The sequence below is a fragment of the Echiichthys vipera genome, assembly GCF_963691815.1.
Source record: "Echiichthys vipera genome assembly, chromosome: 8".
Taxonomy (NCBI): domain Eukaryota; kingdom Metazoa; phylum Chordata; class Actinopteri; order Perciformes; family Trachinidae; genus Echiichthys; species Echiichthys vipera.
The window spans coordinates 25106851-25235464 of record NC_139833.1 but is presented as its reverse complement, the minus strand read 5'-3'; the positions used below and the strand labels follow the sequence as shown (position 1 = coordinate 25235464).

At 39.5% G+C, this 128614-nt stretch overlaps 3 protein-coding genes across 3 annotated transcripts; all 3 read left to right on the top strand.

The window, feature by feature from the left end:
- Positions 1 to 42561: 42561 nt before the first annotated feature.
- On the top strand, positions 42562 to 45866 carry ncoa7a (nuclear receptor coactivator 7a; the record flags this gene model as incomplete). Its single annotated transcript, XM_083918528.1, has 7 exons — positions 42562 to 42587; positions 43615 to 43813; positions 44643 to 44795; positions 44897 to 45049; positions 45161 to 45256; positions 45426 to 45499; positions 45728 to 45866. 7 exons carry the CDS (start codon positions 42562 to 42564, stop codon positions 45864 to 45866), a joined length of 840 nt encoding a protein of 279 aa, XP_083774654.1.
- Positions 45867 to 64850: 18984 nt separating this feature from the next.
- On the top strand, positions 64851 to 70154 carry hint3 (histidine triad nucleotide binding protein 3; the record flags this gene model as incomplete). Its single annotated transcript, XM_083918308.1, has 5 exons — positions 64851 to 64988; positions 65539 to 65656; positions 65875 to 65944; positions 66509 to 66635; positions 69157 to 70154. The coding sequence occupies 5 exons, from the start codon at positions 64851 to 64853 to the stop codon at positions 69202 to 69204; spliced, it is 501 nt and encodes a 166-aa protein (XP_083774434.1). The 3' UTR covers positions 69205 to 70154.
- Positions 70155 to 73289: 3135 nt separating this feature from the next.
- trmt11 (tRNA methyltransferase 11 homolog) lies at positions 73290 to 83294 on the top strand (the record flags this gene model as incomplete). Its single annotated transcript, XM_083917754.1, has 13 exons — positions 73290 to 73367; positions 73995 to 74060; positions 74206 to 74279; positions 74449 to 74530; positions 74675 to 74767; positions 74876 to 75010; positions 75105 to 75261; positions 75377 to 75457; positions 75886 to 76050; positions 76224 to 76296; positions 77425 to 77559; positions 81009 to 81129; positions 83061 to 83294. 13 exons carry the CDS (start codon positions 73290 to 73292, stop codon positions 83199 to 83201), a joined length of 1401 nt encoding a protein of 466 aa, XP_083773880.1. The 3' UTR covers positions 83202 to 83294.
- Positions 83295 to 128614: the final 45320 nt, after the last annotated feature.

Here is a 128614-nt window from a genome sequence, read left to right as displayed (position 1 = left end):
AGCTTGATCTGAACCAGGAAAATGAAAATATTTTTGACATCTGTGGTTTACTAACCACCGGAACCAGTTTGTAAACTCCAGTATCTCTTAACAGTAATCAGTGTTTCATAAATTCCCAGATAGGCTTTATTAGCAGATTTACTCACTCTCAAAAATGTAATTTTATAAATGCAAAGAAATATAATTACAACAGAATTAAGGACGTTTTTGGTCATCATAGTTCTGCTTTTTTGTTATTATTGGATAAACCTTGCATGCTTCCTATTGTGGAACTGAACCCTTAGGTGTGTCGGAGAGAAGACAAAATCTTTTTCTTTATCATAACATGTTCTCCAATGCGTTCAAAGTCATTTCAAAATAAGGTAGACGGGTGAAATGTTCTTCTTTGCATTGACCTCTTGTATGCTGAGAAAATAAAGTGTTTTTTTAAATGACCATTAGCTTATATATGACACAGTCCTTCCTGCTGCATCATTGAAATATATTTATATATTTTAAATTAGTTAGAATGTCTGTCAAACCAGGAATTAATTAGAAAACAATTGATTCAATTCACTCAGTTTACTTTTTTTATTTTTATTGCTAAACAACAGAGGTCCCAGCTGAAGCTAGGCTCAGAACTCTTCATCACAAACAGTCACCTGAGCGAAACACTTAACATCACCTGCAAAACTTACTCCATACAACACAATTCTTCACTGTCTCAAACCAGGCTCAGTGCAGCAAAACACTTTGAACGATCCTCCTTAAGACACACTGAGAGTGAAAACACTACCATCGAACACCATTACAGGAATTAAAAACGTTTAATAATTACAGTTTGAATCATTTCACTGACTTCACACATCATTCATCAATGCTTTCTTTAAAGAACATATATTTTATTTGATAACATACCAGTTTTTTAGATTAACAAGAAGGAATGAAAATCAGTACTTTACTTCAATGGATGTATATTTTTATTTATTTTGCCTGCAGTACTTTACGTAATTACTGAAAAAAATGACTTTTACAAACTAAAGGTACGTAATAGTGTAGGTGCAACCGGCGCCCAAAGATGATTGTTCATTTTCTGGATTAACTCGAACTGTCAGTTTGATTAAAAGTAGAACCCAACAAAGACCTCAAAATGCCTTCACCCCCACAACAGGTCACACCCAGGTGTGAATCCTCCAAGGCACCCAAACTGTTCATTGGCTGAATTGACCCCCAGGTGATGACATCATCCGGGCCTATATAAAGTGAAGCACACAATCTCTCGCCCTCTTTCTACTGACTCTTTCTACTGAATCTTTTCTACTGGATCTTTCGACCGGATCCTCCTGCTCTTCTCCAACTCTACGCGTCCCTGCGGATCCAGGAGACCAGCTGCCCGCTGTCCCCTCGGCCCTGGACCTGGCCTATGGCGTGGGATCACCACAAAGGTTAACCAACCGGTTATCCTCAACTGAGCACAGCACAGAGCGATCCGAATCCTCTTTTGCCTAAGAGCCACAAATAAGACAAGAACCTCTTCACCACGGAGCTTCCTTTCTTCCCCCAGCTGCTGGCATCAAGCAACGCAAAACATCTCCCATCTCATGGACTGGTAATTAATCACCAACTGGGCATTACTACATGTTATAGGACTTTATGAACGGCTAGATACCATTGTAACTTTGTTATAAGAACTGAGAGATCAGGCTTCCGGCTTTTGTGTAACAAAGAGAATGTTCACACCTTCTTCGAGCCCCCACCTCTTCTCTTTGTCTCTCTCTCTCTCACACACACACACACACGCACACACACACACATACACACAAACATACGTTTGCTGTTAGCTTTAGTTAGTTTATTGTGTTTTGTTTGTTGCATTTATTAATTTGTTAATAAATGTTTGTGTTTACCATATGTCTGATTATTTAATATTACACAAAGATGAATGAGCCAGCTTCTACTAAGAAAAGAACTTTTAAATCCTTCAACTAGTTAAACTATTATATTTATTGGTGTTTAACCCTTAATTAGTAGTTTAATATATTTTATGAGACTTTAATATTAGTTATCACTCCGTCTATGACGGTGGTGCCCCGAGGAACTCTGGTTTAACTAGAGTCATTTTTATTATTATCTTTGATAATTATTGGTGATAACTAATATTTACTTGATTAACGGTAAGTTTATTGAGAATACTCAATCTCATAATCTGAACGTGAGTCAAGGCAATATATTTGATTGGTTCTCCGTGTGACGTTTTTAATAAATTGAAGTTATTAATTTTTAGTAATTTTTCTTTATTAATTTTCCTCATCAAATATTTCATTTGATAGTCACTATTGATCCAATTAAACCCAAAGTACCTACATTGGTGCCCCGTGTGAGGCTTAGTTATGTTGGCTTGGCAATAATTCATAATTGTGTGATATTAATATTCGTCATATTTTTGGACATTTTACAATTTTTGGATTTTTCATCCAAAATTTTCCAAAAGTCGTTCCATTTAACCCCACTTGTCTTCCACAGGAGTAGACATCCAGCTGTACTTACAAACAAGTACAAAGTGGTGTTATTTGATTAATTCCAAATTTAGCTAAAGTGATTTGAGAATATTGATAACCTCTGTAAGCCTGATAGTTACCCTTAAGATTTTGCTATTGCTGCTAGCTATTGAAGTTTGGTTTTGCATTTGAATATCACATATTCAATGCAATCTAATGAGTCTTGTCATAAGTTGTTGCTAAATTAAGTGCTCCTTCCCCTTAACTCATAGCGTGCCCCCGGCCCTATGAACCCGAGAGTTTGAACTGTTGGAACTGCCTTGCATTTCATCCTGAGTGGAGATAGATAGAGCCACAGTGTGCTACCAGCCCCTGTGAAATAAAGTTACATGCCCAGCTGTTTCTTCCACGTGTCTCAGCTTGAGTAGTACTTTATAGATATTATTCCCTGACTGACTGCCCTGCATCTCAGTTAGTGTAAATTCTGGTCCCAGAACCACATGGTGCTGTAGTTGCCCCTCCCCGCGCAGGAAGCAAGCTACCCACAAAGTGTAGATCAGAGGAACTGTTGTTTTAGGCTAGTGTACTACCCAATTTACATCACAAGGTGTCTGCCAAGCAACACCAGAGCCAAAACAATTGCATTGTTGTACTAGACAACAAGTTTTTATCTCACCTTCCATTTTAACACAATGGAGAACCCAAGTGTAGAGAATTTAATTTCTTCCCTAGCACAGGGCCTTAAACCTGGCTACCCTGAGTTCATTAACACATTGAACTTAAGTGAGTGCAGTAAAGAAATAGACTCCCTTCTCAGCGACACATCTAAAGGGTCAGTGTTGAGATGTTTGCTCCTGAACTTTCACCGGCAAATTAACATTGTCTGTCAGAGCAAAATAGCATTAGAAAAGGAGATAGAATCCCTTAAAGCTCAAAATGCTAATCTCATCAGTGAAGTTCAGATAGCAAATCACAAAGTCCTGCGTTATTTAGAAGATTTGCACTCAGCAGAGTCACAGCTCTTCTCCCACAAAAAGGAATTGTTAGGGCTTAGATCAGAAACTCTTGCCCCACCAAAGTCGTTCAGCCTTGCTGATTCTGGCTTTTCAAATTCAAATTCCTCCCTCAATGAGAGATTAACGCCCTCTCCAGAGCAGACCAAGGAAGTTCAGTCCTGCTCTACCTCCTCACAGCATCACTTTGAGAGTGATGACAGAGCTAGCATAGTCTTGACTTCACAAACGGTGACTTCACAATGTCCCCGCCTTGAAGAGCTTGAGCTTCTAGCTAAAGATATGGACGTGTTTGATCCAGACAACTGTGATCATAACATTGAGGACCATTTTAGGGAATTAGATCAAAATCTAATTGACCTGCCCAATGCAACACAGAGAGAGAAAGTTAAACTTGTGTGGAAAACCAGCTCAAAAGCTGTCCGCAAAGTTATACAGTCTCAACCTTCCAGAGTCAGAAATGACTACAATGAGCTCCGTCATGCACTGACAGAAGAATTTGCTTCTACTGCAGACGAAATCGCTTCTTTGGTTGCAGCTAGTCAAATAAAACATTCCCGTCAAGAGAGTCCCAGAGACTATTACAGACGTTTGAGACACGTATACTTCCAAAGAAGGAATGCACCAGGCTTAGAAGAGAACCCAACCTTTAAGTCCCTGTACTTGCAGAATCTTCATCCTTGTATACGTACACACGTTATTCTTGAGACAAGAAAAGATAACCTCTCTCTTAACGAGGTTAGGAAAATAGCACAGGTGGCTTGGGAAACTGTTGTCAATTGCAAAGCAAGGGAAACAACATCTGCTTCCAGCAGCTCAAACACCGTGAGGTCACACAGACCTTCTGTCTCAGAACCCCATCCTCAGAACAGATCGAAAGGGGGGGACAAAACACAGCATAGGGACGCAGAGCGTAAACGCCATGTCCGCCAGCTGCCACGGGATAGTCATGCCCAGAGCAGGAGCTGTAGAAGGCCATATTCTGAGATCCTGGCCCAGCATAATGACCTGCCAAACCACTGCTCAGATGATGACCACAGCATCTCTGACCGCAGTTCAGAACCCGACAGTGACAGCGCCTCTGAGTGTCTTTCTGTACACGGCTACAGGCAGCGTTACAGCCCTGAGCCACGAGTTAAGAAGAACTTCAAACAACAGAGCTCCAGAGTCCGTTCCTCTCGGTTTTGTAGGTAACAGTCCTTCTGCACTGATAGTAAGATTAATGCAATCTCAGCAGCCTTACTTTTCTTACAGTTAAATTGGTAAACTTTGATTTGTTAGCAGCCGCAGCAAACTCAATAAGACCCAAATTGTAATTGGACTTAACACCTTGTACAAACTTTGCAAATACTTTTGGATCAACTCCTTGTATTTTGTAATAAGCTCACTGGTAAACACTAGTTTAGGACACATCTTGGATTGACACACCAATCATACAACTGTCCTCATGCAACTGACAGCTGCATCTCATCTGTATCTCACCCCAAGTCATTTACATAACTAACACTTCTGTTCTCACTAACCTGAAGAGTAGCTGAGAAACAATGTTTATTATGTATTTCGTATAGTGCCCATTGTCATGTTTAGATTTAGTTTTGTAGCTTTTGTTCTTGCCTAGTCGAGATATTAGTAGTGTTTAGCCAATTCCCAGTTGGTGAAATAACTGCCCAAAACGTTGCAAACACTAAATGAACTGACAAATGAACTCTGTACATCTATGGACTGTGAAAGATGCCCTTAAAACCGCACATCGGGTGCAGTCTCAAGGACATCGGGGGGATATGTAGGTGCAACCGGCGCCCAAAGATGATTGTTCATTTTCTGGATTAACTCGAACTGTCAGTTTGATTAAAAGTAGAACCCAACAAAGACCTCAAAATGCCTTCACCCCCACAACAGGTCACACCCAGGTGTGAATCCTCCAAGGCACCCAAACTGTTCATTGGCTGAATTGACCCCCAGGTGATGACATCATCCGGGCCTATATAAAGTGAAGCACACAATCTCTCGCCCTCTTTCTACTGACTCTTTCTACTGAATCTTTTCTACTGGATCTTTCGACCGGATCCTCCTGCTCTTCTCCAACTCTACGCGTCCCTGCGGATCCAGGAGACCAGCTGCCCGCTGTCCCCTCGGCCCTGGACCTGGCCTATGGCGTGGGATCACCACAAAGGTTAACCAACCGGTTATCCTCAACTGAGCACAGCACAGAGCGATCCGAATCCTCTTTTGCCTAAGAGCCACAAATAAGACAAGAACCTCTTCACCACGGAGCTTCCTTTCTTCCCCCAGCTGCTGGCATCAAGCAACGCAAAACATCTCCCATCTCATGGACTGGTAATTAATCACCAACTGGGCATTACTACATGTTATAGGACTTTATGAACGGCTAGATACCATTGTAACTTTGTTATAAGAACTGAGAGATCAGGCTTCCGGCTTTTGTGTAACAAAGAGAATGTTCACACCTTCTTCGAGCCCCCACCTCTTCTCTTTGTCTCTCTCTCTCTCACACACACACACACACGCACACACACACACATACACACAAACATACGTTTGCTGTTAGCTTTAGTTAGTTTATTGTGTTTTGTTTGTTGCATTTATTAATTTGTTAATAAATGTTTGTGTTTACCATATGTCTGATTATTTAATATTACACAAAGATGAATGAGCCAGCTTCTACTAAGAAAAGAACTTTTAAATCCTTCAACTAGTTAAACTATTATATTTATTGGTGTTTAACCCTTAATTAGTAGTTTAATATATTTTATGAGACTTTAATATTAGTTATCACTCCGTCTATGACGGTGGTGCCCCGAGGAACTCTGGTTTAACTAGAGTCATTTTTATTATTATCTTTGATAATTATTGGTGATAACTAATATTTACTTGATTAACGGTAAGTTTATTGAGAATACTCAATCTCATAATCTGAACGTGAGTCAAGGCAATATATTTGATTGGTTCTCCGTGTGACGTTTTTAATAAATTGAAGTTATTAATTTTTAGTAATTTTTCTTTATTAATTTTCCTCATCAAATATTTCATTTGATAGTCACTATTGATCCAATTAAACCCAAAGTACCTACAATAGTAACAAATAATAAAACTAACACTGCCTCTCTCAATGAGAGACTGTCATTCACACGTGTCAATAAGTATAGCCCTTATTATATCAGAAATGACAGCTCTTTGTCTTCTTCTAGGTCTTCCTCCAGGCTTCTGCACTCTCCTTGACACCAACCTGTCTTCCATGGTCCATTTCCAAAAAAAGTCTTTCTGAGCTTTCCCTTTATACAGTGGAGAACAAGAATTTGGCTTACTGTTTTTTCACAAAATAAAGGTTTTTGTTGAAGTGCCTTGGTTATTTTTAAAAAACATGCTAGGAAAGTAGTGATAGCCACAGCTCGAATTCTGAACTAACAGAATGAATCCAATATTCATAATTTGTTCTCTAATTTTGATCTTCACTGTACAGTATACTGTTTATGTGTTCACTAACCAGTCTAAAACAAGTCACCTGCTTAGGCTTTCAGCTGAAATTGCATCAGTAGTGTGAGAAATGCACATTCTGTTTTGAATGTGTGATTAACAGTTTTGGCAGCAGTGTGTTAGCATTTGAACAAATCTGTAAATCCAGAAAATATTGTGCACGTTGTGGTTAAAGCCATGTGATAAGTGTGTAGACTTTTGAAAAACTGTGTTCAAGCGAAGAAAAACGAACTGTTGCTGCGCAGACTGTGGTTAGAGTTTTACACGTGGCTCCAGTTGTGCCCGCTGTCGTTAAGCAGTCCAAAAAATGAAAGATCTTTCTTCTGTTAAAGATGAAAAGATACCCTGCATTGAGTAGGAAGTCCCACAGCATTGTTTCAACTGGTTCTTCTGGAATTACCGTTCTTATGGAAAAAATGGATGTCACACACACATCTCAAGAATAAAATTTCCTTCTTTCTGACTTGGCCATGATGCTGTTTGTCCCCCACTTGAGCTGATAACATGTTAAACTAATACTGCATATCACAATTTACACTATTTTAGATAACTTTATTCATCCTGAAGAACCGTTCTTTGCCTAAGATGCTTGCTCTATAGATGGGAATGGTATAAACAGGCTACGCTACAGTAGTAACATGACAGATATCAATGGAACAACAATCAGCTTTGCAAAAAAATCAGCCTGTTAGATAAAACATACTCAACAATTCAAAAATGTAAGCATGTAACTGTGTCAACATGTGTATGTAGAAGTGTGCATACAGTATGGACAGAAAGAATGAACAATGTAAACCAAACCTATGAAATGCATCCAACCCAAACAGATCACTCCCCTTTATTTATTTCCAATTCTTCTCTTGCTATTATTTTCTTTTTGCTTTTGTCCTCTCATTTTCTTCCTTTATAGTCTATATTTTTTTGTTTTTGTTTTGTCAATCAATGACATCTTGCCTTCATATCTGTTAGTATGTCCATATTGTCTACATGTCTATGCACTAATGATGAATGAAGTGAGAAAAATGCTGCATACATAAAATAAATGCAAATAAAATATCTATGCCAAAAATAATGGAAAGAAAATACAAATAAATGCAGACCATCTTGTGATCGTATCACACCAGCCGCAATCTGTGAACCCCTCAGCTATCTGTTTATCTGTTTTTGCAAATTTAGGATCTGAGGCACAGCTAATAATTGGAGCTTTTCGGTGTAGTGTAGCGAGTGGATATCCAGTCCAAGATTTCCTCTTCTGAGTGGCAGCCATTGTTAGCAGTTCTATTAGCTACTTCAGACTCCAGAGGGGAGTTGGAGTTGAGAGAGGGGAGGGCTTCGCCATAAACAGATATTTGCATATCAATGCAGATAAAAAAAACAAAAAACAAATAAAAAGTGAAATTGTCTACATTTGCAGTGAAAAAGATCAAATCAAATGAATCTTGATTTATATGGCACTTTTCATATTTGACAGTAGAAAAAAGCGCCTTTCAAAAAATAAAAGCAAAACAAAAAACAAAACAAAACATGAACAACAAAGAAACACCATGGACACCCAAACCTCCCGCCCCAAAAAATAAACACACAGAGATACACAAAGACATACACACTCACGCACACACATAGCCATACACACACACATACACTAGCAGTTGCTGAGGAGACATGGCTAGGCTTCGAGATCTGAGGTGAGGAAGAATCTACCTTTGGGGGCTGCGCATACCGAGAGGACTCACGGTCCATGGCTGCAGGGGGAGCCGCCACAGGATACACCCCAGCCCAGGCAGACGGGAGGCTCCACACCACAGTGTAGAGCTCTCAAGCCACCCGGGCCAAGGCCGTCCACGGGACAGCACCCCCATCGGTGGACCAGAGACTACTCCCTGTGTGGTCAACCCCTGGAGGACACACTGGAAAACCGAGGGGCTAAAACAGTAAAATAAATAAAAGGTATAGAAGCTATAAACTGATGGAGTAAAAACAGTCAAAAAAGTAAAATAATAATAATAATAAAAAGAATAGAAACTATGAGGGAATAAAAACAGTCAAAGCAATGTCATGTATGTTAAAGGTGATTCAGCATCAGCAATAACAGCACATCCATTAATTGGCCAGATGTGAAATGTCTCGCTTGTAATTTGTAAGAGCATTTTGCCCTTTGATAGTTTTAATTTTAGTAAAGACAAGTACAGCTTCATACAATATATTAAATACTGGCTGGTTTGAATCCATAACATTTACAGAGGGTTTCTGTTTCGAGGCGTTATGTTACAAAGAACACAGTACTAGACGGGAGATCTGTCATTTTTATAGGGGTGGGCGATACAACGATATTACACTGGAGGAAAATAGTTAAAAATCAGTATAAAAGAAAACATGATTAAATGGTGATTGTGATTTTACTGTAAAAAAAAATTGTGATAGACTTTATTTGATCCACTGATCAGTACTATACAATCCACTAACTCTCACATATTACAGCAATGAAGCTGCAAAAACAATAAACCAGGTCACATCCTTTACTGTCAAACTGTGAAAAAAACAAATACAATGGAATGAAGTAGTTTAAACATAACTGTGTGTGTTTGTGTGTGTGTGTGTGTGTGTGTGTGTGTGTGTGTGTGTGTGTGTGTGTGTGTGTGTGTGTGTGTGTGTGTGTGTGTGTGTGTGTGTGTGTGTGTGTGTTCGATGGCAGAAGACTGTAATTATACATGTCCATTTTTTAAATTCTAATAAGTACTTTTTTCTGCTGTTTTATACTTCTACTCTACTTATTATTTATTTTCATTTTGCTATTAATATTTTTAAGAGATGCAGATGCAGTTTTGTTTGTTTTTTAAAACACTGGGCTTGTTCCTGTTGGGATTTAAGAATGCTTGGGTGGTGTTTTCAGTCCATCCTACTTCTGGCTCCCTTGTTTGAACCACACCAATCTTTGAACTCAGCCTTATTTTGACATCAAGCCTGGAAAGGTTCATGACTGCATCTTGCAAGGTTATCGGGCCAGGGCTGTAAAGTGGGGGGCCTGTTCTCTACCACTGGCCTACTCGGATCACACCAATTGTTTTTAACTCTGCCTTCACTTTGATCGCAACTACACACCTGTAAAGTGTTACGACTGTGGCTTGCACAGTTGCGACACGATCGCGGCAACAAAAATCTGTGGACAGACAGACAGACATACGTGAAATCTGGGCATTTGCCCAGAGGTCCCTGAGTGCAAAAGGGCCCTATGCCTGACACCTCTGTCACCCTCCCAGAATCTGTCTCCAGGACAACATTTTGCTATGATGACACACACACAGATGGTGAAAACAACACAGGTATGAATATTGTGGCTTGTAATAAAAAATAAACAAAACCATGCAAAGCCAAAAAGATCACCCTTTTCTTCTGTTATTATCTGTCACTTACACCTATTTTATCTTTATATTTCAGTTTGTTATAGACTATTACTTTTTTCAAATAGTTTTATTTGTATTTTCACATGCTGTCCCCTGTTTGTTATCTCTTTGCTTTATGTTTTGTAAATCAATAAAATCTCTCCTTGTTGCCTTCGTATCGGTCAGGATGATCATATTATGATATTGTCTACATGTGTATGCACTTAATGGTGACTAAAGCAAAGACACAAGACAGTTTTACATACACATCAAAATAAAATATGCATACTCAAATTAATTTAAACAAAAGTAAATGCCAACAAAAACAAAACAAAAAAACAATAATGGCATGTTCAAAGTAGATAGGGTGCATTACTGAACAACCGAGTCACCAGAATAAAATGTTGGCTTGGCAGCCTATGTTTTTTCACATTACATTTCTGAACCGCTGCAACCCGCTCTCATCCCCTGCTTGCAAACTTTGTCACTGAAATGATAATATATTTTGGAAAATCGGAAGACAAGTAAATCTAGAAAACATTGTCTGCAAGGTCAACAAAGGCCAGTCTTACATTCTAAAAAAAAATAGTGATGATCATTAAGGTTTACTTCATTCTTCTGTTTTGCATTAACAGAGTCTGCTTTCCATTGCCTTCTTGTAGTACAACACAATACCATCTCACCTTCCTGGTCTGGTGACATTTTTTAATCAGATTGTTTTTTCTGTCTACGCAAAGGACCAGACAAGGAAATGGTCCCTGATTGTAAACATGTCTGATCAGCCATGCGAGAATGCTGGAAGTTTTGTGGTTAGTGTTATTGGATCTCCCCCACAGCTGACTGACCGTCTGTTAAGTAATAGCAGCTCATTTCTATAACAGGAAACAGGAAACAGGGAAGAGGGAAGAGGGAAGGGAAAAGGTCAAAGGTCATTTTAGAAATGGTCCAAAGCGGAAGCTAAAGTCTGAGATGACATTGAAATAAATTCATCTTCTTCAGTCACAAAGTCTACCTTTCACAAAAACAGCTGAAAAAAGGGAAAACTAAATGAATCCCCCAGAGGAGAGGAACTCAACTACAGCCCTATACACAGTACAGGTAAACTAATGTTGTCACTGGTTGTAATGAGTTCATCTTCTTGTCTCATTACGATCTGTTTGTTTAAGTCCTTTATGCTAAACATAAACCATATTTGGCAATTTTTCACTTTAAATACGTAAATTTGTATGTTGATATTGGCATCCGTGTGAACATATTCATCATGAGGAAAAATCTGTTTGACAAAGACATTGTCTTGACTAAAGCAGCGTCTTTTTGCACATGATTTATGACATTTGAATCAGAACTCTGATTTGGCATCTTCCTACAGCTCAAATATTTTAAACCTGTTGTATGAGCAAGAATATATTTGGATAACATACCTGTCTCTTGGGAACTGGTTGTGATAGTAAATGCTTGTGTTTGTTTGTGTGTTACCTGGCAATAGTGCTAGCAGAATTATATTACCTGCACACCTGCTTGTTATCAGGTTAATGCAATTTTTATTTCAGGTTTAAGGTTTTTAAAAAAACTTGAAAAATGTGGAGAAAACAGCCAGTGTAACAACCATGATACACTTAATTGTGTGCATGTGTGGCAGGTGTGTGTGTGATAAATCTTTTCTGATTTTATATGTGTTATACTTATAAGCTACATGCCCCTGCAGTGAAATGTTATATAAGGATAACCAGAGCTTTTCACACCTCGACAGTAGAAGCCAGAGCAGCTGTGGAGAGCAGCTGAAACATACAAATTAAAATGAAAGCTATAAGTGAGGATATTGCCAGTTCTTTTGCTAAGAAAATTCAGAGAAATGCACAGCAGGAAGAGAAGGAGGGGAATGAAGAAGCATTAAGAATGATTGGGTAGTGTGTTAGGACATGATAGAACACTTAAAAGTAGTTAAAAAGTGTTCTTGTGTTTGTTTTGTTGCATTTACATATGGGGATTCCCACATACCGTCCTTCCATGCCACCCTACCAAGACCTCCTGCCACATATTTGCCAACCCTTGTAGAAATTTTCTAGATTTGACACTGTGTCTGCCTGATCCACCGGGCGGGGGCCTGGCTCTGATCACAAATCAATTAGGGGTAAATTCTTTCTCGGCATACGTGAATCATAATGATTTAAAGTGTAATTGGGTAATTTTCATTAAAATGTGTTTTTGTCTAAATACATTGAAGTATAGTAGCACTTGAACATGAGACAGATCTGTTATAATCCTGTTCCTCTGCCTCCATCTAGTGCTTCTAATGATGTAAAACAAGGAAGCCGTGATCAAATATTTAAGAAACATATTTTAGTGTACCATTTAGCTGTAGAATTAGAAAGTTTGTGACCCTGCCACCATGTTGAAAACAGTTAAGTCATTGCAAAATGCTGAAGAATGAAATAAAAATGATAATTGAAAGACACCAAAAAAAATGATCTCAAAGGAAAAAACTTCCATTAAAACCCGTCACTACCCTGTCATATGTCTTCTGTCAAGTAGATGTCCTCATTGAGCTTTTGAAGATCAGGCCTTTAGGCACAGCTGTTCTTCCATTAATGAGCCACGGAGTGTATAACGCTTACCCTCTTTGTCACATCTTCCAAGCTAACTTGTTTTTTGTTGTTTGCTTTGTTATTGTTCCTCACTAATTGCAGATGTCTTCCTGCAGTGGAGTCACCTGTATGGTATCAACCTTAAGTCCTTCTAAATTATGAAAGTAAACTGTCTTTTAACTTAGTTCTCAAATTGCACAAAGTGGTTCTTATTCAGTTAACACAGTTACCACCATGAGTGACCTTCCTTTGTCCACCTTTTATTTATAGCTAACATGAATTTTCCACAATATTGACAATGATGCAAACTTTTAAACAATACCAGTATGCATGGAGTAAAGATTTACACATCATTCAAGCCTATATATATATATATATATGTGTATATATAGGAATATATATGTGAGTACAGTATCGCAGATAAACCCTATATTACAATATACTATGTGGATTTTAATGTGCAAGAGAGAGAACGGTGCATTTCAGTAATAAGTCATTTCAAATAATGTGAGTTTATTCCCTGAGCGTTGCTCAGCGTTGCTGTGAGGCGTTGTACAGTCTGATGGCAGCAGGTAGGAAAAATTTCCTGTTCCGTTCTTTAAGGCAGCGGATTTAAGATCCACTGATGAGTACTATACAATCCACTAACTTTCACATATTACAGCAATGAAGCTGCAAAAAAAATAAACCAGGTCACATCCTTTACTGTCAAACTGTGAAAAAAACAAATACAATGGAATGAAGTAGTTTAAACATAACTGTGTGTGTGTGTGTGTGTGTGTGTGTGTGTGTGTGTGTGTGTGTGTGTGTGTGTGTGTGTGTGTGTGTGTGTGTGTGTGTGTGTGTTCGATGGCAGAAGACTGTAATTATACATGTCCATTTTTTAAATTCTAATAAGTACTTTTTTCTGCTGTTTTATACTTCTACTCTACTTATTATTTATTTTCATTTTGCTATTAATATTTTTAAGAGATGCAGATGCAGTTTTTTTTTTTTTTTTTAAACACTGGGCTAGTTCCTGTTGGGATTTAAGAATGCTTGGGTGGTGTTTTCAGTCCATCCTACTTCTGGCGGCATTGTTTGAACCACACCAATCTTTGAACTCAGCCTTATTTTGACATCAAGCCTGGAAAGGTTCATGACTGCATCTTGCACGGTTATCGGGCCAGGGCTGTAAAGTGGGGGGCCTGTTCTCTACCACTGGCCTACTCGGATCACACCAATTGTTTTAAACTCTGCCTTCACTTTGATCGCAACTACACACCTGTAAAGTGTTACGACTGTGTCTTGCACAGTTGCGACATGATCGCGGTGACAAAAATCTGTGGACAGACAGACAGACATACGTGAAATCTGGGCATTGGCCCAGAGGTCCCTGAGTGCAAAAGGGCCCTATGCCTGACACCTCTGTCACCCTCCCAGAATCTGTCTCCAGGACAACATTTTGCTATGATGACACACACACAGATGGTGAAAACAACACAGGTATGAATATTGTGGCTTGTAATAAAAAATAAACAAAACCATGCAGGCCAAAAAGATCACACCCTTTTCTTCTGTTATTATCTGTCACTTACACCTATTTTATCTTTATATTTCAGTTTGTTATAGACTATTACTTTTTTCAAATAGTTTTATTTGTATTTTCACATGCTGTCCCCTGTTTGTTATCTCTGTGCTTTATGTTTTGTAAATCAATAAAATCTCTCCTTGTTGCCTTCGTATTGGTCAGGATGATCATATTGTCTACATGTGTATGCACTTAATGGTGACTAAAGCAAAGACACAAGACAGTTTTACATACACATCAAAATAAAATATGCATACTCAAATGAATTTAAACAAAAGTAAATGCCAACAAAAACAAAACAAAAAAACAATAATGGCATGTTCAAAGTACAAATGAAGATAGGGTGCATTACTGAACAACCGAGTCACCAGAATAAAATGTTGGCTTGGCAGCCTATGTTTTTTCACATTACATTTCTGAACCGCTGCAACCCGCTCTCATCCCCTGCTTGCAAACTTTGTCACTGAAATGATAATATATTTTGGAAAAACGGAAAACAAGTAAATCTAGAAAACATTGTCTGCAAGGTCAACAAAGGCCAGTCTTACATTCTAAAAAAAAATAGTGATGATCATTAAGGTTTACTTCATTCTTCTGTTTTGCATTAACAGAGTCTGCTTTCCATTGCCTTCTTGTAGTACAACACAATACCATCTCACCTTCCTGGTCTGGTGACATTTTTTAATCAGATTGTTTTTTTTGTCTACGCAAAGGACCAGACAAGGAAATGGTCCCTGATTGTAAACATGTCTGATGTAGGAGAGTGAGCCTACACGTATTATGGCTAGAATATATTAGTCGCTGAATTAATTATGAATTAATTTGACATTTAAAATTTAGGATTTATTTAACCTCGAAGTAGTGCACCACACCAAAATAAGATAGGATGTTTATTAAACTTTGGTGAAGGTTTAATACATGTTAGTACTTAAAGTAATTGATTGTTTGAATTGTATCAGTCTCGTCTTGAACACATTAGTTCGTACCACAACCTTATCAGGGACTAACACTTTCTGTACAGAACGGAAGACTCTCACAATGACGTAAAGTTCTAAACATTTATTTGACTACCTAGCAAGGAGAATACAGGATAGTGCAACACTGAATAGGAGTGAAAAAGGGTTAAATGTGGATTTAAAAAAGTTTAAGACCAGAGTGATTCAGACCTACGGGGCTGGTTTATAATATTACTGGCGGACTTAAACTAGCTGTCAGCAGAACTCGGATCAGAATTTAATTATCACCAACGTTTTCAACCAGGAGTTGTATTAGAAGACCAACCTTACTTTGCCATTGACATTACAGTCGCCCTGGCGTCTTACAGTACCGATGCAGGTTCCGTAGGTCTGAGTACAGGTGTTTGGCGGACCTGAGTTCTAGTCTGTAGACTGGGTCAGCTGCGCAGTTGGATCGGCGGAGCTTGTCTTCTCCGGTCCCAGCTTGGATTCAGCTCTTCAGGTGACTGCAGCTCTGCACGTGGCTTGCCTCTGGCTGTTGTTTGTTGGTTAACAAAAAGGTTATGACCGGTTCTGTGGACTGGTGTCGCGAGTTAGATGCAATTTGCCGGCGGGATGAAAAGGCAAAGACAGCACGAGGGGTTTTACTATACTTATAAAAGATAAAAATGTGTCGTAGAAAACGTAAAAAGACGCGCGATGAAAATAGAGTAATAAACAAAAATACTTTAACAAGAAAACAAAATATGAAGTAACGTCTCTTGCGAACGTTTGGACAACAAAATTGAACAAAAGAAACAAAAGAAAAACAAAAACTCAGAAAGCAGAAGAGGGGAGAAGAGGGGCAGAGAAGAGAGAGTAAGTTGAAGAGAAGATGAAGTAAAGATGAAGAGGGGAAGAGAGTGAGACACCTCTGTTCTGAGCGAATTAACTGCTTTATATTCCAGAATTCTAACAGGGAAGATTAAACTATCTCTGGTGGATTTTCCGTTATCAATCTTTCTGATATCCAATTTAACCAAAATCATTAGGCAGGCAGTTTTAACAGAAAACCCTACTGAGTGAAGGGAAGTATTATTAAAAGACAGAATACTTCAGGAATTAGACAGAGACTTTGCACTTCTGAAACCTCTTAAACATAATCACAACAAGGTACAAATAATGCACTACCACTAGCTGCCACTTGTAACTTGTGCTGTTGTCGGTTAACCTGTGCTCTGATGCCTGAAACTTTGGCCTGTAATTCACCCATTTGGCATTTTACCGTGGACAGGCTGACAGCGTTGACTGAGGAGAGTCCCAATCCAAAAAGGGAGCCCACGACAGCAGCCGCCGTCAGGAGTCCGCCAATAAACCGCTTGGGTCAACAACTAAACCCACTCAGTTCCGACTGAGTGATGGTGAACTTCTGCAGCTGCTGCAGCATGTGGGTCACATCTGCTTCGGCATGCATGACCACATCTTCATTCCATTTTAGGCCGGCCCAGCTAGTGAGTTCTACCGTGGTCGGCACGTTTTTCCGAGTCAGGAGTGTCAGCAGCCAGGTCAGGTTGAATTTGCAAACAACACTACAAAAAAACAACAACTGAGGTTTCCTCTTTTCCTACTCGCTCTTGGCACGTTTTTATCCCTTTTTATGACTTAAATAGAGACGTTGGCATCCCCTACAAGTCCCATGGGGTTTTTCTGTGGTCTAATGTGGTATCATGTACCCATTTAAACGTTGGCTCTTTCTGACCTCTGCTATCCTTGATCTGGTTAACCACGGCAGAGAGTTTGTCTGTGATTACATAAGGACCAGCCCAGTGAGGGAGAAGCTTGCGAGTAAGTTTCCTGGCTCCCTGGTTGTCCTTTCTGTTCAGTGGAGCAAAGATACCTTACCTTACCTATACCATACCTTGTCTCCCACCTGGAGTTCACCGTGGGACGCCTTTTGGTTGTAGCATGACTTGCGTCCTTCTGCGCTTTTCTGTAAGTGTTCTTGGGCGAAAGCAAAAGTGGGCTTGAGGTGTTTGTTCAAGTCAGCCATGTATTCATGAGTGGTGTGTGCTGTAGCTATGTTTGCCTCGCCTGGTTGATAGAGCAGGTGCAGTGGGAGTATCATCTGTCTGCCAGTCATATTTCAAATGCAGAGACTCTCGTTGATTTATGGGAGGTAGCTCTGATAGCCATCAGAACTAAAGGAAGCTTCACATCCCAATCTCTCTGGTGAGCGCCACATACTTCCTCAGTATGCTGACGATTGTCCGGTTAGTTCGTTCTACCTGGCCAGAGGACTGAGGGTGGTAGCTGATATGGAGATTGGCTTTCACACCCAGCAGTTGCCATAGCTTCTGCATGACCTCTGAAGTGTGTGCCTTTATCTGAGTTGACACGACTTGGAAGACCGAACCTCGAGAAAATGTGGTTCATCAGTAGGTAGGCCGTGGACTGTGCTGTGTCATTTGGGGCTGGAAGGGCTTCTGTCCATTTGGTGAATGCACAGGTGACGGTAAGAGAATACTTGTTGCCCCTAGTTGACTTTGTTAGGGGTTCTACATAGTCAATTTGGAGGTTTGACCAGGGGAAAGAAATGCCTCCTCTTTGTAAGGGGGCTCTGTGAAGCGGGTTCGATGGTTGGAACTGGCAGCAGACAAGACAGCCTTTGATGTAGTCAGCTACATCTTCCTGCATGTGTGGCCAGTAGGCAACCTGTTGGAGCGCTCGGCATGTTGCCTTGGTTCCTTTATGGCCTGCGCATGGGAAGTCATGGGCGTGCATTAGCATCACCCCCCTGAGGCTGCTAGGACCCACGGAAGCAAAGGAAGTGAGGTCCTTGGAGACGTGAACGAGTAGTCCCATGACAATGCGCAGAGATAGCCATGCATGGTACAGGTGCCGCAAAACAGGAATCGCGTCAAGGTCCTCGGCGGAGACGCTGTTGGCGGAAGTGTCAGTCACAGTCAGAAGCAACCGGCTAATAGCCGGGTCAAGGGATTGAAGGGACACAAGGTCAGGATCTGTGAACTCGGGCGCAACAGGTAGCCGGGGTACGAGCCTCTGCCTGGGCCCGAGTGACCGCACAGACCAGTGGGTTGGGAGGGCAGGGAAAAGACTCAGCGTTGAATTGCCATTGCAATCCATTTACAGCGCCCTGAGAAGGGGTCAAGGCAAGAGGCCTCCTCACCTGTGCCCAGAGTTCCAAACGCTTGTAATCAAGCAGTGGCTCTAAGCAGTTAAGTAGGTCCTGACCGATTAGAAGAGGGATGGACCCTTGATGAGACACGTACACTGGATGCTCATAGGCCCGATGGTGAAGTGGATTGTCGTTTTTGCAGTCACAGTTTCACCTGTGGATGAGTACTGCTGAATCTCCAGCGAGCAGGGTTGTAGGGTCAAGTTCCTGTTGGATTGACGCACCATTCCCTGTAGCTTATTGAAAAGTGAAGAGGACATTAGGGTGACATCTGCGCCTGTGTCCAGAAGCGCTTCGTGTTCAAGCTCATCTTCAAGTGTGGTTGACAGGTAAAGCTTTTTTGCAACCCCCTTTCTTTTTAGGTCACCTAAGAACTGTCGAAAAGGTGGGTCACCCATGACAGAGTGACCTCTGTTTGGGGTGTCGTTTGGATTTACCTGGACCACTAGGACTGCGGGTGGGACTGGGTCCTCACCCTTTTTTTCTGGTGATGTAGTTGTAGTAACATGGGCTACTAGAACCGGACTTGGCGGAGTCATGTTTTGAAGTTCATCAGAAGCTTGATACAACTCTTCCTCTACCACTACATCAGGCTGGTAAGGTGGAGTGTTCGGAGAGGAGGCAGGGTTTGCAGGCGCAGCGGCCATCACTGTAAACAGTCCCACCTTTTTCCTCTCCTCTTTCCTCAGTTCCTGTATTAGGCGTCTAATGCTTTCAATGTCTCTTTCACCTGACTGTGGCTGGATAGACTTATCTTTGGCTTTGTCTGCCTTGTTTTCGCCTATTTGCTTGCTCTTTTCTTTTGGATTTTCATCGACAGACGGACTGCGGCACCGTCTTTCCGGGTGTTGTCTACCCCGCTCAGGGTAGTCTCGGGACCCATTTCCGTTGTAATACCGATAATCTCGGTTTTGCCAGGTTTTCCACCGGTTAGGGGGAGACCTACCTTGACGAAAATCCGAGGGGTACTGGTCAAACCGTTGTGAGTATGAGTTTCTACCTGACCAGGGTGCTTGTGTGCGCTCACATCCGGAGTCAGATCGTTGAGAGGGGTAACCTTTCTGTCTGTTTTCCGACTGGTAAGACGGTGAGGACTTTGGGGCCGGACTTGGCTTAGCCCCTGCAGCTCCTTCCAGCTCCAGGTCTGAGGACGGAGTGTTGATGTTCAAGACACTGGTAGGTTCCATGGTTTTCACCATTGTTTGTCTTTGTTTGCTACCCTTCATAGCTAGATCACATAGCTGTTGACTGTTGAGGGTTTCCGGACACGCCATGATCCCAAGGTGATAACTGGTAGTTGGGAGAAGATTCCGAAAACGAAAAGTTGCTTAAAGTGAAATTCTTCTTCCATTTCAGTGTCGTTTCTTGACCCAAAGTACTCTGTATGGAGACACTCATAGTACTTCTGAGGGGTTTCTTGCCTACCTTGTTTGATTGTCAAGGCGTTGGTCAAGCCCGGTGTGGGTGTATAGCCTTTGAACTCATCCATAATCACCTTTGACGTGAGAAGGTTGTCTTTGTATGAACTTGCTGACAGGTAGGTTGGAAGTCACCCTAATCAGATGGATTTGTCATCTACTGAAGCATTGGGGGACTTTCGCAGATAAAACTCCATATCTTCAAGATAAGAATCGATGTCATGTACGCCACCTGGTTTAGGCTCAAATTGGCTTACATTGCGGGCAATCATGTATAAGTATAAAAACGTCTGATCAGCCATGCGAGAATGGAAGTTTTGTGTTTAGTGTTATTGGATCTCCCCCACAACTGACTGACCGTCTGTTAAGTAATAGCAGCTCATTTCTATAACAGGAAACAGGAAACAGGGAAGAGGGAAGGGAAAAGGTCAAAGGTCATTTTAGAAATGGTCCAAAGAGGAAGCTAAAGTCTGAGATGACATTGAAATAAATTCATCTTCTTCAGTCACAAAGTCTACCTTTCACAAAAACAGTTGAAAAAAGGGAAAACTAAATGAATCCCCCAGAGGAGAGGAACTCAACTACAGCCCTATACAAAGTACAGGTAAACTAATGTTGTCACTGGTTGTAATGAGTTCATCTTCTTGTCTCATTACGATCTGTTTGTTTAAGTCCTTTATGCTAAACATAAACCATATTTGGCAATTTTTCACTTTAAATACGTAAATTTGTATGTTGATATTGGCATCTGTGTGAACATATTCATCATGAGGAAAAATCTGTTTGACAAAGACATTGTCTTGACTAAAGCAGCGTCTTTTTGCACATGATTTATGACATTTGAATCAGAACTCTGATTTGGCATCTTCCTACAGCTCAAATATTTTAAACCTGTTGTATGAGCAAGAATATATTTGGATAACATACCTGTCTCTTGGGAACTGGTTGTGATAGTAAATGCTTGTGTTTGTTTGTGTGTTACCTGGCAATAGTGCTAGCAGAATTATATTACCTGCACACCTGCTTGTTATCAGGTTAATGCAATTTTTATTTCAGGTTTAAGGTTTTTAAAAAAACTTGAAAAATGTGGAGAAAACAGCCAGTGTAACAACCATGATACACTTAATTGTGTGCATGTGTGGCAGGTGTGTGTGTGATAAATCTTTTCTGATTTTATATGTGTTATACTTATAAGCTACATGCCCCTGCAGTGAAATGTTATATAAGGATAACCAGAGCTTTTCACACCTCGACAGTAGAAGCCAGAGCAGCTGTGGAGAGCAGCTGAAACATACAAATTAAAATGAAAGCTATAAGTGAGGATATTGCCAGTTCTTTTGCTAAGAAAATTCAGAGAAATGCACAGCAGGAAGAGAAGGAGGGGAATGAAGAAGCATTAAGAATGATTGGGTAGTGTGTTAGGACATGATAGAACACTTAAAAGTAGTTAAAAAGTGTTCTTGTGTTTGTTTTGTTGCATTTACATATGGGGATTCCCACATACCGTCCTTCCATGCCACCCTACCAAGACCTCCTGCCACATATTTGCCAACCCTTGTAGAAATTTTCTAGATTTGACACTGTGTCTGCCTGATCCACCGGGCGGGGGCCTGGCTCTGATCACGAATCAATTAGGGGTAAATTCTTTCTCGGCATACGTGAATCATAATGATTTAAAGTGTAATTGAGTAATATTCATTAAAATGTTTTTTTGTCTAAATACATTGAAGTATAGTAGCACTTGAACATGAGACAGATCTGTTAAAATCCTGTTCCTCTGCCTCCATCTAGTGCTTCTAATGATGTAAAACAAGGAAGCCGTGATCAAATATTTAAGAAACATATTTTAGTGTACCATTTAGCTGTAGAATTAGAAAGTTTGTGACCCTGCCACCATGTTGAAAACAGTTAAGTCATTGCAAAATGCTGAAGAATGAAATAAAAATGATAATTGAAAGACACCAAAAAAAATGATCTCAAAGGAAAAAACTTCCATTAAAACCCGTCACTACCCTGTCATATGTCTTCTGTCAAGTAGATGTCCTCATTGAGCTTTTGAAGATCAGGCCTTTAGGCACAGCTGTTCTTCCATTAATGAGCCACGGAGTGTATAACGCTTACCCTCTTTGTCACATCTTCCAAGCTAACTTGTTTTTTGTTGTTTGCTTTGTTATTGTTCCTCACTAATTGCAGATGTCTTCCTGCAGTGGAGTCACCTGTATGGTATCAACCTTAAGTCCTTCTAAATTATGAAAGTAAACTTTCTTTTAACTTAGTTCTCAAATTGCACAAAGTGGTTCTTATTCAGTTAACACAGTTACCACCATGAGTGACCTTCCTTTGTCCACCTTTTATTTATAGCTAACATGAATTTTCCACAATATTGACAATGATGCAAACTTTTAAACAATACCAGTATGCATGGAGTAAAGATTTACACATCATTCAAGCCTATATATATATATATATATGTATATATATAGGAATATATATGTGAGTACAGTATCGCAGATAAACCCTATATTACAATATACTATGTGGATTTTAATGTGCAAGAGAGAGAACGGTGCATTTCAGTAATAAGTCATTTCAAATAATGTGAGTTTATTCCCTGAGCGTTGCTCAGCGTTGCTGTGAGGCGTTGTACAGTCTGATGGCAGCAGGTAGGAAAAATTTCCTGTTCCGTTCTTTAAGGCAGCGGATTTAAGATCCACTGATGAGTACTATACAATCCACTAACTTTCACATATTACAGCAATGAAGCTGCAAAAAAAATAAACCAGGTCACATCCTTTACTGTCAAACTGTGAAAAAAACAAATACAATGGAATGAAGTAGTTTAAACATAACTGTGTGTGTGTGTGTGTTTGTGTGTGTGTGTGTGTGTGTGTGTGTGTGTGTGTGTGTGTGTGTGTGTGTGTGTGTGTGTGTGTGTGTTCGATGGCAGAAGACTGTAATTATACATGTCCATTTTTTAAATTCTAATAAGTACTTTTTTCTGCTGTTTTATACTTCTACTCTACTTATTATTTATTTTCATTTTGCTATTAATATTTTTAAGAGATGCAGATGCAGTTTTTTTTTTTTTAAACACTGGGCTAGTTCCTGTTGGGATTTAAAAATGCTTGGGTGGTGTTTTCAGTCCATCCTACTTCTGGCGCCCTTGTTTGAACCACACCAATCTTTGAACTCAGCCTTATTTTGACATCAAGCCTGGAAAGGTTCATGACTGCATCTTGCACGGTTATCGGGCCAGGGCTGTAAAGTGGGGGGCCTGTTCTCTACCACTGGCCTACTCGGATCACACCAATTGTTTTAAACTCTGCCTTCACTTTGATCGCAACTACACACCTGTAAAGTGTTACGACTGTGTCTTGCACAGTTGCGACATGATCGCGGTGACAAAAATCTGTGGACAGACAGACAGACATACGTGAAATCTGGGCATTGGCCCAGAGGTCCCTGAGTGCAAAAGGGCCCTATGCCTGACACCTCTGTCACCCTCCCAGAATCTGTCTCCAGGACAACATTTTGCTATGATGACACACACACAGATGGTGAAAACAACACAGGTATGAATATTGTGGCTTGTAATAAAAAATAAACAAAACCATGCAGGCCAAAAAGATCACACCCTTTTCTTCTGTTATTATCTGTCACTTACACCTATTTTATCTTTATATTTCAGTTTGTTATAGGCTATTACTTTTTTCAAATAGTTTTATTTGTATTTTCACATGCTGTCCCCTGTTTGTTATCTCTTTGCTTTATGTTTTGTAAATCAATAAAATCTCTCCTTGTTGCCTTCGTATTGGTCAGGATGATCATATTGTCTACATGTGTATGCACTTAATGGTGACTAAAGCAAAGACACAAGACAGTTTTACATACACATCAAAATAAAATATGCATACTCAAATGAATTTAAACAAAAGTAAATGCCAACAAAAACAAAACAAAAAAACAATAATGGCATGTTCAAAGTACAAATGAAGATAGGGTGCATTACTGAACAACCGAGTCACCAGAATAAAATGTTGGCTTGGCAGCCTATGTTTTTTCACATTACATTTCTGAACCGCTGCAACCCGCTCTCATCCCCTGCTTGCAAACTTTGTCACTGAAATGATAATATATTTTGGAAAAACGGAAAACAAGTAAATCTAGAAAACATTGTCTGCAAGGTCAACAAAGGCCAGTCTTACATTCTAAAAAAAAATAGTGATGATCATTAAGGTTTACTTCATTCTTCTGTTTTGCATTAACAGAGTCTGCTTTCCATTGCCTTCTTGTAGTACAACACAATACCATCTCACCTTCCTGGTCTGGTGACATTTTTTAATCAGATTGTTTTTTTTGTCTACGCAAAGGACCAGACAAGGAAATGGTCCCTGATTGTAAACATGTCTGATGTAGGAGAGTGAGCCTACACGTATTATGGCTAGAATATATTAGTCGCTGAATTAATTATGAATTAATTTGACATTTAAAATTTAGGATTTATTTAACCTCGAAGTAGGGCACCACACCAAAATAAGATAGGATGTTTATTAAACTTTGGTGAAGGTTTAATACATGTTAGCACTTAAAGTAATTGATTGTTTGAATTGTATCAGTCTCGTCTTGAACACTTTAGTTCGTACCACAACCTTATCAGGGACTAACACTTTCTGTACAGAACGGAAGACTCTCACAATGACGTAAAGTTCTAAACATTTATTTGACTACCTAGCAAGGAGAATACAGGATAGTGCAACACTGAATAGGAGTGAAAAAGGGTTAAATGTGGATTTAAAAAAGTTTAAGACCAGAGTGATTCAGACCTACGGGGCTGCTTTATAATATTACTGGCAGACTTAAACTAGCTGTCAGCAGAACTCGGATCAGAATTTAATTATCACCAACGTTTTCAACCAGGAGTTGTATTAGAAGACCAACCTTACTTTGCCATTGACATTACAGTCGCCCTGGCGTCTTACAGTGCCGATGCAGGTTCCGTAGGTCTGAGTACAGGTGTTTGGCGGACCTGAGTTCTAGTCTGTAGACTGGGTCAGCTGCGCAGTTGGATCGGCGGAGCTTGTCTTCTCCGGTCCCAGCTTGGATTCAGCTCTTCAGGTGACTGCAGCTCTGCACGTGGCTTGCCTCTGGCTGTTGTTTGTTGGTTAACAAAAAGGTTATGACCGGTTCTGTGGACTGGTGTCGCGAGTTAGATGCAATTTGCCGGCGGGATGAAAAGGCAAAGACAGCACGAGGGGTTTTACTATACTTATAAAAGATAAAAATGTGTCGTAGAAAACGTAAAAAGACGCGCGATGAAAATAGAGTAATAAACAAAAATACTTTAACAAGAAAACAAAATATGAAGTAACGTCTCTTGCGAACGTTTGGACAACAAAATTGAACAAAAGAAACAAAAGAAAAACAAAAACTCAGAAAGCAGAAGAGGGGAGAAGAGGGGCAGAGAAGAGAGAGTAAGTTGAAGAGAAGATGAAGTAAAGATGAAGAGGGGAAGAGAGTGAGACACCTCTGTTCTGAGCGAATTAACTGCTTTATATTCCAGAATTCTAACAGGGAAGATTAAACTATCTCTGGTGGATTTTCCGTTATCAATCTTTCTGATATCCAATTTAACCAAAATCATTAGGCAGGCAGTTTTAACAGAAAACCCTACTGAGTGAAGGGAAGTATTATTAAAAGACAGAATACTTCAGGAATTAGACAGAGACTTTGCACTTCTGAAACCTCTTAAACATAATCACAACAAGGTACAAATAATGCACTACCACTAGCTGCCACTTGTAACTTGTGCTGTTGTCGGTTAACCTGTGCTCTGATGCCTGAAACTTTGGCCTGTAATTCACCCATTTGGCATTTTACCGTGGACAGGCTGACAGCGTTGACTGAGGAGAGTCCCAATCCAAAAAGGGAGCCCACGACAGCAGCCGCCGTCAGGAGTCCGCCAATAAACCGCTTGGGTCAACAACTAAACCCACTCAGTTCCGACTGAGTGATGGTGAACTTCTGCAGCTGCTGCAGCATGTGGGTCACATCTGCTTCGGCATGCATGACCACATCTTCATTCCATTTTAGGCCGGCCCAGCTAGTGAGTTCTACCGTGGTCGGCACGTTTTTCCGAGTCAGGAGTGTCAGCAGCCAGGTCAGGTTGAATTTGCAAACAACACTACAAAAAAACAACAACTGAGGTTTCCTCTTTTCCTACTCGCTCTTGGCACGTTTTTATCCCTTTTTATGACTTAAATAGAGACGTTGGCATCCCCTACAAGTCCCATGGGGTTTTTCTGTGGTCTAATGTGGTATCATGTACCCATTTAAACGTTGGCTCTTTCTGACCTCTGCTATCCTTGATCTGGTTAACCACGGCAGAGAGTTTGTCTGTGATTACATAAGGACCAGCCCAGTGAGGGAGAAGCTTGCGAGTAAGTTTCCTGGCTCCCTGGTTGTCCTTTCTGTTCAGTGGAGCAAAGATACCTTACCTTACCTATACCATACCTTGTCTCCCACCTGGAGTTCACCGTGGGACGCCTTTTGGTTGTAGCATGACTTGCGTCCTTCTGCGCTTTTCTGTAAGTGTTCTTGGGCGAAAGCAAAAGTGGGCTTGAGGTGTTTGTTCAAGTCAGCCATGTATTCATGAGTGGTGTGTGCTGTAGCTATGTTTGCCTCGCCTGGTTGATAGAGCAGGTGCAGTGGGAGTATCATCTGTCTGCCAGTCATATTTCAAATGCAGAGACTCTCGTTGATTTATGGGAGGTAGCTCTGATAGCCATCAGAACTAAAGGAAGCTTCACATCCCAATCTCTCTGGTGAGCGCCACATACTTCCTCAGTATGCTGACGATTGTCCGGTTAGTTCGTTCTACCTGGCCAGAGGACTGAGGGTGGTAGCTGATATGGAGATTGGCTTTCACACCCAGCAGTTGCCATAGCTTCTGCATGACCTCTGAAGTGTGTGCCTTTATCTGAGTTGACACGACTTGGAAGACCGAACCTCGAGAAAATGTGGTTCATCAGTAGGTAGGCCGTGGACTGTGCTGTGTCATTTGGGGCTGGAAGGGCTTCTGTCCATTTGGTGAATGCACAGGTGACGGTAAGAGAATACTTGTTGCCCCTAGTTGACTTTGTTAGGGGTTCTACATAGTCAATTTGGAGGTTTGACCAGGGGAAAGAAATGCCTCCTCTTTGTAAGGGGGCTCTGTGAAGCGGGTTCGATGGTTGGAACTGGCAGCAGACAAGACAGCCTTTGATGTAGTCAGCTACATCTTCCTGCATGTGTGGCCAGTAGGCAACCTGTTGGAGCGCTCGGCATGTTGCCTTGGTTCCTTTATGGCCTGCGCATGGGAAGTCATGGGCGTGCATTAGCATCACCCCCCTGAGGCTGCTAGGACCCACGGAAGCAAAGGAAGTGAGGTCCTTGGAGACGTGAACGAGTAGTCCCATGACAATGCGCAGAGATAGCCATGCATGGTACAGGTGCCGCAAAACAGGAATCGCGTCAAGGTCCTCGGCGGAGACGCTGTTGGCGGAAGTGTCAGTCACAGTCAGAAGCAACCGGCTAATAGCCGGGTCAAGGGATTGAAGGGACACAAGGTCAGGATCTGTGAACTCGGGCGCAACAGGTAGCCGGGGTACGAGCCTCTGCCTGGGCCCGAGTGACCGCACAGACCAGTGGGTTGGGAGGGCAGGGAAAAGACTCAGCGTTGAATTGCCATTGCAATCCATTTACAGCGCCCTGAGAAGGGGTCAAGGCAAGAGGCCTCCTCACCTGTGCCCAGAGTTCCAAACGCTTGTAATCAAGCAGTGGCTCTAAGCAGTTAAGTAGGTCCTGACCGATTAGAAGAGGGATGGACCCTTGATGAGACATGTACACTGGATGCTCATAGGCCCGATGGTGAAGTGGATTGTCGTTTTTGCAGTCACAGTTTCACCTGTGGATGAGTACTGCTGAATCTCCAGCGAGCAGGGTTGTAGGGTCAAGTTCCTGTTGGATTGACGCACCATTCCCTGTAGCTTATTGAAAAGTGAAGAGGACATTAGGGTGACATCTGCGCCTGTGTCCAGAAGCGCTTCGTGTTCAAGCTCATCTTCAAGTGTGGTTGACAGGTAAAGCTTTTTTGCAACCCCCTTTCTTTTTAGGTCACCTAAGAACTGTCGAAAAGGTGGGTCACCCATGACAGAGTGACCTCTGTTTGGGGTGTCGTTTGGATTTACCTGGACCACTAGGACTGCGGGTGGGACTGGGTCCTCACCCTTTTTTTCTGGTGATGTAGTTGTAGTAACATGGGCTACTAGAACCGGACTTGGCGGAGTCATGTTTTGAAGTTCATCAGAAGCTCTATACAACTCTTCCTCTACCACTACATCAGGCTGGTAAGGTGGAGTGTTCGGAGAGGAGGCAGGGTTTGCAGGCGCAGCGGCCATCACTGTAAACAGTCCCACCTTTTTCCTCTCCTCTTTCCTCAGTTCCTGTATTAGGCGTCTAATGCTTTCAATGTCTCTTTCACCTGACTGTGGCTGGATAGACTTATCTTTGGCTTTGTCTGCCTTGTTTTCGCCTATTTGCTTGCTCTTTTCTTTTGGATTTTCATCGACAGACGGACTGCGGCACCGTCTTTCCGGGTGTTGTCTACCCCGCTCAGGGTAGTCTCGGGACCCATTTCCGTTGTAATTCCGATAATCTCGGTTTTGCCAGGTTTTCCACCGGTTAGGGGGAGACCTACCTTGACGAAAATCCGAGGGGTACTGGTCAAACCGTTGTGAGTATGAGTTTCTACCTGACCAGGGTGCTTGTGTGCGCTCACATTCGGAGTCAGATCGTTGAGAGGGGTAACCTTTCTGTCTGTTTTCCGACTGGTAAGACGGTGAGGACTTTGGGGCCGGACTTGGCTTAGCCCCTGCAGCTCCTTCCAGCTCCAGGTCTGAGGACGGAGTGTTGATGTTCAAGACACTGGTAGGTTCCATGGTTTTCACCATTGTTTGTCTTTGTTTGCTACCCTTCATAGCTAGATCACATAGCTGTTGACTGTTGAGGGTTTCCGGACACGCCATGATCCCAAGGTGATAACTGGTAGTTGGGAGAAGATTCCGAAAACGAAAAGTTGCTTAAAGTGAAATTCTTCTTCCATTTCAGTGTCGTTTCTTGACCCAAAGTACTCTGTATGGAGACACTCATAGTACTTCTGAGGGGTTTCTTGCCTACCTTGTTTGATTGTCAAGGCGTTGGTCAAGCCCGGTGTGGGTGTATAGCCTTTGAACTCATCCATAATCACCTTTGACGTGAGAAGGTTGTCTTTGTATGAACTTGCTGACAGGTAGGTTGGAAGTCACCCTAATCAGATGGATTTGTCATCTACTGAAGCATTGGGGGACTTTCGCAGATAAAACTCCATATCTTCAAGATAAGAATCGATGTCATGTACGCCACCTGGTTTAGGCTCAAATTGGCTTACATTGCGGGCAATCATGTATAAGTATAAAAACGTCTGATCAGCCATGCGAGAATGGAAGTTTTGTGTTTAGTGTTATTGGATCTCCCCCACAACTGACTGACCGTCTGTTAAGTAATAGCAGCTCATTTCTATAACAGGAAACAGGAAACAGGGAAGAGGGAAGGGAAAAGGTCAAAGGTCATTTTAGAAATGGTCCAAAGAGGAAGCTAAAGTCTGAGATGACATTGAAATAAATTCATCTTCTTCAGTCACAAAGTCTACCTTTCACAAAAACAGTTGAAAAAAGGGAAAACTAAATGAATCCCCCAGAGGAGAGGAACTCAACTACAGCCCTATACACAGTACAGGTAAACTAATGTTGTCACTGGTTGTAATGAGTTCATCTTCTTGTCTCATTACGATCTGTTTGTTTAAGTCCTTTATGCTAAACATAAATCATATTTGGCAATTTTTCACTTTAAATACGTAAATTTGTATGTTGATATTGGCATCTGTGTGAACATATTCATCATGAGGAAAAATCTGTTTGACAAAGACATTGTCTTGACTAAAGCAGCGTCTTTTTGCACATGATTTATGACATTTGAATCAGAACTCTGATTTGGCATCTTCCTACAGCTCAAATATTTTAAACCTGTTGTATGAGCAAGAATATATTTGGATAACATACCTGTCTCTTGGGAACTGGTTGTGATAGTAAATGCTTGTGTTTGTTTGTGTGTTACCTGGCAATAGTGCTAGCAGAATTATATTACCTGCACACCTGCTTGTTATCAGGTTAATGCAATTTTTATTTCAGGTTTAAGGTTTTTTTAAAAACTTGAAAAATGTGGAGAAAACAGCCAGTGTAACAACCATGATACACTTAATTGTGTGCATGTGTGGCAGGTGTGTGTGTGATAAATCTTTTCTGATTTTATATGTGTTATACTTATAAGCTACATGCCCCTGCAGTGAAATGTTATATAAGGATAACCAGAGCTTTTCACACCTCGACAGTAGAAGCCAGAGCAGCTGTGGAGAGCAGCTGAAACATACAAATTAAAATGAAAGCTATAAGTGAGGATATTGCCAGTTCTTTTGCTAAGAAAATTCAGAGAAATGCACAGCAGGAAGAGAAGGAGGGGAATGAAGAAGCATTAAGAATGATTGGGTAGTGTGTTAGGACATGATAGAACACTTAAAAGTAGTTTAAAAGTGTTCTTGTGTTTGTTTTGTTGCATTTACATATGGGGATTCCCACATACCGTCCTTCCATGCCACCCTACCAAGACCTCCTGCCACATATTTGCCAACCCTTGTAGAAATTTTTTAGATTTGACACTGTGTCTGCCTGATCCACCGGGGGGCCTGGCTCTGATCACGAATCAATTAGGGGTAAATTCTTTCTCGGCATACGTGAATCATAATGATTTAAAGTGTAATTGAGTAATATTCATTAAAATGTTTTTTTGTCTAAATACATTGAAGTATAGTAGCACTTGAACATGAGACAGATCTGTTAAAATCCTGTTCCTCTGCCTCCATCTAGTGCTTCTAATGATGTAAAACAAGGAAGCCGTGATCAAATATTTAAGAAACATATTTTAGTGTACCATTTAGCTGTAGAATTAGAAAGTTTGTGACCCTGCCACCATGTTGAAAACAGTTAAGTCATTGCAAAATGCTGAAGAATGAAATAAAAATGATAATTGAAAGACACCAAAAAAAATGATCTCAAAGGAAAAAACTTCCATTAAAACCCGTCACTACCCTGTCATATCTCTTCTGTCAAGTAGATGTCCTCATTGAGCTTTTGAAGATCAGGCCTTTAGGCACAGCTGTTCTTCCATTAATGAGCCATGGAGTGTATAACGCTTACCCTCTTTGTCACATCTTCCAAGCTAACTTTTTTGTTGTTGTTTGTTTTGCAATTGTTCCTCACTAATTGCAGATGTCTTCCTGCAGTGGAGTTACCTGTATGGTATCAACCTTAAGTCCTTCTAAATTATGAAAGTAAACTGTCTTTTAACTTAGATCTCAAATTGCCCAAGTGGTTCTTATTCAGGTTACACATTTACCACCATGAGTGACCTTCCTTTGTCCACCTTTTTTTTTATAGCTTGCTTGAATTTTCCACAATCTTGACAATGATGCAAACTTTTAAACAATACCAGTATGCATGGAGTAAAGATTTACGCATCATTCAAGCCTATATATATATTGACAGGGATATATATGTATATATATGTATAAACACTGTATGTATGTATATACACTGTATATATACCTGTATATATATATATATATATATATACACTGTATATATACCTGTATATATATATATATATATACACTGTATATATACCTGTGTATATACATATATATTATAGTTAGATTGGACCCTATCTTCATGGAGGTGAAGTGTACAACCTGCTGTAGCAGAACATTTGTATACAGCAGATTTGGCTCTCCATAGAAGCTGGGTTTTATGAACTTATAGATAGATATAGATAGATAACTTTATTTATCCCCGAGGGAAAATTAGGTAATCGTAGCAGCGGTACAAAATAATCAGAAATACAAAATAGAAAATACAGTATAAGTTACAAAATATAAACTACAATAAGAGTACAGTATCGCAGATAAACACTATATTACAATATACTACGTGGATTTTAATGTGCAAGAGAGAGAAAGGTGCATTTCAGTAATAAGTCACTTTAAATAATGTGAGTTTATTCCCTGAGCGTTGCTCAGCGTTGCTGTGAAGCCTTGTACAGTCTGATGGCAGCAGGTAGGAATGATTTCCTGTTCCGTTCTTTAAGGCAGCGAGGTTGAAGGAGTTTGTTGCTGAAGCTGCTCTTAAGCTTGTCCAGGGTTTTATGGAGAGGGGATGGGAGACATTGTCCATGATCACCAGCAGTTTTGCCAGCATCCTGTGCTCCACCACCTCCTCCAGGGTGACAAGCTTAGAGCCAACAATAGACCCGGCATTCTGTTTGTTCAGTGTCTTTGCGTCTTTTGCTTTGATGCCCGCAACCCAGGACACCACAGCCAAGAAGATGGTGCTTGCGACAGCAGAGTGATAGAACATCCGAAGCATCCGGTTGCAGACATTGAAGGACCTGAGCCTCCTCAGGAAGTAAAATTTCCGACCAGGTCCCTGTACTCATCCTCCCTCCCACCCTCTACACGCCCCACAATGGTCGTGTCATCAGAGAATTTCTGCAGATGACACAACTCAGTGCAGTACTTTAAATCTGCAGTGTAGGTGGTGAAGATGAAGGGCGACAGCACAGCGACAGCACAGTTCCCTGGGGGTCACCGATGTTGTCTGTCTGACAAAACTGTCAGACAGACGTAATCCCACATACTGTGGCCTGCCCGTCAGATAGTTATAAACCTATACCTCCACAGCAGGTGAAGAAAGGTGGAGATGGGCAGTGTAGTCTGTCACTTCCCATTTTGTAAATTTGTTAAACTTGCCATTGTTGTTCTCTTGCTTACAATCCTTTAAGTGGTTTTCACTGCTGCTGTGTTTTCTGTTTGCACCTGCATCTGAGCTGCTGCACCTATAGGCAATGCTTCATAATGATCACTTCACCCCTATCCTCCACAACCTGAACTGGCTCCCCATCAAATACCCGATTGATTTCAAAATACTACTCATCACCTTCAAAGCCTTCAACAACCTCGCCCCTCCCTAGCTCTCTTACCTCATCCACAGCCACACCCCGCCGCCACAGATCCACTGATGCCAACCTCCTCCAGACTCCAGACCTGGGGCAACAGAGCCTCTGCTGCCCCCTCACTCTAGAATGCCCTACCCAGCCATATCGGCAATGCCAACACTCTGTCGTCTTTCAAGTCAGCCCTCAAAACTGTTTTTTTCACCCTCCTTTTAACATTTAAACTTCTTTATATGAAGAAATATGAATTTGATATATTATTATTACTACAGTATTATTAAATCCTTATGTAACCTTAAGTGATCCTTAAGACAATTCATGTGGTAAAACAATTGTTTTTTGGTTAAGCGTGATGCTAAGAAAACCATCAAGCATTAAGCTTTTTATTCATGTGCATTTTAGAGTCATTTTTTTTTACCAGTTTATTTACAGTGCACTTATTTAATTGACCTTACAGCAGTTCGTTTAGCTGGCAGCAAGTAATCACATTAGGTGTTTATCGACCCTGAATGTGTGGCTCAGTTATGAAACTGCACCTCTCTTCCACTGCAAAGTTGCTTTAATCTTGGTGAGTCTGTGGGTCATTACCCCTCATTCATTGACGCAAGCATGAGTTTCATAATGGTTTTATAAAAAGTGTTTTCTGCTTTGTATGAGAGATTGCTTAAATATTACTAATAATATATCTCTCACTATATATAAAGAGACAATGTAATATGTATAATGTGTAAAACAATTCAAATGTGTTGTCTCTAGGCCCAGGATGATATGGTTTAGAGTAAGTGATGTCACTTCTCAGGCAGAGCTTCTCTGGAGCCACACAGGATGTTACAGAACTGTTTTAGAGGCTGATAAATTCCCATGACCCACATTTATAAAATTGCTGGATTTCCCCTTAATGTGAATTTACGTGGATTAAATAGCTAATCCAGCATCATTTTCTTATGCTCTATTATTATTGTGCTGTTAATTTCTTCTGTTTATTCACGACCATCAAATTCTAACATTACGAGAAACTGCAGTGTTTATCACATGTTATGGGCTAATAACAGTGCCCCTACGAAGCACAGAGTGCCACGTCAGCTTTTCAATCTGAGCTGTGTTTGGTAGAATATTAACAAAACAGTTTATGTCTATCATTGTTGGATCCTGCATGTAGAAACATCCTCATACTCTTGCACAATTTGTAGCAAAAGATATTGGTATAATTTGATGTTTGAATTTTGTGGAGTAGATAGATTTGGATAATGGAATAGATTTGTTAATCTTCGGTAAGTACGACCTTCAGCGATGATGTGACCATACTGACAAGCTGCATAAACATTTATGAGTTTTAATTGAGTACTGCAGTCTGAATATATGTGCCACGCAACCTTTGCTAAGTTAAGCATTGACTTTGTGTGTACAGCAGAAACAGGTCAATGTTGCTCACCTGAGGGAGGCAGAGTTGGCAGAACACTGTGAAAACACTGAGTTTTAACCTTACATGTACAGTCAAATTTGGGTGAATGGACTATAGGAACAAGTTTTCATGTGTCGGACTGGAAAAATGAGCAATGAGACTTTAGGAATTTAAACTATTTTTGTCCCCACGCAGAGACCTGTAGTTTGGGGGGATGGTTCATTTACAGTACAAAGTTTCTTAACCTTTAAATTAGGGTTCAAATATCATTCAAACCTGCATATTCAGAAGGAGGACTGTCAGGTTTTACTTTCCACCTACTCTTTTTCCAAACAAAAAAAACACACCCACTACACTACCACCAAAAGGAAAATTGCACTGATTGTTGTATCGTAAAGCGTCTGCTGCATTGAGTGAAGAACTAGAGACAAAGAAGGTGTCTTCTTTACTTCATGTGAAACACTATACATATATCTATGCCAGCAGTTAAGAATTCATGTAACAATGTAAAAAAAACTGATGCAACACTGAGCCAATGGTCTATTTATTCATAGAAAGGCCAAATGTTTATGGCAGTCAGTAAAACTGCACAGCTGCAGTAAAATTAACAGGGAGCATATAGCCGGTTGGCTTTGGTTGTTGCAGCAGAGTGTGGTCTAAAGTGCAGATGTGAAAGTTGCTCAGTTTACCGAGAGTCACTGTGGTTTTGGCAGGACACCAGAGACCGTGAATCTGACATTCTGACATACTTGAAAAAAAAAAAAAAATCTAGATTTTTATACAGTCATATCCTCAAAGCAATTTCAGTCAAACGATGACCTGGACAAATAAGAGGATTCACAGGCTTACAGTCATATACAGTCAGAATTATAAGCTCAGATCTGATGACAGTGATAGTGAGTATGATTGGTCTTATCTAAAGCTGTGACTGCTATATTAGCTATCCAAAGTATTATGCACTTAATTACTTACTTCCCTTTACATTTGCCTATTCTCATCACATTATGTGTCCAGTCTATGTCCACCACCTTCTCGTGATGATGGTATCTATGCTCTCTTGATTGGACAGAGCAAGTAGCCTAGTTGTTGGCAGATGGTGTTAGGCCAGAAGATACGCAGGAGTTTTTGAGGATCATTGTGTGGAGTGTCGACAGCATGAAAAGGTCAAAGTAACCTTCTGATAGCTGTACTTTACTTTTTACTTGAAGAACACTGCACTTGCCTTTTGAGTAGCTTTTGGGGAAGGAAGAGTAGTACTGCTGCTAGCTGCTGCTGCCCCTGTTGCTGTCAGCTTGCTGGCACAGATCTGGGAGGTGCAGGTGCCAACATGTCATCTGTTGTTTCTCTGTCTCTTGGGTGTTTACAATCAGAGTGATGTTTTGAAAAGAAATCAAAATCCTACTTATGTGAAATTGCCTTGAATTGCTAAAATAATTGGGTTGAGATTGATCTTTTTCAGTGGTGGACTGACAAAGGCATGACAAAAAATAATAAATAAATGCAGTTGGCCCATTGTTAAGATTAGCTATTAATCATCGTGATAAAGTAGTGTTTTTGTCATGGAATACTCAATCAACATCAGCTGCGGGTAACCTTCTTCTTGTTTTAACAGGTTCCACTTTAATTCCATGGAAGGTACAGCAGATGTCGTATGAAATGTTCCTTGGTTAAACCCTTCTTTCATCTTATACCCACTCAAATTTCCCTTGAGGCCACAGTTGCAGAGGAAGTCTCATCTTAGCTTATTCTTCAATATCAGTGCTCACTTGTGGTATTTCTTAACCTCTGTTTCCCACAATGCATCTTGTTCTGTAAGTGGGTCACTGGAAACCTCACTGTCTTTCAGAAACATCACTGATTAGCCCTGGCTGACACAGCAGAGTCAGGGTTATTACATTGTCATCAGGTCCTTTACTACCTGCTTCTACATAGTTGGTTGCATCAGAGTGTCACTAAATGGCATTTAAAGTTAAATGTCCTGGGAACAAAGTGCTGGGCCAGCAGTTTTTCTCCAGGGGTTGTAAGTAGGTGAGAGAAAAGGCAAAGAGAGTAAACTAAAATGAGAGAGAATACTGATGTCAGCCAGGGAGGCCAAACCTCCAGGTAACTCTATTCTAACGCTTGGTATTGCTAGTGCATTTTTTTGTCCTAATAGATTAGGCTATGCCAGAAACACATACACATACACACACACACACACACACACACACACACACACACACACACACACACACACACACACACACACACACACACACACACACACACACACACACACACACACACACACACACACACTGAACACAGAACACAAAGAAGAAGCAGGGCCTTATCCAGTCCAAACCAGTTTTTGTTGAGCTCTGAGATTTGGCTTCTTAGCATGCAGACAAAAAAAGAACAAAAGCATGATAACATTAACCTTGTTTTGAGCACAAATACTTGAGGAGCAGCCATGAGCAAAAAGTCTGTGACTATGCACAGGCGAACATGGCAAAAGGTATTTAACAAACACATCACCACGTGGTACGTCACAATACAGTATTTAAAAGCTTCAATACTGAAAGAAGCAACGCCAGTTTGCACTCCACAATTTGAGCTCAATGCACAATGATGCATTTGAAAGAAAAGGCCACAGAACATTTGTTAAATTTTAGTTAATATTACAGGTTTGTAGAATACTATTGACATGAAAGAACTGTAGCTGATTTACTTTCACATGTAACCTTTGTGTGAACTGTGCTGTGGCCATGCTCTCTGAATTGATTGGAAAGTATAATTTAGACACGTACACTGATGATTTGACTGCAATGCACACATACACAAACAGCTGAGGATATCTTACAATACCCAGTCATGAACAGATCAAATCTAAGCAGGTTTGCTCCTGCACACACACACACACACACACACACACACACACACACACACACACACACACACACACACACACACACACACACACACACACACACACACACACACACACACACACACACACACACACACACACACACTTGCATACAGTTTTTGCAATAACCCTTATGAACTTTTGGATAGTTGAAAATCAATGACTCCTCAGGGTTAAGCTTGTAGTCATATCACGTTTCTGCACTGCTTCGATTAAGCATCATGCAGACTCTAAATATTGCATTGACAGTATATGAAAATGCAGATATGATTAAAACTTTTTTTTTTTTACAGTTTTGTACATATGATGGTTGTAATAATACATTTAAAGATTGTTATAACGTTCCAATTTGTTTCATTCCATTTCACTTTTCTAATTATAGATCACTGTCGTAACAAAACACAATTATTTATGGTTCTAACAAAGTTGAAATGGTAATGGTATTATTTATTTATTGAGAAAAATATCTCATAACAAGACAAACTACATCATGATAACATGTTAAAATGTTAAATATGAGAATAGGTTTATAAATATATATATTTTTAATTCTCATCTTTTTAGTGTAAAATATCAGCCTTACTACACCCATGCAGCTCTTCGAGGGCTACATGGCCCTCCGACAGGTAAAAGTGACGAACGAGTACAATCTGTTTAAAAATGATTAAGATATACAGTAGGTATACTTCATTGTACCAGAGGGTAATATGATGCAATTTAACTTCCAACCAATTGCAATAAAACTCAAAATTCCAACATAAAACATCTTTGAAATATTGATGATTTGAAATCGGGAGACTGTGATCCAGTCAATAACGTTAACATAATATCTGTAAGCCCCTCATACTACAGGTTCATTTTGGCCGATAACCAGATATTTTTTAACCAAACCACAAAGATGCCTCTTACTCTCAAGATGAAAAAGCAATGTCTGTATTTACATTGACACTGGTGTCTGTTGTTACACTACATAGCCTACTGTGGTCCCTTTGATGTTAAAACATGCCTCCTATGTAAAGGGGAGCAGTGTTGGGGGTAACGCTTTACAAGTAACATGTCAGAGTAGGTTACTTTTTTTATTTGAGGAACCAGACACAATAGTTTTGCACTACAAGTCAATTATTTAGTTACACTTTCAAAAAAGCCGTCCGTTACTTTTAAACTGTAAACTGTAAACTGCTTATTTTCGCCCAAGAACCACTGGACTACCACGGCCTGAATCTGGCCCGGGAGGAGACTCGGAAGGTGACTTTTTTACATTTGAAACAGAGGACAGGTGGTCTTGGTGGACACTGAAATCACAGAGCCTTTTCCCAGTTTGCTGACAGATTGTTAGCAGCCGAGAGGTTGCACAGGTCAAGTTCCCCTTGTCAGTACCCTCTAGGTTTTCTATTTACTTTCACGTAGACTACTTCAAATAATCCTTCTTGTTACATTGCTGCCATTACATATTGTATACATTTGTCAGGGTATATGTGAGCCCCAATACCCTCTTAATTTTATGTTTTGCCTACTTGTAATTAAACAAAATCTTTAATGAGATATGGTAACACTGCAGCGTAACAAGTTACTTTTTAATGGCAGTGATCTTGTAATGTAAGAAGTCACTTTCGAAAGTTATGTTACCCAACACTGGAGGGGAGTTAGTAGTAAGTATTTAATTATATATTATCTCCCACAGCCCAAGAAGCTAAATACAACTATGGATCATTTAGCCAAACCAAGTTCTACAGCTGCACATACTGATCTAATGTACTACTCACCGTGGGGCCTATTTCATTTGAATAGGTTGATAATGTGAGAGGAATGACGTGCAACTGTTACCTTGTAAACAGGTTTGATACTGTTCAAACCAACATTACATTTATGTTCAATGTTAGTGGTAAAAAGATAATCTTGCAAAAGCACACATTGACCAATATCAAACAAAGCTTTAGCATCAATCTCTGGATTTATCTATCAGCGATAGTCACCATGGCTATGGATTTCTGAAAAGTCAACATACTCTCTCAGCTTACTCTTGCACAACTATTGCAGATGTTACTTACAACATGAGCTAAAGAGTGGCCCAGCTTGTGCAACGCAACTAATCATGAAATGCATTTACGTTCAAGCCTCTAAACGCTTGCAGGAGTAAATAAGATCTAATATATCAGCCTGCAGTGATAGTTGTTTACTGCGTTTGTTTTCCCTGTTTGTGTTTGTGTGTTTGTGTACTGCATTTGTGCTGAACCCAGAAAAATGAACATGCTGGTTCATAGAGGTTTTTTCCATGTCTGGATGGAAGCATGCAGGGGCAGAGAGGATTTACAGGAACTGGAGGAGAGGTAAAGCAACAACTGCTCTGCAACAACAGATGTCCTCACTACTGCCAAGAAAATGAGAAAGGCGTGTGTGAGTGTGTCCTGTATACACATCATTTCCCAGAGACCAACAGCCTCTAGGACGAGACCCAAACAATATGTGTTGGTCGGTGCACATTCATGCAGAAACTTCTTGGACACTTGGTTTGCAATTACATTAGAAGGAATTTGTCACTTTTATCCAAATGACCATTACATTGTCTTCTCTGAAGATTCAAGAATATATTTGCTGTCCTCACACAAAGTCAGAGTCTATGTGCAGTTTGCATCAAAATGTAGAATTTACATTATGTATGTATATTGTATACTGATTTAACAACAAATCCTACATTAAATGACAATTGATTATATCCCCACACTGGCCTGGGAACGCTTCGGGTCCCCCAGTTAGAGCTGGTTAATGTGGCCCGGGAAAGGGAGGTTTGGGGTCCCCTGCTAGAGCTGCTGCCCCCGCGACCCGACCCCGGATAAGCGGTTCAAGATGAGATGAGATGAGATGTATATTGTATACTGATTTTTTTTTGCACATTAAAATCCACATAGCATATTGTAATAAAGTGTTTATCTGCAATACTGTACTTTTATTTCAAAACCAAGCCCCTGCTGTCTTGGAAAGCATTGGGATGATTTTGCAAAAGATAAAAGACTGAAATCCAAAATTCTGAGCAACAAATGTCTCTCGGAGTGCTAAAGTCTTTTTTTATATCTTAGCTTTTTATTTTTTATTCATGCTGGTGTCACTCGTTGCTGTAAACATGTCATTATAAACAGGAAAATCCCACGGTCTTCCTCCTACCACATCTCAACATAATATCATCAACATCACCCGCCAAATTATAAATAAAGATATATAAATAATTCTTCTGCATATGTGTGTGCACAAGTGGGACTGACACTTATGCATGCATCAAGTGTACATGTGAGTGCAGGCACGTCTGCTGGTGTTTGCACGTATGCATCTGTCTTTAAAGAGTCTATATCTGTATGCCTGTGTGTTCACTAATCAATCTCTTCTGACGGACCGGACACCGTCTCAAATTTATCTCCTCCATTCTACGTCTCTTGTGTAAGAGCATCATGACTGATTATTGACCCCAGATTGTCTCTATTATAATCTCCTGACCCTATATCTGAACATGAACAAACCTGTGTACGAGCCCTGGAACCACTATCATTTTGTAATTTAGCAAAATACAGTCCTGTCAGTGTAATTAATGCATCTTTGATAAACATGTTTTACTCGTTTTTGTAGAAGAGAAAACTGTAGACAGATCTAGTCTTAAAAGGGTATATAACAGCCACAAAGCAACTCTCAAATTTGTCAACAGATCAGCATGTTCAGATGATCTGGCCCATTGACTTTGTGTTTACTCATTTAATCCTAATGACTACAGATAGAAGAAACAGACAACTCTGCCATTCTGATTGGGCATTTGTGTAAAGCGTTAATAGCCAACATGAATCAATCAAGCCTGAATGGCCTGTATTGATCATTTATGAATAGTCAACACTGCAATCAAGGTTTGGTGCCTTGATTATTTGATTAAATCTTGATTTGAAGGCTTGAGCCTGCAAATAGTCCTGATAGAGTGGGCGGGCCTGTTAACATAAAAGCCTGAAATGATAGCTGCAGGGAGATAGATTACATCTGACTTCAACCACTTGTGTCATACACACCCCCGGCAAACTATTTATCATCAAAAATTCCTGATGTTGCACAATCTCAAAACAGCATGCCCTGAATATGTGTTTGATACAGACCCAAACCATTCCTTTCTGCATTTCCTTCCAATGCCAACTGACTTTTAGTATGGCCAAACCGTTAATCACTTCCCTTTTCTACCATAAAGGAAACCTAAGAGCAGAGGAGAGATAAATGAATGTGTGAATGCAGTGGTGGAAGACATATACATTCCTTTAAGTAACTAAGTACCAATACCACAGTGTAAAATACTTAATGACAATAATATCTTGCAATTCAATTCTTATTTAAAGAAATGGTTTGACATTGGAAAGAATGCAAATTGTATTTGCTCTCTTGTTGATTGTTAGATTAAACAATAGGACCACTGTCCAAATATGAACAAACACAAACGTAAACTATTAACTTTTTAAGAAAGGCATCACTGTAATATTATTATACATGCATATATATCGTTTTACTGATGCATTTACATGTTAGCAGCATTTTAATGGGATGGCGTTGCAAATACTCAAGTAAACACAAGCACAGTTCTTCAGAATGTATTTATGGAAATGTAATAAGTTTACTTTTCACCTCTAATGAGATTGGAAGATAGGGCAGACATCCAGGAAGACTGAGACAGACAGCTCTTTAACTTTCTGTCAAGTCAGCTTATTCAGTCACTGAGCCACTACCTTGACACATTAACTGTCTGAACTCTGGCTAAATTTAAGGACAGGGACCCTCAGCAGGTCATGTTAATATGTCACTAGCTTTGGCTTTCAGATACCATTGTGAAATCCTCATGTGAATACGTGCAGGGCATGTAAAGCTGTTAAGGGAGAAAGGGAGGGTTAATGATCAAAGGGGCTTATCTCAGCCATTGATCCACTGGTATAAAATGCAGCCGATGGCAAAGACTGAGTGTGGTCACGCTGCTTCAGCACTGAGCCTCCAAACCATACTCTCTCCTTACAATTTACCATCATCTTCAATCAGCCATGGGAGTTGCCTACAGCGTTGGAGAGTAAGTGAACCGAACCATCAAGAGAGCTGTGAACATTGTTATGCTGGGTCCTGAATATGGTGGTGTTATCTGGAGTTCAATCAGGTTTGCTTATTTCAACCAATTTAAACAAGACAATGTCAGCTTAGAATTGTGAAGACAATTTAGACACAAGAAGATTTCAAATCCAGTCTTATTCTTATATAATATAGAATAATGCATTAGGTGATAAGTGTTCTTGGTGTTGGATTTATTACCACATATGTGCAATGGAAGCAAAGGGACATTATTTTAATCATTCCATGATAGAAAGAGGTTGCAGTGACGGTTGACACTCTGATGAGTTGGACTGTGTGTGTGTGTGTGTGTGTGTGTGTGTGTGTGTGTGTGTGTGTGTGTGTGTGTGTGTGTTTGTGTTTGTGACCATATTATACATTGCTGTATACTGATTTTGTCAATGGTAAATTGTCTACCAGGATTTAAGCAGTGAATTGGCTCTTTTGAAAAAACTATAAGATGTGGCAGAATCTAACACAAATAGCTCCAAAAAAGGGCTTCCTTATATAAATGTGTCCTCAGATATCCTCAGCCGAGCATGATTAATGCTTAAAATATCGAAAGCATGCTTCAATTTCCTGCTATTCATGCCCAGGCATGACTCAAAGATAATAGAGTAGTATAAGTGACATTTTTTCTACTTTCAATTTGTTTTCTTTCTCACGGGAAATAAAGGTTAGGCCAACCGTCATCAATCCTTAAAAGCTGCTGCAACATTACCTGCACAGTAAAGTCAGAGATTAATTTACTGTACTGAAGTCAAGTAACACACAGTGATTCTGCTTCATTATTATTTCCTGTCAACATTATGTCATTATAATCTCATAGTGGTGTTTGGTGATATAAGCCCTTTAATTTGTATATAAAAAAATATTTTATATAAAAAAATTCATTTAATTTTAACCATAGCCACATGAATTATGTGTTTAGAAAAAAATATACAATTTTATAATGCTTAACTATTGCTGACTTTCTCCTTTTGCTTGTACAGGGTCGACCATCTCTACACCTTCTTTGTACAGTGGTCACCAGAAATCTACACTAAGGACAACAAGAAGCAAAGCAAGCAACGTTACGTCATCAAAGAGAAACATCAGAAGCGCTATCTGGTAGTGGAGAAGGACAAAGTGGCTGCAATCAACAAGCTGCTCAGTAACCCCAGTGTCAACCCCACTGCTAAAAACTGGGAGGTAAGGCTTATAGGAGGACACACACATGATTAAAGATGAAACAAAAGTCCTCTGTAGCTCTTTAACTTCAGGATAACATCAGGGCAAGACAGTAAACACTACTGTTTAATATTTGTTAAGACATTAGTTTATAAAAATCATCAAGTATCCCCAACTTACTGTAAATGAGGCACCAAAGTGCTTGGCAGTTCTCCCAGAGGTTGTGGGAAATCCCAGTCTCTATATATGGGCATCCTATCTCTGCTCCCCTCCCATTATCCCAGTGCGGCAATTCCTGTTCCGGTTACAGAGAAAAGAAACTGTTCTGTATATGAGCTAACCAATGAGAAGCATCCCCACTTAAGTTTCAAACCAATAGCATTTCAGACGCAGGAAATGAAAGTAGCTCAGAGGAAACAAAAGTGGTGGATGCTGCCCGGCTTGGTTAACAGACATGTGGTACTGCAGAGCACAGAAGTTGACAGAGAAATCAGGAAATATGAAGTTGCTGCCAAACAATTTCAAGGTGCTTTATTTTGCCAATGACTGTGTGGAGCCGTATGTTGAGGTAGGATTACTATGCTGCATTTAACAGGAGTTGTTGAGATGTGTTGCATTTATGGGCTGAAATAAAATTTGCCCTGGGGGTAGAACATGTTTTGCCCTCATCCATCCATCACCCAATCCAGTTGGGAATTGGCTGGTGATGAAGCTTTGTTAAACTTGTTAAACTTAGCATCTTTACTCTTTAGATTTTACGCGTACCATCTGTAAATGAGTCACTTAACCACACATTACTGTATGTAATGTAGAGGACATTTTCATTTTGTGTAATCTAATTGTCCTTCAGATTATCACGGTAAAGGACTCTAAGCGGCGCCTGAGTCGGTGCAGCTCGGGCTACTCTGAGGCAGAAGAACCTGAGTATCAGGAGGAAGTTGAAGATGCTCTTCCTCTCCTGAGTGACCACAGCGAGCTGCTGGGGGACTACCACCTGGAGAGAGTAAGTTATATCCAGCAACAAATCTAAATCATGCTTTTTTGATAATGGTTTTTATTAATTTCAGTATGACATCTTTTGATTAAAATCTCCCTTTCCAACAGCTTGCTGCTCACATGCCAGCAAGGACCCAGGGCTATCCATGGCAACTGGTTTACAGCATATCCACACATGGGAGCAGCCTGAAGACTATGTACAGGAATATGGCTGGCCTGGACAGCCCTGTACTGCTGGTCATCAAAGACATGCACAAAAAGGTTCATACCTTTATTTTAACTTAAATTCTGTTCATGTAGTCAAAGTAATACCCTGATTAATAGTGTATACGTGGGTACTCCTTTAATGACCCAATGTCTTGGTCTTTTCAGGTGTTTGGGGCTTTTTCTTCTGATCCATTCAAAGTCAGTAAATACTGTTACGGCACAGGAGAAACCTTCCTGTTCAGCTTCAACCCTGACTTCAAGGTAAGAGTGGAGTTTTCCATAGTGTGGTTACAAAATGTCCTATCAAGTCTGAGAATGTGTGTTTCTAATTAATAACCATTTAAGAATATTTTTTTAGCATCAGAACCAAACACAATATACAGTAAGCACAAGGTTTGAGTACAAGTGTCTTATGTCTTTTATTTGGCAGGCGTACAGGTGGAGCGGTGAGAACTCCTACTTTGTGAGCGGCAATGTGGAATCTCTGCAGATTGGTGGAGGAGGGTAAGTTTTGTGGTTATTGATTTACCCTATAAAAGATCCACAAACTCACCTATAAAGGCAGCCATTAAGTGGGCAATTGTCATAAAGCAATAAAAAGCAAGACCATAAAATAGTAATCTTAACGGCTACCTGTGAGATAACTGAGATTACGGAAGATGGTATCTAAGAGCATAAAACATAAACAACTTTCAAAATATTTGACATTAATGTGCTATTTTTTGTCTGTAGGGGTGGATTTGGCCTGTGGCTGGATGCTGATCTGTACCATGGTGCAAGTTTCTCCTGTCCCACCTTCCACAATGCATCTTTGTCCACAAAGGAAGACTTCATTGTACAAGACCTCGAAGTCTGGACTGTGCAGAACTGAGGGGAGAACATCTGAAAAGACGAGCTAAAAAACAAAGTAGAAACATCTATCCAGTATGGAGTTACATGGCATCAAGGAGCAGGCGTGGTTTTAGCCACTACTGTATAAAACCTGATAGAGCAGCTGCTGTCGCCGTGCACCTGGCTCAGATTAGCCCACAACAGAAGAAGAAGCCTATGCGGGTGGTTCTGAGGCTGGACTTTCTCTTGGCTGGTTTGATCTGTGCCTGTTAAAGTGGCAAAATGAAATCCTGCGATTCAGGGTCCTGCTACTCTAAACTACTGGCTTTTCATCAATGGCCCCGTGCTAAGACCAGCCAGTAACTTGCATCTGAAGCTTTAAACCCTCAATGCCCTCCCTTTGTCGTGGGGAGCATTATAATACAAAGTTCACAGTAACACTGTTGAATACAAAGTGTGTGCACATTCAGGACTTAAGGAAAAACATTTCATATCTTCTAAGGGTGTAAACCACAAGTTTTTCATCATGATACGATATTATATCGATTCTTTGGACAACAATAACATAATTGCTGATATCCTGATGCGATTTGGATTTGATTCTGCACAGGGGCCTGAGATTGATATGAAACCATATCATGCACACTGAACACAATCAGTTACATTTATATCAACTAACAAAAGCAACTAAAATGTGATTTGACTATTTTATTACTGAACTATTCTAGACATTTAAATGAAAATATTCCTTTTAATAAAATGAATAAATATAAATTTGGAATTTGTAAAGACACATCTTAAAGATGACAATATGTATGACTCTGACATTGGATCGTTGATCATTGAATTGATATATCCAGATCGTTGTGTGTTTACAGCATGCGTGTGTGTGTGTATGTGTGTGTGTGTGTGTTTTAACCTAAGTGTTCATATGTTCTATGTGCTTTCATGGTTTATGAAACATATTTATTTTCATAAAGGGCTGTATAAAACTCAAGGGTAATAATTCCTTTTTGCTATCTGGAATTGTTATTTTTAACATGAAATCTGATTTAATGATCTCCATTTGAAAACTACTGCTATAGATGAAGACCTGACCACTCAGGTTGAAAATCAAAGTATGGTTAGTGAGTGACACTAAAAACAACGTATTATCTGTGATATGTGTGGTTTGTGGAGGAAGAGACCTCAACTGTTAACTGTCACTTCTGCTTTTGCCTGCCTATTTTCACAAATAGACAATATCAAAGAAATGTGTTTTAAAGAAAAAAAAATCTACACAGAGAAGTAAAGCAAAAGTTCTTGTACCTGTTTATGTGTTTGTTTCACTTCAGCCTGCCAGGTGGTGCTGGCACTACCAGAGGAACCACATTAAAACTCTGTCTTTCCTGGTGAAATACAGCATTTTCATAACATTCTTATTTTCTTATGAATAAACCCTTAAAATATCACCTTTTCCACTGAAGCAGATGTTTTTTCATGCTACAAATTACACAATAGGAGTAGACTAGACTGTAATACATGTAGCACGTGCTACAATATGATGGACAGACAGAACAAACACACATGCATATACTAGGATAAATAGAACATCCACAAAACAGATTTTCCTATTACATATTCACACAAAAAGATAAAACAATAGAGCAAAAGTAGAAGTACATGCAAACTTGCATACTTGTATTGCCCCTTTAGGGACAAAGCAAATCAGAAGAAAAGATTAGGTGTTGCTCTGTATTGCATGTCACTCTCTTTTATCCATAACAGCACGTGCTGAGTGAGAGGCAGTAGAGGAGAGGAGTACACTCTGGACAGGCTGTCTAGATTAAGATATAGATGGGTTATGAGCCAAGGGGTCCCATTATACTGGCCCTGAGATGCACAGCAAATTAAGAAAACACGCGCAAACATCTTCACCAATTTGACACTGCAACACTGCAAATAAAGGGGAAACTAAAAAAGTTGGAATTTCTTCAGATTACTATAATTTGCCGGCAAATAGTAAGCATGAAATGGGTGCAGCCTTGTCTGAAAGTGTAGTGAATAGCATGTGAATGGATGGAAACTTATATGAGCATCATTTATTTATATTTTCTTTTGTTAACATAATATATTTACAAAAAAATTGTGAGTGTTAGTCAACGCTAACTTAGCTGTGTTTCCAGATAAGTTTCCAGATTTTGTGAGTTTGACAGAAAAAGGTCTCAAACTAAATTTTCTCATGATCTGTCCGTCTGAGAAATAATGTTGTATATGGCGCCCCTTTTTTACTTTTAGTCTAGTTTTAGTCGACTAAAAGTCTGAGCATTTTAGTCTAGTTTTAGTCGAGTAAAAGTCTGAGCATTTTAGTCTAGTTTTAGTCGACTAAAAGTCTGAGCATTTTAGTCTAGTTTTAGTCGACTAAAAGTCTGAGTATTTTAGTCTAGTTTTAGTCGACTAAAAGTCTGAGCATTTTAGTCTAGTTTTAGTCGACTAAAGTCTGAGCATTTTAGTCTAGTTTTAGTCGACTAAAGGTCTGAGCATTTTAGTTTAGTTTTAGTCAACTAAAAGTCTGAGCATTATAGTCTAGTTTTAGTCGACTAAAGTCTGAGCATTTTAGTCTAGTTTTAGTCGACTAAAAGTCTGAGCATTTTTAGTCTAGTTTTAGTCGACTAAAAGTCTGAGCATTTTAGTCTAGTTTTAGTCAACTAAAAGTCTGAGCATTTTAGTCTAGTTTTGGTCGACTAAAAGTCTGAGCATTTTAGTCTAGTTTTAGTCGACTAAAAGTCTGAGCATTTTAGTCTAGTTTTAGTCGACTAAAAGTCTGAGCATTTTAGTCTAGTTTTAGTCGACTAAAGTCTGAGCATTTTAGTCTAGTTTTAGTCGACTAAAAGTCTGAGCATTTTAGTCTAGTTTTAGTCGACTAAAAGTCTGAGCATTTTTAGTCTAGTTTTAGTCGATTAAAAGTCTGAGCATTTTAGTCTAGTTTTAGTCAACTAAAAGTCTGAGCATTTTAGTCCAGTTTTAGTCGACTAAAAGTCTGAGCATTTTAGTCTAGTTTTAGTTGACTAAATTCTGAGCATTTTAGTCTAGTTTTAGTCGACTAAAAGTCTGAGCATTTTAGTCTAGTTTTAGTCGACTAAAAGTCTAAGCATTTTAGTCTAGTTTTAGTCGACTAAAGTCTGAGCATTTTAGTCTAGTTTTAGTCGAGTAAAAGTCTGAGCATTTTAGTCTAGTTTTAGTCGACTAAAAGTCTGAGCATTTTAGTCTAGTTTTAGTCGACTAAAAGTCTGAGCATTTTAGTCTAGTTTTAGTCGAATAAAAGTCTGAGCATTTTAGTCTAGTTTTAGTCGACTAAAAGTCCTAGCATTTTAGTCTAGTTTTAGTCGACTAAAAGTCCTAGCATTTTAGTCTAGTTTTGGTCGACTAAAAGTCTGAGCATTTTAGTCTAGTTTTAGTCGAATAAAAGTCTGAGCATTTTTGTCCAGTTTTAGTCGACTAAAAGTCTGAGCATTTTAGTCTAGTTTTAGTCGACTAAAGTCTGAGCATTTTAGTCTAGTTTTAGTCGACTAAAAGTCTGAGCATTTTAGTCTAGTTTTAGTCGACTAAAGTCTGAGCATTTTAGTCTAGTTTTAGTCGACTAAAGTCAGAGCATTTTAGTCTAGTTTTAGTCGACTAAAAGTCTGAGCATTTTAGTCTAGGTTTAGTCGACTAAAGTCTGAGCATTTTAGTCTAGTTTTAGTCGACTAAAAGTCTGAGCATTTTAGTCTAGTTTTAGTCGACTAAAGTCTGAGCATTTTAGTTTAGTTTTAGTCGACTAAAAGTCTGAGCATTTTAGTCTAGTTTTAGTCGACTAAAGTCTGAGCATTTTAGTCTAGTTTTAGTTGACTAAAAGTCTGAGCATTTTAGTCTAGTTTTTGTCGACTAAAGTCTGAGCATTTTAGTCTAGTTTTAGTGGACCAAAGTCTGAGCATTTTAGTCTAGTTTTAGTCGACTAAAAGTCTGAGCATTTTAGTCTAGTTTTAGTTAACTAAAAGTCTGAGCATTTTAGTCTAGTTTTAGTTGACTAAAAGTCTGAGCATTTTAGTCTAGTTTTAGTCGAGTAAAAATCTGAGCATTTTAGTCTAGTTTTGGTCGACTAAAAGTCTGAGCATTTTAGTCTAGTTTTGGTCGACTAAAAGTCTGAGCATTTTAGTCTAGTTTTGGTCGACTAAAAGTCTGAGCATTTTAGTCTAGTTTTAGTCGACTAAAGTCTGAGCATTTTAGTCTAGTTTTGGTCGACTAAAAGTCTGAGCATTTTAGTCTAGTTTTAGTCGACTAAAGTCTGAGCATTTTAGTTTAGTTTTAGTCGACTAAAAGTCTGAGCATTTTAGTCTAGTTTTAGTCGACTAAAGTCTGAGCATTTTAGTCTAGTTTTAGTCGACTAAAGTCTGAGCATTTTAGTCTAGTTTTAGTCGACTAAAAGTCTGAGCATTTTAGTCTAGTTTTAGTTGACTAAAAGTCTGAGTATTTTAGTCTAGTTTTAGTTGACTAAAAGTCTGAGCATTTTAGTCTAGTTTTAGTCGACTAAAAGTCTGAGCATTTTAGTCTAGTTTTAGTCGACTAAAAGTCTGAGCATTTTAGTCTAGTTTTAGTCGACTAAAGTCTGAGCATTTTAGTCTAGTTTTAGTCGACTAAAGTCTGAGCATTTTAGTCTAGTTTTAGTCAACTAAAAGTCTGAGCATTTTAGTCTAGTTTTAGTTGACTAAAAGTCTGAGTATTTTAGTCTAGTTTTAGTTGACTAAAAGTCTGAGCATTTTAGTCTAGTTTTAGTCGACTAAAAGTCTGAGCATTTTAGTCTAGTTTTGGTCGATTAAAGTCTGAGCATTTTACTTTAGTTTTAGTCGACTAAAAGTCTGAGCATTTTAGTCTAGTTTTAGTCGACTAAAGTCTGAGCATTTTAGTCTAGTTTTAGTCGACTAAAGTCTGAGCATTTTACTCTAGTTTTAGTCGACTAAAAGTCTGAGCATTTTAGTCTAGTTTTAGTCAACTAAAAGTCTGAGCATTTTAGTCTAGTTTTAGTTGACTAAAAGTCTGAGTATTTTAGTCTAGTTTTAGTTGACTAAAAGTCTGAGCATTTTAGTCTAGTTTTAGTCGACTAAAAGTCTGAGCATTTTAGTCTAGTTTTGGTCGACTAAAAGTCTGAGCATTTTAGTCTAGTTTTAGTCGACTAAAGTCTGAGCATTTTAGTCTAGTTTTAGTCAACTAAAAGTCTGAGCATTATAGTCTAGTTTTAGTCGACTAAAAGTCTGAGCATTTTAGTCTAGTTTTAGTCGAGTAAAAGTCTGAGCATTTTAGTCTAGTTTTAGTCAGCTAAAGTCTGAGCATTTTAGTCTAGTTTTGGTCGACTAAAAGTCTGAGCATTTTAGTCTAGTTTTGGTCGACTAAAAGTCTGAGCATTTTAGTCTAGTTTTAGTCGACTAAAGTCTGAGCTTTTTAGTCTAGTTTTGGTCGACTAAAGTCTGAGCATTTTAATCTAGTTTTAGTCGACTAAAGTCTGAGCATTTTAGTCTAGTTTTGGTCGACTAAAAGTCTGAGCATTTTAGTCTAGTTTTAGTCGACTAAAGTCTGAGCATTTTAGTCTAGTTTTGGTCGACTAAAAGTCTGAGCATTTTAGTCTAGTTTTAGTCGACTAAAGTCTGAGCATTTTAGTTTAGTTTTAGTCGACTAAAAGTCTGAGCATTTTAGTCTAGTTTTAGTCGACTAAAAGTCTGAGCATTTTAGTCTAGTTTTAGTTGATTAAAAGTCTGAGCATTTTAGTCTAGTTTTAGTCGAGTAAAAATCTGAGCATTTTAGTCTAGTTTTAGTCGACTAAAGTCCGAGCATTTTAGTCTAGTTTTAGTCGACTAAATTCTGAGCATTTTAGTCTAGTTTTAGTCGACTAAAGTCTGAGCATTTTAGTCTAGTTTTAGTTGACTAAAAGTCTGAGCATTTTAGTCTAGTTTTTGTCGACTAAAGTCTGAGCTTTTTAGTCTAGTTTTGGTCGTCTAAAGTCTGAGCATTTCAATCTAGTTTTAGTCGACTAAAGTCTGAGCATTTTAGTCTAGTTTTGGTCCACTAAAAGTCTGAGCATTTTAGTCTAGTTTTAGTCGACTAAAAGTCTGAGCATTTTAGTCTAGTTTTGGTCGACTAAAAGTCTGAGCATTTTAGTCTAGTTTTAGTGGACTAAAAGTCTGAGCATTTTAGTCTAGTTTTAGTCGACTAAAGTCTGAGCATTTTAGTCTAGTTTTAGTCGACTAAAGTCTGAGCATTTTAGTTTAGTTTTAGTCGACTAAAAGTCTGAGCATTTTAGTCTAGTTTTAGTTGACTAAAAGTCTGAGCATTTTAGTCTAGTTTTAGTCGAGTAAAAATCTGAGCATTTTAGTTAGTTTTAGTCGACTAAAGTCTGAGCATTTTAGTCTAGTTTTGGTCGACTAAAAGTCTGAGCATTTTAGTCTAGTTTTGGTCGACTAAAAGTCTGAGCATTATAGTCTAGTTTTGGTCGACTAAAAGTCTGAGCATTTTAGTCTAGTTTTAGTCGACTAAAAGTCTGAGCATTTTAGTCTAGTTTTGGTCGACTAAAAGTCTGAGCATTTTAGTCTAGTTTTAGTCGACTAAAAGTCTGAGCATTTTAGTCTAGTTTTGGTCGACTAAAAGTCTGAGCATTTTAGTCTAGTTTTAGTCGACTAAAGTCTGAGCATTTTAGTCTAGTTTTGGTCGACTAAAAGTCTGAGCATTTTAGTCTAGTTTTAGTTGACTAAAGTCTGAGCATTTTAGTTTAGTTTTAGTCGACTAAAAGTCTGAGCATTTTAGTCTAGTTTTAGTCGACTAAAGTCTGAGCATTTTAGTCTAGTTTTAGTCGACTAAAGTCTGAGCATTTTAGTCTAGTTTTAGTCGACTAAAAGTCTGAGCATTTTAGTCTAGTTTTAGTCAACTAAAAGTCTGAGCATTTTAGTCTAGTTTTAGTTGACTAAAAGTCTGAGTATTTTAGTCTAGTTTTAGTTGACTAAAAGTCTGAGCATTTTAGTCTAGTTTTAGTCGACTAAAAGTCTGAGCATTTTAGTCTAGTTTTGGTCGACTAAAAGTCTGAGCATTTTAGTCTAGTTTTAGTCGACTAAAGTCTGAGCATTTTAGTCTAGTTTTAGTCAACTAAAAGTCTGAGCATTATAGTCTAGTTTTAGTCGACTAAAAGTCTGAGCATTTTAGTCTAGTTTTAGTCGAGTAAAAGTCTGAGCATTTTAGTCTAGTTTTAGTCAACTAAAGTCTGAGCATTTTAGTCTAGTTTTGGTCGACTAAAAGTCTGAGCATTTTAGTCTAGTTTTGGTCGACTAAAAGTCTGAGCATTTTAGTCTAGTTTTAGTCGACTAAAGTCTGAGCATTTTAGTCTAGTTTTGGTCGACTAAAAGTCTGAGCATTTTAGTCTAGTTTTAGTCGACTAAAAGTCTGAGCATTTTAGTCTAGTTTTGGTCGACTAAAAGTCTGAGCATTTTAGTCTAGTTTTAGTCGAGTAAAAATCTGAGCATTTTAGTCTAGTTTTGGTCGACTAAAAGTCTGAGCATTTTAGTCTAGTTTTGGTCGACTAAAAGTCTGAGCATTTTAGTCTAGTTTTGGTCTACTAAAAGTCTGAGCATTTTAGTCTAGTTTTGGTCGACTAAAAGTCTGAGCAATTTAGTCTAGTTTTAGTTGACTAAAAGTCTGAGCATTTTAGTCTAGTTTTAGTCGACTAAAAGTCTGAGCATTTTAGTCTAGTTTTAGTCGACTAAAAGTCTGAGCATTTTAGTCTAGTTTTGGTCGACTAAAAGTCTGAGCATTTTAGTCTAGTTTTAGTCGACTAAAAGTCTGAGCATTTTAGTCTAGTTTTAGTCGACTAAAAGTCTGAGCATTTTAGTCTAGTTTTAGTCGACTAAAGTCTGAGCATTTTAGTCTAGTTTTGGTCGACTAAAAGTCTGAGCATTTTAGTCTAGTTTTAGTCGACTAAAGTCTGAGCATTTTAGTTTAGTTTTAGTCGACTAAAAGTCTGAGCATTTTAGTCTAGTTTTAGTCGACTAAAGTCTGAGCATTTTAGTCTAGTTTTAGTCGACTAAAGTCTGAGCATTTTAGTCTAGTTTTAGTCGACTAAAAGTCTGAGCATTTTAGTCTAGTTTTAGTCAACTAAAAGTCTGAGCATTTTAGTCTAGTTTTAGTTGACTAAAAGTCTGAGTATTTTAGTCTAGTTTTAGTTGACTAAAAGTCTGAGCATTTTAGTCTAGTTTTAGTCGACTAAAAGTCTGAGCATTTTAGTCTAGTTTTGGTCGACTAAAAGTCTGAGCATTTTAGTCTAGTTTTAGTCGACTAAAGTCTGAGCATTTTAGTCTAGTTTTAGTCAACTAAAAGTCTGAGCATTTTAGTCTAGTTTTGGTCGACTAAAAGTCTGAGCATTTTAGTCTAGTTTTGGTCGACTAAAAGTCTGAGCATTTTAGTCTAGTTTTAGTCGACTAAAGTCTGAGCATTTTAGTCTAGTTTTAGTCGACTAAAGTCTGAGCATTTTAGTCTAGTTTTGGTCGACTAAAAGTCTGAGCATTTTAGTCTAGTTTTGGTCGACTAAAAGTCTGAGCATTTTAGTCTAGTTTTAGTCGACTAAAGTCTGAGCATTTTAGTCTAGTTTTGGTCGACTAAAAGTCTGAGCATTTTAGTCTAGTTTTAGTCGACTAAAAGTCTGAGCATTTTAGTCTAGTTTTGGTCGACTAAAAGTCTGAGCATTTTAGTCTAGTTTTAGTCGAGTAAAAATCTGAGCATTTTAGTCTAGTTTTGGTCGACTAAAAGTCTGAGCATTTTAGTCTAGTTTTGGTCGACTAAAAGTCTGAGCATTTTAGTCTAGTTTTGGTCGACTAAAAGTCTGAGCATTTTAGTCTAGTTTTGGTCGACTAAAAGTCTGAGCATTTTAGTCTAGTTTTAGTTGACTAAAAGTCTGAGCATTTTAGTCTAGTTTTAGTCGACTAAAAGTCTGAGCATTTTAGTCTAGTTTTAGTCGACTAAAAGTCTGAGCATTTTAGTCTAGTTTTGGTCGACTAAAAGTCTGAGCATTTTAGTCTAGTTTTAGTCGACTAAAAGTCTGAGCATTTTAGTCTAGTTTTAGTCGACTAAAGTCTGAGCATTTTAGTCTAGTTTTAGTCGACTAAAGTCTGAGCATTTTAGTCTAGTTTTAGTCGACTAAAGTCTGAGCATTTTAGTCTAGTTTTAGTCGACTAAAAGTCTGAGCATTTTAGTCTAGTTTTAGTCGACTAAAAGTCTGAGCATTTTAGTCTAGTTTTAGTTGACTAAAAGTCTGAGTATTTTAGTCTAGTTTTAGTTGACTAAAAGTCTGAGCATTTTAGTCTAGTTTTAGTCGACTAAAAGTCTGAGCATTTTAGTCTAGTTTTGGTCGACTAAAAGTCTGAGCATTTTAGTCTAGTTTTAGTCGACTAAAGTCTGAGCATTTTAGTCTAGTTTTAGTCAACTAAAAGTCTGAGCATTTTAGTCTAGTTTTGGTCGACTAAAAGTCTGAGCATTTTAGTCTAGTTTTGGTCGACTAAAAGTCTGAGCATTTTAGTCTAGTTTTAGTCGACTAAAGTCTGAGCATTTTAGTCTAGTTTTGGTCGACTAAAGTCTGAGCATTTTAATCTAGTTTTAGTCAACTAAAAGTCTGAGCATTTTAGTCTAGTTTTGGTCGACTAAAAGTCTGAGTATTTTAGTCTAGTTTTAGTTGACTAAAAGTCTGAGCATTTTAGTCTAGTTTTAGTCGACTAAAAGTCTGAGCATTTTAGTCTAGTTTTGGTCGACTAAAAGTCTGAGCATTTTAGTCTAGTTTTAGTCGACTAAAGTCTGAGCATTTTAGTCTAGTTTTAGTCAACTAAAAGTCTGAGCATTATAGTCTAGTTTTAGTCGACTAAAAGTCTGAGCATTTTAGTCTAGTTTTAGTCGACTAAAGTCTGAGCATTTTAGTCTAGTTTTGGTCGACTAAAAGTCTGAGCATTTTAGTCTAGTTTTGGTCGACTAAAAGTCTGAGCATTTTAGTCTAGTTTTAGTCGACTAAAGTCTGAGCATTTTAGTCTAGTTTTGGTCGACTAAAGTCTGAGCATTTTAATCTAGTTTTAGTCAACTAAAGTCTGAGCATTTTAGTCTAGTTTTGGTCGACTAAAAGTCTGAGCATTTTAGTCTAGTTTTAGTCGACTAAAAGTCTGAGCATTTTAGTCTAGTTTTAGTCGACTAAAAGTCTGAGCATTTTAGTCTAGTTTTGGTCGACTAAAAGTCTGAGCATTTTAGTCTAGTTTTAGTCGACTAAAGTCTGAGCATTTTAGTCTAGTTTTGGTCGACTAAAGTCTGAGCATTTTAGTCTAGTTTTAGTCGACTAAAAGTCTGAGCATTTTAGTCTAGTTTTGGTCGACTAAAAGTCTGAGCATTTTAGTCTAGTTTTAGTCGACTAAAGTCTGAGCATTTTAGTCTAGTTTTGGTCGACTAAAGTCTGAGCATTTTAATCTAGTTTTAGTCAACTAAAGTCTGAGCATTTTAGTCTAGTTTTGGTCGACTAAAAGTCTGAGCATTTTAGTCTAGTTTTAGTCGACTAAAAGTCTGAGCATTTTAGTCTAGTTTTGGTCGACTAAAAGTCTGAGCATTTTAGTCTAGTTTTAGTCGACTAAAGTCTGAGCATTTTAGTCTAGTTTTAGTCGACTAAATTCTGAGCATTTTAGTCTAGTTTTAGTCGACTAAAAGACTGAGCATTTTAGTTTAGTTTTAGTCGACTAAAGTCTGAGCATTTTAGTCTAGTTTTAGTCGACTAAAGTCTGAGCATTTTAGTCTAGTTTTAGTCGACTAAAAGTCTGAGCATTTTAGTCTAGTTTTGGTCGACTAAAAGTCTGAGCATTTTAGTCTAGTTTTGGTCGACTAAAAGTCTGAGCATTTTAGTCTAGTTTTAGTCAACTAAAAGTCTGAGCATTTTAGTCTAGTTTTAGTCGACTAAAGTCTGAGCATTTTAGTCTAGTTTTGGTCGACTAAAAGTCTGAGCATTTTAGTCTAGTTTTAGTCGACTAAAAGTCTGAGCATTTTAGTCTAGTTTTGGTCGACTAAAAGTCTGAGCATTTTAGTCTAGTTTTAGTCGAGTAAAAATCTGAGCATTTTAGTCTAGTTTTGGTCGACTAAAAGTCTGAGCATTTTAGTCTAGTTTTGGTCGACTAAAAGTCTGAGCATTTTAGTCTAGTTTTGGTCGACTAAAAGTCTGAGCATTTTAGTCTAGTTTTGGTCGACTAAAAGTCTGAGCATTTTAGTCTAGTTTTAGTTGACTAAAAGTCTGAGCATTTTAGTCTAGTTTTAGTCGACTAAAAGTCTGAGCATTTTAGTCTAGTTTTAGTCGACTAAAAGTCTGAGCATTTTAGTCTAGTTTTGGTCGACTAAAAGTCTGAGCATTTTAGTCTAGTTTTAGTCGACTAAAAGTCTGAGCATTTTAGTCTAGTTTTAGTCGACTAAAAGTCTGAGCATTTTAGTCTAGTTTTAGTCGACTAAAGTCTGAGCATTTTAGTCTAGTTTTGGTCGACTAAAAGTCTGAGCATTTTAGTCTAGTTTTAGTCGACTAAAGTCTGAGCATTTTAGTTTAGTTTTAGTCGACTAAAAGTCTGAGCATTTTAGTCTAGTTTTAGTCGACTAAAGTCTGAGCATTTTAGTCTAGTTTTAGTCGACTAAAGTCTGAGCATTTGAGTCTAGTTTTAGTCGACTAAAAGTCTGAGCATTTTAGTCTAGTTTTAGTCAACTAAAAGTCTGAGCATTTTAGTCTAGTTTTAGTTGACTAAAAGTCTGAGTATTTTAGTCTAGTTTTAGTTGACTAAAAGTCTGAGCATTTTAGTCTAGTTTTAGTCGACTAAAAGTCTGAGCATTTTAGTCTAGTTTTGGTCGACTAAAAGTCTGAGCATTTTAGTCTAGTTTTAGTCGACTAAAGTCTGAGCATTTTAGTCTAGTTTTAGTCAACTAAAAGTCTGAGCATTTTAGTCTAGTTTTGGTCGACTAAAAGTCTGAGCATTTTAGTCTAGTTTTGGTCGACTAAAAGTCTGAGCATTTTAGTCTAGTTTTAGTCGACTAAAGTCTGAGCATTTTAGTCTAGTTTTGGTCGACTAAAGTCTGAGCATTTTAATCTAGTTTTAGTCAACTAAAAGTCTGAGCATTTTAGTCTAGTTTTGGTCGACTAAAAGTCTGAGTATTTTAGTCTAGTTTTAGTTGACTAAAAGTCTGAGCATTTTAGTCTAGTTTTAGTCGACTAAAAGTCTGAGCATTTTAGTCTAGTTTTGGTCGACTAAAAGTCTGAGCATTTTAGTCTAGTTTTAGTCGACTAAAGTCTGAGCATTTTAGTCTAGTTTTAGTCAACTAAAGTCTGAGCATTTTAGTCTAGTTTTGGTCGACTAAAAGTCTGAGCATTTTAGTCTAGTTTTGGTCGACTAAAAGTCTGAGCATTTTAGTCTAGTTTTAGTCGACTAAAGTCTGAGCATTTTAGTCTAGTTTTGGTCGACTAAAGTCTGAGCATTTTAATCTAGTTTTAGTCAACTAAAGTCTGAGCATTTTAGTCTAGTTTTGGTCGACTAAAAGTCTGAGCATTTTAGTCTAGTTTTAGTCGACTAAAAGTCTGAGCATTTTAGTCTAGTTTTAGTTGACTAAAAGTCTGAGCATTTTAGTCTAGTTTTGGTCGACTAAAAGTCTGAGCATTTTAGTCTAGTTTTAGTCGACTAAAGTCTGAGCATTTTAGTCTAGTTTTAGTCAACTAAAAGTCTGAGCATTATAGTCTAGTTTTAGTCGACTAAAAGTCTGAGCATTTTAGTCTAGTTTTAGTCGACTAAAGTCTGAGCATTTTAGTCTAGTTTTGGTCGACTAAAAGTCTGAGCATTTTAGTCTAGTTTTGGTCGACTAAAAGTCTGAGCATTTTAGTCTAGTTTTAGTCGACTAAAGTCTGAGCATTTTAGTCTAGTTTTGGTCGACTAAAGTCTGAGCATTTTAATCTAGTTTTAGTCGACTAAAGTCTGAGCATTTTAGTCTAGTTTTGGTCGACTAAAGTCTGAGCATTTTAATCTAGTTTTAGTCAACTAAAAGTCTGAGCATTTTAGTCTAGTTTTGGTCGACTAAAAGTCTGAGTATTTTAGTCTAGTTTTAGTTGACTAAAAGTCTCAGCATTTTAGTCTAGTTTTAGTCGACTAAAAGTCTGAGCATTTTAGTCTAGTTTTGGTCGACTAAAAGTCTGAGCATTTTAGTCTAGTTTTAGTCGACTAAAGTCTGAGCATTTTAGTCTAGTTTTAGTCAACTAAAGTCTGAGCATTTTAGTCTAGTTTTGGTCGACTAAAAGTCTGAGCATTTTAGTCTAGTTTTGGTCGACTAAAAGTCTGAGCATTTTAGTCTAGTTTTAGTCGACTAAAGTCTGAGCATTTTAGTCTAGTTTTGGTCGACTAAAGTCTGAGCATTTTAATCTAGTTTTAGTCAACTAAAGTCTGAGCATTTTAGTCTAGTTTTGGTCGACTAAAAGTCTGAGCATTTTAGTCTAGTTTTAGTCGACTAAAAGTCTGAGCATTTTAGTCTAGTTTTAGTTGACTAAAAGTCTGAGCATTTTAGTCTAGTTTTGGTCGACTAAAAGTCTGAGCATTTTAGTCTAGTTTTAGTCGACTAAAGTCTGAGCATTTTAGTCTAGTTTTAGTCAACTAAAAGTCTGAGCATTATAGTCTAGTTTTAGTCGACTAAAAGTCTGAGCATTTTAGTCTAGTTTTAGTCGACTAAAGTCTGAGCATTTTAGTCTAGTTTTGGTCGACTAAAAGTCTGAGCATTTTAGTCTAGTTTTGGTCGACTAAAAGTCTGAGCATTTTAGTCTAGTTTTAGTCGACTAAAGTCTGAGCATTTTAGTCTAGTTTTGGTCGACTAAAGTCTGAGCATTTTAATCTAGTTTTAGTCAACTAAAGTCTGAGCATTTTAGTCTAGTTTTGGTCGACTAAAAGTCTGAGCATTTTAGTCTAGTTTTAGTCGACTAAAAGTCTGAGCATTTTAGTCTAGTTTTGGTCGACTAAAAGTCTGAGCATTTTAGTCTAGTTTTAGTCGACTAAAGTCTGAGCATTTTAGTCTAGTTTTAGTCGACTAAATTCTGAGCATTTTAGTCTAGTTTTAGTCGACTAAAAGACTGAGCATTTTAGTTTAGTTTTAGTCGACTAAAGTCTGAGCATTTTAGTCTAGTTTTAGTCGACTAAAGTCTGAGCATTTTAGTCTAGTTTTAGTCGACTAAAAGTCTGAGCATTTTAGTCTAGTTTTAGTCGACTAAAGTCTGAGCATTTTAGTCTAGTTTTAGTCGACTAAAGTCTGAGCATTTTAGTCTAGTTTTAGTCGACTAAAAGTCTGAGCATTTTAGTCTAGTTTTAGTCGACTAAAAGTCTGAGCATTTTAGTCTAGTTTTAGTCGACTAAAAGTCTGAGCATTTTAGTCTAGGTTTAGTCGACTAAAGTCTGAGCATTTTAGTCTAGTTTTAGTCGACTAAAAGTCTGAGCATTTTAGTCTAGTTTTAGTCGACTAAAGTCTGAGCATTTTAGTTTAGTTTTAGTCGACTAAAAGTCTGAGCATTTTAGTCTAGTTTTAGTCGACTAAAGTCTGAGCATTTTAGTCTAGTTTTAGTTGACTAAAAGTCTGAGCATTTTAGTCTAGTTTTTGTCGACTAAAGTCTGAGCATTTTAGTCTAGTTTTAGTCGACCAAAGTCTGAGCATTTTAGTCTAGTTTTAGTCGACTAAAAGTCTGAGCATTTTAGTCTAGTTTTAGTTAACTAAAAGTCTGAGCATTTTAGTCTAGTTTTAGTCGAGTAAAAATCTGAGCATTTTAGTCTAGTTTTGGTCGACTAAAAGTCTGAGCATTTTAGTCTAGTTTTGGTCGACTAAAAGTCCGAGCATTTTAGTCTAGTTTTAGTCGACTAAAGTCTGAGCATTTTAGTCTAGTTTTAGTCAACTAAAAGTCTGAGCATTATAGTCTAGTTTTAGTCGACTAAAAGTCTGAGCATTTTAGTCTAGTTTTAGTCGACTAAAGTCTGAGCATTTTAGTCTAGTTTTGGTCGACTAAAAGTCTGAGCATTTTAGTCTAGTTTTGGTCGACTAAAAGTCTGAGCATTTTAGTCTAGTTTTAGTCGACTAAAGTCTGAGCATTTTAGTCTAGTTTTGGTCGACTAAAGTCTGAGCATTTTAATCTAGTTTTAGTCAACTAAAGTCTGAGCATTTTAGTCTAGTTTTGGTCGACTAAAAGTCTGAGCATTTTAGTCTAGTTTTAGTCGACTAAAAGTCTGAGCATTTTAGTCTAGTTTTAGTCGACTAAAAGTCTGAGCATTTTAGTCTAGTTTTGGTCGACTAAAAGTCTGAGCATTTTAGTCTAGTTTTAGTCGACTAAAAGTCTGAGCATTTTAGTCTAGTTTTGGTCGACTAAAAGTCTGAGCGATTTAGTCTAGTTTTAGTCGACTAAAGTTTGAGCATTTTAGTCTAGTTTTAGTCGTCTAAATTCTGAGCATTTTAGTCTAGTTTTAGTCGACTAAAAGACTGAGCATTTTAGTTTAGTTTTAGTCGACTAAAGTCTGAGCATTTTAGTCTAGTTTTAGTCGACTAAAAGTCTGAGCATTTTAGTCTAGTTTTAGTCGACTAAAGTCTGAGCATTTTAGTCTAGTTTTAGTTAACTAAACGTCTGAGCATTTTAGTCTAGTTTTAGTCGACTAAAGTCTGAGCATTTTAGTCTAGTTTTAGTCGACTAAAGTCTGAGCATTTTAGTCTAGTTTTAGTCGACCAAAGTCTGAGCATTTTAGTCTAGTTTTAGTCGACTAAAGTCTGAGCATTTTAGTCTAGTTTTAGTCGACTAAAAGTCTGAGCATTTTAGTCTAGTTTTAGTCGACTAAAGTCTGAGCATTTTAGTCTAGTTTTAGTCGACTAAAGTCTGAGCATTTTAGTCTAGTTTTAGTCGACTAAAAGTCTGAGCATTTTAGTCTAGTTTTAGTCGACTAAAAGTCTGAGCATTTTAGTCTAGTTTTAGTCGACTAGAATTCTGAGCATTTTAGTCTAGTTTTAGTCGACTAAAAGTCTGAGCATTTTAGTCTAGTTTTAGTCGACTAAAGTCTGAGCATTTTAGTTTAGTTTTAGTCGACTAAAGTCTGAGCATTTTAGTCTAGTTTTAGTCGACTAAAGTCTGAGCATTTTAGTCTAGTTTTAGTCGACTAAAGTCTGAGCATTTTAGTTAGTTTTAGTCAACTAAAAGTCTGAGCATTTTAGTCTAGTTTTAGTCGACTAAAGTCTGAGCATTTTAGTCTAGTTTTAGTCGACTAAAGTCTGAGCATTTTAGTCTAGTTTTGGTCGACTAAAAGTCTGAGCATTTTAGTCTAGTTTTAGTCGACTAAAAGTCTGAGCATTTTAGTCTAGTTTTAGTCGACTAAAGTCTGAGCATTTTAGTCTAGTTTTAGTCGACTAAAGTCTGAGCATTTTAGTCTAGTTTTAGTCGACCAAAGTCTGAGCATTTTAGTCTAGTTTTAGTCGACTAAAGTCTGAGCATTTTAGTCTAGTTTTAGTCGACTAAACGTCTGAGCATTTTAGTCTAGTTTTAGTCGACTAAAGTCTGAGCATTTTAGTCTAGTTTTAGTCGACTAAAGTCTGAGCATTTTAGTCTAGTTTTAGTCAACTAAAGTCTGAGCATTTTAGTCTAGTTTTAGTCGACTAAAGTCTGAGCATTTTAGTCTAGTTTTAGTCGACTAAAAGTCTGAGCATTTTAGTCTAGTTTTAGTCGACTAAAGTCTGAGCATTTTAGTCTAGTTTTAGTCGACTAAAGTCTGAGCATTTTAGTCTAGTTTTAGTCGACTAAAAGTCTGAGCATTTTAGTCTAGTTTTAGTCGACTAAAAGTCTGAGCATTTTAGTCTAGTTTTAGTCGACTAAAAGTCTGAGCATTTTAGTCTAGTTTTAGTCGACTAAAAGTCTGAGCATTTTAGTCTAGTTTTAGTCGACTAGAATTCTGAGCATTTTAGTCTAGTTTTAGTCGACTAAAAGTCTGAGCATTTTAGTCTAGTTTTAGTCGACTAAAGTCTGAGCATTTTAGTTTAGTTTTAGTCGACTAAAGTCTGAGCATTTTAGTCTAGTTTTAGTCGACTAAAGTCTGAGCATTTTAGTCTAGTTTTAGTCGACTAAAGTCTGAGCATTTTAGTTAGTTTTAGTCGACTAAAAGTCTGAGCATTTTAGTCTAGTTTTAGTCGACTAAAGTCTGAGCATTTTAGTCTAGTTTTAGTCGACTAAAGTCTGAGCATTTTAGTCTAGTTTTGGTCGACTAAAAGTCTGAGCATTTTAGTCTAGTTTTAGTCGACTAAAGTCTGAGCATTTTAGTCTAGTTTTAGTCGACTAAAGTCTGAGCATTTTAGTTTAGTTTTAGTCGACTAAAAGTCTGAGCATTTTAGTCTAGTTTTAGTCGACTAAAAGTCTGAGCATTTTAGTCTAGTTTTAGTCGACTAAAGTCTGAGCATTTTAGTCTAGTGTTAGTCGACTAAAGTCTGAGCATTTTAGTTTAGTTTTAGTCGACTAAAAGTCTGAGCATTTTAGTCTAGTTTTAGTCGACTAAAAGTCTGAGCATTTTAGTCTAGTTTTAGTCGACTAAAGTCTGAGCATTTTAGTCTAGTTTTAGTCGACTAAAAGTCTGAGCATCATATATTTTAGCCAAACCCATGCAGATATCTTTAGTTTACATGCAGATATCTTTAGTTTAGATGCATGTACAGGTATAGAATAAGTAATCCAATTTATGTTGATGCCAAATTCAGTTCAGTGTGATTTGCTCTGTGAAATACAAAACTAGTGAAAGTACTTGGCCAACAAGGGGAAGTTTAGTGCACTTATAAAGTGACTCAGGTAGGAACTAAAAACCCACTTTACACTCTCACACAAACAAATACACACACTAGTCACACACACACACACACACACACACACACACACACACACACACACACACACACACACACACACACACACTTCTTCTCAGCTCCAATTACCAATTATTAAAACAGTTGCTTTTCATTTCCAGCAAGAACAAAATAGGTTAAGGTTAAGTAACAAAACTCTAGGGCGTTAACAGGCAAAACCACAGTGAATTACGCAAATGTGTGGGGGCCCTGTAGAGGGGGCGGAGGGGTTGGGGTCTGAGAGTTAGTCCTACAGAAGTTCACAGAAATGCCAAAAACATTACATTACGTAGAAAATTAAAATAAAAAGCAAGTGAAACGTTGGTTTTATGGTAGGCTACTCTGCCTTTACCGACCCTTTTTTAAGCTGAAATAATCTTACACAGTAATGACTATAGTCACAGGAATGACAACTGTATATTTGCTTTTTAAGTCCAAAAGTCTCTGTTGAGTCAGGTTAGGTTCAAAAGAGGGTAATTTTTGGCCACAGTTTTATAACACAGTCAACCCTCATTACAATATGACCAAGTTACAGGCACATTCTCGGCACTTAGCTGTAGAAAATACTGAGGGTAGCTGATGTTTTAATGAAACACATTGATAAGCTGACTCCAGTTATACCAGAAGGGGCGATAGAGCGTTAGAGAATCAGGTAAAATGGCTTACCAAATATAATACTTTAACGGATTCTGGTGACTGTTGATTTTAATGTTAGAAAGTTTTTGTTTGAGTGAATCACTGAGATGTCCCACAGGACAGTGAAGTTACATGCTGTTTTTTAGAGAGGCTGGAAGCCTGTAGTTGGAAAGAGGAGTAAAAACGACGGTTAGAAGTTGTTCTTTGTTGGCGTCGGCTGCGGCCCACAGTAGCCGTGTTCAGTTAGAAAATAAAGCGCATCAAACTTGATAATTGAGGGACGTTACAATATGTTGGACATCATCGCTCTCTGGTGGTAGTCTAGGCTAGGTCATGGTCGAATCGACTCAATCTAGTTCGATAATCTTTCGGTTTCCCCTTGTGAGCTCGATGACCTCTGGGATCGACTGTGCAGGTCTGACGGTTGACAGTTCATTTGTGCAACATCAACCCTGGTTCAACGATGGCAGGAGTCGAGGCTGCACACCCTGCCCAGGCGGAGGTTTCCAAACCCAGCAGCTTGCCAGCTGGAGGATATGAGAAGAAGTGTATTTTCTGCAAGATCGTAAACAATGAAATGGGCACAGAGCTTCTTCACTGTGTGAGAATATTACAATGATTAAGTGATATTGAGTGCCAAGCTAGTTAGCTTTAGCATGCTGCTTTGTAAGTGTGTGCGTTGAAGCAGCGTAAAAACAAACAGTGGCTTTATGAAGATGTGGCTTAATTTCATGTCTCATTTTCGTTGATACTATGTAAAAAAAAAAAATACAGTAATTCTAGTACCAGTTGTTATTTCGTGTTATAGTTGTATTTTGGTCTATTGTGTTACCTAAGCTAACTGTTATATCCTGTGTCCTGTTTTACGTGAGGTTAGCTCATAATTGCCAAACGTTTTCACACCAAGAACCCTAAATAAATTCATTTGACGGGATCCCCTGAAACACACTCTCACTCACTCAACAAAAGCTGTAGAAGAGATGACAACAAGCTGAAAGAAACATGCAGTTAAGTGACAAAAAATGGGTTTTCATTAACAAAAGGTAACTAACGTGTCAGTTAAAATAGTGTAGGTTCCGTAAACTTCTCCCCTTCCAGTCTGCACCCTGATGTATTCGTTTCTATTTGCTGACTTGCTCATTTTCCTGCAGGATGAAGAGATCTCATGTTTCAGAGACATCAAACCTGGAGCTCCCCACCATTACCTAGTCGTCCCTGTCCAACATGTAGGGAACTGTAAATCCCTCAGTAAGGAACATGTGCCTTTGGGTAAGGTTTAAACTACACTAATCCTCACTGACACAGCAAAATACAGCCTGCCTTTAATTTCATTAACAACTCATTGCTAACTCATCCTGTGGACTGGAACTTGTATTCTGTGTCAACTATTCTGAAAGTGAATAATATAAAAGCTAGTTGCCTTATTTTTTAATGGAAAATTGTATCCGTTTTTGTTATGATATGTGGTTTTGTTGTCATACTCACAGTGAAGCGGATGGTCGAGACAGGGAAGGAGATCCTCCAGAAAAACAACGTAACAGACCTCAGTGATGTCAGGTGAGCTACATTCAGTGGTGAGTGTTGTAGTTCAAAGCTCTTCCCATTAGTTAATAGTGGCTCACTAATGCAAATGCTACTATGTGACTACTACAAAGGGAACATCTCCAGACATTTTCGGCGAAGCAGCTTTTGTTGCTTGATGACATAAACGTCTACTCAAGGTGCAGTTAAGTTTGTGCGTTAACAGATAGTGACCGACACATTATTTCAAGGTGAATTGATACCCTTTGACCCTTTGATAATAATCAATACAAGTAATCAACAGTATGCCTATTTAGACAGAAAAGCAAGTGAACAATCCTCATAAACATTATACTTACCAGTGAACACAATCACAGTATCAGTGTAACAGTGTCAAGTATGAACTGTATTCACCTAGGGAACAGTAGGTCTTAATCTAATGGACAGTGTAATTCATAATTTGCAGTACTGCACAGTTATCAATGACTACTGTTGCTTTCTGGTTGTAACAATTGAGCAAGTGACACTTAATTTGAGTAAACTTGTCATATCTTAAACCAGTGATCCTGTGTGCGCTAAAGCCCTTTCCCTTGTCTGCAGGTTCGGTTTCCACTGGCCCCCTTTCTGTTCTGTCACACACCTACACCTTCATGTCCTGGCACCTGCCAGTCAAATGAGCTTCATGTCCCGCCTCTTCTACAGACTCAACTCCTATTGGTTTATCACCGTAAGCCCTCTCCTCATTATTTGTTCTGTGCTCCAGTTCCATGCTATTGTATATAATTTGAAGATTAGTAAAGATAAAATAATGACTTCTCTATCTCAAATGTTTGCAACATCAATTCAATTCAATTCAAACAACTTTATTTATCCCTACAGCGCAATTCAGTTTGCAGCCTCAGTCACATAGAAACAAGAAACAACAACAAAGACAAAGACACATACAGCATCCACTCTGTCAGGCTACATTTAAGCAAAATAAGCTTACTGCCATCTTATACTTAGATTGCTCTTTATTGATCCCTTTGGGATGACTCTCGCAAGAAAATGTAATACCTATTTAGGGATTAGTGATAAATTAAAATTTTCCAACCGACCACTGTCAGCCCAGCAACTGGCATTTGCCAATATACTGTATTTGCCCCACCCCACCCTGTCAGCTGGGAGATGCGTTCTGGTGAGTTGGCTATGCTAATAAATAAACAAAATAGTCACAAACTTATATTCCTCCTTACAGTAGTCCCAGCTGAAGCTACGTGCAGAACTCTTCATCACAAACAGTCACCTGAGCGAAACAGTTTACATCACCTGCAAAACTTACTCCAAACAACACAATTCTTCACTGTCTCAAACCAGGCTCAGTGCAGCAAAACACTTTGAACGATCCTCCTTAAGACACACTGAGAGTGAAAACACTACCATCGAACACCATTACAGAAATTAAAAACGTTTAATAATTACAGTTTGAATCATTTCACTGACTTCACACAAATCAATATTTTCTTTAGAGAAAAGAGTGAAATTCTAGATATTTTAGATAAACAAGGAATGAAAATCAGCAGTTTGCTTCAATAGATATATTTTTTTATTTCGTCCTTAAGTAATTAACATAAGTACTGAAATTTACAAACTAAAGGTACGAAGTAACAAAGAATTGCGCCACCTACTGTACCGGAGGTCGAGTTACTCCTGTCATTTTCCCATTCAACCTCATGTAAACGTGGGGAACTTCAATAATCTGATAATTCCCTTAACCAGGGAAAGACCATTTTCCGGCTACTGATGTAAACACACTGAGTTAGTATAGGCCTTAGTTAATCAGAAATGACAGCTTTTTGTCTTCTTCTAGGTCTTCCTCTACACATTCACTCCCTCCACCAACCTGACTTCCTTGGTCCATTTACAAAAAAAACAAATATATATATATATATATATATGTGTGTGTGTAGAATGTGTACTGTAGGTGTAGTTAACACTTTCGACAGCAGTGTGTTAGCTTTTGAGCAAACTGCTGTAAATCCAGAAAATATTGTGCAGGTTGTGGTTAAAGCCATGGGATAAGTGTGTAGACTTTTAAAAAACTGTGTTCAAGCAAAGAAAAACAAATGAACAGCTGCTACGCAGACTGTGGTTGGAGTTTTGCACGTGTGGCTCCAGTTGTGCCCCCTGTCGTTAAGCAGTCGAAAAAACTGTAAACAGAAACCTACAACTGTACGCCTTCTGAATTCAAGTTTCTCTTTTTCACAGAAGACGTTAACTTCATTGGCATGTTAACTCATCGGGAAACACACTTAATTTAAACACAGACACAAAATAATACTCACCATAACCATCTTAGTGAGTCTTTCCACTGTTCCAACAAATACCAACTCTGCTTTGGTCGATACAAAACTTAATTCAGAGGATAAGATTGTTGTCATATGATCTACTCAAAGTCACCAGACTCCTTTGACAAAAACTGTAATTTTACCTCACGGATCATCTGAAAAATACAAACAATTGGACATAAACAAATTTAAACTCACCAAAACCATCTTAGTGAGTCTTTCCACTGTTCCAACAATCACCAACTCTGGTTTGCAAAACAAACATGAAAACATGCAGGCTCTAAGCGATATTTCTCCCCGCTCTCTGAGCAGTTGTTCGTGGGCACACAGCGGCGGCTCCTTCTTGCGAGACAAACAGTTAAATTAGCTAAATAAAATAATAATGGCCCAACCTTACTGTCATCTTACCACGTGAGAATTCTTTTTCTTCATAAACTGCAGGCACCATGGTTTAAATGTGTAAGGACTGTGACCTACTATTTCATAAATGACAAGTCCCATTTCTTTTACTCTTTTTAGATTTTAGACTCTAAAATTTTGATCATTTTAGAGTATTTTTCTCAATCTCAAATTACGGGCGGGGGGGGGGGTGAAGTATCTCTGCACAAAATTCAAAAATATTCACGAATGTGTATAAAAAATATAGTGGTGATATTTTGGCTTACACTTCATTTAAAATGAAAGCCAGGCTCTACCCCCTGTTACATAAGGGACTTACAGTCTAAAGTTGGATATTGTAGCTGTAACTGACTGGAGGACAGTGTGCTGTAGATCTGTATAGTCAACTCACAGATGTCATATTTAGTTCAGTAATTGTTTTAGTGACAACCCTTTGCCACCATACCTTAGTAAATGCAAGTTTCATTTTAAGGTCAAGCTCCCTGTAATCCAGTTGTGTCCACATGTGTTAATGGTTTACAGGCAGACCAGCTGATTGAGTTTCTCAGCTCTAAAGGAGAGACCAACTGATCACTGACTTTGGATCCAGTTCAGCAAGTACTTGACTTTGATGTGAGTGAAACATCCACCTTCTTGCAGATGTCATGTTGGATGATACACGCTCACATTAAGTTGCTTTCTTTTCGTCAGAGCTAATGACAATATTTTAAACTGGAATATTTGTAACAAAAGGCCACTTTTCAGATTGGAAGCCAAATGAAGGCTTGAATGAAGCCAAATCTTGTTTCTGGCTGCTTGAGACATGCCACACAAATGGTTTTAAAAATGTTGTTTACAGAAGAAGTTCATTAGATCTCCATCAATCCGCTGTAATAAAAAATGCATTTACTCTAAGGACCAATCATCTGTTAATCACAAAAGAAAACACTGCCGGCATTTTTCTCTTTGAATGGAAGCGTAGATAGCTCTTATAATTAACCAGCTGTTTTGCCCCTGACATGCTTAATGCTTTGGAAATACAGTATGAGGTTATGCATGTGTGACTGAGAAAAAGTACAAGTACAAATAGGCAAAATGAATTTGTGTGATTCATATATTGTTGACATATAACATGTTGGACAGCTGTGTGATATCCTCAGCTATGCCAAGTTATCCGTTTGCTGACGGGCATTTTGTGGCCAAGCTGACATGGGTTAAAGTAGATTGTGACATCTTCATGAACTATTTACAGTTTAAGGCCCCTTTACAGTGGAAGCAGCTAAGTGATCCTCTGACATTTTAAAGTATTCATAATGATCTCAACAAGAACTGACTTAAAATGAGGTATTTGTTCATACATGATTTGATGTAATGTTTTTGGATTGTGTTAAAATATATACTATAAACTAACTGGTTGGTGCATGAGGTGAATATGCTAATATGATTTTACTGTATACTAAGGAATGTAAAGAAGAAAACCCACACTGTATGTACTGTATGAAAGTGTATGCACTTTAAGAATGAATTTAACTCAGAATAAATAAAACATTGCTGCTTCTCAGTGTGTTCCTGTAGTGAGTCCTCTTCCAGTCATTAGTTCAGCTACAGCAGTCACTGCTTACACTTCACAGAGGACAGTGACACGATAACAGAGAGGGCAATTGTACTTTTCTTCTTTTATTATAATACAATAAGCAGTACTTGCTAATTGATGAATCTACTACTGCCTAAATAAAACGTTCTTTAATTTGCATGGCCATCACTTTAACAGCAACAGATATTATGGCATGCATCGGCCAGTGCATAGTATACTGTGTAATTCTCATTTTGTTAGCAGCATTTGTACTCTATTGTACATCTATTTCAGTGTGGGGCAGATATAGAAGGTTTCTGACTGTAACAACGTTACCTAAATTACAAAGCACACTTGTAATAAATACATGCTCTGAAGCACCCACGCCAAGTCGGATCAAGTTCATCCTATAGCACCATATTGTCTGTCACAGGCAGCCTCGTGTTCTCTTTGGCTTTGATTCAGACTCATTAACCCCTCTGACTTCATTTCAGCTGCTCACTCATCATCCACTACCCCCACATTATAAAGCTTGGGAAGGAAATCTAGTGAAAGGGATTTGTTCAGCTAATGAAAATCTAGTATATAAAATCATGTAAATCATGATTTAGATGATTATTTTTAAACTCAGTTACCCTCGGAAACACGTTGAAAACCCCGTAAACAAATATACAGTGTATTTATACTATATATACAGTGTATATACATTATATCTGTCATATATATAAGTTTCATCATGTCACCAATGTTTTTCTTTATTTGTGTTTAAGTTTTAGGTTGTGATTGTGGTCCCTTGTCCCTAGCATGAGGAGAAAACGCATTAGTGATTTACACTCCTCGGGGGGAATTATCAGACACATGTTTTTAATTGTGGAAGCAAGAAAAAGAGCTATTTTTACTTTATAGGAGTGCCATTACCTGACTGAGGTAAAATTAGTGCAATCCCGTGCTATCTGATTACAATAAAGTGAGTGCTGCCTGAAGTAGCTTTGTTCTTGCCACTGCGTGTACTGCACGTCACAAGGAATCAAGGCATGAACACTAACCAAAGTGTCTGATTACTGCAACAGAGTGATAACTGCATGGTCATCCTTTCCCTGCCACAGCATCTCCCCCTCAAAGTCAACAAGCTTCTGTTTCCTCGCTCGTAGAAGAATCCCGACTAATTTATTAGAGATGGTCACGTAATGCTCAAACAGTTTCCCAAATTCCACAGTGATTATTTTCCCATCTCTGCTGCTTCCATCTCCACCTTTGTCTCTACGCTCTCCAATGATCCGTATCACCTCACACAGCTCCTCAACCTCTTTGCTTATGTGTGTGTGCGCATCCTTCCCCCGCTGCTCCGTCATGGACCCTTGCAGGGGTCTCCCGTAGTCGTCCTGGCCCCTCTGTGGAACCACCACACTGGGCCTAGTGTCGTGACTGAAGGGGTTGTGCTTCTGGTTTTCCCGGTGCTCATTGGACCACTTCTGCCAGTTCTCCTTTAAGCCTTTTACAGAAACGATGCACACTGCAGTGTCATCGTTAAACTGAGCTCGATGTGGGATGTCATCTTCAGTTTCCAGGGTGGTGGTGCTCCGGCTATTCGTCCCCATCACTGTCTCTGTTAAGGAGATGATTAGATAACTTTAATTGGTAATTTCTACACACAGGAATGCAATGTTGAACTTAATTAATAATAGCCCTTCTGTGCTTTCATTGCTTTATTATTTAACAACCAGGGGTGTAAATCAAGTGTTAGCACAATACAATATCATATTTTTGTTTGGACAATCCGATATGCTGATAGCACAAAGTCCGCCACATTATTGTTTCAATTTGATTTGTTCAGGGGCCTGCGATCAATATAACACAATATCATCTGCCCATTTAACACAGTTACATTTTTACTAACTCACAAAAAACTAAAACAGGATTTGACTTTTTAAGACTGATATTTAAATGAAAAACAAACTTGTTTTCAATAAAGAGAATTAATATATTCAAAAATAAAGACACACCTTAAAGATGATATATATATATATATATATATATATATATATTTATTAAAAAAAATCTGTATTTTACTTTGCATCGATGACATTTGATGGTTGATGACTGAATCGATCCAACCCCTTTAACAACTACCTAAAATCTAAATAATCTCTGGATTCCAAGCTAAACTTCGTTTCCCCTGATAAATCTCTTGTCTTGTCTTTGGTGTGTCTTTCTGGTTCAGCGGTATAGATCTGTGCAGTACATGGATCTATGGTAACTGATCTGAACAATGAGACCACTGAACAATTCATAAAAAGAACAGTTTAAATATTATTTAACCAAAATGAATATCAGTTCATCAAAACAACAAGTGAACACCTTGCCTTGCAAAGTAATGTGCCAACCTCTCAGACAGTTGGAGTAAACTAATGTATCACACGTACTTACATGCGACACACGGACTCGATCCTCTCTTCCCCTGCAGTGATGTTTCATTGTTGCCAAAGTGCAGGAAAGAAATGTGCTCACACTGTAACTGTTTCATTTAACAATACCGCAGCGCGACTGACAGTAGCAAGAGTGCAGTGGATGCTTTTCTGTCCAAAGGCAAAACCGCTCTGATGGACATCTGGCTCGGCCAATGGCCTGTCAGAGAAGATCTGAGCAGCCAATCAGCGACCAGAGAGGGTGGCGATGACGAGGTGCCGCTGAAGTAAAGCAGATTACAGCCTGAGAGGTGACGAGTTTATCCTGAGACTATTGAAACACATGTATATGTATGTATATCCATATTCATAAACGCGGAAGAGCGAATTATTGACAACAAAAAGTTTGGTCAAAATAGACAACTAGGTCTACTAGTAAGATTTGGACAAGGTCACCAAATTATTTTAAACATCTCACACTTTTAACTATATAGACCTGTCTGGTTCTCTGCTTTTAGACACGTACGAAATACAGACATAAAAAGCAAAACACATTACACGTTTGAGTTTCAGACAATGGATGATGTGAAACTAATAGCGGACCTCATTCTTCTCCATGTATGGTCAGGTAGTCCCCAAGCGGTACTTTGTTTCACAGTCCGGTTTCAAGTCGGACATATTTTGAATCCACAAACAACATGGCGACCTCCGCGAGTCGACCATGCCTCCAGTATCTATTGCACCTTGCCCAAGATAATTTGGACTTCAGGTTGCCGGTAACCTTCACAGACTACTCTCAGTTTCTGTCTGGCTCTCTTATTGTGAATGTTTAAGTGGGGAAAAGAGGAACCGTTAGTCAGACCAGAGTCTTCGTCGCGCCGTGTCCCGCGGTAGCTACATGCTAATTCAAACTGTCAAAACGCTATGATTGCCTTTGGGCTTTCACGTGACAATTTTTTTGACGTTTTAAAACATGATGTAAAATCGCATTAACACCTATTCCCCTCTTGACCTCCCTCCGTCGTCCTGGTGATAAACTGGGGGCTCGCAATGGTCTCTTTCTCAGCATAAATACATGCTTACCCCTCTGTAGAGACTGTAGATTACTCTGTAGATTACTACAGGAGTAGGACCGATTTGCGGGATGGCACACCTGGATAGGTTGACATACATTATATATAACATTACAGTATAGACTAGCAAATCATCAGCGAATCATTTTCAGTATTGGTGATGACTTGACCTGTTTTTCAGTTTACTGTTACTATGCTCCTGTAACATCTTATTCACCCCTCCTCGCTGATTTTTACACATGATCAAGATCAATTCATGCGTCAGGAGTAGTACTGCTCAGTCTGTAATGCATTTTTGAGTTTTTGTGTTTTATCTGCTCATACTTGCAGGAGATTAAGGCCTTGTTGGCGCTCAGAGGGAAACTGTTCCATCCAAGTGGAAACTTCAAAGAAAAGGTTTGAAAGCCAAATGCACCTGTTCTACATCTTTATTTTCCCAGCTGTTTTCAATACAGTCATTGGCTTTAAGATTGATAATTTGACAGCTGCCACATCAGAAGGTTTCTGTCCGGTCACTCCTCTTCTTGCCTCTTCTCACTAGTCTCCTTTCTGGTGTCTGGATGGTTTGTCTGAGGAGGATGTCCGCAGCATCATGGCCAGATCTGTTTGTGCAAAGTAAGTGTTATAGCTTTGTGGGGAGGTAAGTGATGGCCCTGCACCTGTAGAGATGGAATGGCCATAACATGCTGCACATACTGCCGTCCATCTCAATGTGTGCCTTGTTCCTTGGCAGTAATTACAATGGCTGAATGAAGCTGTAGTTCATGTTGTATTATCCTTGCAGGTCTGCGTTTGAACTGTGGGGCCACGGAAGGACGCACAGTGAACTCAGAACATCCCTATTGAACTGCCCATCAGAGAAGATGGTTTGTGATGTTACAGCTTATATCCTATTGTTTTAGACAGACCAATCCCTGCAGTTTAGGGAACACTTTCATATGAAACTCAAACACAGAGTCTAAGCTAATATTTCATTTTTGTTTGTGCACTTCCTCCACATTCCCCTACAGTCACCATTCATGCTCAAAGACTCAACGTACAGAATCAATGTCTACACTTTCAACAAGACTCTGGAGTTTACAGACAGAATCAAAAGGATTGATGTGAGTATATAGATGTCTCTGTGTATGTGTGTTAATAAATGAATTAGCATGTGAAAACATTAAAGAGTGATTGAATGCCTGTATGTGTCATTTGTGTTGTCTTACCAGGCTATGGAGTATCTTCCGTTTGAGGGAACCGTGAGCCTGAAGAGCCCTCAGCACATCTTCTGTTTGTTGGAAGATTACGGCACAGACCCCAACGACATTCCTGAGCATCCAGACTACATCTATTTCGGCCGATGGGTGAGATACATTCGACTGTTTGTTTACATTAACATGACTATTAAGAGTTGATATGCAACTGAACACTTTTCATCTTTATACACCCCTGCGCCAGATAGCGGACGGACAGCGGGAACTGATTCGCTCCCACAGCGTGAAGAACAGACACTTCATAGGGAACACCAGTATGGATGCCGGGCTCTCATTCATTATGGCCAACCACGCTAAAGTCAGTGAAAATGACCTCGTCTTTGACCCGTTTGTTGGCACAGGTAAGATAATCCTGTCGCTGACTCTCCCTCACATACACAGCTATAAACAGTCACACACTTTGGGAAATCTTTGTCAGTTAATTGTTTGAGTTCTTTGCCTCTTGTTCTGTTTTAGGGAGCCTGTTGGTAGCTTGTTCTCATTTCAGAGCCTACGTCTGTGGAACAGATATCGATTACAACACAATTCATGGCAGAGGTAAGTTTCCCATCAACGCTAGTCGATTATCTTATATTGTGACTTTATTTTATCCAGAGCCAGACCAATATATTGGTATTGACCCCTCACAGAAGTATCAGCACCAACGTATATGTTTTCCAATATACGCCTTTATGCTTTATACCCTGAATTTAATACATTGTATGTAAAATAATGTGGACTTTTCTTTACAAAAGTTATTTGTTTAAGAAAGCATCCTTCTGAGTCCTATTGGTGCAAAATCAGGGAAACTTTCCCCTCAAACATCGCCATCTCCTTCAAAAATCCAGTTATTATTTTAACTCAAGCTTGCGAACATTGCTTCAGGTCAGGTCCGTGTTCAGAACCAGCAGCAGCAGGACCATCCTCTGACTGCTCGATTTTTACCTATGCTGTCCAAATTTCCTAAAAGTGCCTTTGTGTTTCAGGTCGGTCTAGCCGTAAAGACCAAAAGTGGCGAGGACCTGATGAGAATATTCGAGCCAACCTGCGGCAGTATGGAACAGAGGAGATGTACATAGATGTGATGGTGTCTGATGCATCCAAGCATGTGTGGAGGGAGGCTGCTCTGTTTGATGCCATCATTACTGATCGTAGGTGTACACTTTGGGCACGAAAACTTCTCATACATGTGTTGTCATTCCTGCAGTTCTCTTTTTAAGATGTTTCACTGAAGCAGTATTGCAGCAAGCATGTGCTCCAGCTACATCTGTTTGTTCCTCTCATAATCATTGTGTGATTCCCATGTGGTCTGTTCTTACATCAGCTCCGTACGGTATCCGTGAGTCCACAAGGAGAACAGGCTCCCACAAAGACGGTACTAAACCCCCTGACGGCATGTAAGTCCACCTGATACTCTGTGACAAGTTATCCAGAGGCATTTCATATTGGCGACTAACTACTGCAGGGCTTGCCTGGACAGCCTGCAGGTTTTCATTCAAACCAGTTACGTCAGCAGGTTATTTCACTGATGAGTTCTTCCCCTCAAACTTATGTGATCAGGTGGAGCAAGGGCTGGGCAACAACTTTCCAAATAAACGATTTGTTTTCTCTTCCAACTCAACTCAAATGTTATTTATAGAGCACATTTTAAAACCTCATTCTTAAACAATACAATAGGAATTGATTTAGATTTTAAAGTCATGATTCAATTAAATTTGCAATTTACTATAATATATTTATTTTAACAAAATAACATGTTATCAAGTGTGTTATTACTGCCATATTTATTTTACCACACCAGGCCATATGGTCAGATTTGAATACATTTTTAAAATCACGGATCCTGCTTTTAATGTATATAATTAAAATGTAAAGCTCATTTTGATCTGTTTTTGATTTAGAATTTAAATTGTGACAGCCCTGTTATATCTATTTCATAGTATGAGACTAGATATTGTCTTTGACTTGGGTTATTGTAATATTACACATGTGTTCTCTTGATTTTAAAGGCTGTATTACAGTAAAGGGATGTAGCAATCTGAATTTACCAGATGGTTCCAGCTGTTGTATATTTTGCCTTTACCCACTTAGTCATCTTATCCACATTACGGATGATTATTCATCAGAAAAATCTCAATACGGAATCTCGAGCAATATCAACATTGAGGTATTTGATACAAAAATATTGTGCTATCTGATTTTCTCCTTCTCACCCATGTGGAGCCTTTGGATTGAATGAAAACCTGCCGACTCTTGGCTCTTCATGGCTCCTGTTCTAGAAGTGCATTTCTATCAGCTCTGGAACTGAACTGAAGACACTATTAAAAAAGAGTGACAGTTACATTTTAATGTGCAATTTCCTACTGATACTCTCTTTCAGCTAAATCGAAAGAGTGTCTTTCACAATGTGTGGCAGTCTTTTGGGACGTGTTTATTGCACAAGTTTAATATTGATGACGATAAAGAAAACGATTCATTGTGCTCTGGTCTAAACCTGTTTGTGTTAATTTGATTCTTCTGCCCAGCTATTTAGAGTCTCACGTCCCTGTCTCACAGGCGTACCACCTGAGTGACATCTTCACAGATCTGTTGAACTTCTCCGCCCATCACCTGGTCTTGGGCGGGAGGCTCGTCTATTGGCTGCCTGTCTACAGACCAGAGTGAGTACATACTTATTATATGGTGTAATTATCTGATAGTATATCAGTGAAGTGTACTTAGCTTTCATAAGCTTATATTGGGGACTCCTCTTGCCTGTGCTTTTCTCCAGATAATAATTTGTATCAATAGGGGGCAGGCTGAAACCATAAACCAGAACTGCACAATACAGTCTCATCATGGGCACAACCTACAACATTTAAATCTATTGTTGGCCTAATTAATCCCCCAAATAGCCAAACAATGTGAAGCAAAAAAGGATTGTTATTTCTATAAACATAATTACATTTCACAGGGCTCCAGACTGCGACCACATGGTCACATTTTGCGTCTAAAATTTGAGTGTGCGACTGAATTTTTTGTCTAGTCGCACATGTGCTACCAGATGTCTCTCCATATCAATATGTAAGTGGTTAAACAGCAAAAGAGTGACAGATAAGACAGGAACAACATGTAAGCCGGGTAAGAAGATAGTACTGTCAGCACCGTAATACAAACATGTAACATGTGAGCTCCCAGAGCTAGTCAGTGTCGTGACCTGACAGACCCGAAGCCTCTGTATGTGACGAGCTCCTGAGCTGAGTGACAGCAAAAAAATTACTAAACCAAGATAGTTTTCATGCCAGCTCTATAGGAAGAAATCCACAGTGTTTAACTGATTCATTGACTTGTGTCTCCGCCCACCGCAGTGAGTGAGGCATTCTGTATCTGTTCATTCGGCAGGGGCCTGGGTTGGGGGGGGGGGGCTATACTTTACTTTTATTCACTTTACCGCTAAAACAAGTACTATGCAAAGACACCTGCAGCACCCCCACAGCTCTATGCTAAAATCAACCCCCCTGTAAAGAAAATACTTACATTTTAAAATAGTGTTAAAATATCGTCACGTCTCGTGGACTCAGTATCGCGTGTCATCTCGCCACACCCCTTATTCTGAATGTATGTGATAGGTAAATGCAACACAGGCAGTAGTGAATGTCTGTTTATTAATCAGTTGACTAATGTCAAATGAGGTAACGAGCTGCTTAGTGCATCTAAAACCCAAGAGTGTGTATGTACCTCTGTTGAGGTCCAGTCAACTGGCGTTTCTCCCTTCCAGCCTTTCTGTGTAGTAGGCTACTCTTCCTTTCCCATTCCTATAAAATCGCAGTCAGTGTGTGTAAGCACCTGTGTGAATGACGGTGTTGATACAGAGTAGTATACAGGTGTGTTAAGGTTTTCCTGCCCTAACAGCTGTATGGCAACGTAAACCACCACTGACAGCTCCTTTTTAGACGTTGGCTCAAACAAAGCTGTTTATTGTTAAACGTCCTGTGCACTGGCAGAAAGTGCAGTGCTGACTCGAAGTGCAGGTGTTTGGCTGTAAAGGTATGAACCACAACAGAAAGAGGCAGCAACGGACGTTTGGGGAGGCGGAACCCCCCAGGGCTGAAACTCCCTCTGGTCACTGATTATAAGACCGGGCAGGAGGTGAGATCATCAGGCATCCTCTGGTTTTTGGTATGTGTGAATGTGTGTGAGAGAAAGAACAAGTACATGTACACACACCTTGCTGATCTTTTCTCATGTGCCTGTGCATTTGTCTGCGTGTGTATGCGTCCGTACATATGCATGAGTGTGTGTGGTCTTGTGTATGAGCCCATGCATACATGTGTGTCGTCATGTTCGCACATTTGTCTTTGCTACTCATCTACCGCTGCTTGACTCTGTGCCTGTCAGAGCGCCGTGCCAAAATAAACGTCTGAGGTCAGGCAAATCAGATGTGTGAACTATCTGTCTCCGCAGTCTGACCTGCGTGTGTGCGGTGTGTGCGGTGTGTGCGTGCGTGCGTGCGTGCGTGCGTGCGTGTGTGTGTGTGCAATCACATGTGTGTTTTGGATGTGTGTGTGTTTAAGCCCAGACGCAGCCTGTCTCCTGGGTCTAATCTGGGGCTCTGTGGGGGAGATATCGTGTTTCTGTCACCCCCACATATGTGTGTATCTGCATCCAGGGCTGTGTTAGAAACAGTGGGGATTGTGTGTGTCTGCCTGCTTCATGAGAATGGGGAGGCTGTGTGTGTGTGTGTGATGACAGGTGACACAAAGTTCTGTCAGCAAAAGATGGCGTCTAGACCAGGTCAGACCTCTTAAACTCTCTTTCCTTTCTCCTCTTAAAAAATAAATGAGGAAAAAGTATCAAGACAGATGATGGAATATCAGTCACCACAGCCATAAAGTGACCTAATTACAACATAAACAAGTGAAGAGAAGAAATAAAGTGGCTGCATTGTTAGGAGTAAGGGGATATGTGTGAATGACTTAAAATTTGCCATGTTTTCATTTTCAGGTCATCATTTTTTACTTCAGTGTTAGTTTCTGGACATTTTGTCAAATCTCTCATTTCATGACGCTGGCTCTTCTACTACTGTCCACTTGGCAAACTCTACTACTTGAAAATGTATTTGATGTTTTTTAAATCATGTTTTATGTAAATGCAGTTTACGTTAGATCATTTTGTGTCCTGTTTAGCTTATTCTAACACTATAACACTAAAACCTGTAAAAAATAACAACAGTGGTGAGGCAGGTCAAAGAGAATTACCAATCAAAAGCATCCTTGTGGCAAAAAGGGAAAAAAATTTTAGTTGAAATGAATCTGACACAAATAAAGCCTGTGAGCAGTAGCATGTCGTGCGTTTGTTACAACGTCAAAGACCCGAACGGAAAAAGAATCTCTGAAGGTGAAAAACAGCCCCTGTCTCTGCCCGGATGTTAACACTAGCTCAACAGGTCGGGCTCTCCGCTAATGACTCCTGATTGGCAGGAGTGAATTATCACCTGGCTGCATCACCGTTGGTCACCCTGACGACCAAACATCCCGTCACCGCAGAGGCCCACGCGTGGCTATGGCAACAGGACAGACAAACAGTGACGTGCAAATTTGGCCTTGACTCGGGACTGTTGCTACTGTGATGGCAGTTAGGAGAAAGTGCTACTGACAGAAATATGCAAACACATACATCATCCGCTGTTAATAGGCCCTAACCTTGTCTGACTGGTGATGACAGAGCCAGCAGTCGACCTGTCAGGTCAGAGTCAGTTTTTCCACCTTCATCACAAAATGAGCTACCTTTGCTGGTTGTGGTTACACTGCGCTGGTCGAATGTTTAGTGATTTGATTGGTGAAAGACCAAAACCAGAAAAACACATGGAGTGAAAAAGAAAAGACATTGGAATGGTTGGCAAAGAGAGTTGGCAAAATTTGGGTAGTAATTTTAACAGGATTAGTCTCTGTCTGTGTCCTTTTTATGGCCCTCAGACCAAATAGGAAGTGCATTGTTTTCACAAGGGCCTCAAACATTCCTCTCATTTAGCTCTTTAGCTGTAATTGAAACTGCTCTGCCTCTGCTTTTCTGTCCTTCTGCTCCTTACCTTTTGGAGACTGACGTATAACTGAGTGTGTCCCCTTTTCAGGTACTGTGAGGAGATGGTACCTCTTCACCCATGTCTCCAGCTCATCAGTAACTGTGAGCAGATTCTCTCCAGCCACACCTCACGACGCCTGATCACCATGGAGAAGATCAAGAAGCCTGAGGTGTGTGCACATGCTTTTGAATGTGTTTGCATTCAAGCTGAAAGAAATATTCAATTTATTGCTTAGTCAATCAATAGACAGTTAATTGGACAACAGATACTTTTTTTTTTTTTTTTACGAAAGAATGCCAAACATTCCCTTTTTCCATGTAAGAATGTGTTGCTCTTCTTCAAACATGTTAGTAAACTTCTAAACTACTATTTTCTGACCTGATTGTCAAAAGGAATAATAGAAAAAATGGTTGGCTATTTTTGAGAATGAAAAGATTTGAGGACGTGTGGAGATACATGCTTAATGAATGAATCCATTTTTTTATTTACAAACAATTATGCAATGCAATGCAATTCTGCATTACATTTTAATTTCCGTAACTGTATTTCTTCCTACAGGATTCGTCAATATTCTGCACATACAGTAGCACACATGTATACTAGCATTGTTGTTTGGTTAATGTGCAGGAAAAACAAGTTATTTTTACAGGATTTAAAACGTGTTTCCTTCCATCCTTTGATTGGATGCACAACTTCTTCAATTCACTGTTTTTTTATGGGGGGTTTTTCTGTAAAATGAGAGCATGTGTGTGTGTATGCCTGTTCTTTCATGTTTTTTATGTGTAGTTCATAGAATTGTTTTTATTTGTAACCCCATAAGTATGTCATGTACATGTGTGTCGTATGTGCATGTGTCTTTTTTTTCTGTGTCATCCCAGTGGAAGCGATGGTGTCTCTGTGTCTGTCTGGGGTAAATCCTCACCATCTGGCTGTGATTGGATCATTTCTTTTATACTGGAACTCTAAATGGTTTAATCACACATCGTATGGAAAACAATCCATCTTTGGATCTGACATCCATTCCACTTCAAAACCCCAAATTGCTCCCATAAAGGGCCCTGTATGACACACACACGCAAACACACAGCTGTTTGGTCTTATCTGATTGGTATCTATCTCAGGTCGCAGAGTTTTTCCTTCTCAAGTAGGCCTCGGTCCACATCTATCTGCTCTCATTCGTCAGGGTTCACAGCTTGGTGTGTTTGTGTGAACACCTACATGTGTTTTTATGCCTTTAATACACGTGCATGTGTCCACACTGGTTTTGTGTTTTGACAATAATGGGGCCAGGCTAATTGCTTTAAATGTTTCCTGTTAAACTAGTGCAGAAAAACATCTCAGAAACCTCATATTTTCTTATTTTTAAGGTGTGAGTGACAAAATTTGTTAGGTGGCCATAAATTATGTGTTTGCCCAATTTAACACTAAATGTACGTAACCCTCCACACCTCGACTGTTTTCAGTTGTTTGTAGTTATGTCCCTTTATCCTTGGTTACGTTGTCAGTCTTGTTTCCCTCAGAGTGGTCATTGAAACAGTTTCCAGGTTGCTTGGCAGCAACAGCCAGCAAAAGCGAGGTGTTTCGGACAAATTACAGGCCCAGCGTTGGAGACATCACCTCCAACTCAACTCACCTCATTATTCGTCTTCCCAGCATCTCTCTTCCCCCCTTCATCCCTCAGCTGACCAGCAGCTAGCTCACAGCCAAGAGAAATTGTTTAACTGAAGGGATTCATAACACTTCATATGTACATTGTTGATATACACAAGCCCAGTCCTGTTCCTATACGCAAATATGGAAAAAAGTATATCAAACCTTGTTTGACATGTAGCGGGAGTCAACTTTACATCCACATTTCCTTTGTATTAATATAGTGTTATCATTTTTTTTAGTGTGAACACACGCTCCTTTTTGGGTAGAAAAGCATGGCCGGTAGCTATCCAGGTTTATAAATTGGATTGCAAGAAGTATCAGGTGAAAAATAATAAAAATAAATACATGTATGTAAGTATAATATGGCTAAATGCTATAAGAAGTTATCTGTGTTTTTTGTTAGTAGGGCGGATCAGTATGATAACATCTACATTTGTCTCACAACAGGAATTAGACAGCCTGACTCATCTATCAGATCTACGATTCAGCGCCTACCAGGGACACAACGCCTTCAGAGAGAAGTATTTCAGTGGACAAAACAAGAGGTGTGTTAAGGAAGACAACAAATCGGCTGTCAATGGAGAGTAAACAAATGGATTACCTCAAGATGAAGTGTGAGTGTCTATAGAATACAGAAAACAACCAGACACAAGAATCCGGCTGTGGTTGTCAGTGGACCCAAAGAGTGGAACAAACCGATGACGTTTGCTCAAGTTTTGATTTTTAAAATCTTTCTCACTATTTTAATTATGGTTATTTTTATCGCTGTACTAATTGCTTTGCAAATAAATGGATACAATACCTTAAATGAGTGCTACATAACACGTCACGCCACCAAGACAGCTGAGTGCCTGAACTGCAACTGTTGTCAATATCACAAAGTTCCTGCAGATCGTTAAACAATTTTAAAAGGCACTAAATTAATGAATCTACAAATAAGGCCTGAATTGGTAATAATTCAAATCAATCATTCAAATGTCTTAAAAGACTTGGGAAGTATTGTTTTATGAATATTTTTTGTCTTTACATTATATTGTTAAATCTCAATATAATTGGCAACATATTTAAAAAAAAACAAAAAACTCTTGCATTAGTTTTGCACAGATCAGGAAAGCAGAACCAACACACTATTTTGTTAGCGGGATGCTCAGAGCAGAGGATCCACTGTCTGTTAACTATCTGTCACTGTGCCCTGGACAACATGAGGAAGTGCCAATTCAAAGAAAACTGACTATTTAACCAAGATTTCAGGCATGGCTGAACCTGGGAGAAGGCAGTGCACGTAAGACTTGTATTTAATGCAATGTTTTTCAAAGTCTGCATGGTGGAACCCTATGGCAGTGGAATCCCACGTGCAGAGTGAGAAACAAAATCGCCAACAAATGTGAGGTATTTCCCAGTTCTCCCCTCATCTCCACCATCACTGATACCAGCACCAACAGATCTCTGAACAATAATGGGTATCCGCATACAGTCTTGGTTATCATAAACTTGGTCTTAAATTTAATTGAAGTGGCACTAAAATAAGTCATAAGTCTAACTCCCCTTCAAGCAATTCTTACCTTTCTGGCATATCGCACAGCTTTTAGTAAAAATTTGAACATAAGCAACTCGACCTCCCTCCAAAGTCCCACTGTCTTCCCCCTGCCTGACCTCTGACACTCCCTCCGCCCCCAGCGGTGACAGTGGTAGGCAACTGGAAGGGACAACGACTGGCAGGAAGCTCGGCAAGGCAATTTTTTTCAGACCTCATAAAATTATTGGTAATACTCAGATCAGAAATATATGAGAATTGAATATTGTTGAATTTCAACACCTGGTGGATTTCTTTTACATTTTATTGTGCCATACCCTTATTGGGAGCATTTTAAGATTACAAAAGAAAAGTGTAAAAATGCCAGAAAGGTCAGAATTGCTTTAAGCTGTAGAAACCTTGTATTAAGTAGCAGAGGCTGGGATATCATGACTTGTCATTAATTAAGGTAACGTTCCAAAAACAATCCCATGATGCAACTTGATAGTGTCTTCCCTTACTCCCTCTATGCCTGCTAAACAGCTGTCTCTTAGACAGTCTTTCAAACTCCAACAGCTCTGCCAAAGCCACATAGGATGTTTTCACAGGCCATGTCTCATTTAGGCATTTAAAACGTTCCATAGATAACAGTCGGTACTTCCTCCTGTTAACTGAATTATAACCACCATTCACTATCAGTTTCTTCAACTTGCCTCTTATGCAATAATTACAACCTTTATTTTACCAGACTGACCTGCATTGACTTTTATGAGGGATTGGATATACTGAATCTATTATTTACATTTTTTTAAATAAGGATACTACTCTACGCCTGAATAATCTGAAAACAGAATGTCTATCTGCATTTAGAGCCACGGTCCTGCTTTATTCAGAAAAAGGCGGCATGTTAGGGCAAGAGAGACCTCACTGTACAGGCAAGAGCCTAAATGAGAGGGCGTCCCCACCTTGCCAGACACCACTGCAGTTAGAGGGCAGCTTTTGTTGTTTTCCAACCAAAGTTTACATGCAGCCTGGCTCATTATTCATCTCCTGAGAGCGATGCAGCAGGCCTTTATGTACATTACCCCTTCACTCTGTTTATCAGTTGGGCCTCTGGCTTTCCACCGCACTTCCCTGTTCGCCCCAGCTTCACAGGCAGAGAGTTCCAGGCAACATCACATGATACCCGGCTCGCCATCGTTTGTGGTGCGTCCTGTTTACAGTTCCCACAGCGCCCTTTTGTTGTTCATCATCATCAAGCAAAATCAAATGATTCCACGAGACAGTCGAGAGACGTCCCCTTCCTTTACTCATCACTTCTGTCTCTCGTGGCATTTCTCTGCTTGTCACATATAAGTGTGTTTGCCACAACAGAAGACCCCTCTGTGTTTAAGGTGGTAGTTTTAACACAGTCTCGCTTTTACTATGTTGGAGAAGTGCTGTGTGTGTGTGTTTCCTCTGCCACAATACAGTGATAAACCGTGTTCTCAAGAGCCCTCAGTCTCCAATGATGCAGACTATAATTACAGAGGGGGTGGGGGGTTCCTCTCTACAACGCGTAATGTTGTCCAGACATTGTGGAAATTCTGTTTGTGTGTGTGTGTGCATACATGTGTGTACTTGTGAGATCTGGTTTTGTTTTATGTTGGATGCTAACTGCAGCAGAGCAGTTTCCTCATGTAATTCAGTGGCAAGAAATTAATTGAGACCCAACCTGTATATAATAGACAACCATTGGTTTATGTCGTTCGTTCATTCTCCAGTCCTTACTTGTATTTTTACATTTATTAAGTTGTATTTATAGAAACAGAGCCTCCATTCCGCCTCAATTCTTCCCTTTCCCAGTTCTCCCAGCCTCCTCTTCACCTCCTCACCCGCCTCACCTCTGCCCTTTCCTCCTCCTCATCTGTCATATACATTATTTTCCTCAAAGGGGAACTCCCTGTAGGAGGAGAGGGCCGCTGTTTTGGAACAATGGCTCCTGATTAATTCCCCTCTGTCTGAAAGTGACCTTCACACTGCTGAATCAGCTGGTACACGCACACACACACACACACACACACAATATATAACTTTAACCTAAACCAACACAAACATCAACTGCCTTAAAAAACAGCTACTTGAAGAAGATGACCAGTCAAAGTTCCTGCACTTTGCAAAAATGTCCTAATACTTTAAAATGACTTTAACTCATTTGTTTTCATATTGAAGCACAAGAACATGCACATACATCATTACATGTTTGACTAGCAAGACGAGTTGAAGAAGAACTTACAATTACATCTTTTCACCCTGTTTTTATTTGATTTATTGCACACAGGGAATACACACTTGCACATGCAGGAGAATAGGTTCAAGAAACAAACACAAAACCACACTACAACAGCTATCGATAAATGCTTTGAGGTCTGAGTTTGAGTACATTTGGGTGGAATTTTATGCACCAACGTATGCTGGAAATGTCTTTATTTGTGTAAAGGAAAACACAGGTGACAAATTAAAATCTAAAAATATTAATATGACAGGAAGTAACCTATTCTATTATGATTTTATTCTCAAAATCTCAGAATAGTTGTCCTAATACTCTGTCGTATTACGCCTTAGTTATCTTTCTCGCTCTAATTTGCTGCTGTGTTTCATCTATCGGAGCGGAGGGGGAGGTCCTTATCAGATCTGATGGGGATTATTGACCGGTTACACTGGCTAACACATTCTTACATTCTCACAGAAGTGTTTCAGGCACCTGATGGAAGGTTTATGTAAGAGTGTGTGTCTCAGGGAAACTGTATGTATGGGAGGAAGGGCAGTAAATGTGTGAAGATGAGAGAGACAGACTTCATAGTGCACATCTGGTTTTCAGTAGTGTCTCAACTTCACCCACACACACACGCAGACCAAACAGGTACATGTGAGTGAACACATGTGGCACAGGTGCAGTGCACCTGTCCGTAGCCAGGGGAGTTTGGACACCTGCAAGTCCTCCGCCCCTACTTGCCCTTCTGCACCCGCCCTCAGGTCACCCCGGTGCCCTCATCCACCCCAGGAAGCCCTCCGCAGCCCCTTTAGTTGTTGATTGAGGTAAGATGAGAGCTGTTATCTCAATGTCTGGGAGGAGAAGCACAGCAGAGCAAGAGCCATTATAGTGCTACAAATCACCACGGGAGTCCCCCCTCACACAGCTGTGTGAAACTCGAACCATTCTCACAGTAATGTAGAAGAAGAATGAAGAGGGAGCAATCAGAAAAGAGAAGAGTATCTTGACATCATAGGTTTTCTTATTATCTTACAATTAAGGATCCTACTTTGGTGCATCTCTCCCGGCATCATTCATTTCAGTGCCACTAGATGACAGCCTTGAGCAAAGAAAAGCATTCAAAGTATCCCCCAGTGATTTCTCCATAGTTCCTGTGTGAGTTGTGTGTCCTGTACTCCAGCCTACAGACTGTTTGCCATACAATCAATGCTGTTCAGCTCGTAAACAAACAGTTCAGGGGCTAAGCTTTTGAAGTGATAGAGCTGTGGTTGAGAAAGTGCAGAGCAGCTCCGAACACACAACATCCTCTCTAAAGATACTTGCCTGGAAGTGGTAAGGGTTGTTGTCCCAGGAAGTAAAGGGGGTTACTGAACGGCTTGTCACACAACTTCCTCATCCTTTTTTCACCTATCCACGGCCCATTCATGACCATATTTGACTGTTATATCATTATGCTGAAGTTACAGTGTGAGAATACTAAGCTACAACCATGCTTTACTATAAATTTCCAGACACCCCACTCTATGGTTTGTGCAGCTCCTTGTTTTCCTGTTGTTGTTCTAGCATATGACCCTAAAGTCCTCCAGAACACTTCACACAAGTATTGTTGATTCTATAAAATTTGTTTGTGTGTGCATGTATTTATGTGTGTTTATGGGGTTATTGCACTTAATATGACCGGAAAGAAGAAGAAAAAACTGTTTGTGGCAGAGAGCAGCAGGGAGCAATTGCAGCCAAAGACAAACAGTCAATGGGTGTATTTGGATGTGTGCATATGTGCCCTATTCTGTGTTTAATGTTTGTGTGTATGTGTGGGTTCTTGCGGTTGTCAATGCTGTTTTTCATTAATGAAAAGAAACCGCTGGATGGCTCCCTTACGCCCTATTTTAATGACTCTTAACTGCCAAGTGGGTACACACGCACACACACAAACACACACACACACATACACACACACACACACACGCACACACACACACACACACACACACACACACACACACACACACACACACACACACACACTCACACACAGTGTGGCAGTGACACATTTCCTACTCTTGCAAGGATCATAAAGCACTAATGTCTCTAAATGGGCCTAATATATGATACCAGTCAGGACGTAGCCCTTATGAGACCATTTTTCATCCATTTGTATTTTTTCTTTAGCTTCCTGTTCAGGGATACTAGGAGCCTAACCCAGCATTCATTGGACTGAAGGCATGGAAACAACCTGGGCAGGTTACTACTCATAGCGCAAATACAGACAAACCCCCCTCACACTGACATTCACACTAATGAGCAAATTTGAGTCTCCAGTCTCACCGGACTTTCATGCATTTGCAAAGTGGGAGGAAACTGAAGCTGCCAAAGGAAATATCTGAAGAACACCACAGAGAGGAAATACCAATATCCTCTGTCCTGTACATGATATTTCTTGTTTTCAGCAGTTTCAAAAACCTCTCTTCTGCATTTTAAGAATTATCGTTCACACTCATATGCAAAAGTACCAGCAGATGCCCATTTATTCCCGAAGTCTCCTCTTTTGTCTTCCACCGTCAGCCCACTTTGCACGGTCCCTCCATCCCCCCACATCTCCCCTCTCCCTGAGAAATGACATCTTTCAGGATGAGCTGCAGTGCCTCTCAGCGGTGAAGAGAGCCGGTCTGTGCTGGGTTTGAATTTCACTGATGCACCTCAGTGCATCTTGAGAGGGTCTGATTGAGCTTAGGGGTACTCTGTGTGTGAAAGTGTGTGTGTACTACAGGCGGTTGTGTGTCTGTGAGCACGACTACATGGATATGTGCTTTGTCGATCACACCGTCCGCTCTCACGGCTGTTTAGCTGACTGGAATGTGTTATCCATGGGGGTGTGGGTTAGTCAGGGCCAGGATACACGCATGATGCTCAAATGTTTTCTCCTCTGGGACCCGCGGAGACTATCACACCCCTATCACTGTGAGGCTGGCTACATACACACTCACACCTGTCCCTGCTGAGGTGAGCCTGCTGAGGACCGACTGAGCCCAGCTCACCTGCATTCGTGGCTGTGGTTCTCGGTGTCGATGTGTGTCTGTCTGTCTGGTGTCTATTATCCCTCGACTTTGTCTGACCACACTTTCTCTGTCACTTTGACATTTTATTTTTGTCTTGAGCCTTATTTACTGTAAATTGAACTGTCAAATATTTGAAATCTTGCACAAAATGTTCTGTCATCTAACTTCACATCAAAGGAACAGCTACACACTTTTTGTGTTGTGGAGAGTTCAACTCAGTCACCAGAAAAATAAGTTGGCAATGTACCTTCCTGCAAATGTTTCTGAACCGCTGGCTGTTCTCATTCCCTACTCGTCACATACAGACACACTTGGTTAACATTGTGAATTCAAACAAAAAAGTATAAACTTTAGGATTTAGACATAACTACTTGGTTAGGCTTAGGAAATATTGTGGTTTGACTCAAAATAAGTAAGCATGTAATTAAGTTCCGTTTTCACATGGGACAGGACACAATCCGTGGCCTCTGGGGCGAAAGTATGGTGTGTGTATGACCCAACCATCCACGCCAACTTCCTCCCTAGGCAGAGTTTGAGGCTTTTTATACTACGTCACCTGAGTTCAGGAGCAGTTGCTGTCAGTTGAAATCCCAATGCTTCTCATGCAGATGCTAGAGGGTGCCAAAAATGTTTCATATTAATGTTTTTGTGGTTTGCAGACATGTAAAATGCCAACATTTTTTTTTGCTGGAGACCAGGCTGGCTACATTTACTGCAGAAATAGAGCATCAATACCACAATCATATCTTTCCATTAAATGAACCTATAGGCAGCAGATAGTTAGCTTAGCTTACCTTAAAGACTAGAAGTAATGGGAAACAGCTAGCCAAGCTTTGTCCAAAGGTCAAGCATCACTAATCAACATGTTATGTTTTATCTTGTTTGTCTGATTGGTACAAAAAAACAAAATGTAAAAATGACAATTTATGGTGGTACGGGCAGTTATGTGCTGGACAGTTTCATGGTCCGGCGCAGTGACTTTCTGGAGTCTCTGGTGGTTGCAACCACACAGTTACAACAAGACTCTCATTCACACGATACTAACTCAAGTTGAAATATTTCAACTTGCGCAGTAAATAAAGCAAAATAAAGGGAATGTTGCACATTTTGCATCGTCATGTTCCCATCTTTGCATTGACTTTGTATGAAATCGAATTGCCCAATTTGTGCAAAATGCAGCAAAACAAATCAAAAGCAAATTTCACAAAATGCTAAACAATATTCTGCAGAAAGGAGTTACATCAGGAAATGCATGCAAAAAATGAAAAATATTCATATAGTCAACCATATTTCATGCTAAATAAATAGTCTCATGACGAGGACCTTAAAAACGTTTTAAAAAGATATTTGTTCCATTCAGCTTTTCTGTTCTGATAAACCACCACACATAAAAGTGCTTGGATGCAGAACTTTTCTAACTTAATTTTCCTCTCTGCTGTGCTATGTGGCCAAAAACGACCTCGCCAGTATCTGACAGTGTGGAACTCAAACCAAATAAACCCTGTAGATTTGAGTTAGTGCTTGTTCTTGTTGTTACAGCTTTTTGGCTTTGCTCAGGCCAGGACCAACACTGACTTCCATCCATGTAGCTTTCGGAGCTGCCCAAAGCTGTAACAACTTTGTTTCATAAAGCAAGGCAGCAAAGGAAAGCTACACTATATCGGTGAAATGCTGTCAATAATTTGTCCACACAAATCTTTAATGGGCATCTTTTGCTTCAAAACTGAACTGAAGTATTCTGTGAAGTGTGCTTAGGTTCTTTAGTTTTTTTAAATTGTTGATACTAATAACTGTTATGGGCAGATTAACACAAAAACACAACATTCTTAAGAAAAAAAACACAACAGATGCTGTTTATTTTTGTTCTTCATCTTTTTTTTACTGTTTTCAAACAATGTTGCTATGCTATCTCTTCCTGCCGTAACACCAAACATTTTGCAGACTGCAAAAGACATGTTTTCTTTGTTTTGTTTCTGGTTCTACACACTTTTCTACATGTGATAAATGTGGATGAAACAAGGAATAACAGAAAACCTTATGAGCTCTTTCACCTGTAAACAAAAAAGGGCCTTGATGTAAATGTAGGTGGTGTGTTGCAAACTATAGTGTGTAATATGAAGCTGGTGGGAAGTTGGTTTCATTTGTTTATTTTGGGTGTTTAGATATTGCATGATGAAAAGTTTGTTGCTGTTGTTTTTTTATTTCATTCTAGCATAACTTTGGTTGAACATTTTGAGGTTTTATGAATCTAAATAAATAAAATATGTGTTTGTGTAAGCTTCTGCGTATGCATGCAGGAGCACGTTGGTGCGTGTATGTCTGCACACCCATGACTGTGTGTGTGTGTGTGTGTGTGTGTGTGTGTGTGTGTGTGTGTGTGTGTGTGTGTGTGTGTGTGTGTGTGTGTGTGTGTGTGTGTGTGTGTGTGTGTGTGTGTGTGTGTGTGTGTGTGTGTGTGTGAATGATTTTGACTATCTGTACAATTTGTTTCATGGGGGCTTTCCAGAACACCTCTCTCTTTGCTTGCAAATTTTCCTTCCAGCTGCCCCCATCAAAATCAGCACCCTTCTTGTTTTCCTCCCCTCTGATGCTTTTTACCTCCCACCTGCCAGACTCATGCAATGATTCAGCAACTGCCATAAAACAGCAACCAGCCAGTAGTCTAAAATCAACTACTCTGTTTTATTTGGATATGATTAGAATCAAGGTGTAACATGCTCATTCTTTGTGGCCCAGGGTTTTGCTAACCTGACTATCGCCAGATGACTTTAGTTCCACCTAGCTCCACTCAACCATATGGGATCGCTCCATTGCAGAGGTCCGATGCTGCTATTTCATCGTTGTTGTCCAGTCTAGTGAATATTTCTTCTTTAAAAGAACACCAGAGAACGACTCTGAAGGCTTTTGTTGGTGGAAACCATGTTTCCGCCCATCGCCCTCATCAGCGTCACGGGTCGGTTTTGATATGAGTGGTTGAAGTAGCACAATAAAGATGATGGACAAGTTGTTTACCCAATCATATGCAAGGATTTTTGATGAGGCCCAGCCTCCTGAAATCACTTTGCTATGGAGCGATCCCAGATGGATGATCGAAGCAGAACGAAATTCATCTGGCGAGAGTCAGGTTAGGGTTTTGCCACATGTAAAGCAGGTTTATTTAAAAAAACGTTTGACAAATGGAACCATCGGTTGCATGAATCTGGTCTTTCACCCTTTTTAAAATTATCACTATACATGCACTGTGCTACAGTGTAAAACAGTTTTGTGTTTTAAATGAAATGGTCAATTTCATTCTGTAATCGCTACGTATTCTTCCTGCACATGCCCCGAAGAATAAGGCAGACATTACCTTTTGCTTCTATACCTGCTATCCCTCAAAAATCTGCTTTTCTCTTGCTAACGTGGCAGGCAATGCACCACTGTCTGATGTCCCCATATGGCTATAACTACTTGAAAAACTTGCAGGCTGTTCATTTTGTGCAAACTCTGTTAGAGTTTGAGTCTTGCTTAACCTGTATACTCTGATTCTATCCGATGAAGTGTGGAGATGCGTGGAGATGGTTGAAGGCAGTCTCCAGACCTTTCCACACTTCAAAGTTGGTGATGGTTCCTCTGAGAACTGAGCCAGATGGTTCTGGATTCCAACAACATACTGTAGCAGGGTGTTGAGAGAGACATCATGAAGATCCAAAGACACGTGACGGATGTTCAGATAAAAGCACATCATTGAAAGAGGCTCTTGGAGTGATCATGTGATGAAATATATGTGTTTTGCTATAAACATGAACATGTACATTTTTATGTGTTTGGGTGAAAAGCCTGAAGTAACAAATTAAGTCTCTCTATTAAATCTTGAAATTGGACCACCATTGAGTTGTCCAATTACACTAGACTGTACTCCAAGTAAAGGATCCAGTGGTGCAAACAACAATGGTTGTATTTTGTGGGCCATTCTGGCAATGCAGTTGACCACAGTCATTAAGGGAACAAATAACAAACTTGACTTTTTTCTCACCAACCTTTTCATGAGCCTGGAGAGAGAGGGAGAAGAGAAGAGTGTAATGTTTCAGAAAGCCTCAGTACTGAGTACTGTAGTCAGGTGATAGTTTAGTTTCTTAATATAAGTGGGTCTTGTGACCATCTGTGCTCCCAGTCAGAATTTGGCACATTCCTTGGTAAATGATACCAAGGAATAAAGAGACATAAAGACATTGTTAAAGAAATATAGAAGGAGTCATGTCTGATTTAAGGAGTTTTATCTCACCCTTTATGAGACACTTAGCACCTCATCAGAACTTTCCAGACAGAGTTGCTGTAAAGAAATGATGATTGGAGGTTTGCCAACCTGCAGCCACGGTGAGCATGACCGGCAGGTGTTGGTGGGTGTTTCCACCGGGGACATTTCCCAGCATGGTCCATACTGAGAACCGGCTGCATCAGTTTAAAAAGCAGCTATGATCTGAGCGGTCAACACAAAGGCTTTGTGAAAGATTGGTCCTTTCATGAGGCATAGTCGATTTTAATGATGGTGGCAGCCATGCTCTTTTTTGTCTTTCAAGTTATCAGATATTTGAAGTTTTAAAAAGTCTTAGCAACAAAGCTAATCAGCCCAGGTCTAAACCACACTGCTCCACACATTTAGACTGACACCACATGCGAAACACAGTCACATTAACAGGAGGGAGTTGGGTGAGAAATTCCTCTCTGACTTCATCAGCATTGAAGTCATTTTTCTTGAAATCTGCTCTCATTCAGTCAAATAAACTGACCAATTTACCTTTCGATGACTAATTGAAATGGTCTCGAGGGAACCCTTATTTTTAAGGAAGAAAAATAGGACTTCATCCCTCTTCCACCTCACCAGCCTCATACCTCTCATCCCTCCCTCCACTCCTCATCAAAAGTACATGTGCCCGCAGTGTAACACTGTGTGCGCCTCCAACAGTCATTTATCATCATATACTTATTTCCAAAAAAGTACTATTTGTGTAATGAAAGCTCAGAGGGGAAAATAAAGAAAAAAAACTCTTCAACCTGTAATAAAAAACAGACATGCCATGTAGGAGGCAAGGAGGTGACGTCGCATTGCTGCCAGCACTCCCCAAGGTGGTGGTGGGGGAAACGTTGCATTATAAGGAATGAATTAAGGCTTGGATGCAAAGAGGGAGCTTTAGGTGCTCTTATGAGGCTGCAAGCAGAACCAAACGCATCATTGTTGGGTTGGCTCTTAATAGCTCAATGCTCTAGCACAACGGCATCACCACCAACTTCCATGTTCCCAGAACTGAGGCACATTTTTCCACTGTTAAGTTTGTCACCAAACAAAAGTTGAGAAAAGTATGACCAGCAGAAGGCAGATGTCTTCTTTTTCTATCACAGCTCATGATGTAACAAGTTCAATATACATGTTTTGTACAGGATATGGCAAAGCTATTTTTTGAAAGTGAATGTGGTACAAAATACTGTACACAAACATGCTTTCATAATTGTAATAGTACAGTAATATAAGTGGTAGGAAATGGGACATCTTTTCCTTTTGTTTGTTTTTTTCGGTTTAAAGTGTTAAAAAAATATGTGCAATAAGAGCGGTATATTGTGACTATGCTATATGATAGAATGATCAAATTACAGAACTCCCTTGAGTTACAAAATATAGTGCATGAAGAGGTCCTTAAATTTGACTCCCGTGATCTTGGAACATGTCTTTATAATGCTGAACAAGCTGTTTTTATCTTTCAGTGTGAAGCTGGGAAACCAGCAGATAAAGGAGAAACACAGGAGACTTTCAATAAAAGACTGATAAAAACGACACAGCAGCTGCGGGGCACCCACATCTACAGGCCCATCCATCAAAGATGACTGGGAGAAAATATGTTTCCTGAATTATTCTTTTTAATTACTAAAATTAATATTTAAACTGAGAATTTATACCAAAAATATTAGTATATATATTAGTTTCTCTTTTAGAAAATAAAAGTAAAGCAACATTTGTTTAAACCATTTATCCTCTCACTTGCTATGTCCTATGATGTCTCAATCATCATCTGTACAGTTTAAAATAAAATTAGAACACAGTCGCCGGCAGATTTTAAATTTGGACTATGTTGGACTGTGGTGAACATGAAAGCAGTGCAGCGCATGCAATGGCTGTGGAGAAATTTAATAAATATAAACAATGCAAGATGCCTGTTGGTGGCACTATCCTCCATCAGTTACAACAGGACGAGATAAAAAAATCGGGAAAAGCTATCAGCTTTAGGATTTTATTTTATGGACCCCAATATGTACGCATTGACTGGAAGAGGGACAGGCGATAAGAAAGCTCTGGTTACATTCCGGTACAGTAGGTGGCGGTATGCGCCTTAACACGTTGGTTTCGTGATCCGCCATAAATCAGAAGAGGCAGCTCTGAAATGAATCAATTTTCTTCCAAGGAATAAGGGTTCAACTATAGGACCTATCCATCACACATGAGCCTATAGGATATGCAGGCATTTCTGTTTTATGTGTTTGGTTTTAGCGAGACAAATCTATAATTAGAACAGATCCAGCCGAAGTTTCGTTGGCCCATCCAAAATTGAAATCCTGGTGTCGTTACTTTAATAAAGCCTTAAAATTTCCAAGAGTACTGTAAGACTCTAGCTTAAGAGACATTTGTAGTTCATTCAATTTCAATGGTGCATAGTATCTTAAAACCAAGTATTTTAGCAATGAGCTGCACCTGGCATGCACCTATTGGTCACACAGCATTGCAGCATTTAACATGCTCACAAGGTGGTGCATTAAATAAGTGATTCATTTAGATAGATGCAATCTCTTTAAGAACCTATGCTGAGGTACACTTACCATAACCAATAATACCATCCTTAATCATATTGCGTTGTTATGCATTTTTGTATCGTTAACAAACAGCTAATGTAGGCCCTGCCAAGGTATGACCACACCTTCACTCTTTAGCAGAACATACACAACCAACAGATATATTTTCCAGTGTCAGTACCAAGTGGCGCGTTGGACAGGTAGGTCCACGCTCGTGCAACTGCACACGCACCAGCAGCTTCTTCTGTGCTGCAGCTGCTGTTTTAGCTCCTTTCTTTCCAATCTCACACAGTTTATCAGGACTTTTTTTATGTGACTTTTCCTTTTTGTTTTTACTCTGTAACGGATCTAGCAAAGAACAATGAAAAACTCAAGTACAACTACAATTACTGATTCTAAAACGAACGTATACCTTATTCATCCATAATATTGCAGACATGCATATAATCCTTGTTTATGCATGTTGCATGGTGTTTCAAGTATGAAATTGGGAGTTAAAACTGAGAGGCGTTGGTCAGGGATGTGAAGTATAGGGGTGGAAGAGCAGGTCATTCTCATAAAAGAGACTTACACATGGTTAGGTCAATGCAAACAGATGTGTGGAAGTGTCTTTGTCCTACATGGACTTTTAACTCTATTACCTTGGATAATACTGAACAGGTGAGCAGTGGGTGTTACAAGTTTGAGCCGCAGCCTCAGAGTTCCGCGGTCCTGTTTATGCAGGGACCCACATGATAAACTGAATGTTTTAAGAAATGAGAATGTAGGAGTTAGCTGTAAGATGAAAATGTTTGATAAACTCTGTTCAATCAAATCCATCTCATGCAAACAGCTTCATTAAATTCCATTATTGTGAGATCTGATTTTGACCTCTAATCGCCCTGGCAACTGCACAAAGTTGGCTTTGTTAAATACCTTCAGTAATTGGCATAAAATACCCTCTAAAATCCGCACTGTGCCTATTATTATATAGAAAAGCTTTGAAGCCACGAGGTAATGGACTACTGTGCTGTATTTCTTCTTGACACCCTCTTTAGCAGGGAATCAGAACCAGCACATGTGCTGGCAATGAAAGCTCTGTGATTTAACGTCCAGTTAACTGACAGTAATGGTTCGTAATTGATCATTCCCATTATTTATCGAGCATAAAGAATTTACGGTTTGCAAATTCAGCCACACCTTGTTTCCTTACCTACCCTGACCCATGAATGAATGAGCAGAGGTAACGCCTATTAGACACTTACACACATGATGTGCAGCATAATCGGTAGGCAACAACTTGAATTCAGACAGGGTTTTTGGACTAGTGTGGGGAAAAAAAAGAGAATATTAATTTGCAAGCAACGGTTTGTCTTTTGCAAGTGTGAGGTTCACTGTAAGTAATTTGTTTGGATTTCTTTTTGCTCTTTCTGAGCTGATCTGAGAAGCAACAAACAGACCATCTCTGGAAGAGTGTAAGAGCTTTTGTTACAGTGGTGTAGCAGCCTATCATTACACATAAGCTTGTATATGGTAGATATATGCACAGACTTCACTTTGTTTACAATCCATCCTTAACTTCTAAACCTCCCTTGTTTAATTTTATGTTCCAACTCGTAGACGATGGCAACTTTATTCTCCACTTACACCCTCTCTGTCTGGCCAGTCTTTGTCCCATATTTTCCCGCTTCTGTCCTCAATTTCCCCCCTCTCCTTCTTTCCTCTCACCACAAGATCGGCTACTGCTGTCACTAAGGATAAACCGGGTTAAGAGAACGTTATGAGATGGAGGAATGTGCTACTGTGAAACAGACTCTGGGCTGGTTATGGTTCCCTTCAAGAAGCAGATCCTGGATCATTTCAGCAGCTGTCCCTGAGGATTGAGTGTACAAGCCAGTATGTTTTGGTATAAGCTGATCCCAGTGCAGCACTCAATTTAGTTTAAATCATAGCAGTGCCAAGACACATTGGCGTCAGCTACATTAGATATACATTTGTATTTGTAAAACCACATAAACAAACACACCATATCAAATCATCCATGTGTGATTAACCTCATTAGAGAAAAACAGTCAGAGATGACATCATTTCTTGGGCTCAGAAGAAAGACTTGTGGTGAAGGGTGTCAGGGTGTTCTGTAGATGAAACCTCTGAGGTTTGTGAGAGACTAGAGCTCATTTACATCTAAGCTGTGTAAACAGATGATAGTGATTAGCAGAGATATGGATTTAGTTTGCACATAAAGTGACATCTGATACATCTGCGAGGGAGACATATGGCATCTCGAGATGTTTTTTCTTTGAGATTTATAGAATTAGTGTAGGGTCGACTCATGAAACATTTATGGGGTATGTCACAATACATTTTACTGAACATTTACTTTTCTCATTAGATGTAGCATTGCTTTAATGTTTTTCATCAAAATATCAGTTATTGTTTTCCCACACCATAGCTCCTATCATATCAACATGATATACTTAAAATTTATTAACAAAAACCTTTTGGGGGGGGGGGTCTCTAGCTCACTGGGTAGACAAGTCAGTCGCCAGAATAGAATGTTGGTGTTTCTGCAAACCACAGGTATGCTGAATATCAACCAAAAGAGACTTTTTGATGCTCTACGATTGCAGTTTTAAACATGTGATCAATGTTGTAAATTCAAACAAAAATGGTTAAAGGTAGGTTTACGCAGCAAAACTACTTGGTTGGGTTTAGCAAAAAACATGATTGGGGTTAATATAAGTACATCTGTTATGCAATTAAGCTTTACTTTCACATGGCACAGGTCTACCTGGTCAGGTTTTGTCCAGAAAGGCACTGGTTCGTAAACAAACAGTATCTACTGGGCCGAACGGCAATGCAGATTTTGGTGCCTCATTTCGATGACACTCTCAACTTGATCCAATCGTCCTAGCCTACGGGAGTTGCCATCTTGTGAGACTTTGACTCCGTCTCATTTCCTCTTACCATAAAAACGGCATTGATGTGACGTTGGGGGGAAGGATATTCGTCTATCTGACGTAAACCTCCGAGGAGAAGTGAGGGCCAGCGGCTTGCTGTCACTCAAGAGGCGGCACCGCTAGGTATTCATAAACTTTAACCTCCAATCAAATAAAAACTAACCTGATCAAAGAAAAATAAATCCACACCCATCAGTGTTGTCATGGAGATATGACCTAAACAGACAAACTAGAATTTTTTTTTTTTGTACCAGGCCTTAAATAGGTTTAATTATGCTGAGAAAATGGGCCTATTTACCATGGGGGTCAATGAGAAACTGCTCTATTATAAAACGCACACCTAGTGGCCACTAGACGAACTACAATTTTTTGCGCCGTATTGGATCAACCAGGAAATCGCTGTGGTTGGGGCTTGGTGGCAAGCAAAGCTTCACTGCACGTAAGTGATGTGGGTTAGCATTAGTTAACATTACACTTGGCAGCAGGTCACGTAAGCCTCCCGTTAGCTAACAGGTAATCGTGTGGTATAAAGTTTACTTTCTCTGTTAGTTCTTTCAGATATATTCTTTATTTCAACTGTTTATTATTCTTTCAGCTGAATATGATTCTTGTTCTAAGTTACTGCTGATGGAAACCCGATCCTGTTTTGCCACGTTACAATAAAAGCTTTACAATAACAAAAAAAAGGCGGACTTTCAAAAGTATCGTTTTAGCACCGGTTTTGGAAAAAACACAAACGATACCCAACCCTACTCCCTGGGGAGTGTCCCGTGTGTGTATTGTGTATTTGGGGGTGCCAAAAATGTTAAAAATCAATGTTTGTGGTTTGCTGAAATGTATACTGCCAAAAAAACAATTCTGACGACCAGGCTGGGGTAGAGCTTGCCCCGATTCAAGCTCAGTCCTTAGCAGCTCAGTCCTTAGCGGGTACGGTTCATGCCGTTCTAGATACATATCTGACTATGTTATATAATGTACTGAACTCAGTCATGACCATCTCTGCTCTACAACCAAGTGGAAAACATTACCTCAGTTACTTAAAGAATTTCACAACATAGCAAGAGGCAATATTTATTAAAGGAAGACAAACCAGGCTCGCAACCAGCTCCACAGGTGCTCACGTGGCAGCTACACAGAAAGAGGAAGACCATGCATCTGCTTCATAACAGTATAGAGACACACTTTAGGCTCATCAGTGTGTTTTATATGTGAACATTTGTAAGTAAAGATGACAAATAAGAAATAAAACCTAGTTTTGGTGTTTTTCAGAACATGGATTCACCTCAGAAAACAAGCTGCATATACAGTAGACAACATCTGTAAGTAAAAAAAACAAGTAAATAGATCACAGGTGTGTCATGTCTTGTGTAAAGAGTAAAACTGGACACAAATTAAAAAGTACTTATTATAAAATGTTAACTTTACCTTTTTTTAAAGTTTGTCCCTGAAACTATTTTTTAAATTCACCTTCAAACCCTTTTTGCAATTACATAAATTGTTGGATCTAGATTAAGATGTTTTCATGTTTGGTATTTCCTTAGATGCACAGATGGAGGCTAAAATGATAGATTTAAAGGAAACAAATCTAGCAAAAGTAACTTCATGTATTCATATATGTAGTATTTCTTCTCTGCAGGCATGATGTTATAAACAGGGCAAAAAGAGTAGGGAGTTACTGACATTGGGTCTGTGTTTGTGTTGGTAATTTACTGCAAATTAAGTTTTCATATTGTTAAGATGTATTTAAATTTGCTGTGTATGTTCTCTAAATAGTATAGAAAATAAGAGCAACACTCTGGAAGTGATGGTACGATGTGGAAACAAACACCAAAAAAAAAGCTCTTTGTAAATTCAGTATTCGCGTGGATGATTATCAGTTCTCAGGCTTCAGGAGGTTCACTGGGTTTAACTGTACGATACAGTGTGAGAAACCCTAAAATGGAACACAGCTTAATGTTAGCACTGAGATGCTTTTGGTAAAGTGGGCTGATGCCTGGTTTGTTTTCATTTCCAAACTCTGAGGTATCGCAAGCACATAAACACATCTGACCTGTATCACTCAATCTCTCTGACATATTGATCTCTAAAAAGCAGAGAGGCTCTGTGCCTTTTCAAGCTCCGTAAGCATTGTTATGATTCACTGTCCTTATCCATACACCAGAAAGAACCAAATGAAACACTATCACATTCAGTGACAATGACATCTACCTGGCTCATTTTCAAGTTGTAGCCTTTATTTCTTCAAGTTGATGAAGTTAAACATTTCAAGAGCAGAATTTTTTTTTTTCTTTGCTAGACATTTTAGGCATGCATATACGTGTGTTTGGGAGTGAACTTTGGTCTTCATGCCTGCAAGTGGTGTGTAAAGCATCCATTGGCTGCTGCAGTGAAGCACCTGGCATACCCACACTGTCTTGCTAACAGGGCCTGACAGGTCTGCTTCATGCAGGTCCAGAAGAGGAAAACACTTAAAGATGGGTTTTAAATTATGATGAGTTGGCAGGTCATTACTAGTATCTCCATGGGATCCTTACATCAGCCAGATGAGCTATGAGAACAGGCAGAACTTAAGCATTTTGGACATTTGCACTGCATGAATATCCATCGTCATAAGCCCTAACCCATTCATAAGGACATAATGAATGACACATATACTGGATCACTATATGAATATGAACTATATAAAAAGTTGGAGTGATAGAGCAAGACCAATTTGTTGAAAGTGGTGCTTGGGGCAAAGAGGGAATGAGTTGCATAATTCATGCTTATACTACACACACACATATATTAATTTAGTGCTCGCTTGCGTGCATTCACTCTTCGACCCAGACAGATAAAGCTACATGCTGGTGTGTTCCTGACTCTGTGTGTGTTTGTGTGTAATGTATTGTATCTGTGCACATATTTTGTTGCACTTTTTATCATCTTGTGTGTGTGCATGTGTGTGCATGCATTCTGTACTCTCTAAGCCCCAGTCTTTGATGTGCCCTCCCAGAGTTGAAAGGGTAACATGAGAACTCAGGACCCACAATGCTGCTCTCACCTGTGTCCTTTGATGATAGGACAGAGGCTAAGTAGACCAAACCATGGATGTCTCTGTCGTGAAAAAAACACACTCACTCAAGCTCACACACACACACACACACACACACACACACACACACGCACACGCACACGCACACGCACACGCACACGCACACGCACACGCACACGCACACGCACACACACACACACACACACACACACACACACACACACAGATATTCTCCATGACCTTTTATTGTGGTGAGTGCACAACTCAAACCAGTCCAGCTGCCTTTGTTGGCCGTTGCTCTGATGCGCTCCTGTTACGATGGTGGATGGATGGGTGTCATACAGAGGTGAAGTGCTCTCCTCTCTCCATCCCTCAGCCCTGGCTGTAGGAGCCACTGAAAACTCTGGACAACAGTATTACTTCCAGACCACTGTTACTTCTCCATAGAACTTTTTATACTCTTCATGCTTCTCCACTTACTGTATTTACAGTGAGTAGATTCTGTTATTACAGTCATATTAAAACACTAAACTTTACAGAGTTACAATAGCCTTTACTGTATACTGACCACACCCGGTTTCAAACTCAACCTTCATTTGATCTCAGTTACACACCTGTAAAGTTGTTCTAGTGCGGTGACAAAATCTGTCCACAGAAACACCTCAAAATACTCAAAACTACCTCTGTGGTAGTTCCTGTTACAGTAGGTGTCTCCAGGAACACATTTTCCATGATGACACATACACACACACACACACACACACACACACAGATTCACAAGGCGAAACAATACCAGCGTCATTGTCGCAGCTGGTAACAACTGAAACAAACCTGCAATGTTCAGTTCACTCTACCGGTTGATTGACACTTGGTCAGATGTCACTGATTTACCCACAGGAGGGAGCAAAAGGGCCATTTCTGATTATTACCCCCCCCCCCACACACACACACACACACACACACGCACACGCACCCAAGCTTCATCCCCGACCACACCTGCAAAGTTACATATATTTTGCATATTTTGAACACATGTTATGACAGCAGATGTGATTAAAAAGTTCCCAGCATTGTCTGCCTGGCTCTGCTAGGTGTAAATTCATCATCTAAATATCCATCTACACATATTCAACTCGCTTATTTCACAGTTGTTGCAAACAGGGGTTAACGATCGCTGATGGTTCCATTTTTCTGTCCAGTCTGCAGCCACAGAGGTATAATGGTTGGACAGAGAGGGATGACTTGACAGCAGGATGAGGAGATCCCCTGTGGACAGGTGAACCAGATACTGGCTCAGGTCAGTACAAGGTCAAAGCACAGAGCGAGAGAAGAGATCTGTCTGTCTGTGCATGTGTGTATGTGGGGGATAGTGCTTCCATGAGGTAACAACTCTTCCTCCCTCTGTACTGCACTCTATCACACACACACACACACACACACACACACACACACACACACACACACACACACACACACACACACACACACACACACACACACACACACACACACACACACACACACACACACACACACACACACACACACACACACACACACACACACACACACACACACACACACACACACACACACACACACACACACACACACACTACTGCCCCCTCCTCCTTCCACACACAAACCCAACGTTTAGCCAGGCAGAAGCATCCCATTGTCAAACCAAAGAGGCGCTGAAGGGTCCTGTCCTCCGGTCACTTCATCCCCTCCCTTCATCACTCCACCCCTCAGCGGGGGTGACAATGACCTCTGTCTGAAACAGAATAGGTGATGCACCTGTGGAGAGAAGCGGTCCCGTGCAAACTGGTTTAATTCTCTTCTTTTACCCTCATTATCAATGTCACCCAGCACCAGGTCTCAAACGCTTAGTCTGGAATAGATCACAGACCTTCCTATGTTGGGTCTTTTGAATAAGTGAAGCACTTTTCTATTCGTTTCAGATGATCTTTGGTTTTTGAGTATCAGCCAGGTTGGAAAGGTTGGCGTTTGAATTGAATGCAAGGTTAATAATCCCTGTGGGAAAAATAGGTCATTGTAGCAGAATGGCAGTGGTACATTACATAAGAATGGGTCTTTTTGGCAAAAGCAATTCAGAGATTGATGAGTAAAGGAGAAATCCAACCTAAAATCTGATACTATTGTTCTGCACCCCTCAGTGGTTTGCATTCCTATTTTCTTTGTATATTTTGGTGTATTTTCTTGAATTCCTTAGTCTACACCGACAATTACAGACAACATGAAGTCTGTGCAATGATATTCAAAGTAGAGCTACAACAGACTTTAGAGAAAAAAAGATTATTTAGCAGTCTGAAACCTGTCACTTCATTAGAATGAGAGATGCAAGAGTCTGTCAAGACCCACTAGTTTTTCTAATCAGAATCAGAAATACTTCAATAACGTGTCATGTGTTACAAATGTTCTTTCAACGTTGTGGAAGCAATAAGTCCAGACAAAGACCCTTCTCCCAGGACTTGAAGAAAAGCATTGTGGGGAATGTAGGAAAGGACTGGTAGAGGTTTCTTCTCATGAGAAAGAACAACCCCTTGAACCATTTAAGCAAAGAGAAGAACAAACAGACTTTGCAAACTTGCGGGCACGTCTATTACAGCCAAAAGTCATGATAACACAATCAAATCAAATTTGCCCCCCTTCATTTATCTTAGGAAGACAACCTCTCTTCTGTTGTTTTGTGTTTGGATATCCTCATCTCTTTCTCCTCCCCCCTCCATCCTCCTTTAACCAGTCCCCTTCCTCCTCACCTTCATACTTCCTTACTTTTTTATCACCCTCACCTATCACCCTCTTGGCCCCCTCCCTACCTCCCGTTGCTGTCCCTGGGCCAGCCCCAGTCTGTCTCCAGTGGCCCAGCCTGAACCAACAGAGCTCTAATCCCAGGATCACCTCTCATTGACAGTAGGATCAGCCCTCCTCCAACCTCCAGGAATCTCCAGTCCAACTCTTATGGTCGGGCCACACCACGCAGAGGTGAAGGTGGGAGGGTGGGGAGGACAGAGTGACAGAAATAGACCCTGACACATGCGTCATATATTGTCTATGTAATTAGAATGAAAGTAGTGGCTGAAGCAACTGAGCCTGTGTGTATTGTGTGTGTAATTGTCGGTCTGGTACAAGGTGAACAAGACTTGTGGCAACATTCCCCTTAAAGCTGACATGCTGTCTGTGTCCTCTCCTCATTAATGGTGAGCTATACTTCACAAATGCACCTTAATACAGCAGAGCAGCCTGCAATAACAGATTGAGGCTTAACATGATGAATCACATCAGGCACATCACACATTTAAAAGGTGGTCAAGCACTCTCCATAGTTCATAGTTTGATTCTGGTGTACTTTCTTGCTTTCCATGCAGAACATTTACTAAGACTTTAAACATAGTATAAGAGCATACACAAAGACCATGCAGCTCTGGCGCAACCTTGACACATGCCATTAGATTTCCATTATTAAGCAACCCAGTTCTCTCTAAACGGCCCTATCAGAAAGAGCTAATAGTTAATAATGGATCCGGCCATCCCCCCTATTTCACTGACAGCTGCTGTTAATCAGGGAACTGTTAGAGCCGTCACAGGCCACAAAGAAGGGCAGCAGGCAGGCAGGGAGGGAGGCAGGGCCTTCTGAAAACTGAGGGGTTGACTTTGGTAGCACTGTAGCATGACAAGATAACACACAGCACATCTGCGTAGTCTCAGCACTAACACTTTATCATGATCAACCATTATTTTAGGTTGCTGAAAAGGTCTCATGCCCTTATGGTATAATTGAATAGGCAGACCTCACACATATTTGACTAATTCAAGAATTGAACTGTTTTAAGGTAATTTAACATATGAGCAATCAGTTCTCCTAAGTAGCTTGTTTAACTGTTTATGACCGAATAGTCTGGCAAGTATTCTATGATGGGGCAAACAAGCTCATGTTTCTGCATGGTGTGATTCTAACAAAAAGTCTGAATCTGATTTCCTTTCGGCCAGACCTCTAGGAAACTGAGTAGTTTAGCCTACCTCCAATAGGCATCTGCTCAATGTCAAAGCTCAGACTTTTTGTCATCAGATTATTATATTACCATTACACACAATCATGCATTTAATAAGGTATCAAATAGTATTTAAAATCAAATTCAGACTGTACCCCTTAGTCCTAAGGGTTTCCTTCAGTAGCTCTGTGTCATGACAAGATAAAACGCAGCACATCTGCTTAGTGTCAACGATCTGCCACGGCAAAGGGCTGGAGGGATGAACTAGTGGAGGGGAGTGTGTGGCAGTGGTGGGTGATTTAAACTCATGAGCTGATGGTTCTGCTTTTCCTCTTTAAGAAAAGGGCGATGGCTAAAAACAGAGGGTTTAACATAGAGCTCTATACCAAATCAGATTTTGAGTGAGTGTTTTTGAATTTGTTCTGAAAGGGCTGGGTAGTAATGCAGTACTTCTAATGGCATTACATAATATACAGTAGTATTCTGTTATTGATCCAATCTAAAATTAATGATACCTGGATTTTTTTTCACCTAACCTGGTTACTAAATGTAGAGCTTTTGACTGTGTGTGTCTTTGTGGTCTCAATGTCTCTCATACACACATTACAGTACAACCAGTTGTATTTGAAGTATCCTGTATGAACCTGTCAGAGGTTGACACAGCACAGTACAGTCATCTTGAGGAGGAGTTACATCCTTTGACTGATAGGTTTAGGTTTATCACTGTATCATTAGCACTTCTCTACACCGGATGATTCACACTGTCAGCCTCGAATTAAGTCTCTCTAGAGCTGAAGGTTGTTGGTTTCAAACCACAGACATGTTGGGGGAATATAAACAGGGAAGTGAGTGTTTCCCCGTTTACAAAAACCTCAGTTGTGCTTATTAATAAGCAAGGCACTTTATTCATTGCTTCACATTGGAGATACTATTCTCTTGTTAACATAAATCACAATAAATTTGAATCTATTGGGTTCATCTGTCATAGCTATCATATCACATCATACATATTAGCTTGGTCTGTGTGAGGGACTGAGCTGGCAGGCATGAGGAGTCACAGATAGATTTGGTATCTTTGTTACAGATGGTATCACATCTGTAACAAAGAGAAAATGAAAGTCACATGAAAAAGTACTGACAAACTGTGAAAAAAGGAACAAAGGAAGGAGTCACACCAGCAGCTGCAGCAGACTGTCTGCGGCTGCAGGAGGACAGAGCTCCATGTCTGGAGAGGTGACGGTCTGCACTCAGCTGACACTGTGGAAAAGATGCATGTTCCATGTTTACATTCTGTGGCCGAGTGGCAGGAGAGGTGGGGGTGAAGCAACACACAGGCCATGCGGTTATAGTTAGCATTTTCGGGCCTCTGCTTAAAAATAGGTTGCATCTAGCTTAAATAAACACTGATTTACTGCACCACCCAATGAGTACACTAGTCACCATAACAAACACACCCATGATGTTGTGTAACCAACAGGTGTACACTGGGTCTGGCTTACATGCTAAATGCTAACATGCTCATGGTGGATCCTCCGGTGGTGACTTCTGCGTTCATTAAGGAACGTTTACCTTCAGAGATGTGTGTGTGTGTGTGTGTGTGTGTGTAAGGACTTTATGCTGTTTGTGACATTAATCCCTCATGTGACTGCAGACCCCCAGTCAGCTCTAAGTGTTTGAAGACTTTGAGTATAGTGATTTTAAATGAATAAAGTGGTCATAGTGGGACAGAGAGGCTGAGTGGACTGGTTGACGCCAACAACCACTGCTTTGCCTAGCAACGTACCATTTTATATGTGTGTGTTTGTGTGTGTGTGTGTGTTTCTCATTTGCTCATTTGCTTACAGTATACCATATATATAGTATATATATAGTATATATATATATATATATATAGTATATATATATATATATATATATATGTGTGTGTGTGTGTGTGTGTGTGTGTGTGTGTGTGTGTGTGTGTGTGTGTGTGTGTGTGATTATGTCTGAAATAGATTAGAAAAAAGGATCGTGGTTTTTCTTAGGCTTTGGGTGAAAGTCCTGTGTTTTGGGACCCATCCACCACCCTGACCCTCCTCCCTACACAGATTTTAGCACTTCTATTTCCTGCTTTGCTCCAGTAACAGATGCATGGATTTCATATGGATTACAGTGCATTACATTTCATAGTCATATGTACACACAGTGAATGAGGACAGCCTGACCAAGTTGAGTTTCTGGTAACCCTATCTAAATGTACTGCATGCTGACTTTATGTTGTGTTACCCCCTCAGCAATGTGGGATCAATGTGGGATGAGATGACAGAGAGAAGGTCAGCTTGGCTAAAGTATAAGACTTCTCATAGAGTGATGAAACATAGAAATTAAGAAAGAATTCATAAACTATCTTTCCCCTTGTTGCTCTTCTTCTCTGTTTAACCCCCCCCCCCCCCCCCCCCCCCCTTCTACAGGCAGGACCCCTGCCTTGCACAACATCCCTGAAACACCTTATGCACCTTATGCACCTTATGTATATCACTGTAAAATAATATAACAAAGATATTTATAACAGCCTGGTCACTTTACTTTGCACAATTATTTTATCTTTCTATTTTAAATTTCTCATATTTACTTGTTAACCTATTTTTAATATTACCTCTATTTTTTTATCTTAAATTATTGTTCTGTGTTGTTCTGTTATTGTTCTGTTATTGTTATGTAAATGTTATTGTTATTGTTATGTTTAGGTTTGTCCTGTTAAATGTTTGGAAACTGTGAGCAAAGTATAAGCCGGAGTCAAATTCTCTGTATGTCCAACATACTTAGCAATAAACCTGATTCTGATTCTGATTCTGATTCTGAAACATGGCACAAACTCACAAATACTGAGGGCCTTTTTCTCTCCTTCATTCTTTCATTGCAACTGCTCACTGTCATGCAACCCATTCTCTTGTCTTTCACTAAAGCTAAATTACCTGAAAAATGATCTTGAAATTGGAAGGATTTATGGAAAAGTTAAATAAAAACTTAAGAAAAGAATAGGATCATGTGTTCAAGTCATACTTTTGGTCTTTAAAACGTCTGCGATGGTTATCATTTCAAGTCTCATATTCTTTCCCTTAAAAGGTTTGTTTGTGAGTCTCAACGTTCGCTGTGTTAAGTGTCTGCTTGCATGTACGATCACAGGTCTACCTCAGAGCAAATTTCCCATCCATCTTTCTGTGTGTGTGTTCAAGAACTGTATGTATGCATCTGTGTGTAAGTGTGTGTTTATGTGTGCCTGAGTGTGTGTCTATGTATGCGTTACCTGGGGTTATAACTCTGCCCAGGACAGTTTTATAAAGTGCGGTGCAGCCAGCGAAGCAGCAGTAAATCAGTTTTATATGCTGTGTGTTGGGGGTCAGCTCGCTTGACAACCCCAGACCCTGACACCACAGGAATGGACTGGCTGGATTTTGCTATTGCAGCTGTGTTGTTGTAGGCTGGTAGTTAAGGGAGTTTTATTCTTACACAATGTGATTCACCTGAGGAAAAAGAACAGTTGAAATTGCTTTTTGCAATATTTAGCTTAGTTTGGATAGTGCACAAAATTATTTGTTTTTTGCCTCTTCTCGTCTGTTCAATATAATGCTCGAATCAGGAGACAGATAGCTTAGCATCAAGAATGGAAACAAAATGAGAATCAGAATATCTTTATTGTCACTGCACATAGTACAATGAAATTTAAATGTCATTCAAACGGTGCAATTCCCAACAACACATTTTAAATTTAATGAAGGTAAAACAAAAAATATATAACAAATAATGCAGCTGAGGTATACAATATTGCACAATGGTGTTGTACAGTTATTTAGTAGTGCAAATGGTTAAATACATTCAGGATGTTATATAAGGCGCTTGTGAATTAAGAACCATGTAGTTGAATGTGAATGTATTATTTCTTATTTTGCATTGTTCAGTTCACATATGGCTATGGGGTAGAAGCTGTCTCTTAGTCTGTTTGTGCGAGCTTTGAAAGACCTGTACAGTCTGCCAGGGGAACAGGTTATGTCCAGGGTGGGAAGGGTTTTCAGGGTGTTGCTGCCCTAGCAAGGCAGCGAGAGCTGAAGATGTCCTACAGGGAGGGCAGAATGCAACCAGTGATCTACCAGTGTAGATGACCCTCTGAAGGGCTTTCCTTTCTGCTGCAGAGCGGTTAGCATACCAAGTGGAAATACAGTACGGCATTGGTGGAGCAGTGATATAAGGTGTTGACAAGGGGTTGGGGGGCTGCACTGTTTTTGCGGAAGTCTATGATGATTTCCTTGGTTTTTGTGGTGTTTAGGATGAGGTTGTTGTCTGAACATCACACTGCCAGTGTTTGGACTTCCTCCCTGTAGGCTGTTTCATCTCCTCCTGAGCTAAATCCAACCACAGTCATGTCGTCTGTGAACTTGATGATGGTGTTGGTGGAGTGGGTGGGGGCACAATTGTGGATGTAGAGGAGGCTCAACACAGCCCTATGGGAAGCCGGTACTGAGTGTGATGAAGGTGGAGAGGTGAGGGCCCAGTCTGACGGTCTGGGGGTGGTTAGACAGAAAGTCCTCGATCCCACCCAATCTACGACACACTGGCCCAGCAGAGGAGCACCTTCAGCAGAAGACTCCTCACACCCAGATGCACCACAGAGCGCCACAGGAAATCTTTCCTGCCTGTGGTATTAAAGGCAGAGCTAAAGTCAATGAAGAGCATCCTCATGTGGGGGACAGGGGAAACAGCTGGCCAATCATGTTGATTGGTGAGCTTAAAAGATGCTGACAGGCAAATATTTGTACCTATGGACAGAGCCATGCTAGCTGTTTCCACTTATTTCCAGACTTTATGCTAAGCTAAGTTGCTGCTGGCTCTAGCTTCATACTAAACGGCATTAAAAAGCAAATAAGCATCATTCTGAAAATGTCCCACTATTCCTTTAAGTTCGGATTTATGATTGTGCTGTTGGTTAAGACTTGTCATATTTTAACACACGCACAACACTAATGAACTATTACTCATACCAACAAAACTCTTCCCTCTTCTTTTACAGTATATTTTATACACTTGAGATCCAAATTAAATAACAAATTATTCCACTGCTCTGGTTTGATCTCGGTCCATTCTTCTTCAGTCTCTTCCACAGATCAGTAACTGTAGTGAGTTTCTTAGCCATTACTTTGTTACCAAGGAATTTCCAGAGATTGTCTATAGGGTTTAAATCTGGACTCTGGGCTGGCCATTGCTTGTACCTTTTTTTTCAATGTACCTGTTTTGCAGTGTGACAGGGGGGTATTGAATGTTGCTGAAGGACGTTCACATAAACAATTTCATTCACCCTGCCATGTAGCTGTACAAGAGGCCCAACTCCTGCTGCAGAAAACATCCCCTTAACCATGACATGACATTGCTAAGGTTCAATTTACTTGTGTCTGATGGGAAACACGATGTTCAGCGTTGGACTGGGAACAACTGAACCCAAAGTGTCTTAAGAAGTCAGTTAAATTTGGAGCAGGAAGTGTTAGTAATGGCTTAGCAACCCACTACAGCTACTTTATTTAAAACTAGGGCCTCTACACATCCTATTCATTTTTGAATCCCATAGACCTAAAAATCTAGTTACTAATAGTAACTGTTCTCTAATTTGCTTTTCACAAAATAAAGGTTTTTTGTTGAAGTGCCTTGGTTTTTTTTAAAAACATGCTAGGACAGCAGTGGTACAGCCACAGCTGATATTCTATCAAATAATGAACAGTAAAAAATAACAGCACTTCAGAATAAATAAATGATTTATCATTTGTTCTCTTATATTGATCTCCAGTGTAAATAAGAGGGAATGAAAGAAATTATATGCAAAAAAAACAACAAACTCGATTGGAACGGACCAAAAGTTCAACATGGCCAACTCAGCACTTATGCCTTCATTAATCTTTTCTGTGGAGTCGGTTCTGGAAACAATTGAGATGAATTACCACAAAACATAAACTTTAAAGTCAGGCTAAATAAATGGCTATAATATATGTTTAGTAATTATGTTTCCCATAAATAGGGAAAAGAAGGTTTCTTTTTCTAGAAAGTAAACTATATTGACTTTGTGAATGAACTGTCGTAGGTCCACATAGGTCTAATGGTTTCACTTCGCTGTGCGAACACACACACACACACACACACACACACAGTCCTAGAGAGCGTGGCACATAAGTGATATAAACACTATGTGGGAATGCAAACAAACTCCCTTGCTAGGTCTCTCTTTCTCTTTCAACAAACCTCTTCACCTTAACCTCAAAAGGTTTTCTTCTTTTCTTTCTTCTTGGAGCTCATTTCCTTAAGTTCTCAGTTTTAAACTTACCAGACCTAACAAAACCATCTTAGAAATTCAACACTCATCTTATCATATACATTAAGCAAAGTACTGATTAATAAATTATACAATTAAGATAATTTATGACAAAGTATGGGAACTGTTGTCTATTGCAGAATGTGTTGTTTGAAGCTCGAAAAGATCCATGGGTGTGTTACTGTATACACACTTGCATCATGTGCATTGACATCAGGTGCTTGAATAATATGGTTAAAGTGTGCTTTGGAGATTAAATTCTGATTAACTCAGTGGCCCAAAATGTATTTAAACAGAAAGTTAAACAGAAAGTATGTCATGTTCTTTAGTGCTTCTTCATGGGAAAACTCTAAAGTTTATGCTAGGAGTTTAATTAGTTCCTTTGTCAAAAGTATAAAAATGTACAATGAAAAGTACGGCTGTGATACAATAAATAATGGCAGAGTATAGATTCAGATCAACTTTAATATCCCAAACGGGGAAATTCACGTGATCCAGTGCTTCAGACACCATAAATCCACAGTAAAAACAAATACAGAGTAAAAAACAAAACTAAAGATAGAGACCTGTTAATTAAGCTGTATGTGATACAGGCTGATGGCTTGAAAAATAAAAGATGTCTTGTATCTAATTGTTTTAAATTTTATTTTATAGAAGTCTATGATAGCAGGGTCTCCTGATTATGACATAAGCATTGTAAACATTGTGTTACAGTCCCTGGAAGTAACTGTCAGTGTGAACTGTTTGCTGCCTCTCCCATCTTCTTCGTCATCCTCCTTCCCTGCCTTCCTCCTAGATCCTCCGAAAGGGGATCCTCTTCTTCCAAAGGTTGGTTGACGTCCATATCAACTTGAGGCTCAAGCAGCAGGGTCTTCAACTTGTTGAACATCATCACCGTTCATTCAAGTAACAAAAGGTGTCAGTTAGGTTAAGGCAACAAAAGTTGGCGGTTAGGGCTAGGCATCAGGACAACTTGGTTTGGATCAGAAAAAAGGTCATGGTTTGGCTTGGTACTTTCTGGACATGAGCACTACCATCGGGACACAAACTCCGTTTCCCCGGGTGAAAGTGTGTTTAGAGATCCATCCACCACTCCAACTTACCTCCCTAAGTAGAGATTAGAGCGGCCTTTTAATACATCACATTTTTATTACGTGGAATATACACAAATTATTATTATTAATTTTTGTAACATTCTTTTTATTTTAGTTCAGTTTTGACCTTACATCTTGAACATATCTGGGACATTTTTCACATTTAATGTATTAACTGATATACAATAAAGATACAAAAGACAAAAAAGAGCAATTTAAAGCATTATAAAACAGTCTGGGGGACAAATAAACAGAAACAAAACAACAAATAAATAAATAATAATAATAACAATAATAAAATAACATTTAAGGTGAGTGACCACTGAACTGTTATTACCTTATGGTAACTAATCACAACCTCATGGCGTGGAGTATACTTACAGTATTCAATTCTTATTAAAGAATGTCCTTGACCCAATGTGTAAATGTTTGGGGGTTTACAGTCCTTCCATTTGATCGAAATCAGTCGCCTAGCCAGGAGCATGAGGAAGGCGACACTATTTGATTAAGCCCTAGTTAGGGCCGCTCACACTGTCCTTCCGCACCGCACCAAAACCGTTTTTTCGGGTCAAACCTAGTGCGTTTGACCAGTGTGAGTGCACCCACTCCGCGCATAACTGCAGCCAGCTGGCCGTCAGCACGGCCCGTCTGGAGAGGTGGGCTTTTGTAGAGCGCGTTTGCACATGTACGAGCACGAGCGTGCGCACGTGTACGAGTACGAGCATGACGCCTAAGGCGGTTCAGACGTAATTTATGTGTGCGCCTGTTCGGACATAGAAAATAGAAGGACGGACCATGCAGACATTTAACAACAACAACAATGGCGGCGAATGGTTCACGTTGGTGTGATGCGGAGGTGGAGTGTTTACTGCAGATTTGGTCGGATGAAAATATTCATAAACAGTCCGAGGTCTATGGAAAGATTTGTAAACAAAGCGACGCATCGCGATGACATAAATCAATGCGTGTGACGTGTTACGGTGTGATGACGTATGGACAGCAAGAAGCATTTGCGCGAGGCCCAGGCAGTGTGAGTACAAACGGGCCTTGGGCACGGGGGGAGAGGGAGGGGGGACAATGCCCTAAAGCCCGGGGCGCGGTGCGGAAGGACAGTGTGAGTGCGCCCTAAGACCCAAATGATCAGGTACAACTCCAAAAAAAACCAACCAAAGTGCCTGACATTTTGTCAAAGATGGATGACCCATAATGAGCTAGCTTTGTGCAAGCCAAGAACACGTGGTGATGCGATGCAGGATTGCACTTACGTCGATCACATAATCGGTTTATATCAGAAAACCGTTTAGACAGTCTGAGTTTGGTCCAACGGGTGCGATGGTTTGAAATAATGTTTAGCATAGGGGATTTAAATGGAATGGACTGCCAACCAAAATGTCTCCTTATCTGAATCCATACTTTCAGAGATATTTTATCCAGCAAATTTGTGGTGTTAGCTATGTACAGTGACGAGAGAGGTGCATATACAAGAGCCACCAATGAAGATTGCTTAAATGACTTAGACTCAACAGACTGCCAAGAAAGTGCATCAGCACCAGGGTCTTCATATAGCCAATAAAACATTGGTCAAAGGTAACATGCCCAAAAGTAGGATTGTAAATTTAAAAGAGCCATACCACCAGAATGCTTTGGCTGCACCAGGAGGTTTCCTAGCTCTGGCAGGTTTATGATATGAGAGAATCAATATATGTATGATTATGATCCTAGAAGCTCAGAGTGTCTGGAAAAGTATTCTCTCCCGGCAGACTAGGCCTATAGCAGTAGAATTAAGGGCTAGTAACCATTGGCTTTAGCAAAGATTAAAGTTTTAAGTTTACTCTTAAATATGGGGACATTGTCTGCCTCTGGAACAACACTTGGGAGTTGCTTCCACAGGAGAGGAGCTTGGTAGCTGAAGGCTCTGCCTCCCATTCTACTTTTGGGGACTCTAGGAACGACAAGTAGCCCTGCATTTTCAGAGCGCAGCGATCTAGTCGGGTAATACGGTACTATGAGCTCTTTAAGATACGACGGAGCCTGACCAATAAGAGCTTTGTAGGTAAGGAGAAGGATTTTAAATTCTATTCTAGATTTTACAGGTAGCCAGTGCAAAAGGCTAATACAGGAGAGATATGTTCTCTTCGATTTGTTTTAGTTAGTACACGAGCTGCAGCATTTTGGACCAACTGGAGACTCTTAACAGACTTATTGGAGCAGCCTGATAATAAGGAGTTGCAGTAGTCCAGCCTAGAAGTAACAAATGCATGGGCTAGTTTAGACACAATGTTTCTAATTCTTTGCAATATTACACAGTGAATAAATGCAATCCTTGTCACTAGTTTTATATGGGAATCGCAGACATATCCTGATCAAAAATAACACCCAGATTCCTTAATGTGGTGCTGGAGGACAACACAACATCTTCCAGAGTAACAATATCTAGTTAATAAACAGTTTATCGAAGACGGCAAGACTAAATTGTTGTTCTTGTTAGAAAAATGTTACTACCTAATTTAAAATTTGTTTCCAACTGTATGATGCTGTATTGGTATACAGACTCATGAACATGTGCACTCTTCTGTTCTTAAAGCAAGTATTCAAACACACAGTTACGTGCTAGAAATACAAGACTAGAGTATGTGTCCTGTATTTCATCAGAACCTCAGTCATTTGATGCTATTCATGCCCTCTTTCCTGTCATTCTTTGACGTGTAATCTCATACAGTGATTCTCAAAGTGGGGTCTGGGGCTGTATAAACAGCTCCATAGTTCAACTTATTTTTAAATGTTTTCATATATAATAGTTCATAGAATAATTTCTAATCTTATAAATCTATAACTATAAGATTCTGCAAATATTGCAAATGTATTTCTTATGCATTCTTCTTGTGTTGTTCTTTCACATAACCAATGGAGCTCTCACACCTTCATTGTAACCGCCCTGACAACCTCCTGCCAGCGCGGCCACTAAGAAAACAAAGCATTTGTATAAGTGGAACTTAAGAGAAGTGAACTTTGCACAGCAGAGCAATATCTGTGTGGGTTTACATGGGCAGCTTCACACCCCTATCGCTGTGGTTGAAGCCCCTTAAGATTATAGAAGTGTAAAAAACAGGCTACGTCAAATTATTCCAAGGGACATACATGAGGGGGTCCCCGGTATATTTTCTATCTTGTAAGAGGGCCCTGGCTGAAAAAAAGATTGAAAACCTCTGATCTAAAAGACAAGAAAGCTGAACAAGTCGTCTTTCACACTAGACAAGGAATCATTAAAACCCCGCTGGCAGACCGCCTGCTGTTTCCAAAACCATGACAAATTGCTTTCCCTACATTCCTGATATCTGCAATAACCTGCATCTGGGTACTATATAAATACTTATATGCATACTCAGCAGGGGGTAGAGAACTGACTCTCTGAAGCTGTAGGCTTTTTGAGATAAGATGAAGCACCGGTTTATAAGTTCATCTAGCTGCAAAAAAAGGGAAAAAGATAAAAGGCAATACCGTACTTCGATTGATCTCACATTTAGTCTGAGCATGAAGTGTAATATTCTATACGTTATAAAGTGGTCTTGGATGTACCCATAAGGACATTTCCTGATGAAATGAAAAAACTAACAATAACATATATTTTACACTTTGGCTTCCTGCTAAGAAGAGAGTATTGAATTGAAACTGTTTATTTTATGTGAACAGATTATTCCCATGGTATCCTATTTCCCTTTACGTTTTATCTATATATTTACAACTAGACAGCAAACTTCGATCTACAAAGTGACTGAGTGGATAAGATGAAGAGCACTTTCACAGGTTGATTCATTCACTGTTCCATATGTTAGTCTCATCCCACAAGCAGCACTGCCTAAGACAACTTCTCCTCTTTTTACATCAGCATTGGTTGACTTTGCCACAGTGGTTGAAACGATGCCCACACACCTCTGCACATGTGCTTTGGTGTTTAGAATAGGATGCATTGATATTCAGCAGGGCCAGGAAAAATCCCCCTTTGCACATTGTATGTGAGAATCTGGGGGTCATTTCCTCTCTCTCTTTCATTGTGTGTTTGCATGCACCTGTTTTATGTTTCTTAGCTATCAACTCTGGAGGTCTTTCGGCAGGTTGCAGAGTCCAATAGTCAACAGATGCCTTCTTACAGGGTCAAGATTAGCCTACAGGCTGTGTGTGTAAGAGAGTCAAAGAGAGAGGAATACCAATGGAGAGAAATGTTAAGCTCAAAGATGAAACACAGACTTAAAACAGAATATTCATTAGACACGTTCATGTAGACAAATCCTGCAGTACAGCAGTTTTTTATGTAGTTGATATTATTATACTGTATTATCTATCTATCTATCTATCTATCTATCTATCTATCTATCTATCTATCTATCTATCTATCTATCTATCTATCTATCTATCTATATATGATGTGGTAATCATGAGTATGTGACTGAGTTGAACTTGGACTGTATTAATCTGCTGTAGGTCCCTAATTGGAGCAGACAGCACTGGTCACACATTTAACCAGTTAGTGAAGCCCTCTGGCAAGGGTCTGTGGTGTGTGTGTGTGTGTGTGTGTGTGTGTGTGTGTGTGTGTGTGTGTGTGTGTGTGTGTGTGTATGTGTGTGTGTGTGTGTGTGTGTGTGTGTGTGTGTGTGTGTGTGTGTGTGTGTGTGTGTGTGTGTGTGTGTGTTTGTGTGTGTGTGTGTGTGGGCTATGACCTCTGGTTGCCAATTTTTGGACCCAAATGTTACCCAGAAGCATTCAATCAGGCCTCTTGAACGACTGGAAACCATTTCACCTTGACAAGTCCAAAATGAAGAGCAAAGAGTCTAACACCTGAAAGCAAGCAAGAAAGAGGAATGTTGAGCATGGATATATATTGAAAACCAATTTAAAGTTGGATTCCAAAACATGCTCCTGTTTGGGTAACACAAAATCTGTTTGAAGGGGCTAAAGAGAAAGTTAGTCTTAGCCATCACATCCGGATTTCTACAGTGATCTATTTACATAATATAATTATTGTTAGGATTTTCGGAATCATAAGAGAATAAAACATGTGAAAGAATAAAAACAGCATATATGAAAGAGATATATTGAATATTATAATAAATTGAAATAGAGCATTTGCTGCATTGTTCTACAACTGGTATAATGCATTTATCATGCATCATATTAATTAGGAAGAGATTGAGTATATCTAAATTGATAGGGTTTATTCTGGGAGAGTGCAAAAATCCAGAAAAATTCAGGAAGGGTGTCAAAACTGGCAACAGCCTAGAGTCGTTATGGCAGCACTTCCTGGTTAATGGTGTATGAAGAGCCTTTGATCGCCTCCCAGAGCTTTAAGCCACCATCACTGCAAAGCAGAAAGTAGAAAAATGTGTTGAAGCCAGCAAATGACTTGCTAATTATAAAAAAGAAGCCTTTTTGTATAATGGTTAGCCTATCTACAAAATGAGTTTAAAATAGCTTTCTTAGTCTGTCCAAACAAAAACCATGTGAATGAATTCAACTCTAACATCTCTGGAGAACATGCAAGACTGCCTGAGTGTTTCTGATCTTATTCAGCATCAATAGCTCTTTGCAAGGTACAGCACCACACCTGCTTTTTGTTTTGGGGGCTATTACAGGCAATGTTTCTGTAAGTTATTAATAAGTTGGGCTACTTCGAACGCTGCTTTGTCACTTTTTGACCTGCCTGTGGGTCAACTAATGTGTGACGTTCCGCTCTGCCAGCTGTCCTTTTCACACAGACTCTGGTTCAGTGCTCCGAGGTGCAACAGATATGTCCCCCCCATTCCTGTTTCTGCACCTTTCACACAGACGGGGGGAGGGAGTAATAAAGGCGCAACAGCCCTACAATGAAAAGGCTGTGTGGAATAGGCTACAGTTTACTGTTAAAGCTCTGAGTTGATTTACGTTAGAGATAAAACACCAATAGCAGCTGCTACCAAGCTGCTCTTTCCTCGACCAAACTGAGAAACTATTTTTGAACATTTCCATAACCTTTCATCAGGATTACGGTATGTGGTGTATAAATGACCTTCATTAAAGGGCAGGCTTCATCCACATAAGAGCAATGAAAGACCATAAAGCTGTCACGTAACTATGAAAGCTGTCCTCTACTCACAGTATACTCTCTGATATTGTGCTTTCACTACAGCAAATATCAAATTTAGATTTACAAATTATGTGTGTTTGATCTTTTGAAAAACATTCGAACTTGGTACAAGTTTTGGTATCAGTTAATCTTAACTGTTAGAAGTTTGAGTTTTCATGCTTGAGATGTGTTTCCGTAAGAACATTATTGTCTTATCAGACTTCTCACTGCTGGTATGCATAGCTGGAACATTATATTCACACTTAATTTAACCTCTTACCAGACACGGACACTTTGCACTTCAAGCTCAGTAATTTAGGATGGAAAAAGTGAGGTAGAAAAGACCTGAGGCTCCAATATGTATTTTTTTTTATTAGTAAATATGATGTATTTTGCCCTGGGCTAGTCTTTTTCATTTCAGCCTTCTGCCAAATGCAAAAGCCCAGGGTAAATTAATACAAACCATGAAGCCATGTGCCAGTAAACTGGACTCAAAATCCTGGCAGAGCACCAGACGCCCATTATTATTTATTAATTTATTTTTAATTCTGCAAATGCTTTGCAGATGTTTCACATACCTCATGTTTTTTGGGAGGTGATGTGAAAGAATAGTAGTGGTACCTAACATGTGCTGAATGTTTTTTTTTGGAGAAAAATGCTGCACCTTTTGAAATGTAGTCTGTTTTAGTTTATTTTCAGGTGCATGTCTATCTGGAATTCCCTTGTAACGTCTGTGATTCTGTGAGATAGGACTTGCATTGATCTGAGTAAGCAGCAATAGTAATTCTTGCTCTTCTTTTTCCTTTTATTGGGGTATTTTATACATGGAAGTTGACAGCAGGATTAGAAAAAGAGTTAATGAGTCATGCCATAAGAAAATGTATGTATGTCACTATGTTACAATCCTGGTTTAAAGGCAGCTTTCAACCCTGTGCTTTTATAATTAGAGAAGTCTGCTTAAGTGGTAAGAAAAAAACATCCTGTTGTGTGACTAAATGCTGTGTCACAGCTATGTTCTATAGATCTGAAAACCATTTTTCCTTTGAAAAGGTTGGATTGGGTCATTAAATCCATCCGGCAGTGGATCTATGTGCTTATATACAAGAACAAAAACACATTAAAGTCATATACTGCCTATACAAACAGACAGAGCTCCACTCAAAGTACAGCACAATCATAATGACTAACTTTGACCACATTAATACCATCGAGCACCAATCAGACCACAACAGTCCAAACCAGAACTGTTTATAGAGACCTTACTGTTTTCTCCTAAACCAAAGCAGAATACCGCTTCTGTAATGGAGGCTGTTTGAAGTCCTTAATCAGTTTTTAATGGTATGGAGTGAGGTGGATATTAACTACTACATGTGTGGTTTTATGGTTACTTGCCATTGCAGTAGTTTGCGTGCTATATTAAGCCATGCCAGATGCACTTAACCCACAGGCTCTTGTTCAGATAGTTGGCTAATGATAGTAATAAACAGGTGCTCTGCAAAATATTTTCTCTTAGAATCTGACATTTAGTTCTTCCAAATGGTTGATATTGACTTTAAATAAAGAAATAGAGGAGGCTACCTGTTGCCATGTGCCGCTTCATAGAGGTCATTGATGGTTTGTGGATGTGTTTTTGTGTGTAACTTACAGATGACTTACAGACTTACAGTGATGACTCAAGTTATGAGAAGCGTTATGTACACAGTTCGTGGTAAATGCAGGTTTTATTTTGCGTTTATATATAGATGCGTGAATGTTTTACTGGAACTTGGTGACCTCGGTGGTTAGCGGTTCACTCACATGCACAACGACCAAAGAAAGTTGTTTGAACATAAAAAAAACTAAATTCTAAAGCCATGCTAGCACCTCTGTAAGGCTGAACTTAGTCACAATAGTGTTTGAGCTAAATGCTAATGTCACACACATGAAATCATTAGGACTATGGGGACCATTAATATCTGTCCCAACTTTCATGCAATCCATAGCTGTGGAAACATTTAAACCAAACTGTCAACCTCAAGGCGGTGGTAGAGGAAATACAGGGAATGAACAAAGTAATTAGGATCCTGTGGGAACCATGGATGTCTCGACACACTTTAGCGACAATCCATCAAATAGTTGTTGAGATATTTCAGTATGGACCAAAGTGGCAAACCAACCAACCAACCAACCAACCAACCAACCAACCATCCAACCAACCTACAGCCTGACACTGACATCCATATACACGCTAGTGTGGCTAATATGGCTACCAAAAATACCAAAGCTGTTTTCTCATTTAAACTCCAGACAGTGGAGTTTCTCTTTCACATGTGAAGCTCAGTCTCAAATGCATGCTTACTTACTAGAAAGTCTCCGTCTGGCGAGATGAGGTTGCCTAATCGTGCATGAGGCAGGACATGACGCTGATCACATCGCGGCCATGCAGCTGGTTTGTGATTTGGTCATAAACAACAAAGTCTCTTGCTGTTCCTTTGAATTTGTCGGACGATTTTTGGCATTGGCCCTTAACAACAGAAGTTACAGAATCTCGTTGTCTCATTTGTTAGACATTTCTGTTGCCGCCTGTGTAAATCACCCTTCTTCTGCACCCTCAGAGGTTTGCTTTCTTACAGTTTGGTCAAGGAACATCCTCAACACGCCTACTCACTCCCTGTGAATACTTTACATAATAGATGCCTCTATTTACACATGGGCTCACTCAGAGATAACAGACTTTGTACTTAGCAGGGAAAAGTCAGTTTAATGTCTGATCCATCAGATTTGGACATTTGCATTCTTACATACAGCCCTGCCAATGTCTAGATGATTTCATTGCTGCAGTGCATGTGTCAAAGGGGCTCTAGTTACCTGTCGGCCTTTTAGGCATGCTTATTTATCTGCTTGTTGTTCCATTGTCTCACCTTCTTATCGTTTTCTCTCTGTCTATGAGCTCTGTCTTTCCGACTTCCTTTCGCTCTCTTGAATGTAATGAGTTAAATTCATCTGTCTTGGGCCAGCTGGCTGGACTTTATAGTCCTTGAGGTTTAGACCCTGGTTGCATGTAAAAGGAGACCCTGTCTGCAAGGTGCAGTGCTTTACAGGGGTCTAATCCAGCAATAAAGAAATGGAAGAGAGAAACAGAGAGAAAAAGTGAGTGTTCTTTTACATCGGCCCACTCTTTCCTTCACTCTGGTTTGATCTAGCCTCCGGTGGCATAAGGTTTAACATATTTTTCCATGATTTAATTGGCATTTGTTTGCCTCCAGTTTTTAAACTGAGGGTCATGGGGTTTGTTGAAAATTAGCAACTGTTCTGGTTCTTTTATAGCCCAGTTAGTACCTACCCAGTGAGACCTAACTCTTTTCAGGTCATAAGTCTCCCCTCATAAATATAAGCTATATGGACATATGATTTCATGGATAATGGTGGCAGAGCATAGCCATTCACTCCCAACTGTCACTGTTATCAGTCCAGCATTTGTGCTAATATGTATTGTATTGCTAGAAAGCATTTCCTTATGTGGTACTGGGTTTAAAAATGAGTATAAGGCCAAAAATGCATTCCTGTTCTCACATAGTCTTACAGCTATTTTTGCATTTATCATTTCCAGTTTAATAATTTAACAGATTTCCCTCAGCATTTGCACAATAAATAATCATTATCTTGTCCATTATAAGTAGAAAATGATCACACAAGACCTAAAATGGTGGGAGCTTCAGATGTGTAGTGAAAAGGTGCTGACTCTTACAAATGAGCAAATGTGACGATGTAGTCTCTTACAGCACACTTTCATCCGAGTCCTGCTGCTGAGGCCTGTCCTCTGTTTATACGTGCCGAGCTTTCAGGGTGGTTGTAGTGGCTTTGGGCTCGTTCTGTTGTTTTCCCTCTGCACTGGCATGGCCATGGCCACTTTTGATGGTTGATTGAACACGAAAGCACTTGGCTGCATACTCCGAGGAAGCTGTGAAACTGTCAGCCGCCTTTCCTCCTTCTGTTCAGTCGAGTTGAGACTGACAGTGGTGGACAGACAGATGATCTTCTAGACCTCAACACTCTAAACTTAACAATCCCATGTTGACAACTAGGAGATGAATTGCTGAGTAGCAATTGGGCGAGTTTTGGAAAATGAGTCATTCTACTTCTGAGGGTTCCTCACATCCAGCCCTCCCTCTCCTCTCTCTGCAGGTCATCAGTCACACCCAGGGTTATGAGAGTTTACTGAGGACTATGTGTTTGTTCACTTTGTTAAAACAGAGCCCTTAATGGATAGCTGTAGAGCGCTTATGTGGTTGTGCCATTTCTAGCTGTGCATTTAATTATAATCATCATTTGATCATTTGAGAACATTGATAAAAAAAAACCAACATACATTTGTCTAAAACTGTAGTGTCAATCCAAAATGGCTGATTGCTTGGCCTCAGGTACTGCTGCTTGCAGCTTTCTTGTAAACCGCTCATCCAAACAACTTCAAACTCGACACTTCACTTCCTTGGGTCCTGAGCAATATACCTGCAATGACAAAGTTATCTCCTAGCAATGCTAGACTTGTCACTGGCTAACAGCTAGCTATTTGGGACCAGGCAGGGAAGAAAAAAGATAATTCCGAAAGTCACATTTCTGATGCTTAAAATAGTTTAGTGTGCTACGATGTAATATCTGTAGTGAGTGATGGCAAGTGAGATGCACCCATTTTCAAACACTACACAGTGTGTGAACATAACCTACCCATCCTCCCAACTCATCATAATATAGCCACTTTGTCTGGATCCCTTGGCGTCACTTGTCGATGCACAGGGTAGTCCTGCACGTCCAATAATGATGCTCCACTATGGTCAGTGTTTTAAACACAGTGATCATGTTGCTTAATTATTTAAAGCAGGGGTTGAAACTATGGTTTCATAGGACAGGTCATTTTCTACTTGCCCAAATGTCATGTTCACTTGCAGGAATTAAAACAAAAACCTATTAAACAATAATGAGTATAATTGAATTATACCTTTTAGCAAGTGATGTCCCTAACTGAATGCAAACATAACTACGTGGTTAAGTCTATACAAAGCCTCTTGGTTAGAGTAAAAACATTGTGGGTGGGGGACACAAACTGCCTCTTGTGTGATCAAACCACCACCCAGACCTCCTCCTTACATGGACTTTATAATTCTGTGGCATTTGCTCTCAAGGGTACACTCCCCAGGTGTGAAGTCAAATGAACGGTTTTCTAGAAAATCAAACGATGGAGAAACAATTCTGTAAATGAAGTCATGTTGCTCTATGTTAAGAAAAGAGCTTAAGGAATTGAGAAATGCTTCTATGCATACTGAAAATCCAGAGGGTGGAAATTACTTCTCCCTTTAATCAGTCCAGTTAGGCTGCTGTTTGATTTTGGCCTAGCCAGTAGCGTGACAGCTGGACATGTTTGAATGCTTTATTTACATTAACGGCTAAAAGATGGTTGCTGTTGATTGTTTTCCCTCTAGATGTATAAGGTTTATTTAACTAGTGAACCATATGTGGTCTGATGATTCAGTTTTAAACGACAATTTAAAAAAAAGGCATTTTCTGTATATTACAGCTATTCTTGTCACTCTCATTTTGCCTGTCAGTTTTCATTGTATAATTTAATAAAACAAGTGCCAAAAAAATCACCTTTGATTTGACGGTGTAACTCTAACCAGACTGAGCTTTGATTATCTCCCAGGCCAGACTAAACTCTGCTTTGCAACCAGCTGTTGGGGAAATACCCAGACACCCCAGAGATGACCCCACAATTATGAAAATGAAGTATTAATAGCTTAAAATTGCACCCAAATGGCTATCATGCAGGCACACAAGAAAAACCTGTTTGTTTTTACTTTTCATTGAAATCATTAGCAGAGTTTGGAAAAGTTTCTTGGATGAGGTTCAGAGGTATTCTGGACATTTGCAGTGTGTTAAAACGGAAAATGTGTGTGTGCATGTAAACCTGTCCATATTTTTTCAGTATCTTACATCTCTACCTTAAGCTCAATCTGACAAATTTCTGGAAAATATGCTGTTTCCAAGTTAGTGTCAAATTTGGGGGATCTGTCGTTATGTGCATTCATGTATGTGCGTGCATGCTTGGGGCAGGGGGAGGTCTGTATACACCTCTGCTCATGTTGAGGGCTTTATCTGCAATTTTTTTCTGCCTATTCCATCCAACAAGCTTCGAGGCTGATGGAAACTTCTAGTTAAGGAGTGCATTCATCTTCAGCTCAACAATGTACAGTATATGATGTATCAATGAAAATATATTTTCAATGCCGAGAAGACACTGCTGTGTCTTGCTTGTGATATTGTTTTTTTCCCCTGATTACTGAGTGAAGGTCCCTTGGTTTTTGAGAGTATTTTTTATACATTTCAAAAAACATAGGGATATAAACATACATGAAACAAGGACAGCAACAGGCAATATACATCCATAAAACAAAAAACAAAGGTTGCGTCATTTTTGGGACAGGTGAGCAAATGCATGTATATATGTGTATTAACATGCAAGGGAGCTAAGCCCGGGTTTTATCTTTAAGGGTCATTAATGTAGAAAAGAAATCTTTCACAGTTCCATCAAGCCCAGCAGTGAAAAGAATACTGTTCATACTCTGCCACCTTTGCAAGCAGATTATGACAGTCTGTGACTGATGGTGACTTCCATTATTCTGAACCCATTCAGTAAAAAAGAGGAAAGTGGGTTATTCAGGATGGACAGATCCCCCAACAGGAATAAACAAATGCAAAAGGGAACTTCCTAAACAAATTTTCTGGATACGGTTGTGAACTGATGACTAAAAGTCCCTGTACCTTTGGGCAAGGCATTAGTTAATGTGCAGTTGTCAGGGCACTTCCAGCACCTGGGATCACTTTTAAGCTTAACCCTAAACAGTCTAGAAGAACTATGAGTGCTATATTTCTATCGAGTAGTAAAGTGATGCTTCATGCCCCCTACCCTAGCTTGGAATAATATTATGAGGGGCCGAGAGGGTTTTAAAAGTTGCTTCCAGTAAACTATGAATTTGAACATACTGCCAATATGGAAGTTTGTCCAATATAAATTGGGCACTGAAAGATTTGAGGTCCTGCTCTTTCTGAAGGTCACCAATAACAGTAGTAAATCAGAGGAATAAAGGGGCATTTGCTGATTCCTTTATTTACAGCCATTAACTTGAAAGCACAAATAAACACACACATACCTCCACATAGCCCAGCGGGAAGGTGGGCTATGTGGATGATTTGTGAGTGAATGCAGATCTTAATTTGGTCTCTCTTTGTGTGTGTTTGTTGGTAAAAGAGACACACTGTTCCCTGTGTGTCAGTATGACCCTGCACTCTGTTGGCTTGGGGTTCAGCCTACGTGGGCCATGCCTATACCCAGAAACATCGCTATCTCAGAATAAGAAGTAAACAGAAAATCCAGGCAGAGGACAGGGTCTCTGCAGATACAAACATCACACACTTCTAGTGGGTCCTAAGTGTTGACTGAGGGAGATTACTTTTGTACAAGTTGGGCCAGCGAAGGCCCTATTGAAATTAAAGGAATTTTTCCTCACTTCCCCTCCCTAAATAAATCACCTTTCTGAGGCCTATATCATATTCAAAAACTCACCAAACTTCACAGAAAACACAAGCTTCAAAATGGACATGGCAAATTGGCTTGCTAGCGCCCCTTAGAATCGCCCAGGACTCCACGATTGATGTACTTTTACCAAAACTAGAATTCTTCAAGAAAAACAAAAAAACCTCTGAGAGTGATGTTGCAAACTCAACAGGAAATCAGCCATTTTTAATTTGGTTGCCGTTTTCGGACATTTTTTTTGTTATACTTTAACGATCTCCTAGAGAATAAGCAAGATCAACTTCAAAATCAGTCTGTATTATCTAAACACATGTCTGACCAAACCATACTGGGCATTTGTGTTTTAACTGTACTGTGTGGGCGTAGCTTGGCGCCAAAGTTAAGAAACAGGAAATAGCTGTAATTTCGGCAAATATTGTTCAATTTGCATCACGTTTCCCATGCATGACAACAGTTCCGGCCTGAAAACATCTACATAACAATATTGTCTTGCAGTCATTGCACCCTCTACTGGCACTCCCTAGAAAACAGCTACTACTCAGAGATTTACGTGAACACAACAGGACATCTGCCATTTTTTAATTTTATAGTAATTTTTCCACTTTTTCATGTGTCATACTTTAACAAACTCCTCCTACAGATTAACAATCCAGATCAAAATAGGCCAGTATCAACTAAAGACATTTCTGATTAAAACGATACTCTGCATTTATTTAATTATTTTGCTCCAAGTCACCGTGGCATGGTGCCCAAGTTTGGCCTTTCGCCTTGAAACAGGAAAGTAACTTGAGCATACATTATCCATATGCACCAAATTTCTCATGATTCATAAGAGTCCCACCCTGAAAACAACCCCATCTTTATTTGACTCAAAGTCATAGTGCCCTCTGCTGGCGACAGCAAGTCAAATGTTTTTACATGTCTTTATACTTTAACAAACTCCTCCTACATATTTTACACGATTGACTTCAAAATTAGTTAGTACCATCATAAGACATGTATGAGCATTTTCACTCTATTGTGTGGGCGTGACATTGCGCCAAAGCCAGTCCTATTGCCAAACAACAGGAAACTGTTCTAACCTACCCATATATTGTCCAATTTTCACCAAATTTCTCATACATGACAACAATCCTGGCCTTAACACACCTACAAATCAATATTGTCTCACAATGATAGTGCCACGTATTGGCAAACATTAAATTATAGCCCCTCAACCAGGATTGACATAAAATTATGAAAAGTGGTAGGCATATGTTGTGAATTGTGTTAGCGTCTGAGTTA